The 142,903-nt window shown below is 39.1% G+C and overlaps 9 protein-coding genes, 1 long non-coding RNA gene, 1 other non-coding gene and 1 pseudogene across 26 annotated transcripts; 5 read left to right on the top strand and 7 right to left on the bottom strand.

The window, feature by feature from the left end:
• Nucleotides 1-176: 176 nt before the first annotated feature.
• LOC116215921 (small nuclear ribonucleoprotein E-like) lies at nt 177-2,522 on the bottom strand. Its single transcript, XM_031551737.1, has 6 exons — nt 2,364-2,522; nt 2,213-2,239; nt 2,030-2,092; nt 853-931; nt 724-769; nt 177-592 (listed from the first exon to the last, which is right to left on the bottom strand). Exons 1-6 carry the CDS (start codon nt 2,403-2,405, stop codon nt 583-585), a joined length of 267 nt encoding a protein of 88 aa, XP_031407597.1. The 5' UTR covers nt 2,406-2,522; the 3' UTR covers nt 177-582.
• Nucleotides 2,523-9,819: 7,297 nt separating this feature from the next.
• Nucleotides 9,820-13,028, top strand: LOC116188765 (annotated as a pseudogene).
• Nucleotides 13,029-20,250: 7,222 nt separating this feature from the next.
• On the bottom strand, nt 20,251-23,030 carry LOC116188664 (multiple organellar RNA editing factor 2, chloroplastic-like). Its single transcript, XM_031518152.1, has 4 exons — nt 22,499-23,030; nt 22,301-22,398; nt 22,138-22,203; nt 20,251-20,650 (listed from the first exon to the last, which is right to left on the bottom strand). The coding sequence occupies exons 1-4, from the start codon at nt 22,939-22,941 to the stop codon at nt 20,508-20,510; spliced, it is 750 nt and encodes a 249-aa protein (XP_031374012.1). The 5' UTR covers nt 22,942-23,030; the 3' UTR covers nt 20,251-20,507.
• A 928-nt stretch (nt 23,031-23,958) lies between these two features.
• LOC116189132 lies at nt 23,959-27,152 on the bottom strand. The gene is made up of 3 exons (XR_004152329.1): nt 27,005-27,152; nt 26,663-26,798; nt 23,959-24,200 (listed from the first exon to the last, which is right to left on the bottom strand). It is a non-coding gene; the product is annotated as an uncharacterized LOC116189132 (long non-coding RNA).
• A 2,272-nt stretch (nt 27,153-29,424) lies between these two features.
• LOC116187597 (O-fucosyltransferase 1) lies at nt 29,425-47,452 on the top strand. 13 transcript variants are annotated; one of them, XM_031516416.1, is made up of 11 exons: nt 29,425-29,882; nt 30,002-30,170; nt 31,174-31,252; nt 31,340-31,410; nt 33,179-33,267; nt 33,354-33,477; nt 33,583-33,866; nt 34,722-34,851; nt 35,290-36,013; nt 36,538-36,633; nt 36,762-37,134. In XM_031516416.1, exons 1-9 carry the CDS (start codon nt 29,875-29,877, stop codon nt 35,908-35,910), a joined length of 1,575 nt encoding a protein of 524 aa, XP_031372276.1. In that variant the 5' UTR covers nt 29,425-29,874; the 3' UTR covers nt 35,911-36,013; nt 36,538-36,633; nt 36,762-37,134. The 13 variants fall into 13 exon arrangements, with proteins under 13 accessions (XP_031372276.1, XP_031372275.1, XP_031372265.1 ...); XM_031516405.1 differs by lacking the exons at nt 29,425-29,882; nt 30,002-30,170; nt 31,174-31,252; ... (3 more) ...; nt 33,583-33,866; nt 34,722-34,851 and adding exons at nt 38,888-39,071; nt 39,869-40,006; nt 40,228-41,344; ... (3 more) ...; nt 46,478-46,652; nt 46,808-47,452 and having other exon boundaries at nt 35,921-36,013; nt 36,762-36,822; XM_031516406.1 differs by lacking the exons at nt 29,425-29,882; nt 30,002-30,170; nt 31,174-31,252; ... (3 more) ...; nt 33,583-33,866; nt 34,722-34,851 and adding exons at nt 38,888-39,071; nt 39,869-40,006; nt 40,228-41,344; ... (3 more) ...; nt 46,808-47,006; nt 47,200-47,452 and having other exon boundaries at nt 35,921-36,013; nt 36,762-36,822.
• A 7,636-nt stretch (nt 47,453-55,088) lies between these two features.
• Nucleotides 55,089-61,500, bottom strand: LOC116189262 (phosphopantothenate--cysteine ligase 2-like). Of its 2 annotated transcripts, none has more exons than XM_031518847.1 (10): nt 61,165-61,500; nt 59,927-60,093; nt 59,104-59,227; nt 58,961-59,005; nt 58,422-58,507; nt 58,091-58,143; nt 57,905-57,964; nt 57,232-57,333; nt 56,097-56,216; nt 55,089-55,522 (listed from the first exon to the last, which is right to left on the bottom strand). In XM_031518847.1, the coding sequence occupies exons 2-10, from the start codon at nt 60,075-60,077 to the stop codon at nt 55,286-55,288; spliced, it is 978 nt and encodes a 325-aa protein (XP_031374707.1). In that variant the 5' UTR covers nt 60,078-60,093; nt 61,165-61,500; the 3' UTR covers nt 55,089-55,285. The 2 variants fall into 2 exon arrangements, with proteins under 2 accessions (XP_031374707.1, XP_031374706.1); XM_031518846.1 differs by having other exon boundaries at nt 59,927-60,085; nt 61,165-61,499.
• Nucleotides 61,501-62,975: 1,475 nt separating this feature from the next.
• LOC116187486 (RHOMBOID-like protein 8) lies at nt 62,976-66,280 on the top strand. 2 transcript variants are annotated; one of them, XM_031516225.1, is made up of 6 exons: nt 62,978-64,021; nt 64,627-64,787; nt 64,885-65,048; nt 65,154-65,419; nt 65,519-65,645; nt 65,797-65,919. In XM_031516225.1, exons 1-6 carry the CDS (start codon nt 63,711-63,713, stop codon nt 65,917-65,919), a joined length of 1,152 nt encoding a protein of 383 aa, XP_031372085.1. In that variant the 5' UTR covers nt 62,978-63,710. The 2 variants fall into 2 exon arrangements, with proteins under 2 accessions (XP_031372084.1, XP_031372085.1); XM_031516224.1 differs by having other exon boundaries at nt 62,976-64,021; nt 64,885-65,419; nt 65,797-66,280.
• A 1,044-nt stretch (nt 66,281-67,324) lies between these two features.
• LOC116188613 lies at nt 67,325-69,787 on the bottom strand. The gene is made up of 2 exons (XM_031518075.1): nt 69,630-69,787; nt 67,325-69,445 (listed from the first exon to the last, which is right to left on the bottom strand). The coding sequence occupies exon 2, from the start codon at nt 69,240-69,242 to the stop codon at nt 67,359-67,361; it is 1,884 nt and encodes a 627-aa protein (XP_031373935.1). The 5' UTR covers nt 69,243-69,445; nt 69,630-69,787; the 3' UTR covers nt 67,325-67,358.
• Nucleotides 69,788-92,489: 22,702 nt separating this feature from the next.
• TRNAR-UCU lies at nt 92,490-92,562 on the top strand. Its single transcript has one exon. It is a non-coding gene; the product is annotated as a tRNA-Arg (tRNA).
• A 23,777-nt stretch (nt 92,563-116,339) lies between these two features.
• Nucleotides 116,340-118,157, top strand: LOC116189503. Its single transcript, XM_031519190.1, has 2 exons — nt 116,340-117,102; nt 117,237-118,157. Exons 1-2 carry the CDS (start codon nt 116,743-116,745, stop codon nt 117,882-117,884), a joined length of 1,008 nt encoding a protein of 335 aa, XP_031375050.1. The 5' UTR covers nt 116,340-116,742; the 3' UTR covers nt 117,885-118,157.
• A 3,142-nt stretch (nt 118,158-121,299) lies between these two features.
• On the bottom strand, nt 121,300-125,122 carry LOC116188933 (protein GrpE). 2 transcript variants are annotated; one of them, XR_004152285.1, is made up of 4 exons: nt 124,759-125,122; nt 123,456-123,953; nt 122,555-122,831; nt 121,300-121,548 (listed from the first exon to the last, which is right to left on the bottom strand). XR_004152285.1 is itself a non-coding variant. In XM_031518386.1 (3 exons), exons 1-3 carry the CDS (start codon nt 125,008-125,010, stop codon nt 122,622-122,624), a joined length of 960 nt encoding a protein of 319 aa, XP_031374246.1. In that variant the 5' UTR covers nt 125,011-125,122; the 3' UTR covers nt 122,232-122,621. The 2 variants fall into 2 exon arrangements, 1 of the variants encoding a protein (XP_031374246.1); XM_031518386.1 differs by lacking the exon at nt 121,300-121,548 and having other exon boundaries at nt 122,232-122,831.
• A 4,109-nt stretch (nt 125,123-129,231) lies between these two features.
• LOC116188553 (auxin response factor 17) lies at nt 129,232-133,839 on the bottom strand. Its single transcript, XM_031517985.1, has 3 exons — nt 132,636-133,839; nt 131,035-131,742; nt 129,232-130,095 (listed from the first exon to the last, which is right to left on the bottom strand). The coding sequence occupies exons 1-2, from the start codon at nt 133,677-133,679 to the stop codon at nt 131,080-131,082; spliced, it is 1,707 nt and encodes a 568-aa protein (XP_031373845.1). The 5' UTR covers nt 133,680-133,839; the 3' UTR covers nt 129,232-130,095; nt 131,035-131,079.
• Between the last annotated feature and the right edge of the window lie 9,064 nt (nt 133,840-142,903).

The following is a 142,903-nucleotide window of genomic DNA, read 5'->3' as shown; positions in this document are numbered from 1 at the left end:
CGTATCAGCTCGTAAAGACTAAAGAGGATTCCTTTTGGTTGATCGAAGCACTTGAACCTGCATATGCAGAGGATTGAATGACATGGTCTTGATATATTGCTACTGTATCCACCCTGAAAAGTATCAATCTGTTTTTAGTAGAAGAGTTCTCTTGTTCATGTATATGAAGAGAGTGGTAAGGCTCCCGTTGGCCGAATTTCATCAAAGTTAGCTAAAAGAATCAGATGCAGCATAATTTCATCCCACCCCAAAGTTAGGGCTATTCAAAGGGGTGTTCTGAAGCTCAGTGTGTTAAGAGCATAAGCACTGATAATATCGGCTACGACATAACCAATCCCCAAACTTAAAATCGTCCTAGAGAAAAGCATATTGAACTATGACACTTGGAAAATCATGATGGTTTTTAAACTACAGATCTCACAGGGATAAGCACACTGGACAAAAAGCAGCATATCTGGCTACATGTCTAAGTAGGTGTTGATGCCACACGGACTTCTGGAGTTGCACTGGGGGTTCGACACAGGAGACTTCAGCAGAAAGCTTAATCCACTAGATTAAGCACAACCCAAAAAACTCATTGAATCATTTTCCCCTGAAGATCATAAGAGAGGAATTAATTTATAGAGAAGACTAGAGTTTGATTACTAGTGTCAGGGGGGGAGAGAGAGGGAGAGAGAGGGGGAACGAGAGAGAGAGAGAGAGAGAGAGAGAGAGAGAGATTACGTGTTCATCATCAAAGTTATATTGTCCCCTTTGAGCAAGATCCTCCCTGCACAATATTATCAGATTATCTCAGCAATAGCAAATGAGTATCCAGCATACAGTGGAAGAGTACAAAGAAGTGCAACCTACCTAGTGACTTTCTAGTCTTCTTCTTAATGTTGACTTCTTCAGCATCATCCAAAACCAGATTCATGTACTCATCGAACCCCTGAACAGCAGATAATATGATTGGTCCACGATCCAATTAATGAGAACAGTAGAAACAGAAGAGTGCAATAACAAAATGACAACATGATGGACCCCCACAAACTTAATGACATGCACAACAGTGTGGTCAGTGAGCTAGCAAGGAAGGTCCAAAATCATGGCAGTCCTTCTCATGCAACATTCATCATACGGTAGTCAACTTATTAAGCTATGAAACAGGATTCCATTTCTTGTTGGTGCAAGTCACCCATCTCATCCATAGAAGTACACTGTCTCCACCCGGCCTACTGGGGTATCTAAACCCACTCACTGTCTCTGTAGAAGACTCTCTGTCTCCATCCGGACTACAGGGTTATCTAAACCCACTTACTCCCCTAGCTTGCATCTCTAAGTGCCGGCGTCCAGCCAGCTCAGTGCTTCAGGCAGCCTCTTTTTTTGTTTTTTTTCCCCTTTTATTTAGAACTAGTACATCATCATTTTTTCAAAGAACAACATGGGTGTCAATCACCAAGAGGTCTCATTGAAACATGTTTATAAACTCAAATGAAAATTCTTACACAGGGACATACAAAGTAATCTGATAATAGTGGATTCAACTTATATATCACGTAGAGGAACTGGACATAAAATGCACTAAATCACTCTAGCATGTCCATTTAATCTAATAAAAAAGCATGTTGCTAAAATGTCATTAGCATCAGTTACTTCACAGCTGAATCCAAGTTCTAACTAAGTACACGAAAACTTTGTCGAATATCACACAATTCTTTACTAGTTCCAATTCTTGTATCATCCAAATGAAGGCATGTTCAGTGGAGCATACATCTTCTCAGCCCAAGTATATGCATAACAAACTAACAACACTTGACAAGTCGAACGATACGAACAATGGGGAGCAGGCTAAGCAAATCCAATATACAAGCAAGCAGACTTCAAACGTAAGACGCCCTACTGCAATCAAATCTACCATTGTTTGACGCCTGTCTTTGAATTTATGGTCCGGATGCTGCTATGCATAGCAATATCCAACCAAGCAACACAAATCAAGCGCTCTAGACGGAATAACGAAGTAGAGCATAAATAAGAATTAGATTATTACAATGATACGGCCTTCGATCCTCAAATCCTTCTGCTCGAAAAGCCAAATCTGTATGCGTGCTTTCTGCATTCGCCAAAACCAACAGAGATAGGGCAAAATTCCATAAGCACGATTCCACTACGTAAATTTAAACTGCGAGAATGGCTCACCAGAGAACCAAATGATGGAGAAGAATACACTTACGCTTTGGAGAAACCTGAATATGAGATTCTGCAGCCAACAAGCACAGGATACGTCAGCAAGCAAGAAACAAGCGAGTGAAACGCACGCCCAAAAACCAGAATAAGAAGAAGGTGAAGCGGGATTAGAGTAGAGAAGAGAGATCAGAGCGTACAATAGGCTGGGTCATAATCTTCTGGACTTTGGTGGTCGCCATGGCTGCTGCTGCGTCGATGCTCCCTCCCTCTCTCCCTCCTACCTCGTCTGAGCTGAGCTCTGATACTTCTCGCAGTTACAGAGGTGAAAGGTTTTAGCTAAGAGGAAGCCCTAACGAAGAGCCAAAAAATGCAGAAGCGCGGAAAGGCACCGAGAGAGACAGAGAGGCGTCTGAGGTCCAAGCCCACTTTAGGCCCACTTTGGGCCCAATTTAGCCCCATTAAGTTCAGAATGGGCCTCGGGAGCTTAGGGATGACGGCCCCATATAAGTCGGACAGACAGAAGAACAGCAACGGCAAAGCAGATAGAATAAAATCGGCCGAGCAAACCAAATGTGAATTTAACGAAACCGAGTGATGGAGTCGGACTGTGAGAGTTGTTCTCATGGGCATGAGTTTGTCATGACACGAGGCATCGGGAATGTGTGGCTATGGACATCGAATTGCCAATACCATGCGACGGCACATTGTTCGTTAGCTGCGGTGTCATCGTCAATATACAATCCCTTCCTAATTAGAATGCTATGTTATCATTGTTATTTTGACCCTCCCGTTTCCATATCTGTTAGGTAGGATTCTCCATTGAGGCTGAGAAGGACAAATATGAATGGCACGTTAAGTTGACATGACGTAGTCATGAAGGACATCTTCTTTCCAATAAATTGCTATAGAAATATTAGTATAGGAAAATCGGATTTTTGAAAATCGTTTTTAGTTTTTTTTAGTTTTGTCGACGCCACAAAGCGTTGGACTTGCACATCTACGTTTAGCTTCAACCTATGCCAAATTAATGTGAAAGTCCCATACCGCACCGGTTGTGGTCAATAATAATAACATTATTTAATATATGAAACCCAATGGTGCTCCCTTTTGACAGCACGTAATCTATAATCTATAACCCTTATAAAAAGTAAAGCTCATTTACTTGTTTCTCGAGTCCGGGTTGATGAATTCTTTCATTTCTTGAGTACGTATGTAAATACCTAGTGAAACCTCGCACTTTTCATTACTTTTCTTTAATTTTTGAATTAAATACATGCTTAATACTAGCAGGGTAATGATTATAAGACGCTTGAATCATCCCCGAAGATATCTCTTGATGCCATGGCCGAGTGGATTATAGTTTAATCAACTGAGTCTAGGGTGTTAAATTGCAAATCTTGTCCAAAGTCATAAACGATGGAGTCCGAAATGCTTGAAATCATGCTTATTAAGTCACGGATCTTAGATGGCCGGGTGAAAAACTTGTTCAATTGGCTTAAATAGGGTTGTTTCAATTTGTTAGCTCTCGGGTCTGTGTATTTAGGATAGTGGCCGAGAGGGTTTGGTTGCTTAGAGGGATGAAACTGTCTTAATTTGGCTGGCTAAGCTCACGGGTGCTTAGGAATTAGGGTCAAATTGGATTAAATTAGCTAACATGGGTTGAATAATTAGAATGATTGAATCTGTGCTTGGGCGCTTGCCTCGGCCGAAATGAATTCTTGAGGTTTTAGGTGTCAATGGGATGTTTAATTGGTCAATCGAAGTTCAATTTGGTTAATCACGAAAATTCGCCCCTTAAACTCATGATTTTCGGGTTATAATACACCCACTTAGAGAAGTCCTAGGTTTAATAGGAAAGGTTATCTTAGCCTCGAGGGAATTAGGATTTTCTTTAATTTTTTGGGATTAGTTTGTTGAATCAGATCGGGTGGCTTCATAAAAATTGAAAATTTCAAAAAATATAAAGGATTTAAATTTTTTTAACTCAACTCCACTTATCTTCAATTCACCAACACAATTATTACTTAATCATTACTTTATTTCAACTATTTATTACTTTTCACACTTTTATCATAATTTAACAAAACAATCATTATTTAATTATTATTTTGTTTCAACTATTCATTACTTTTTCACACCTTTTCTCATAATTCAACAATACAATCATTACAAACTCATTAAAATTAAGGTTGCGTTTGGTTTCATAGTAAGATTTTAAAATCAGATTTTGATTTTGATTTTGAATGGTATAAATGGAGCCCACCTTTGACTTTGTATGTGTTATGTTGTTTTATTGTGGAAAAAAAGTGGTATAAATAGGGTCCACTCTTTGACTTTGTATGAGTTATTTTGTTTTGTAGTGGGTAGAGTTAAAGTTAGAATTGTGATTCTAAAATACCATCTTGAAACCAAACATGGGATAAAACTCAACTCAACTCAAATTTAAATCCAAACACATTCTAAAATTGACTAGACCTAGGAATTGGACTTAGAAATTTTCGCTAGATCCATTTTGATTTTTTGGGCTCTAGGCCCACTTTGGTCTTAGGAATCCACTTGGCCCGATCTATCTTTCATGTCATGAGATGTCAATGTATGGGCATGAATGAGAAATGAATGCGCGTAAAGAGGAGTACTCGTGTGTACATTAAGGGTGATCGGTTTCGAGTACCCTGTATTTTTCACGATACCCGGACCCTACCCTATAAGGGACAGGTTCCAAGATTTTGGAATCGGACCCTACCATGTTGAATCATAAACCGAAACCTATCCAAAACATGTATTATACCACAGGTTCTAGGTACTCTATTGGAACCTGTAAATTTTTTTTCTCTGGTTATATAAAATCGAAAATATCACATACATAATCAATAATTACGCCAAATAGAATATCAACAAAGATTTAGATTAATCAACAAAAAAAATAATGTATCATTAATCTATCGATAAAATTAAACATTCATAATACGATCTCACACAACAAAGTGTCTATGTTCTGATTCATTAGAAAAGACAGTAACTTTACTCTTTCATCTTTTTTTTTAATAAATAACCGGTTCCGGGTACCCTGTAGGCAACAACTGCAACCAGAATCGATTTTCACCGGTTCCTACCCGGAACCTATCCTATTTTCAATACGAATTACTCGGACCCTACCCTAACGGGTAGGTTCCGATCGATTCCGGATATACGCGGTACCCGTGCACACTTCTAGTGTACATGTATATATTCTAATAAGGCCTTGACTCTCGAGGATAAAATATTGGACTTCAATTTTAAAATCGACAAATTAGGAAATGAACCGCAGGATTAGGTACCGATTCGAGCGAGATTATTGCTTGTTAGCAATAGGATCGTAATAGGGCCCTCAAATTCGGATCACTAGCTCAAGACTAACAATTAAATTCATAGAAGGTTAGTATTTTCACCTTTTAATGGATTGCATAGGTGGCTAATCGGCATATGAAAACAGTCAATGGCGGCTCCATACTAGTCCCAAGCCCTCGGAATAATCTAACCTCAGCCGGTCGAGAATTTCCCTCCGACAAATAACAAAAAAGACAGATTTGGTTTATTTGATAAGACAAGTTCCACAAATAGCAACAATAAAAGGAAAATGATTTAAGCTCCATTTGATTTTGCAGATAAAATTACAAAAATTTTAACTTTAACTTTAACTTAACACACTACGCAACAAAAATACATATTTTTCAAGTTAAAAACTTTAACTCAACACACTACATAATCAGTTGTCATTTTCCACAATCAAAATCTGTTAAACTAAACGCTTTATGATCTTCGAAATGTAAATTCATCTTTTGTACAATTTCATACTTATTACCTATTGTCAGCACCCAATTTCGGTCCATCGGCTCCGGGGGGGCAAAATTGTCATTTCCCAATTTATCACATTTTCTTTAAAAAAAAAAGGGTCAAGTTGGTCAGAGCCAGCCTGACCGACAAGACGGATGGGCAGGGTCGGTCAGAGCTGATCTGACCGACCGTTGCCCACACCAAAAAAAAAAAAAGTCAAAGGTCAAACGACCATTTTGACTTTCCTTTTCTTTTCTTTTCTTCCCGCCCACTTCTTTTCCTTTTCTTCTTCTTTCCTCCTTCCTTTTTCCTTCCTTTCATTTTGGTCCCTGCAACCAAACCGGGATTTTCTTCGGATCTTTCGCAAGAATTCCGGCGAAAATCTCGCCCGAATTCGATTCTTTTTCCTTCTTTTTCTTCCTCGCGGATTTCGGCGGCAGAGGGGGGAGGGAACTCGAAAAAAAAAAAAGGGGAGCTCTCTCTCTCTCGCTCTCTCTCTCGGGTGGTCTCGGATCCGAAAACGCCCACAGCTCACGATTCTCCCTCAGCCGGTTCCGGAACTCCCAGCTCGACCTCAAACCGGAACTCCCTCAGCTCGCCCACAACTCACGATCCCTCAGCTCGTTTAGTCCCTCGAAAACCGTAGTTCGTTTCGGCGCCGAGACCCCTCAGCTCAGTCGCCCTCTCGCCCACGGCTCGAACTCCTGGATCCCCTCACCTCGCGGCCGTGCGTGTGCGTCGCCCAGCCGCCCAGCGATGGTCCAATCCAGCAGCGGCGTCTAGTCCAGCGGCGGCGGCCCAGCCCATCAACATCCGACCCAGTCGACCAGCGTCTAGCCCAGCCCAGCTTCGCCGGCCCAATAGCAGCCCAGTTCGGCCCAGTCCAATATGGATCTCTGCCTAGTCCAGTCCAGCAGGCCCGTCCGACCCAATCCAATCCGGATCTCAGCCCAGTCCGGTCCAGCAGGCCCGTTCGGCCCAATCCAAATCCGGATCTCAGCCCAGTCCGGCCCAGCAGGCCCATCCGGCCCAATCATCCTCACAGCCTAATCCGTCCGGCGATTTTTTTATTTTTTTATTTTACAGAATCACCCCTCAACTTCCCGAACTAGGTAAATTCTCAACTTAGTAGCATGATTAGGGATCCATTCCTGAATATTAATGCTTGCTTGATGGATATGATGTCAAATGAGTGTTCTTGGGTCGCGTGGGTGATCGGATTTGTCTCGAACTCGATTTTACGAACTTTCTGTTTTGTCACATTTCAGTCCAGAGGACGTATTTTATTTTTTAAGATCTACCCCGAATTTCAAAATTATTTTCAATCAAGTCCCGGCCATTTTACTATTTTTCAATCAGTCCTTGGATTTTCCATAATTTTTCCAAGAATCCCAAGGAACTTTCCAAGTTGTTTCAGTTTAGTCCTGGGGCCTTTTTTTGTTTTCAGATCAGTCCAGATTTTCAAATTCATTTCAAATAAGTCCTAGGACATTTTCAGTAATTTTTACATAGTCCCCAAATTTTTTAGAATTTTGAAATCAATCCCCAATTTCTTCAGAATTTTCAAATAAGTCTCTAATTTTTTTAGAATTTTCAAATCAGTCCTTGCTCTTTTGAAATAGTTCAATTCAGTTCCCTGGACATTTTCTAAAAATATCCGACCCTTTCCTACTTGGATCACCCACCGACAATGTATGTGCCCCATTTAAATATTCTATTTTTGTAATTATATATGTACAACGTGATAGTGTCGAAAATTAGAATTTATCGGGCGGTCAACTAATGGCTATCTCGACGACTCGAAACCCGTAAATTAAAGCATTCGGCAAATTTCTAATTAACCTAAAATTCTACATACGGAATAATCGGGACGTTAAATTTGGCTAAATTAAATCACTTGACCCTTTTAAATGAATTGTACGAACCGATTAATAATCTGTAATCGCGTCGACAGTTCAAGAACTGTTAGTCACTCCCTTTTTAAATTCACAATTTCAAAAGCATTGAGATGCGTGCTACGTAATCTTGATTTTTTTTTATACACACACATATTTTTCGATTCAAGGGGGATGACTATCGGTTCTTGTCCTGCCGTCACTCTAGTATAGGTTTGTGTTTAGAACGGGTTAAAACATGGAAAAACTGATTAATCTCAAACTCGGCTTAAATCAAACATGGGCAATAGTCAAATAGAGGGCTAGGTTTTGGGTTTTAGGTGAAAATACTCTTAATCTGTAAAAGCCATATTGTCACGATACAGAATAATCTAAAAACAACCCACACATTCGAGACTTGACTATGGACATCACGTCTGTCGGGTCCGTCAAAATAATGCTGAATGCTACATACCCTATCTATCACCCATTTTGTTTGTTTTAAGGTAGGATTTGTATGCCAAGATACCTCGGTTAATAATCAGTTAATTCACGTAAATTCGGCGATAACAAAACCCCATTGTTTGTTTATTTGAGCTTGCTTGTTACATCTTTTGCACTTGATTGTTATGCGGATCGAGCCCGATCCTTTAGGACTCAATTCACACTGGGTCCAACGACCATAACCGTCGATCACGGGGTCCAATACCCCCATATACCGAGTGCGTATTTAATTTAATTTTCGGTTTTTTCCAAAACTATACGGTGACCATGAGTGAAATCATGGCCGAATGCGAACCGACCGGGATTTAGTCATAGTAGCTTGCCTTTTATTTATTTGAGAGAACAATGTAAGGTTTCATATTGTACATATATTCATGTAAAATCCCAGTCGGAGAGCGGACGGTCAGAGTGTTTATTCGAATTTACGGTGTCAAAACACATAAGATGAGAGGAACTTAATCAAGCGGTAATTAAATTAAAATGGCAAGCCTAGACAAGCTAGAGTACCGAAAGGGCGTGTGGGATATAGGCTCACGCGTAATAGAACTCCCGAATTCGGAATTTTCGGTTTCGTATAGACCATTGCCTTAGCATCTTAGGTGTACTCCGTACCCCTAGACCCGAGTAACTTGCCGACCCTCGACCTTCGGATCGTAAAATGGCAAGTGGCCACTCCTTCTCACGTGCGTCCGTCGCGCGTCCCCGGGAAGGTGGACACTCCCAAGCCGCGTTGCATTTAGGTGCGCGCATGCGTGCCCCGATGAGACGAAATTCGGGTGCGCACACCTATATAACGATATTTCTGATGGATGAACTCTTCAAGAGCTGAGCTCGTGCAAAATCGCCGTTGAGTTCATCTTTTACGCATGGATGATATCTCCTGCCGTCAATCGCCAATGAGCTGAGGTCTTGAGCTTCTCTAGTCTCACTGGCACTTCGTCCCATCTTAATCCGTCTCCTCTGATCCCTTCAGTTGCAAGGTTTCAAGTACCCTTCGGTTTATTCCAATTCATGTCTTTCACCAGGGTAATCGAAAACAATTTTGCATCAATTTTGTGAATGGAACTCCTTCTTTCTGTGGTCGGCGGGAATTTGAGCTGCTTTGCCCCGATAGGTTTGCATTTGCTGATGCTCGCTTTAGCTTGGGCAGCTTCTCATGAGTAGCATGAATTGAATTCCTAGTTGATTGTCGGTGCTTGAATTGGTCTTATCTTCAGTTCAGTGTACCCCAACGTTCAGGCTAAATTGGTGGCAAAATTTGATGAGGGACTGAAAATCTGTCTGTAAGTCAGGTGCTCTTGGATAAGTTCCTGAGGAAAGACAACATTTTGTGATTTTTTAAGGTTGTAAATACGACAGAAAAACTATGTGCTGGAATCTTGAATGGGATCTAAAATTTGGGGGAAGACATCATGGGACTGAAAGGGAATGTCACAAGTTAACAAATCATAGGTAGGGAGTGATGGAAGGAGGAAGGAGATTCAGGAGGTTTGGGTTACAAAGGGGAAGAAGAGACTTCAGTTATCCTCTTAGTGTGTTACCTCTGCGCAATGTGTCCCAGGTCTCAGCTGCCACAAGGCCTCGTCTTTCCTGCACCTTATCCTGTTGGTAGGTTACAAATTTCGTTCATTGATATTCACCATGATTATTTCCCCTCCATTCCTGTAGTTTCGATGAAATTTCATCGATTATGGCCGGTTTTTTCAGGTATTGTGACCTCCAGATATATGGATTTACCGAGCCCATCTTCCGTTTTGGCAGAAGATATGCAAGGTGCTTCTCCTTAGCCTTTCACCTTTAATAATTACCTTGGTTTATTTAGATCCTGCTGCAGAAGTTTCTTGCCGACGCGCACTTTCCATATATGCAGGTATTTGCGAGTTTGGTTTTCGATGGGCGTGGGCTTTGGAGCAACCTTAATGATTGTCCTTGCTCTAGTTTGTGCCGATGTCTTCATTCAACATGAATAGTCACTAAAGTTCTTGTATTTTAAGTAATACATTAGATGATTCTCTTATCATTGCTAAAAGGACAAAGTTCATTCATGTTGGACAATTGGATGGTACCTGTTAACAACAATAACATACTAAAGTTGGGATGTCATAAAGTAGAGACATAATAATGAATACAGATCCATGTCCTCCTTGTTCATACTGAGTATATGTGCCGTGAGCTCCTCATATTACGAACCTTGACCTTCCATTAACCTCTCATGGATTCGCAGTTCCTCCTTTGGGAGCTAGCAGGGTTCCTACATCTTCACAAAAGCAACGCCAATCTCAGCAAGCTTGTTTTTGGGGTTTCTCCTACAGTTACTTATCATTACCCTTGTTCATGGATGAATTCATTTATGACAATCCAGTTGTTCCAAGTCCAATACTCTGATATTCATCGCAGGTCTATGGCTTGAAAATTTCACTTGCTAATACCGGATTTATAGTTTCATCTACAATGATTTCCGTATGTGCCCATGAAATTGGGCATGCTATTGCTGCTACCAGGTGAGTACCATTAACCTTTTTTGTTTTTTAAGCAATTCATCTTTAGATTGTATAGTGAGAAACTAAAATTGTGTTAGCTCCATTTTCTAGAGGTGAGGATTTTGAAACCTAGTAATAGATAAATTTGAAAAGTCAAATTCTGAAGTTTAGATCATGTGCCACATTGTTCATAAATCTGTGATAAAAATAAGTCAGAAGGCTAGAATGATAACGAACACATATATGCTCTATGTAATTTATTAGTGTATTTGAAAGGAACCAATTTAGTAACTAAGCTTCAATGAAAAGCAGTGATGGAGTACAGGTGGAACATGTTGCCATTTTCATCGCAGTTCTGTTTCCCGATGCTTTGGTGGCTTTAAATCAGGAGTCACTGCAGGCGTTACAACGTATATCTGCTCTCCGCATATACTGTGTCGGTATTTGGCACAATGCAGTGGTGAAATTGCCGTCTTTGTCTCATTCCTTATGTGCATATATATCACGGAGTTTTGTTTTTCACGCAGTCCATGTCATGTTGACAATTATTATATAGTCAATAATTTCTTAACAATCACTTTTGCACCTATTGTACTCATGAATATTCATCTTCTTGCAGTGCTGTGCAATCTGTGGATTGATATTGTTGCTCTTGCCGTCTGTTTTGTTTCCTTTGTATGTGCATGTTCAAGGCCCAATGGTACGTGGCTGTTTTTAGATACACTTGTTTCCTCTAGACAGGCACAATGCAATACGGGATAAGAAAAAGAACTTACATGACTTCAGAAACGAGAAGAGTAAACACATTAATATTAGGCTTCTTCAATCGACTGGACATTCATGCTGTGGGTCTCGTTCACGTGCCTAAAACAAATTGAGACTACTGGAGACACATATTTAAGAATACCACTTGCATGACACATCCTTCGTTTTGCTAATATTAGCACATTACACAGGTTCTGGAAGTACCATATTCCTCACCTTTGCACGGGTATTTGTCTCCAGGCGATATGATAGTGGCTTTAGATGACATACTCATTCGTGACAAACAAGATTGGGTGGAGGTAACTTCTTTAATAGACATAGATTCGAATCAGGAATCAAATCATACTCAATATGTGGGGAAAGGCAGCAGCAAGAAGGGATATTGTGTCCCTTTGGGTTTGTTGGAAGAAAAAGAGACCATACAGCATGTGGATAATGTATGTACTTGCCTTGACGATCTTACTGCCTTCATTAGCACGCCTTGCTCTAATATGGACACCACAGATCATAATGATGGTAGCGGTAGCATAGAAAAGCATGCACGCTGCTTGAATGCTAAGGAGGTTATCAAGCTCAGGAAATGTGGTGATGGGTGGTCTCACATTGTTAATGGAAGCAGCTGTCTCTGTTAACAGGTTTTGCTCCAAGCTAGGCTTCGAGTTGATGATTGTTAATTACAATATTGAATTGCAGAGACAACGCTCAGCATAAATCGAGGTTGTTGGACCTCAGTTAATAGATAACCCTTTATCTAGGCTGGCTGTAATCTTTGTGTAATTTTAGATCCAAAATACCATTGTTTCTAAAGGTTTTTTGACGAATGCAGGATGAGTCTTGCTTCACTCCAATAAAGAACCAGGGTTCGATGTGGGTTGAGGTCACATACTTCAGCCCATATGTTTCTCCTGAGTGCTCTCGAATTGAGCAAACACCGCTGCCCATTTCTCAAATCTCAGAACTTATAGAGAGAAACTGCAGTGGGAGTTTCGTGTATGCTGGGGATTTCTTCTTATTGTCAAATTCAGTTCACTTTACATCGTCTACACCATGCCTCTGGGCATCCAGTGTTGGTGCATACGTTCCGCGTGTCATGGAAAAGATTTTAATTTTGACATACCATGTTTCTCTTACGTTAGCCCTTTTGAATACTTTGCCAGTAAGTTTCGAATGCAATTCTCTTAGTTTTTCTCAATGCTTTTGATTTGATGAGTTTTTGTTGATTTAAATTTGTAACTCTTTCTTGCTTTTACAAATATGTGCTCCTCAGGTTTTTTTCTTGGACGGGGAATCCATCTTAGAAGTGAACTTAAGCTACTGTTCTTTGTTGAGCCATCGGAATAGAAAAGACCTTCTTCAATTGATCCTTGCTATAGGAACCTTGATTTCAGTACTTTCCTTTGTGAAGACGATTGCTAAAGGCTATTGAATTCTATGGAACTCGACTCTTGTGGCTTTCTTTTTCCCATTACGTGGAACAGCTTCTGCTCATATTTTTTTTCCCATTTGGCGGTAATAGTACCTCACCTCAGATTATCTATTAAAATTGTGGACAATTTTCATTGAGACGGATGAAGCATGTGACTCTTGGAGGAGAGGCAACTATGATCTTTATTTACTAGTTGTTGCTAATGATCTGTGTTGAACTAATTGTAAAGGTTATGAATGATTCTCAATAGCCGTAGCAATGGTCGCCTCGGTAAAGTCATGTCTCAATCAATTTGTCAATATCCTAAATTGAGTTAGGGGACGGGGCATTTGGTTCGAGTGTATTTGGATTGTAAGGAACATTAAAATTACATGAAATTTTTTTTTCCTTAAGATTGTTCTTATTTGCATTATAGGTTTGAATGTGAAATTATTGTGTTTGGTAAATGTAACGAATACTAGGAATATGTTTGATGATATAACATACGATTTGTTTTACAGGTATGAAATATGATCCCTTGATTGTAATTTGAGAATATTGTCTTAATTGTTAAATTTTTGACAATTACGACAACTAAATTTGAATATATGATTTTTTATGGCTCAACAAATCAATAAATGTCCATTGATGACAAAGAGTGCATGATAAAAATGTTCAATAGAAGATTACAAGGATAGAAAAATACAACAAATCTGTCAGGATCACTGCAAATGAAAGAATATAATGTGATAACATTGATACAATTGTAGAAATCTTTCCAATTACGGTATATATGTTCCTAATCTCTTATAACTGAACTCTATATGGACCCAGTTGATGCTGGGAAGTAGAGCCGGATGCAATCCATGTAGAGGTGCCACTATGTGAAAAAGAGAAGTAGAGGCAGTAAGGGTCTAGAACCTGTACTCGGTGCAATAATCCATCACAGATCACAGTGAACAACCCGGTCCCTAGACAATCAAACCAAAGCAGCAAGGATTTCTAGATTGGTTCAAATCAGCGACAATTAAACCAATCAGACAGATTGTCAAATCAAAGAACCAAAGCAAAGCATCAAGGATTCCTAGATCAGTTCAAACCAGTGACAATCAAACTAAGGAGGCAAACTTTCAAATCAGAGAATTCAAGCTTTTTGATCGGTTCAGACCAGAGACTGGCATAGGCGACTGGGTTAAAACCGTGATCATAATCGTGGTGGGCAAAGATACTATCGCTGCGTGGAGCGGAGTTGCTGAAGATGAAAGTCTGCCACCATAGGGAGGGAGAGGTTGGACTGGAGGGGGGTGAAGGAGAGCCCTTTCACAATGCTGGTACCATGGAGAAACGCGTATATCGCCATAGCCGTTGCACTCCCACCACCGGAAAATAATAAATGTGAGCACCATTCGCACTGCTCGGAATCTGAGCTCCCAGAGAGGGCTCGGGTGCGGCCCCGATGGAAAGGGGAGACCCCCACTACATGCTTCCGGATACTTAGAGAAGGAAGAGTCAGGGCCCCTACGACCGCCGGGACATCGTCAGCACAACTTTAATATAGAGAGACCTGGCTTCCTCCCTCCCGATTTGCCCGACCCGAAGTGAGTGTCCATCTCACACCCTGCTGTTTCGACTCGACCTATCATCATTGATCCGACCCGACCCATTCTCACTGATATGACTCGACTGACTGTCAGGTTTGAATGGACCTCCCCGTGACTCCGACTAGATCGTGTTCGATCTCGTCAGTTCGAGCAAGAACTGACCATAAACGGTCGGACCATGCTCGATCTGCTCAGTTTTGGTTGGATTCGAGCAAGATCCGACCATTTCTTATCGGAATGAGCACGATCTAGCCGAAGTCTTGTGATGAGAAAGGGAAGGAGGTAGTCACAGCGGCTTGGGACCGCCGGTGGGAAGGGCAGAGCTGCAAACAGACCACAGTAGGGGGCAAACGAGGCTACAAACCGAAGCTTATAGCGGTTTAAAGATGCTCAGTGGCATGGAAGTTCATTGAGGACAACGGACGAAGACGATTGGGGGCAATGACGCTCTACCAAGACAGAACCGGTGGTGGTAGGAGCACCGAACTCACGCCCATTGGTCCGAGTGTAAGGGAGGGAGAAAGTTAACTACAAGGAGAGGGAAGAGGGAAGCCCGCTGAACAAGCCCAACCGAGGCTGAACGCGGCGGCTCGAGCAAGGGGGTTTTTATGGGAAGGAGGTGGGATGTTGAATATATGATGATTGATTCTAAAACCAAACAACATAATATATATAATATATGTGTTAGTGATATGCTTTAGCGTCGGTTTATGTATTTGGATAATTCCTTTTAAGGAAAAGTACAAAACCCCCCTTATGATTTGGAGTCGGGACAAATTGCACCATATTTTTTTGTTAGGGACAATTAGCCCGCATGTGGTATACTCCGTTAGACATAAGGGGTTACGATATTAATTTTTTTTCATTTTCAATCTTCAATTTTTAGCTTTTTAATCATTTTGGTTCTAAATCTTTTTCTTTTATCATTCATATCCTAAACTTTTCATTTAAGTCTTATAAAGAAAATCGAAAGGGAAGGAGGGGTTGGGGCCGCCAATCGGCGACCCCGAATCGACCGGGGACCTCCCGAATCGATAGGGGACCTCCGACTCGGAGTCCCCGGTCGATTCGGGGTTGCCGGCGTCCTCCGTCTCGGCGTCTTCCGTGGGTACTGGCGACCTCGGTGGAGGGGGTCAGGATCACCAATTGGCAACCTCGGTGGAGGGGGTCAGGATCACCAATTGGCAACCTCGATACCGAATCGATCGGGGACTCCGAGTCGAAGGTCTTAGGGTCGCCAATCGGCAACCCCGACCTCAACCCCTCCACCGAGGTCCCCGGTACCCACGGAGGATACCGACGACCTCGTGGAGGGGTCGGGGTCACTGATTGGTGACCCCTACCCCGAATCGACTGGGGACTCCAAGTCGGAGGTCCCCGGTTGATTAGGGGTCGGAGCCGCCAATCGGCGACCTTAACCCCTCCATCGAGGTCCCCGGTGTCCTCCGTGGGTGCTAGCGGCCTTAGTGGAGGGGTCAGGGTCGCTGATTGGCGGCCCTGACCCCTCATTCCCTTTAGATTTTCTTTATAGGATTAAAATTAGACAAAATGGAAATTTTAGGATAGGAATGATAGAAGAAAAAGATTTAGAACCAACATGATTAAAAGGCTAAAGATTGAAAACTGAAAATGAAAAAATTAATGCAGTAACCCCTTATATCTAACGGAGTACACATGGGGGTTAATTGTCCTTAACAAAAAAATATAGTGCAATTTGTCCCGACCGGAGTTTTTATACTTTTCCCTTCCTTTTATGGCAATGTGGTTTATTCTATTAGTAATATATTGACTATGTTTATTAGAATAAAGTCCTTAAAATATTTTGAATGACTCATTATTAAAGAGTTAAGAATATGAGTGACGGAGTAATTCGGTAAGAATATTTTTAAACTGTTCACGACGATAAGAGACTTAATCTGGCATTATCTCTTTGGATAAATCGTCACCTCTGTTGTATTCATGATTGGTATATAGATACTAATGAAGATGGAGCAGTGAGTCTCATGCTATCTGATAACTGTTGTTATGACATACATATGGATACTTATATGATAAGTAATCGAACGTGATGTTCAGATAATATTCATATGATAATTTACTAATGTCAATGAATATTATCTAGACCGTATTAGTGCATATAACCCTTAAACCTAAAATGGAATGCTATCTCATGTATGAGTAATTAGAATTTGATACTATTAATGTATTTTTACTTAGCATAAGTATTCGACAGATAGTGGTTTTAGTTAGTCATACTTGGAGGTAGGTGTCTAATCAAGACGAGATTCACTAATTTGAGTAAACAGAGAAAATGTTCTATGGATGTGAATTTTATTCTAGATTAGGAAATTCTCGACCGGGATAGATAGACTTGAATAGAAAAGAATTTCTATTTAAGTTTTACAAATCTAAGAAAAAAAATTAGAGAATCTATATGATCAGCTAAAAGGTTTGACATTTATCGTAGTTCTGGCTAGATCGAGATCTTTTAGTGAAGGGACTCAATGCATGGTGTGTACGCTCACATGTTCATTAAAAAATTTTAATTATACATTAGTCACCATTTGGATTGTCATGATATGCTGCTACGCGTTACTCATGAACTTTGGGAACCGAGGGCATTTTAGAAATTATGCTTTTGGTTAAAAGAGTTTATGATAATGTCAAATGATTTGATATTATAATCTCATTGCTATGTGGGGATGAATCTAGTTAGTCACGCACATTAAGCATGTTTAAACCAAGAAAAGATATAATTAAGGAAGTTAATTAGGAATTAATTATCGAATGAGGCTTGCAATGTGGTTGCAAGGGTGCTAGCCATCCTGAAGCCGAATCCAACATCAAGGATAAATCTAATTAAGGAAATACAAGAGTTTTCTTATTTGGAGAGTTTTTATAAATAGATTATCTATTAATGGAAACTTGTGTTAAGGATAAGATTGATCTTTCTTTCATAATTGGAGAACAAGTCATTAGAATATTTAAAGTGCAAGGACTAATTTGTGATTAATTAATTAATATAGATTAATTAATAGTTGCAATTAGATCCCTAGGGTAAATCTAAGAATCTATATATAGATATAGTATCTTACGATTAATCCTAAGTGTGTCATTAATCTCAAGACCCGAAAGCGAAAGAGAAAGAAAAAGAGAGTCGGCCGAGAATTGCTCTACTCAGTCGTGCCCTTCCTTTGCCGATCGGAGGCTATCCCGACTTTCATTTCGTTGAATCGAAGTTGTCCAAGACATCCTTGAGCAGTCCTCCCCTTTCGTGGCGATTCCATTCGAGTTTCGTGACCTAAATTGGAGTGAGCGAGTCGACAGTAGGTTATACTCAATGTTGACACGTTCGTGTGGACGAGCTAGAGACCAGACAATTGGATGGTTGCTTTGATCAATCAAAACGACTCGAATCCGACAAGAGTAAGTATAAAGATTGTAATTTCTTGTGAATTCATTATATATTGTTATCTATATATTATAAGGTGATTTCTCATGTCAAGATTCGATATTGACTTTTTCGATTAAATGAGCATGCGATAAAAAATTAATTTTTACCGATTTTAAAATTTTCGTTGTACATGTATTCGATTTTCTAACAATATGATGGAAAGTCAGAAAAATTCCCCCCTTTTTTTTCTTTTGGATAAGAGAAAAAAAAGGGGTCCACACATACAAAGTCGGTTTTCATTTTTCTACTTTTCGGCTTATCTTTTGCATTCCGACTGCCTTTTATCAAAGAAATTCAAAAAAAAAAAAGGTTCTTTAGGTGCGAGGGGTGGGGCCTACTCCAGCCACTCTTCCTTGTACATGAAAAGCACTATAATATTTTTCGTTATATCGATGTGGTTGGATTGTAAATGTTCATTTTTCGTTTACCCGGGGCAGCCTTGGAAATCCAGGGGACAGAATTTGATCTTTTGATTAGAATCATACATGATTTGTCAAGTCGCTTAAGCAGTTCGTTGGAATGTATAGTAGGATGAATGCAAACTCGTTCGAATGTATAGTGGGATGAATGCAACTAAGGAAATGTAAATATAACTTCAAGGGTTAGCGTAAGTGGATAAGTAGTTCACAAAGTTGTGTGTTCACTCCTTGTCTGTATAGCCAATCTGTACATGTGTTTGTACATGGATTTATTTGAATTCATGGATTTGTGGAGTGTTGGATTTTGAAAGAATAAATTCATCGTTATTGAAAAAAAAAAAGGGAAAAGTAAATACTAAGTTCGAGAGCAGAAAATATAAGCGAAGGAAAGGCAGCCTCCGCATTCCTGGTGCAGCTATTTTTCGATAAATTGCATTTCAAATCCTCCAGTCTACTTATATATATATATATATATATATATAAACACACACATATATTATTTGCGCTCGACTTTGAACAGAGTTTCATGAAATAATGGGACGGCTGGTAATTCGGATTCTCCGATAATCTAAAACATGCGAATAAGTCAAGTTGGCCTCTCGTTCAAATAGAGTTGACTGCGGCTGATATACGAATCGAATGATAGCCATTCACGCCAATCCTTTTAGGTGATATTCTTCTAATCAATGATTTACAAATTCATGTCTGTGGCTCCCAGTGCTCCATGTTTGCGATTATTGTTTAAAGCACCCCATATAATGGGGTAATGGGATTTCTCTTGATGAGTCATGTGACCGCTTTGGCCATAACCGAGGGATGATAAGTCGCTTCAACCCATTCCGTGAGATAGTCGATTGCCACTAGTAGTGACGGAGCCAGAAATTTTACTAAACTATATCAATATAATACATGAAATTATATTTACTATATCAGAAAAAAAAGAGATAAAATTTGTTTCTAGTCCTGGAATTTCTAAAGCTCAAAAATTAAAAATTCAAATCCTTCCTTCACCCAAAAAAATAAAATAAAATAATTCTTCGAATGGAATCTTTTTTTACTTTTAGTAGGATTTTGTAAGTAATCTACAGTCAAAATGAAATATTAACATATTTGATTAATTATCAAAACTTATTTAGGAGGCCTTCGTCCCCGGCCACTAGGATAAAATAATGTCCATTTTGAAGCCTTTAGGAAGATAAGGTTTGATCTCAACAATTTCCCAGTGCGATGATAGGCTAAGGGGCAGCCATTGATGCAACTCGCTGGGAGGTGCGTTCACTCGATTGGCATTATATATCTGGTATGCGGCAATGGCAAACATGTCCGATACAATCAACTATCTTTAACTAGTTAACTAGAAATAGTTTAGTCTCGTAATCTTCTTCGTTAACATTTATTGGCTCTTGTATGGGCCTTGTCTTCCTTGAATGTATTTAAGGCATGATTTCTTCACTTTCCTCATCATCAACACCCTCAACAGCATGGAGTCAAATGAATGCGGATATAGCACTTCGTCGCTGAGGAAGTAATGGAATGTCAATCGATGAATTGCCTTCTTTTCATTTGGAGTTTCCCCAATCAGAAACTCTCCACCTTTGAGGTTCTTTTTAGCGCCAGAGTACTACAGCTCCGATCCGTCATTTCCCGTTGCGCAACAATAAGCAGGTTGTTTTCCCCCAGTGTCAATCACTAGGGGGATCAATTTCTAACTCTATTTGAGACATTCACAAAAGCAAGATTCGCTTGAGCAAACCCCCCAAAACAAAAGCTCTCAAAAGCCACACTCGGTGACGGATTAATTAGCATAGAATCATATAGTGATCCAGGAGACAACAACAGCAGACAACACTGTTATTGTTTTGTACGAGTTCCAAGTTATCGAGGCCACTTCCACAGCTTTAACATGGGTTCAAGAAAGACCTACTACAGGTAGTTAAGAAGAAAGCCCCCAATTTCCCATAGACTTTCTAATGACTCCAGCACATTCTGCAGAACAAGATATACATACGAATTCCATCCATTTCAATCACCTCATGTTCTCCCTGCGACGGACATATCGGGTCCTGTCATTATATCTCGGCCTGTCATTGGCTCGTTGAGGTGGAGGTGTTACTCTCGCTTGCCTGTCAGGGGGCCTTTGGACAATCTCCCCATTCACGAAGAGCTCAGCTGCAGAAATGAAAGGGCAATATATATTATGACATAACCAACACAAATTAACGCTTACGTTCATCATTTGAATTTCTCAGATAAAGTTCAACTCAGCCAACCCCAGAAGGAAAGAGGAAATAACCAAAGAAATTCATGCCAGTCGAACAGCTAGACAATGTAATAAAACAACACATTTATATATATATATATATATCATCTCTTAAGATTCTGCTATTCCATATATAAAGAAGCACAGAATAGCTTATGAGTGAACTTCTATCTGCGTCCATTAGCATTCAAAGCGAGACATTGCCTTTGTGAGGCTACCAGCTTTGCCAAGATGGACTGTTGGGGAAGGAATGTTACTTCAAGTACCCAATGTTGAATAGACAAATTTAATAGCCCGTAATCACTTAATATGCTCTCTCTCTCTCTCTCTCTCTCTGTTTTTTTTTTTTTTAAAGTTTGGTTGTCAGGAAGGTGAATCAGTACTTTGGTAGCCAACCAAAAGAAACTTCAAAGGGTAACATGAGAAGATCTACACGAAGACTATGTCAGAACACGTGGAGCTGGAAAAAATTTTAAAGATCTTGAAAAACAATGTTTCATCTGCACTGATCTGAAGCCCCATCAAATGTAAGAAGCTCAGAACTGTTAAAGAGAGACATTTGATATAAGTCCATTAGCATTCAAAGCTGAACATTGTCAACGGACTCCACAGCTTTGCCAAGATGGACTATTATATGTAATTTTGTAACTGTAGATATGCTTTTGCACAAGAAGAGTCCTCTTCACAACTTTATAGAGCTGATGAAAGCATTCAATCGAAGTCTAGCCATAGGAGGTTATAGCAGTAATGAAATAATTTTGTTTTAATTTGCAAAAGAAAATTAAAATACAAAGTTCTGAGGTATGATTGTTTCATCTCCACTACTAATCTGGAGCTCCATCTTACGTAGGGAGCACAGAACTATCAAGAAAGACATTTGATGTAAGTCCATTAGCATTCAAAGCTAAACATTGCCCCTAGACTCTTCAGCTTTGCCAAGATGGACTGTGTATTCATTCACACTATGTATGTGTCAGAAATATAATAGCAACTATGAAGTACTTAATGTCCCAGCTTTTAGCCGGAAATGATACTGCTTGTTTTTCGACTACTTGCATCTACTACATAGGCATGCAAAATAACTAAATTGCTATTGTGGAATTGCACGTAACTGGAGTGGCTACTTGGCAAATTGGGTCAATATTTATGATGCAACACTATCACGTGTTCGTGGGAAAAAAAAAACCAAACCTTCTCCGAGGAAAAGGAAACGACATTCATATTGGAATTCCAAAAACCTTCTCTTGTTCAAGCATGAGTTTTTTCTACTTATTAATAAATTCAACAAACTCGAGAGAAATGGTCACGAATCCATACAAACCAACAAGCATCCATCCACGAATAAATGATGCAACCGGGGACAACTATAACAAGAGACATAAGGAGCAGAGCTCACCTCCATAGTCTTGGTATTCAGGATCCACATAGGAATCTGGTAGCACAAACAGCACGCCTGGTATTCCTGTTCACAAGTTAACTTTACACATGTAAAGACCACAATAGAGAAGTAGACAATCAAATAAAATTGAAAAGAGAATTAACAGAGCTAAAGAACAAACCTTCGAACTGGTTCGACGTCTCCTCGTCAACCTGAATCCCGAACCCGAAGTACCTCTCGCAAGAAACGTTGTAAATCTTCTGCTTTGCTTCTTCCACACTGATGTACAATCACAAACACGCAAGCAATACAGATGTCAAACAAAATTATCTGTAATTATCCAATCACAGCTAAAAAATGAGAGATTTCAGTATCCTACCCCCCGACGACTTTAGCAGCGGTTTGAATGTAAGCATCGATCATCTCCTGCTTTGAAGCTCCCTCACCACCAGGCTTATCCATGACGATGAGCCAGTGCTCGTAGTCGCAGCCGGCGAACAGAGGCTGCATCTCGTTGGGAGGGCGGTCGCTGAAGTTGGAGCTGGAGTTGAGAGGAGAGTAGGCGGAGTTTGACCCGGATCGGCTGGCACGGCATCGGATGGTGGTCGTACGGGCCCCTGCGGCGTGGGAGGCAGCAGCCACGGCGGCGAGAGGGAGCGGGGCAAGAGAGCGGCGGTGGAAGGGGAGGTTGGGAAGAGGAGGCGGCGCAGTGATCGAGGGGCGTGAGGTGGAGGAGAGTAGGCGCTTGGAGAGGAGGGAGGAGAGGGTGACTGGACGGCGGAGGGACACGACGGCGAAAGCTCGGGCTAGGGATTGAGCCATGGCGGAGAAGGGTAGAGAGGCGGATGGAAGAAAGTGAAATGGTTTTTGGCTGAGAGAGAGCGAGGGCTTTTGGGGATAAGAGGGGAGGGCAATTTATCGTCGTCCTCGGCTCGGGCAGATATTTTATTTTAGGGTTTTAGAGTCTCTTCTTTTGGTCCTTTGTTATTTTAGTCATAAACCTTAATTCTTTGTCATTCTCATCCTAAATATTTTGCGTTTTTGCCACTTCAATCCGAACAACACATTTTCCGTCCAAAATATAATTTCTATAATACTGATATGATTTTTTGAATTTTCTAAAAAGTACAATGATAAAAAAAGAAAAGAAGAAAGGAAGGGGGGGAAGATAGGAATGAATAGGGAAGAGGAGATGGAGCCCTAGTCGGTAGCCATCCCCCAATTAGGGTCTCCAACGGCGACAGTATGTGCCACCGTGGCCCCCCATGCTGAACTAAAAAATGTGCAAGAAAAAAAACGAGAATGGGAAGAATACGAGGAGTCCTCCACAACATTGCCAAAATAAATAAATAAAAACAAAAAAACAAAAGTTTCGTTCCAGTTCCATTGATTTCAGATGCCATGTTCATTTGTATGATCGGAACTTCGCTAATTTGGATTGATTCATTGTTTCTAAGATTGACATTCACATACATATGTAGGCTGTTTAAAACATCATTCAAAATTAAAGCGGGATCGCTATCTCTTGCTTCTCAATTTTTATATATTACTTTGCAATTTTTTTTTGTCAATGTACTAATTTGAATCCATATCCAACCAATTCCAATTTCAACTTCTTTTTTTCTATTGGATATTGATTTAACTTATTAGATTGGTGTGACAGGAGATAATCTATATATCAATTGATTATTGTTCGGTGAACCCGATTAGGTACCTCGCCCTACATGAATTAATTAAATAATCATTGTCTACAACTAAATGAAAGAGCCAATCTTTAATTATTGACATATTGCGCTAACCATTCATATATAATAGAGAAAGATAATATGCAATGAAAATATGCATGCGACCATAGAAGCTATTGTGAATATAGTGCCCATATTTATACTTATATAAAGTTGCTCTTGGGCGCCTTAACATCTGAGTAGTATGCATCCAATTAGCGGCCACGACCGAGCTGTAGCTGGACATGCAATGGAGTGCATTACGATCTGCGGCTGGGCCCGAACGGAGGAATGGGTCCTCTAGGTTTTATCCCAAAGTGAATTCTTGATCTTGCCTCAACAGGCGCATGGCCAAACCTCGAAGGCATAACAACAAGAAGGATGAAACATAAGAAATTCACCACAGCCCATCATCATCATATTGATAACTATCAAGCTTCTCCGTTAAACGATCTCATTGGATTCTCCAATGGCCATAAGTTCTCTCCACAGTTCAGTCTATATAGAGAGAAACGAGTTGCCCTTTTACGGGAAATTAACAATAGTGCCACAATTATTGGAGAGAATCAAAATCCTTTATTCACTCCATTGATAATATACATTTCATTTGATATTTCGTAGGTGTATAAACTTAAAACAGGATGCTGAAGCAAAAATGATTAGAAAGAACAAAGGATAAAGGAGATGAAATGGGTACTATATATATGGATAGTGGATATCTAGAAATTAGAGAGCCAAATAAAATGAAGTTAAAATAAATCTATTGGACTTATGAATATCAAGGTACACACCAAAGAAAATGAATGTACCATGCCATAAATGAGAAGGTCGGGCTCATTTACACAGCCATACTTGCTTTTTTCACAATTAATATCGATCTCCTGACAAGAGTGCCCTCATTTCCGTTTTCAGTATATGAACCGACTAGAGGGATGATGTCAGCTTATAGAGGAGGCAATCTTTAAGTGACAATTGAGAAATTGTAGCACATGTTGCGAAATATGTTATTAGGGTTTCCAAATTGAAGCACTAGCAGCTACAAATAGGAAAGAGAGTATTGAGACCGATAGATGGAAGATTATGGCCTTTAGAGATTGTAAGCACCTCGTTTCGACGGGTTAGGTCTACCATTCAGGAAGCACAGTGAATCAAAGAAAGCACTTGGGGATGGCCCGTAAGAAGACGACCTTTCAAGAATAAACAGATAAGTTCTCTAATGCTAGTTACTTGATATTAACTATCTGTGCCTATTTTTCAATATTTGAGAATACGCGTGTAAAACAGATCTTGAAAACGTGAAACTCACTCTCCAAAGACCTTGATACTCTAATTGTCCAAGATGCTCATTTTTTTTTAATGTTTTCAAGTTGGTTAATCTAAGACTGTGATCTCCTCACATTTCGCTCGAATTGCGTGTCATGGACTCAACCATAGCCCCGAAATTGCAATTACTAAATCGGACCCTTCAAGTGTCAACCAAAACAATCGGATCAACATGAGATGCCTAGGGACAATTTTGAAGGCTCAGCGAAATGAAAGGGACTGTTTTGCAAATTCTGTAATTTTCAGGGACTAAACTGTAAAGCGTGTGAAAACGCCTTCAAAGTGCTCGAAAATTATCCGAAAGGCCTCAAACTTGACGCTTACAGTCCAGGGATCATTCTGGGAATGCCCAAAGTTTTGGGTCTGATTTACAGCTCAATGAAGTTCAGATACCAATCTGTAAACCTTGGAAAAGTTCTTAAATACCCCATAAAGTACCTAGAAACCACAAAAAAGTCCCAAACTTACAGATTCGGGCCTAGGGACCATTCTGGGAATGTCCTTGAAAGTTTTGGGGTCATTATACAGTTCCAAAAAAGTTTGTGAGCTAATCTGGAAAAGTTCTTAATGCACTCGTAAAGTGCCCGAAAATCATCCGAAAGGTCCCAAACTTGCAGATTCGGACCCATGGACCATTCTGTCAATTTTGCAAAAGTTATGGGGTCATTCTACAGTTCCGAAAAGTTTGGGGATTAATCTGTAAACCCTGGAAAACTTCTTGAAACACCCTGAAATGCCCAAAAGTCATCCCAAAGGTCCCAAACTTGCAGATTCCGATCCATGGACCATTATGTGAATGTCCCAAAAGTTCTGGGGTCATTATGCATTTCTAAAAAAATTGGGGACCTATCTGTAAATTCGGAAAGACTTGCGGGATAAGTTGAAAACTTGTGGGAAACAGGTTTTCTGAATGGGAAAACAGATTTTAAACCCTGGGAAACCCTCTGGACTGATTTGAAAGGCTCAGAAAAGTTCAAAAAAGGCCCTGGACTGATTTTTAACAGCTCGAGAAGTTTGAGAAAAGAGGCTGGACTGATTTGTAACGCCCTGAAAAGTTATGGACCAGTTTAGACAGATTTGGAATCTCATGGGAAAACCCTATAAGGAGCCCAAGGCTGATTTGAAGATTGAGTAAAAGTTCAAAAACCGATTCGGACCAAACTGAAAATGCGGGAAAGTTTGGAAAATCAAGTTCCTAGGCATCCAAAGCACTCAACAATGAAATATATGAGTTAGATCAGCCCTAGATGTTTGGTTCTAAAGATTTTTGTGATGATCCTACTCTCCCCTTTTCACCTCTCAACTTTACTAAGTAGAAAAACTAACAGACAAGAGCAATCATCATCCACAGTGACCTCCATGAGGCCTACTTACCCATTTTCTAACATCCTAAATCCTTTTTTACATTTCCTTGAATTTATCCGATGAGTTAGAGCAAAGTCTGGTTTTTGTAAAAAAAAATTTTCACACCCAACCCGAATTTAGAGATTTTATACCTAAAGGAGAGTTGTAGTTGAAGAAATCTCCGGGAAGACCCTGCTCAATGGACACCCAAGGGGAATGGGATTGGCTTCACTCCAACCTCTTCGATGGGGCCTCCTTTCGAGAATCGATCCTCGTTTCCAACGGGAACTACAAGGCAAATGTGAGGAAAATCGAGTGTTTGTTGTGTGCGAGAATGCAGACATGAGGTGGAGCTAAAAGTCCTCTTTGTTGAAATTCATAATCTATTTATAGGAGAACAAGAATGGGGTCCTTTTTGCAATTTTTAGAAACCATTGGGGCAAACCAATAAAATTTTTATATGACACTGTTGGGGTAAACACCTCTTTTCTTACCTTTCGTTTTAGAGATATCATTCAAGTTGCCTCGCCGAGCTTTTGTATTTTCCTTAGGGTGCTTGCCCTGTCTAGTTGATGGAAAAAGGTTCCACAGATTTAGATTAAAAGAAATTTGGAATGGCAAAAGAGCAAAAAAAAATCTAGACTCGAGGCTACATTATATCTTGTCCAGCCAATTCAAGGTATATAATGGAATGATATAAACTTCATGGCTAAAATTGGACAAATGTCAAACTTGATGGTGCCAAGTAGTGTTATTAGAACTGGATCAGACATCGAACAGATCTAGATATAGGTTCGTGAGTTTATGGGTTCAATTGGGAGTTCGATGGGTCGAATCGCATGTTTAATCATAAAATAAATAAATATTTATTATTTTAAGAAAATAATATAAACTACATGAAAATAGTTAGAGAAGGAGAAGACCCACCTCTCAACAGCCCAACCCAGCAATATCACAGAGATCAGAAGTGGGCAAAAAGGCTTCTCAACCTTCAAGTAGTTCGAGAACCGTATCACCTCTTCAATGCTAAAACCTATCTTCTTCCTCCGGCCCATGATGATTCCAGCAACCCCAACAGAGCAACAGTCTCCTCAATTCCTCATCGGCCTAGAACTCCGACCCCACCCCCCGCCGGCTCTCAAAGTCCTAAGAACAAGACATCCCCACCTCCAGAGCCTGTTGGGGGGAGGGAGAGAGAGAGAGAGAGAGAGAGAGAGAGAGAGAGAGAGGCCGTTGGGAGGAAAGGAAGAGGAAGGAGATGGAAGTTGAGAGTGGCCGAGTCAGCAGGCGGTGGGAGTGGAGAATAAAGCAAACTGTAAAGCTAAAACAGAGCTAGAGGAAAATCAATCAATACCCTAACCAAATTTCAAGTGTAGAACATCAATCAATACCTAAATTGCAAACCTCAAAATGGATTTCGACCTTCATTCGAAATTTGGGACAAAAGGAAAAGAGGAAGCCAAGAAGGGGCGACTTGCAATTAAAATTTCGACTTTCATTCGTCAGTTCACATGGAGACTTCGAGATCGAGACTTCAACAGAGAAGAGGTGAACTGGTGAAGCCTTGATTCGTGAAGATGAAGACTAGGGTTTCATAATTTCATTGTCCTTTCTGAGTTTTTTTCTTTTTAGATTTACCTTTAGGTCTTTTATGTTTAAAAAATTCCAAGCCCATCCAACTGGCCGATTCACATGGGTTTGCCTAAAAACCACCCGATTTTTTTGGTCATCGGTCTATTTATGCATTTTCGATTTTTAAGCTGACCGGACCAAGCATAGGTCCGATTTTCGGTTCGACCGATCGAATTGCCCGATCCAGTTCAGTTTTGATAACATTGGTGCAAAGTCAAAATTATCCGTTCATCATCTTCAACTCTTCATGTCTCTTCCTTGGTGATATGGTTCTCCATTAATTGGGTAGAGTTGAAAACCCAAACCAACCCGAACAAGGAATTAAAGTTTGAGTGCATTTGGTATGAAGCAATTTAATTTGATTACGAGGAATGTGACTTTAAATTACCTGGGCTTACAACATTACCACGTAGAAACAACTTATTAGCAATCTATGTATATTGTCGTGGAATCTACATTACCACCAGAGTGGTCATCTACAATGCCATGGAGGTGTCTTGAATACCACCACACCTCGCAAAAATGTTATTTCAAAATTGCCCCTGCCATCTTCTTCTTCTTTTTCCTTCTCCCTCGTGAAACCCCAGCAGATGCACCAAAGTATGAAAAATGGCTAGAGCAGCCATTTTCGAAGCATCAAAGCTTCGATTTCGAAACTCCATGATGCTTCAATTATAGAGTTGTGCACATTGATTCCAAGCACGGATTAACGAATACAAGTTATGTGCTTTAATCAAGCACAAAAAGCTTCAATTTGAAACCATGTGCTTCGAATCGAAGCATAAGAGCTTCAACAAAGACTCATTTTTAATCTACCCAAAAAAAAAGCCTCATTTTTAGAATTAAACCTTTCAAATTTTCAATTTGAAGCCTTAGAAGGCTAGATGCTTTTTTTTTCCCTTTGCCCCTATCCTTAGAACTTGATTTAATTTTTTAATTATCAATATAGATTAGTGCAATATGAAGTCTGAAAAATCATGTCAAACACATTATTCCACATTTCCAGTAATTTAATTAGTGGTACTCTATATCTATATCTATATGAGTGGTAATTCGAATTACTAGTAATCTTGTTTAACGTAAACTGATTGATGGTAACTTATAACTATATCTATAGGAGTGGTAATTCGGATTATCAGTAATGTCCACCGACGCTACATTTGAGATTTTTCAGGCCTCGGTTCAGTTCCGTTCGGGTTTTAAAACTTTACAAGTATTTCGGTTCGGTTTCGGTTCCAAATTTCTGACCCGCACACAGGAGACGCTTAGGCTTAGCCATCAATCTCAACGACTCACACTATCAGTCCTGTCTCTCTCTCTCTCTCCTCTCTCGAATTCTGTCTCTCTCAATTCCACGGCTACAGACCGCTGCGAGCCACCGACGGCGGTACTTCCGTGACGGCGACCGACACGACTCCACCTTCCTCCCGACATCCTCCTCGCCTCTTGGCCCTCTTCTCAACCAAACTCGATTCACTCCGAGAGCTGGGTTGCGCTGCTCTGCGGCAGACGACTCCGAGAGCTGCACCTTACTCCGGGACGGGACCTCCACCTTCCCTCTCGCTCTATGCCCGGGAGCTGAGACACCGAGAGAGCTGAGCTACCACATCGAGAGAGCTGAGCTGCGAGGCGACTAGGGTACGGGACACAGAGAGAGGGATCCATCTTCGGATCGGAGTCGAAATCCTGCAGATCTTCACTCCATTCCACTTTCCTGGGAATACACGCAACAATGAGGAGGTAGCGGTTCGCATCTCGATCAGCGAAATCCTGATCCTGAATTTCCCGGGAAGAAACAACTACTGGAGCCATCTCCCCCGTGTTGCTGACCCACCCTATCTCATTGTTTTCGGTCGCAGGCCGGGTTTTCACCATCGGCAGCACACGAGGCAGGGAGGCGGGTTCAAAGGGATGTTCGGGAAGGTGTCCCTCGCATTCCTCGTCCTCGCCATCTGCACTCTCTCCTTTCTCTTCCTCTCGACTTTGAGCGGCGGCGGCAGCAGCGCGGCATCCGGTTCTCCTTCAGAGGTTGGTTCAGCTAGCCTGCTTCTTGTGATCTTTCCCCGTGGAAATGAGACAGAAATCTATGTTGAACAGTCAGGCGATCTTGTCTGTTCAAAAAACTGTCGGTCATCTTATCGAATGTGGGACTCTTTTGCTTGTAAAGGAGGCGTAAGTGTTTCGAAGAATATGCAGTACAATCTGAAGATGTTTATTTTGGTAGCCTGCACTTATCATTAATCATAGGCAGGACACAGAGTAAATCATGTTTTGATTCTGTTCCGCATATCTTGTTTCCATCTTCTGGAGGCTTGATTTGTCCACGGAAATGCTCAAATGAATAGCGAGACGTGCTGAACTGTCTGAGTGGTGTCCCAAGTTTTATCGGGGACTGTGTCAAAAAGGTTGCTTAGTGCAAGAGAGACTAGGGACTTGTTTCTTGGCGTCGTAATAAGGATTCACGTCGTAATTAGGATTCATCACGCAAAGAGAAGGACAAACGAGTTCAGCTTCAGGATGTTATATGGATGTACCCTGTGCGTTTGCTATTTCCTTTAATTCTTTGTTGCTGACTTGTGAAACTTGAGTGAAGGAGGTGGATTCTGTGTATGAAACCATATAGGGTCATCATCCACCAGAGACATTAGGTGCTGGGTTTTAGTAGGTTTTCAGCTGAAAACATTGACCAGATCACAGAAAAGATGCTTCCCCAGGTTTTAGTATAGTAGGTTTATCATTTTCTAGTGTATTTAGAGTTCTGCTAGCGTCTCTGAAATATGTTAATGGTTATTCAGTTGAGTCGAGGGCAATTGTAAACAGAAGCAAAAGGAGAATGTAAATTTATCCCCATTGGTCACATGAAGGAATTATAGGGGTTTATGTTGTTATGAACCACTTGCACATGAGCAGCAAAAGCTGCATTGATATGGTATTCCAAATGTTACTTTAGATGTCCTTTGTGGATTCTGATGAACTCTTTAACCAATTTCGATGTCACGATATGACCTATCTTTACCTCCTAATTGATCAGGTTAGTGTAGACAAACTTTGGGAAACTGCTGACTCTGGCGGTTGGAGGCCATCATCTGCTCCAAGATCTGATTGGCCCCGTAAGTGCAATTTCCTTTTTGAGGCTCATCCTTTGTAATCTTTACTGAACTAGTTTAGCTGATCTGTATTCAGTTATATTGTGGCAGCTCCTCCAACTGAAGGCCATGGTTATCTGCGTGTACGCTGTAATGGTGGATTAAACCAGCAACGTAGTGCGGTGTGTGTCATGTTCTTGCTTAAATTGTATTGCTTTTTTCTAGCTATGCTCTTGATTATTATTCTGTTGGGATGTTTTGACTAGCATCTGGAAAACAGTCATACTTAATTCAATCTCAATTGCATGGGTCGAAAAGAAAATAATGTACATACATATAGATGGATCCAGATCCAGTGTAACTACTAGTGTATTGCAGACTCCTATTTCATTTGATCTCTAGATTTAAGCATTTTAGATGCTAGCAGTTGCCCATGGTTAAGAAGATTTCATTGTTTTTCATTGGCAGTGATGTCAAGATCAATTTCATTGCTTGCAGCATATACATCGTCTACCTCTCTCTCTCTCTTTCCATTTTCTTTAGGGTAAGGGTGAGGTCATGGGTTGACAAAAATTAATGCATTATCCGTTTCGTCTTTTGGATACATACTCCAAATTAAACGCTTTGCTAGTCTTACCCTTTTACTTAACAAATAACATATTCCTCTTAAAATGGAAACTAGCAGTTCCGTCTAAATTGGATTTTCCTAATATCTTTTTCTTCGTGATTGTTAAAAATCAATATGTTAGGTCTACGTGACATTTCGCCTGCCATAGGTTCTCTTTTTCGTCGCTAATAATAAAGAGATTGGATAAAGAATCTAGTATAAAAAGTTGAGAACTCTACTAGATATAGCTCGTGCTCGTCTATGCTGTACATCCATAGGCAAACCTGAAAAAATTAATACAGAACTTCACCACTAGATCCGTGTACTGATTGATATTGCATTGTCCAGTGGCAGGCAGTTGATTTGTGTGAACTTATTACCTTTTTTAAGTTTTCTCACTGTTTGTTGGCTATTGGAGGATTTGAGCTCCAGTCTTGGTTTATTTAAAGTTCAAGGGAGGTCTTATCATGCCATCTGATTTGATAAGATGCGTTCTATTACACTATGTTAAGGACATTGGGGTTGATATTGGATGTTGAGCCCAGAATAAAATCTTTTTATCATGCCCTGTTTGATTTCTAAATCCGATTTTAAGATTTTAACTCTAATTTTTAACTCTACTCACTACACAACAAAAGTCAACAACACAATTATTACTTTTTCATTTTTCTTCAATTTTTTTAACCATTCAATTCAATTTTTAATAATAAATTCTCTCAACTATTCATTACTTTTTCTACAATTCAACAATACAATCATTACTTTTTTTCAACTATTCATTACTTTTTCACACTTTTTTTCATAATTCAACATCACAATCATTACAAACCAATTAAAATCAAAATTCAACTCAACTCAACTCTAAAACCAAACACACTAACATCTTGGAATTGAAATCTTTTGTGTGAGATCAAGAGTTTAACTTGTAAGTTTTCATGATTAAGTTGTAAATCCAGATGGATATGCAATTGTTATCTGGTTTTCAGGGCGGACTTACTGAGAGGAGAATAATAGTATATCATCCTGACTAGTGAATAGATTTGTGTACTCCAGGATTAACAGGGGTGGGTGATGTTTGTGGTGTATTATTCTCCATGAATGCCAAATTATGGATCTGTTTCCCTTTTGTGTCAATTGGCAGTAAAAAGAAAGAGTAATATTGGATTTAGTGGCATTAGGCAACCCTTTTTCCTTCAAGTTTCATAGGGTAATCTTTCATCACTTCTTGATTTTGTAATTGTTTTCTCATTTACAAAGTCAACATGTATGAATAACATTAGTATACATAATTTGGACATGTTGATGCACGCCAACTTACTTGTATCTCTTTTGGGCATTTTTAGATTTGTAATGCTGTTCTTGCTGCACGGATCATGAATGCTACCCTTGTACTGCCTGAGCTGGATGCAAATTCATTCTGGCATGATGATAGGTACATGTTAATATTGGCAGCATTATATATTATTTCTGGGGATTAAAATACTGTAACACCTATACTTACTTATATACTTGCCATAGTGGTTTTCAAGGTATATATGATGTTGAACATTTCATCAAGACATTGAGGTATGATGCACGTATAGTGGAAAAGATTCCAGAGGTCCGCAAAAATGGAAAAACCAAGAAGATTAAAGCTTATCAGGTGAGTTATCTGATTACAAGCTTCCCCACGTTTTCACTTAATTAGGTTACACCACGTATAGGCATGAATCAAGTATCCTATGTTGTCATTGTATTTGGTTTTCAGCTACGTCCGCCTAGAGATGCTCCTATCAGTTGGTATACTACTACTGCTCTGGAGAAAATGAAAGAGCATGGTGCGATATATCTGACTCCCTTTTCACACCGCTTGGCTGAAGAAATCAACAACCCTGAGTACCAGAGATTGAGGTGCAGAGTTAATTATCATGCTCTAAGATTCAAGCCAAACATCATGAAGCTCAGTAAATCAATAGTTGACAAACTTCGGTCACAAGGTCATTTCATGTCAATCCATCTTCGCTTTGAGATGGATATGCTGGCATTTGCAGGGTATGTTTTCCTCTTATATGTTATAAAGCTTGGAATATTATCTACATCTTATTATAGAGGATTTGAGAATTGCACATTTTAGTTAGCTATATGCCTGTGGTATCTGCTGGATGCCAGAAGTACCATCGTGCTTGATTTTTTTTATGTATTTAATGTCTTTATCATTTTTTATTGGACATTTTTTTGATGTAAAAACTCCCATTTGATAGATTTACAGGCTGATCCTATGTTAAATCTTGCATTTTCTTTTTAAGATTCATATTGCATTTAAGAGTCAGGAGTGATGAAATGATAATGCAGCTCATTCTAAATTTTTTTCATTCCTTTTACTCATGTAGATTGGCAAAACTTTGTGATCTGTTGTCCATGTTAGTAGTGGAAAGATATGCATGGGTTTAAACTGGACATTTTCTTAAATTGCTGGATTTGTGTTGATTCTGAAGATGTGGATAAGCTAATATAAGGTTTTGCTGGGCCTCCAAACTTCAACATGTTTTTGAAGGGCATAAGATGAAAGAGATTTTATGAATGGTAACTGCTTGGGTAATTTTCATCCTTCGGAAATATGGGATTGCCGCACTTTATGGGTCTATGGGGGTTTCACTGAACTGGGTTTGGCTGTCATGAATTACAGTACCCATTTTTCAGGGAAAATAAAATAAAAATAATAAAAAGGATGAGCAGAAGGAGGAAAATAAAAAAAAATAAAGGACTCCAGGTCCTTCGTGATCATTGTTGAGAGATATTGTGAAATTCTGCGTCAATATTCTTGTGCGCAGTAAAGTGCGGTTATCCAGAAAATAAATAAATTAGTTTTAGTGTGCTATTTCTCAAACTGATTGCATCTGTGTACAGGTGCTTTGATATTTTCACACCCGAGGAGCAGAAAATCTTGAAAAAATATCGACAAGAAAATTTTGCTGAGAAAAGACTTGTGTACAGCGAAAGAAGGGCCATTGGAAAATGCCCCCTAACTCCTGAAGAGGTGATAAAGTTTGTTTCTCATTCTGCTTTTGATATTCTTGTCAAGTAGAAAACTGAATAATAAAGTTATATTGTAGACTGCCTAGGAAAAACGGCTCATTCAATATGATACGTACTTGGGTAACACTTGATAAAACTTAATAAACAAAGTGCTTAGAGAAGATAGTTAACACAGCACTTATCTATAGGAAGAGAGCAAGGAGACAGTGGACTGACACCTTTAAGAGAGTTTATGTGAAAATAAATTGAAAAGGCATTTAATTAGGTTCAAAACCTACCTATTAATGTATCTAATAAAATTGAATGTTGTATCACTTCATTGGCGACTTTAAGCTCCACATTCTCTGTATTCATTTATACCCCTCTTCATTTTCGTAGCGCCAATTGCCGAGTCCTCGATGTATTAAGATGCCATACTTTGTCTTTCTTATCACTGCAGGTTGGTCTAATTCTACGAGCACTTGGGTTTGACAACTCGACAAGGATTTATTTAGCTGCAGGTGAACTATTTGGAGGAGAGCGATTCATGAAACCTTTTAGGGATCTATTCCCTCGCCTTGAGAATCATAGCTCCGTGGATCCTTCAGAGGAGCTTGTGGAGAACACCCGTGGACTGCTGGGGTCTGCTGTAGATTACATGGTCTGCTTACTCTCAGACATTTTCATGCCTACTTATGATGGCCCAAGCAACTTTGCAAACAATCTTCTGGGTCACCGCCTCTATTATGGGTTTCGTACCACATTGAGACCTGATAGAAAGGGTCTGGCCCCAATTTTCATCAATCGGGAGAAGGGCAGAGTAGCAGGTTTTGATGAAGCTGTCAGACAAGTTATGTTGAAAACGAACTTTGGTGGCCCCCATAAGCGGATCCCTCCCGAGTCTTTCTACACAAATTCTTGGCCTGAATGTTTCTGCCAGATGTCAGCTCAGAATCCGGCGCATAAATGTCCGCCTGATAATGTCATGGAAATTCTGGACAGTAGGTTGGAGAGAGAAGCAACTGATGACTTGGAATCTGCAGCGTTGACAAATTCGACAGTTTCGGTGGCAGAAAGATGAGAAATGCCTCGGGTGACTATCAATTCATTTTTTCTTTTCTGAGTATTCCTGCCATTGAAATATTTGAAGACCCCATTGGAAGCAATGGTTCTTGAACTTTCAGGTAATTTCCTCCTGTGTTTTCCATTTGGTAAAAGTAATATATAGGAAGTTTGTTTGAAAACTTAGGATTGGTCAATTAGTTCAAGGGATGGATTGAATAGGAGATAGTACTGTGTGTTAGATTTGCCTTTCTGTATATATGTAGCCATCTATATGGGCTTCATATGGAGCCCGGACTTGCGTTATTCCACGGTCTCTTAAGTTATCCATTGGCCCACAAGAGTTCATCATTGATGGGGGAAAAAGCTAGGTTGGTCAGAGTTCAGTTTAGCAAGAGAGAGAAGGACAACTTAAACTCGTTATGGGACCCGAAAGCCCTAGGATATCATTTAATCCATCAATTAGAAGCAAAAATTTTAATGTAATTGAGTGCCTTGCAACTTATTTTGTAAATTCAGTAATCTTTCTACCCTCTTTTTCATGTCTTTGTATCTTTTTCTTAATAACAAACAACACTTTGACCTATCTCGAGGAGGGAGCCAGTTTGATGATTTGATTGACTGTAATGAATGACTTTTGAGACAGTGACGGGATCTATAAGGGGGGAAAACTATGAGGGAGAGGAAAGGCATCAGTTGGATCTTGTCTGAAATGACTATCTAATTTGATACTTCCACGAGAGTACGACTGTCCCCCCTACTTTTGGAATCTGAGATTGATGTCTCAAGAGGATTTTTTTTTGTTCTTTTTCATTATTTCATTGCATCTCTAATTCCGTCTTGGAAAATTTTGGTTGATTGTCTTTGCAGGGTCTACAAATCGGTTCTTGAAGAGCATTCTGGATCTGTTGGCAGTGGCCTTAGGACTTAGGTGAGGTTATCGATATGAACTCATTTTAACCTTGCATTTCTGTTACGAATTATGGCACATCGCTATGTAAAATTATCTTAGAATCCCTTGCGATTTCTACAGCAGGGAGGGAGAGAGGGGGGAGGGGGGAGAGAGTGTAGATTATTCTTTGCATATGCAGTTTAGTATTCACCGACTATTTCTACTCGGGTCTTCGATAAGGTTCTTTGTCATGATTTAAGCCTCATGGTCTGGGCATAAAAGACTAAGGATTCTGGGTTGGCTTGCCATATCATAATCAATGTGGATTTGTTAGTGCCTCCTTTAGCGCAAGTTGCTTCCATCATCCACAGCAGTTTATTCTCTATTTCCTCTTTGTTCTTCTTTGTCCTCAAACAAAACAGAGCCACCGTTAACTGGACATAACCCGTGGTGGTAATTGGTTGAATAACTAAAATCATTAGCTCTCTGCATTTTCAACTAAAGGAAAAGATGTTTAGCATGAACAGCTTTGCGTAAATTCTACGGAGATGCGTGCTTGCAACAAAAGATGGTAAGCATGAACTGCCGTGCGGAAGTAATATCCATTTGACTTAAACAGTGATGGCCCTGGGATCACATGGTTTGCCCATAAAACTTATAGGGACGTATATAAACCCCAAAAAAAAAAAAAAAGGAACATGCATGTAAAAAGATAAAAAGACATTGAATGTGGGTTGGAAGGGAGCATCTAATGTGATTTAATTAAATAGCTTCACTAAAAGAACTGCTAATACTAAAACTACGACGATAATAAGGGCACTGTGCAACATTACGTATCACTTTTTTTTTTTTTTTTTTAAGAATTCGGAAAACATTAGTAACTATCAGACATTATTTATAAATATAAAATTATTCACCCGTTGCATCGTGCGAGCAACATCTAGTATACACTAAAGGAGAGTTACAAATTTTACCCCCTAATTTTAATATATTCTATTACTCTTTTCAACTTTTTTTCTTTTTTTCTTTTACAAATCAACTCCGATGATATTCAGTTCTATTCACAATTCTAAGATTGCAATTTAATTTTTTTCGGATTTTCCTCTTCAAATGTCATGCTCCAACATTGTGAACGATAGGTTATAGCGATCAAGTTCTTTTCTATTTGATACTTACTCTAATAATTGTGAAGAGATAATGCATAAAATTGTGAATTTCCTAAATTTAAAAAATAAATAGCTTTATTAAATGAAAATGATTTGCCTTCAACAAATTAAATCCAAGTTACTTAGAAAAAAAAGAAGAAGCTAAGATATGATATGAACAGAAGGCAATGTTAGTTCGTCCATCAAATCCTCAATTTTATCCAAGCACGATAAGCATTAATGTAAGTGCTCAAGGATAAGCATTAACGTAATTTTATCCCCAAAGCCGCGACACTACCCAACTCAGATAGCCGTGAAATGGGTAGGTGGTTCAAGGATGGAAATTATGGGACTGCTTCCAAGCACAGGCTAGAATGAACGTGGACGTTACTAACGTTGATAAGGTTTCTCCATCTTGGGGAATATCTCATCTTCTATGACAACGCAACCTCGAAATCCAATTGCCAACTAGACCTACGGACCCCCAGGCCATGGCTCCATGCTCTTGCTTGGTTAGGTCGGCTGGTGGTGGTTTTGCCACTAACTTCTTGGGACTGCACCCTGCCACTTGATGGGCAATTGATCCGCCACACACGGCCAGCCGAAGAGGAGGGTCGCGAAATTTCGGCGAAACAACTTCCAAAGAGGAACTTACTGATGACCATGAGATTGTTCCATTGCTTTGATTGAAAAATTTTAGGTTGCATTTTACTTTTTCTTTTTCTAAAACTTGTTTCTGTTTCTATAACTTTTTTCATTTTTAGGAAACTAGATGTTGTTTATTTTATAAAATTCATAGCTGTTCGCAAGGTTGTTTTCACATTATTAAATATCAAAATCATACTTGTCAAGGGTGATACTGGAAATGACTCCAATTCTCTACTGCACAAATGTCTGATTGATCTCTTGTTCAGTTAAAGTTTCTCTCACATTAATCTATTCTTCATATCTTGCTGCAGGACAAGAATGTGAGGCCAGACTATCTGAAGAACATATGGAAGCTAGGTATCAACTGGAAGTACGCTAGTGAAGTGTTCAAGAAAGAATTTCCTGAGACTCGACCCATTACCCTGAGCTTCTTCCCTATCGTAAAACAAAGTGATGGGCTATGATGGAAGAGGTGTTTCCCTGGCCTTGGTGGAGGTGCTTTCAGTACAAAAACTACCCTGTTCTGATGTTGCTGTTGCTGAATAAAGTCGAGAATTTGCACCAATGTTTTACGTTGCTTGATCTCATGAGTTGGGCGTTGATCTGATTTACATTTCAGGTTTGATATTCCCAGGTGACATATTGCTTGTGGCTTGGGTTTTGATAGCCTTGGGCGCATGTTCACTAAGCTGATGTTGGCAGTTAGTTTCAGGCCGACAAATAAGCTACAAAGCAACTGATATGGCTTATTGGATGAATGACATTACATGTAAAAACACATAATCGCAGAAAATTGCCTTATACCAGGATCTCAGCACCAGCCAAATAGGTGCATTGTCCATGACCGATTTATTGGCCGACTTGAACCATTTGTCTGTTGTTTCATTCATCATAATGCTACAACTGATTAATCTTCTAGATTAGCTCTGACATTGTTGTGATTTCCATGAAATTGCCCAGCTCCTACATTATCTCACAACCAAAAATTTCTAGCAAATGGGTTTGGTCGAGACGCCACACTCTGTCAAAAATCGACTACACATGTTTTCCATTCTTCTAGAAGGCACAAAAGAGATAGATTTCAGACTTTAATTGCTATTTTAAATATTTTGAACAAGACTGTTATTGGCGCGAGTATTCGTGAGAACTCAATAAATTGTTTCTATTCGCTCTAAATATGAAACTCGCTGCCATTTGAAATCATTCTTAAAATTAAAGCTTATGATGAAGTTTCTCTTTTTTCTGATGAAAGATGATGAAGGTCCATTTTTCTATTTCTTTTGGGGATAAAGATCCAAACTTAAGACGGAGCTGTACGCTGGAGTTCTGTCGATACACAGGAAGAAGTTCGGTCCGGACATGGTGCAGCAGTGGGAGGACGCACTTCGAGAAGCCGGAAAAATCAAAGGATGGGAACTGAAGGATAAAGGGTAAAATTCTTATTATTGAACTTTCTCATTCTTCAAACTGTTATTGTTTTTTGGCCTTGTAGACATTCTACCATTGTAAACACAGTTGTTCCTTTTCTCTTGTTCTACTTAGATTATCAGAACCTTTTGGAAAAAAAGGAAAAATGATTCAAAGAAAACTATTGATTCGAGTTGTTTGATCTCAATATAAATTAAGATATCTCTCTCTCTCTCTCTGGCAGCTACGGAGAATTTGCTAGGTTCTTTGCCAGAGAGGTTTCGATGAAGTTGAAGGTGAAACATAAATGTGTGACGGACTATTTAGTTCAAAGGGATGATCAAGTGGAAGCTCTCATGAAGCTGTTAGATATTGAATCGTCTGATGTACGTTTTGTTGGGGTCCACGGGATGGGTGGGATTGGAAACACTACTCTAGCCAAGGTTGTCTTCAATAAGCTCTGCGATCGTTTTGCTAATTGTAGCTTCCTTGCTGATGTCCAAGAATCAAGCCGGCAGCATGGTATTGAACGTTTGCAGAAACAACTGTTAAACAATCTTGGTCTCGGATCAGTGGAAATCATGGATGTGGATGATGGGATCATGAGGATAAGGGAAATGCTTGTGCAAAAGAGAGTTCTAATTGTTCTTGATGATGTAGGTCACTGGAAGCAGATCCAGAATCTGACAGGGGATGCCAGCTGGTTCGCTTCTGGAAGCAGAATTATTGTCACTACCCGGGACCAGCGTGTTCTAGAGATCAAACAACAAAGAGTTTACACTTTGGAAGTGGAGGAAATGAAACCTGAAGAAGCTCTTCGACTTTTCAGCATGCATGCCTTTGAAAAATACCCCCCTCCGAACGACTACCTCAGACTCTTGCAGAAAGCCGTTGCAAGTAGCGGGGGACTTCCTCTGGCTCTGGAGGTCACGGGTTCACTTCTTCGGGACAAGCGCCGTAAAGATTGGGTTGACACAATCAAGAGGTTGGAGAGGGTACCTCACCCAGATGTCCAAGACAAGCTAATGATTAGCTACGAAGCTTTGGATCCTGGGACAAAACAGATATTTCTTGATATCGCGTGTTTTTTCATCAACTATGATAGGAAGTATCCTACTTACATGTGGGAAGCTTGTGATTTCGATCCAAAGATGGGACTGAAAGTGCTCGTCCACATGTCCCTGGTAAAAATCATAGAAGAAAAGGGATGGGATGGAATAAAAAAAAAATTATGGATGCACGATCAGCTGCGGGACCTTGGAAGGAAAATCGTCGCTGATGAGAGATTCAAGGACGTTATGAAGTGCAGCAGCAGATTGTGGATGCCCGAGGATGCTTTAAAAGTGCTACGGGAAGAAGAGGTAAAAGGAGATTGAAGAAAAGAAAATTAACTTTTGATACATTTTCCAAATAGAGGTCGCGGTTTGCTTTTGCAATATTGGTTTTTTCCTAAAATGGCCGTCCTACGTGATTTTTATGAGAAAATGGGTACCATAGCACGACGCTTTTCTAGTTGATTAGTATTGCTTATATGTTCTCTTGCGGTTTCATATTCTTCACAGGACAAAGAAAACATTGAGATGCTGCGTATTCACTATGATGACTCTTATGGATACACCTTCAACCCGAAAGAACTTTCAAGTCTCCGAAAATTGAGATATCTTGAGTGCTGGAGTGCAAACTTTTCAGGACACCCAAAGCACTTTCTGCCGAAGCTAATGTGGCTTTCCTGGCGAAGCCATCCCAGGGATTTCATGGGAACTGATTTATATTTGAGGAATATTGTCATTCTTGACCTCTCGTGGAGTACCATAAGCGAAACTTGGGGTGGATGGAACCAGATTTGGGTAAAATAACTCAAATAGGAGTCAGTACATCCACTTATTTTGTCTCCTACAATGAACAATTGCCTATCTTACCTTATGATATTCACTTGGTCTGCAGATGGGAAGCAGATTGAAAGTTCTCGACCTTACATGTTGCTATCGCTTGACGAAAACGCCTGATTTTTCCAAGTATTTGAGTCTAGAGAGGTTGATTCTTAGACGATGCGAGAACCTGCTTGAAATAGATCCATCAATTGGTAAGTTGAGAGGCCTAAAACACTTGGATCTCTCAGTGTGTACTTCTCTGAGAAGCTTGCCGGAAGAATTATGTTGTTTAGACAGCCTTCAAGTTGTTTGCCTTAATTCAAATTGGCCTATGACTTCCCAAATGAGAGATCCCCAAGAGTCCCACACTTTCGGAATCCCAGAACTAATTGGTAATCTCCAAATCTTTGCTATTCTTTGACATATATATATCTAGTGAGGCAATGTAATGTCCCAAATTTTTTTCAGTGCACTAATATCTTGAATTTTTACGTGCTTTTTATATGTACCAGTTGTAAAGACTGTGTTGCACAGAGTAGAATGTGATATCATTTTTCTTTTGATCAATTTTATTATATACCTTATGCTTATTTCAAACTATTATAAATCGCAATTTACAATCAATAAAGATATATATTGTATTAGCTATATATATTGACTGATGTTAATTGAATTTCACCTATAAAGTAAGTAAAATATATAGTTGTATCATAAGTATAAATATATTTATTTTGATACAAGTATAATTATTTTTATTTTGATACAAGTATAAATATATTTATTTTAAGGTTAGTATTGATATGATTAGATATTAATTTTATCTTGATTAAAAAATTCAAGATTGTCAAACATTATGTAGAAGATAAAATCTTTTCAAAAAATTTCAAAAATATTCTATTACATCAATTTCTAATAAAAATATTCATTCAATTTTAAAAATTCAAAAATTCATTAAAAGCTTATATTAAAGATAGTTGTGCGACTATATATTAACATAAGAAATATATTATATAGGAGAAATATTTACTAATATATCTATATTATATATTAAATAAAATGTCTTTTAAAAACTAAAAAGGTAGTTCATATTAAAATTATTTAAAAAATTAAAAATGCTAAAAAACAAAGACAATTTAATCTTATCATAAAATATTTTTAAAAAAGTAAAAAATTATTTTTATTAAAAATTAATATAAAAATTAAAAAAACTAAAATATCCTAGAAAATTTTATCCAGCAATGGAGCCTTTGAGGCCTTTTGGCTAGCCCACCAAACTCTGCTTTATATTATACTAGTTGTAGAGCGGTGCGCTGCACCGAGTAAAATGTGATATGTTTTTATTTCTTTTAACAATTTTATTGTATATTATATGCATGTTTTAAAACTGTTATATATATTATTTATATTTATTTTAATTACAATATTGATGTGATTTAATAATATTTTTTATCTTAAATAAAAAGATCAATTTTATTAAATATTACTTAGATAATAAAAACAAAAAATATATTGCCAAATCAAAGATTAATTTTTAAAATATTTTAAAAAAAACTTACCCGTTTTTTTTATATGGAATTTTTCATAAAATATTTTATTTTTAAAAAAGATAAAGAAATTATTTTCCTAAAAAGTTAAAATATAACACACTTTTTTTTAAATGTTTCATTGAATGTTTTTAAAAAATTAAAAAATCAAGATAATAATTATTGGTTCCATAAATCTGTATCTATAGACTTTAGAAAATTGAGAAATTCATTTTGAGAAAAGTTCAATACCCAATAAAATGATGACTAGTCCCACAAATTTACACATTTTGAAAAATCTAAAAATAAAATTTAAATATTCATTTTCACAAAAAAGCTGAAAAAACTCAAGAAAATAGTGACGGATCCCACAAATCTATATATCTATCTATATTTTAAAAAAATAAAAAAATTGCTATTTGAAAAAATAATTCAATAATTCGAGAAAATTTCATTCAATAACCGAGTGTTACACTATTCATGGAGTCCTTGTGTTGTACGGGATAGATCCACCAATCTGAAAAGAAATTGTCAATAAAAAAATTAAAGAGAGAAACTTCGAGTATGGCAAGATGAAAGTGAAAAGCAATGTATAAGATTGATGATAATCATCAGTCAGAAAAAGAACTTAGACAACTCATCTTCAAGAGCCATCAGTGATCAATAATAGACACCCAATAGCAACCAAAACACAAAGAGATGATAAAGACTAACAGTTTTCATGGAGAACTCGCAAATCAGTGCAAAAAGAGGGAAAAAACTGAGATTTTGTGGGTTTCAACTTTCGTATTATTAAGATCGAAAATTGGAAGTGAAAAGAAAAAAACTATGAAAATGAAAAAACTCACCAAAGAATGATTGATTTCTAATTTTCTGTAATAATTTTCATTTTTTGTACTCAAAGCTCTTTGTTCCACGTCATCTGTTGACCTCTCTCCCTCTCTCAGTTTATGAAAAATGTTTGAAATGAATGAATTAATGGAAGAGGTCAAATATAAAGAGCACAAAAGTAAAGCAGTGACAGATGATGATGAGCTAATGAGATTAAGAGAAATATTGACACATAAAGTTAAACTTCTAGCTTATTTTATTAATTTTTTAAAAAATAAATAAAAAACAAATTCTTTCTCATAAACCAATATATACATATATACTATATTAATTTCAAGGAATCAGTTGGAGAGAAAATCGTTGGATGGTAAATCCATCAAATAGAGAAACATATTCACATATATATATATATATATATATCTATCTATATATACATATATAAACACGACGTAAAAATTTGGGATATTACAACGGGTCCATTGGTATGCTTGTGAAACTTTGTCGCCTATCATTACACATGCCTTATATGAAATCATTGGTTGAGTTGCATCTCTTTTCAGATATAGACATTGCCAAATTACCTCAGACAATTGGAACACTAGTGAAGCTTAAGGTCCTCAAATTAAATTCCTGTATAAGACTGAAGAAGCTTCCAGATTCACTGGGGAATCTAAGATCACTGACTGAGTTGGATGTATCATATACGGGAATTACTAAACTACCTGATACTATTTGGAATCTAAAGAAGCTGAGAGTCATCAAGATTCGAATGAAGAAGATTAAGGAGTTGCCATCCTTCATCGGGATGCTAAAGAGGCTTAAGATCCTCGTGTTAAATGGCTGTGAAAGGCTGGAGAAGCTTCCAGATTCATTGGGGAATCTAAGATCACTGGTTGAGTTGGATATATCAGAGACAAGAATTACTGAACTACCTGATACTGTTTGGAATCTAAAGAAGCTGAGAGTCATCAGGATGGTCGGAATTAGGAACATTAAGGAGTTGCCATCTTCCATCGGGATGCTAAATAGCCTTGAAGTGCTGAATGCTGATTTGTGTCATTTACTCGCAGAGATTCCATCAACAATCGAGGGGCTCACCCGCTTGAGGGTCTTGAATTTACTGTACACTGCCATCTGTGTATTGCCACCAAAGCTTCCCACCAGTTTGACCGAACTATATGTCTCATCGCCCTCACTGCAAAGAGTTCCAAAATTCTCTAAGCTGAAGAATTTAGTCAGATTGGTTCTAATAAATTACGGCCGCAGGTACAATGAATCAGGTCAAGTACGACCTTCCAAGTTGAGGGGGATAGGGAAGCTACACAGACTAGTGGATTTGACATTGGATATGAACATCACTTCCTTTCCTAAGCAGATCAGTTCCCTCTCTCAGCTACAGAAACTTACTTTGAGGGGCTCACATTTGCAGTCTTGCCCACCTCTTCCATCCAACTTGTCAACGTTGATTCTTACACGCTTAGAGGAAAGGATCAAACTGCCACAACTTTCCAATTTGAAAAGTCATCTGTCAGAGTTAGAAATCCACAAGTGCTCTATGGAAGATGACATAGTTGGAAAACTTGGAATCAGAGAGTTGGACTCCTTGAGTTACATCTCTTTTGAGTGCTGCAACTTTAGGCATCTCGATGGGTTTCACTTGCCAGAAAGTCTACGTAGACTGTTCGTGGAGGGATGCAGCTATCTGGAGACTGTATCTGGTCTATCGCATCTAAAGAACTTGCAAAGTTTGGAAGTTTCTATGTTAGATTTGATAGTCGAAATCCCGGAGCTGGGGGAATTGGAGTCCTTGCAATCGTTAAAGATTGGCTTCTGTGATCGCTTGGAGAGATTAGAGAACCTGTCGAAGTTGAAAAAGCTAAGACATATTGAGATTTTTCAGTGCGAAAAGTTCAAAGGCATTGACAACATCAGTGAATTGGAATTCCTGGAAGTTCTTCGCGTATTTTCGTGTGATTGTGAAGATATGGTAAACTTCAAACCCTTCTCCAGGCGAAACAAAGATCTGGATTGAGGTGGTTGAATTCAGCAACTCTGAACTCTACTGACGTATGATCAAAGCAGTGGATATAGAAACACAACAAATCTCTGATCTAGCGGTATGTCCTGTTCCTGACGTGCTGGTCAAACTTCCTTTATTCATCCAGATTTGTGCGAGCCAGAATGTCTGTGCAGACAGTTGATGAGATGATGGCAAGTACTCATGAGGACGTGCATAGGTGGTGAATTTTTTACATTTAATACTCAACAGCTCTTCCATTGGGGCTCCATGGCCTGGTGACCTTCTATCAGCCGTACCTTTGAGCTAGCAACCGGCAGGGAGGTCATGAAGCAGCACCATCGGGCTGCATCATCGACTATACAACAAGGCCTTGAGCAGCTGGGCAAGCTCTAGAGGGCTACCAAGTCAAATGGAGGAGGTCCAGGTTTCCATCTTATTATATCTTCCCAGGGCTCCATTCAATGGATTGATAGTGCTTTCTATTTTTCAGTTTCGCCGAGGATGGCATTAGTCGAATCAGTTGTGAGACCAATAGTAGAACTCATATGTTCCTTTTCTTTCTTTTGAGTTGGGATGCAGGAGAAAGAGTTGAAGAAACTGTTGTCACTGAAAACACTGCGAATCAGGAGACTAAAATCTCTGGAATGAATTTTCAGAAGATCTTTGTCTAATTGACGTGCATTTACACTGCTGAAAAAGGAGGAGTATATTCTCAGTCATCCGTTAATTGAGGAATGATGCAGAGCTGGTACAGAACCTGTTGGGCATGGGTTTCAAGGTCAGGAAGCACATCTCATGTTTCCATGTTCCCATATCAGTGAGCTCTATGTCGTGTTCTAAATTGGAAAATGTGTGGTGTGGCATTCTGAACTATCTCACTGAGTCGAGCAACTGAGCATCTGGATGAGTTATGAGCATTAAAAAATTGTATATGTATAATGGGAATCTCTTGGCTCTGAACATTTTTGCAGGACCCCCTGGTAATGAAAGGAACTAGCTTAGTGCCTTTAATCGGAACAGATATCTGTCATCATGGAAGCTATCTATGGGTGTATCTTCTGTGGTCCGATCCATAACAGTAGCAATTGGAAATTTGATACGCAATTCTTAATCGTTCCAGCTTCAGTGCCCTTTTTGCCTCTTTAATCCTTAAAGTACTTATGAATGGTCGTATTGTAACTATGACTATGTTCCCTGTGGTTTTTATTGGAAAACTTTATGGAATGTTTCCGCTTTTATTTCTTCTAGACTTGCTGTCCGGAAATATATTTATGAAAAATTAAAAGATTTGTTCGTAGGTTATGTTTTATGAATTAACTTATGAGACATGTAAAGAGTCATCTGCATCGTGAACCGGATCCTCAGGTAATTGTCTCAAACCTTTTAACTTGTTTCGTTGAGTTACGCCTGTAACAAGGGCTAAATCTTCTGCTTGAGTGAAGGATATGTTGTTTGCCATACTCCTAATCCCGTTAGTGGAACAAGACGACTAGCAGCGGAAACCACATGAATGTTGATAGCTATCGTGCTATGTTTCATCGGTTCTAATCACAATATACAGTCTGCAGATATATATCCATTCCTCTCTGATGTTCGATCTCTGTGTAATTTTTTTCCACGTCTGTTGCGCTCTTCATTTGCAGTCTCACTCTTCCTCTGTTTTAATTCCTTTTCCTCGGGGTATTATTTTAAAATCTAGTTGATGGCCAAATTTTTTTTTTCCTCTCTCTTTGCTGGCGATGAGTCTCATCGTCCTTGTGTTTCGCCTAGATTGCGCGCTACACTTTCTGGCTGCCGTGTGCCGGTGTTGAGTTTGCCAAGCATGTCATGGCTCTCTCCCAAGAGTGCGTAGGGCGAAACCACCAGCTGTCCTCACCGTGCTAGAGCGTAGAGTGCCACGGCCCCAGAGGTCCGCAGGTCTAGTCGGCAGCTGGGTTTCCGAGATAGTGATGATGATATCGATCGAATATCTATGATGATGAGCTTCAGACGATGTCGCAACCATGAGGGAAAGGCCGCTTAGATCCTCCCAAGCGTGCACGTGATTAAGTGGCCTGATACTTGTAGGAAGGCGGCCTTGAGGATAATGATCATAACCTTAGCTGGAAAGGTCGAGCCTTAGCCTGTGAGAGATACTGGCCTCAACTTGAGCTAGCCCGTGACAGGTACTGGCCTCAGCCTGGAAGCCTTAACTTTGATGAAGAAGCTGGATGCGGGTCTCGGCTATTTGGCAAGCCGAAAGATGTGAGCCTTAGGCCGGAACCACCCTCGACTCGATGGAATAGATGCCCCGGAGGCCGGCCCTAAGAGTAATGCAACAATGAACCACAGAAGATTCGTAGTGCGTGGATCTCAGCTTCGCAAAGTCGAGAGAAATAGCACCTATGTTCGGAAACCTAAGCTTAGGTAGAAACCCGTTCCTTACCCGGAAGCTCAAAAAGGGGTAGAAGGGATAGGTAGTAAATGATCGCCATTGTGCAAGAATTAGAGGCGCATGGTATTGAAGAGCAGGAAATGTAGATATGTAAGGTCCGGTGCAAGGAACATAAAGATATGAGAAAAGTAAAAGATAAAGGGGAACGAAATGATATATTAAAGATGCATATTGTGTAGTTGTGTTTAAGGGGGCTACAAATGAATACCGAACCAGTATATACAGGCTTGACCTAGGATAGAGCCCAAGATACCGTAATCGGGAAACATCTAATAGGAAGAAACTAAATAAAGACTATCCTAGAAATTACTTATCCATTTGGAAATATTCTCTCCACTTATTCCCTAAATATTTAATACTAATAAAATGAAGAAATAGTCTAGCAAATTTGGAGATAAATCTCCATTATTCCTAATTGCTAAAACTAAGATAAGGGAATCTAAACATGAAAGGTAACATCATGTCAATCCAAAGTTCATCCATCCATATCCAGCATTATCTTCCATGCATATCTCCTATATATGGAAGTCAACCATCAATATAATCTTCTCCCTCATTCAAGAAATGTCTTAGACGCCACGTGCATAATAATCTATTTCCAATTGAGCACCAATGATATATCCTTTCTTGCCATCTTGAGACGCGTCCATGTTCATTCCACCTTAGCTTGGAAATAACCCACAACTTTCATCCTTGTGCCACCCAATCTCCACACGGCTATCCAAAATGGGGTGTTGCCGCGGGCTTGGATCGGGTCTCATCTTGGGCTTCGGTCATGGGTCATTTTCCTTGCAGGGGCCTTGCTCTTCCGATCCAATCAATAACAGGCTGCCTCATGAGCATAATTACACCCATAAAATCCATCTTATCCATCACGTGTCTCACGAGCTCCACAATTATGCTAGGTGCAGAAATTGAGTGTAAACACCTTGGTAAGGTTCTCCATAGCATTAGTCTAGTGTCGACCTGCCAGATCGAGCATAGAAACGAGCCATCTAACCTATTCTGCTCTATGATTTTACTAAAAATTAATTGAAAGGGCCTGGGAGGGACTATTAATTACTGTATAGAAACAATAGCTCAGAAAGCTCAGGGCAATTAGTTTAAACTTTGAAGCCTTGGTTGTTAGGTTGTCCATAATATAATCAGGGAATGTCATTTCCCGCAAAGTCTCTCTTCGGGTCCTTTTTTCTTTAATTCTTTGTTTATCTCTGGCAGCAGCTTTTTCCCTTTCCTGATGGTGGAATCTCTCACAACTTCCTCTGCCTCTTTTAGAATGATCTTCCGCAGCCCTCTTTTATTGAACAAATATTATTTCGAGATGTCACACTTTGACTGTGAAAAGTCGAGGATAATTAGCTTCCTTCAATAAGAATGGATTCTTGCAGGTCAAACAATTTGATGTTTTCGTATTTTTTTCTCGGCATATATCATGGTGTCCGAAAGTCTAATGAATGGACTCTGACTAAAGAGTAGAACTCTCATAATCATGAATTTTCTTACTTTCTTACTTGCTTCCTTTGTCTTTTATATAGTCAATGACACGGCCGCTTTCGGAAAAACTCTGAAAATTTCAGTCGGTTTCACTGAGTTTGGCCCATAACATGAACTATATTTTTATCTGTCCTCTTTATATGATTAGTCGGGAACCGGCCCGCCAAGAACTTGAAAGGGGCAAAGAGCGAAGTAGTCGTAAAAACCAATATTTCAGACAGCTCAAACATGATGCATTCTCCTCGGTAGACATAGCCGACATCTCCGGGATAGGACGAGCTCACAATTCATCGACCTTATAATCAACTGTTTTCTTTTGCAGCTTCGATTTGAATAAACTGAACTTACTATATTCTTCAAAAAAAAGAAAAAAGAAAATGATACTGGCATCAATGCCTGGAATTTCGAGAGGAAGGAAGTAGGCATCGCAGATTGTTCGAACCACTGCTATTAATTTTTAATGAGCTACACAATGCATGTTGCTTGTTTGAAGTTTTTATAACCCCGCAAGTGTACGGGCAGTGGCAAGTAATAAAGTGATGAATAGAGTATCGTTCTCACGAGAACTTGACTTAAAGTTCTACTAGCACTCGAATTATCACAACATAATCGAAGTCAATCTAGTCAAAAATCAGTTTTTAAAATATAAAGCAAATAAATAAGAATTGAAATTCAATTGGTGAGACGACCTAGAAAAATAATTTCCCTCACACTTCACTAATTCAATCTACTTCCTCTTTTCCTAATTCGATTAAGACCTGACCTACTAACCTCAATTTCACAAATATTTCCTAAGAATATTCCGAATTGCTTAGGAAAAATATTTAACTCAACCAATCCCCTATATTCATAAGAAAATTACAATTAAGCTAAACTCATTAAGTTCCAACTTGAATTGGCTACCTAAAATGTGTAAGTATATTTCTATCTTATCAACTAATCTCGAGATTGAACTTAGGCTACTCTATCCTTGTTCTAAACCTAAAATCCGCTTTCCAAGTTCATCTAGATTAACAGATCTTAACAACTGCTGACCAGGCAATTGCAAGCATTAAGCACGAGATAGAATAAATAGATCTAGATCGAAAACTAATTAGATCAAGAGAAAATAAACAAATTAATTATGTGTGGGTACAATCGTAATCCTAGCATATGAAATTTAGCCTATAAGAATTAGAAAACACATAGAAGAATTCAACATAGACATTAAATTCAAAAGATATCAACAAAAGTATTAAGAAAACTCCTTAAATTCCTAGTCGACTTCTTCTCCATGATACCTTCCTCTTCTCTGTCGTCCACCCCTTGAATGCATGCCTAAGCCCTTCTTTTATAAGAGAAAGGCATCAATATACCAAAAACTCACCCAAAACTAATTTCCTAATATTTGAAATTCAATTTCCTATCCTAAATATTAAGGAATATCTTTCCTAAAATCCAACAGTATTAACCCAAATAAATCCAAATATCTTCATCTTCATTTTATTCTCCAAATACCAATGCAAAAATCTCGAGAAAGGCGAATTTCGGCCAGGTGAGCTGAGCAGCCACGGCCTAGGCCCCCAAATCCGCGGTCTAGGCTATCTCGGATTGGTAATTTCTGGCGACGCGTTGAACTTCATTCGGCTATATTTTCCTCGTCCAAAGTCCGATTGACAAACCGTTTGAACGCTATGATCCTGACTCGATGAGCTTTATATCCATATGCAATTTGCACCAAAAAGTCGAGTTAAACCTGTCTAAAAATACCGACAACTTAGAGGCCGCACAAGACCTATTAATAAACTAACTTCAAAGTTCACCAAAAACTCAAACCAAAAACTAATAAAAACTCCTAAACTCTTTAAGAAGGCAAATGAATGAAAAATAAACTAAAACCTACTCAAACTAACCTAATCTCGATAAACTAGCTCCTATTATACTCGTAAAAGGTGTTGAATAACTCTATTTTCATAAAGTTATCATTGCTTCAGGGGACAAATATATCGGATTATATTTTTCCTGAGTTGGGGGCAAAACATAAGAAATTTCATCGAAATTTGAAAAACAATATGCAAATTTTCGAAGATCATAATTTTAGTTAAATTCCCAATGGCAAAACAAATAAATTTCTTAAATATGAATATTGGATTCCTCTGTGGGCAAATTGTGTAATCAGTAGTGTGGTAGTTGCATCCCAAGTTACTTCATAGGTTTGAGCCCGTAGCAGGGGCAAAATTTGCAGCGTGAATGAAGGATAGATAAGCTGTACACAAACACTCCTTGTTCATCAGTAGTCCCACAGGAATGCAAACATGTCGACTAGTTGCCAAAGCCACACGAATGTGTTGTTGAGAGCTATCATGCTCTGGGAACGTTCAATCACAAATAGTCATGTAGCCCGCCTATTGCACCGATGTTTGCATTTTTTATTTTTTTTATTAATATTGTTAAATTTATGAGGTTTAATTATAATGCAACTGAAAAGGATAATAAATAAATAAAATACATGAGGAGTAATTTTATTAATTAATATCTCTAAATAAACCCTACCCAAAAAAAAATCTCTAAATGAATTGTAAAAGTCTTATTGAGAATATCTGATAAAACTAAAAGTAGGATCAAGGCCGTCGTCCGATGCCCTTAGCCTCCGAAACAACCGGGATCTCGAACTGCGACCCCACCCGACCTTCGAGATTGCCAACATTCTCTAGGGGTACTGGCGACCTCAAAGTGTGGTGGGGTCGCCGTCTGACCCCCTAGCCCTTGAATCGACCGGGATCTCAAATTTGAAAGATTTGCTGACCTCGGACAGCGACCACGACCCCACTTTCAAGGTCACCGGCATCATATGGGAGCGCTAGCGATCCCTAAGGTGGGGTCAGGACTTGAAAGTTCAAGAAACTAAAAGTTCCTTTTTCTCATTTGAACGCTGCCAGAGCTATCCATTATAATGTGAGTACTCCTACTCGAGTTGCTCACCACAATTCACAAAATAAATGCCACCATTTCGAGATTGTTTTGACATGGTGCTACGGCGAGTGCAGCAGTCGAATACGAGATTGATATGAGATTAAACAACATTTTTAACTTGAAACTGTTGTGGGATTAAACAAATTATGACATGAATCGTTAAAAAAAAAATAGTAATATAAAAAAGTTGACGAGTCACCTGATTGGCTGTGATTGCCACGTCACCAAACCAATCCCCCATATTTCGTTCACCCATCACTCGCTCGCTCGCTCGCTCACTCTGGCCTTTGCCGTTCTCCATTGACTCAGGAACCTGCTGCCAGTCTCCGACCGTACGTTGTATGAAGGAACGGGCCTTCGATTGTCTTGGCTCATCACATGGCCCAATTCGCTCCTGATTCTGAAGCTCAAGGCTCTCCTTCTTTTCAGCATCCTTCTCGAGCTTTCTGGTGACATGAAGATGCTGGTGTCGCGGAGAGTCTAAGAGCGGCCCAAGAGAATTATGTTGTTTTTGGTTTGTAAGTAACATTTTAAAATCAGATTTTAATTTTGAAAAAGAGTTGTATAAATGGTTATGTATGAGGATCGCCATTTGACTTTGTATGAGTTATTTTGTTTTGTTGTGGAAAAAAAAGTTACTCACCCTTTGACTTTGTAAGAGTTATTTTGTTTTATTGTGGGTATAATTAAGTTAAAGTGTGATTTTAAAATCACACTAACAAACCTTAGTGTCCCAAAACCAAATATTGAAATAAGCGGTTTGATTTATGTTTTATAAAAATAAAATATTTTTTATTTAAATTATATATTTCTAGTTGTTTTATATGCAAACATTTCATTAAAATTTTTATAGGCATTGATGAGAGTAAAAAATGGTCCGAGTATGTGACGAGCTGATAGAGGTTTTCATTGTGGACAAGCCTACTCCAACTGACTGGAGAAGGCTATTAGCATTCAGCAGGGAGTGGTCCAACATCCGGCCCCACTTCTATAAGCGTTGTCAGGACCGAGCAGATAGCGTGGATGACCCCGGAATGAAACATAAGCTTCTCCGACTTAGTAGGAAACTGAAAGAGGTATGCTATGCAGTTTAAGAACTTCAAGTTTTCACCATTGACATTCCAATTTGGTGCACGTGTTCATACCATTAACGGTATGGTGCCGTTAAGTTCAAAAAACATAGGATGATCTGATTCCCCACTTTTACTTGTGTAGGACGCCGGAGGAGCTTCACACTGCGATAAGGACTGTTATAGAAGCTTATCGTTTTAGCAGGGAAGGCACCCTGATAAGAGAAGCCAGGGACTTGATGAACCCTAAGATTGTTGAGAAGCTAGATGAACTGAAGAAGCTATTAGAAGACAAGTACATGTGAACGAGACCTTCCCAGTCTCCAATGTTGGTTGTGGACTCAGATCGCTGGCAGCCCTTCTCGGTCAGTTTGGGACAATCATTACGAGTTACATTTCTTGTGTAGACCGTTGGGAACTGAAAGATGATAAGGAATAATACTCTTGTTGAAAACTTCATGTTTGAAAAAGAGGTCTTTCTTCCCCTTCTTCTCAACCTATGAGTTTAGGTAAAAGAGGATGATTGTTTTCCGGGTAACTGCGACTTGTAAACCAGAATAGGCAGTATTACTGGTCTTGTGAAGCTGAACTTTGTTGCCTTACTATGCAGTCTTATTTGTCATTACAGAGCCAACTAAATTGTTTCTCTTCTCTCTACACATTTTATATGGCTCGACTGGCTGTAATGTAAATGGCGGCACTCCAAGAATAGATAAGTTATTCAGCTAAAGGAACAAAAGAAACACAGACAAATTTGACGATGGATCATCAATTTTGGCAGTAGCCATTTATTCGAGGAGCCTATGCATTCTACTGAGCTCGACTTTTACTCGAGCTTTAATTGAGGAGCCTATGCATCCTTAGCCATTTATACTCGCTGATGCTTTGTTCCGTCACATTACAGAGCACATGGAAGAAAATCCTTTATTCCATTTGGAATGCAGTTACAATTTACAATTGAAAAGCAACTACAGTGGGATTGGAGGATAATCGGTTGCAGCAGTTCAGCGTAGGAGAAAGAGATTATTTGAGCTACACACAAGAACTTACATAAGTCTCAAATTTTATTATATGTTGTCGTGTGTATAACCTGGAAAACCTTCGGTATCATGAAGAATCGGCAATGTGGGCTCGATGTTTATCAACTAATAGCTTGACCAGGGGATCCTCCACATCATTGCTAGGATCAGCCTTGTCTCGGTTGACTCTGACCTTCTCATCGCTTGTGACGACTACGACCTCCTCTTTACGGGTCAAGAGCTCGTTAGCTACAACAGCATGCATCCCGTACATTTTTAGGGCCATATCAGCCTTCTCCAGAAGGATCTCTGTGTCTGTCTCAAGCTGTTCACGCACAAAAAAAATGGTAGAACGATGTATAAGTTCATCACACACAGTAAAAGTCATCCATGGTAAAGAAGATACAGGAGATGTCCTCCAATGGTTTCCTGATTATATCAGAGGCAAAAGAAGATGACCCGGTAATGAAACCACGCTTTATGCTTTCATTGTTTTCTTTTAACATCAAGCGAGACCATAATACGAGAAAAGAAAAAGGACATTCTTAGCTAATGCAATGAATTGTTGCCTCTTATCCAATGAAAAATTATGGACTTGGAAGCATAGGCCATAGAACAATGGCCTGTTCAGTAAAGTAATGTAAATTTGCAGCATTATCATGCATAGATTATTCCAAATCATACCCATGTCATTTCATCATACCAAGTAGTCCAAAAAACGTTCGTTCATTTTCAAGAGGACCGGTCATCAAACGCATAATCAAAGACTTACAAGCCGGATCAGTGTTCGCCAGAATTTCATGAAAGCAACTGACAGTTACCTAGATTAACTGGTTCAGGAATAACAATAAGTTTCCATAATTTGAAGCAATTGAATGAGATACAAAAAGCTAGCCAACCTTAAAAGAGATGCAGAAGGCTGAGGGAGCCCATTCTTTCCTTAAGGCAGCGAGCATCTTTGGCACCTGAGCCAGTCGCATGTCCAAAGGACCCGATCCCGACTGAATCTTGTGCTCTGCCTGCCAAGTCACATTTCATTTTAGAAAATAATAAATACAAGTTATAACCGCATACTTGCATCCCAATTTACGTTGTTAGCAATATTAACTGATAGAAGAATAAATAGGCACTCAAGTCATGCAATTTCCAACAATGCAGAGTTCTTTTTGGCTGCCAACTATACATATACAAATAAAAAGGTCCCAGAATTGCGTCTATTTCACATTCCACTATACAGAATAGTCAATGAAGAAGTTTTCTGAAATCAGTCTGCTGCAAAGTATAGCACTTCACATGATAGGTTGGATTGAAAAGAAAAAACTAGGTGGTCTGGTCAGGAAAATCTACCAATTATGAACTTCCATATGAAAGATGCATTTCATATCATCTTTTTCATGCCTAGTACTAAACCCAGACCACAGACCAACCCGTTGTACCACTACCTCTCAGTCCGCTTTTTTATTAAAACAGGACATGCAAACTAAACCATTGATCTGAGCATTTACTCAGTGAACATGGCAGTTCTTGCCCAGAATCATCCACCTAATTCATATTTCTATATGGTTATTTTATCAGTTTGAGCCTGTTCTACCCCAGTTGGATTCACAAACAGATAGCTTAAACAAACTCATTTACTTTTATGTTCGATTAAGTTGGGAAAACTTATTCATCTTTTCAGATCAAATCAAGAGGGATGTCTTATCAAGGCAATTGGGTTTGTTTTCAATAAAATAAGGTATACAGGAGATTGAACCGGCTTGGATCTATACAAATAAAAAGGAAGGCTGTCTCAAGCAACAAACCAAAGCATTCACACTTTTTGTGCAGATAATTCATCCAAAACACAGCCAAACCTGATATCATCCTTGTCTTCCATTTAAAAAAAAACCAAAATAGAGAGCCTCAGATATATTCTCCAACCAAATTGGTTCCATCTAAACAGAAGCATCATGGAATTTGGAAGAATGACCCCATTCTTCTAAGCAGCAACCAGATAAGAGTGATAAAGTTCTTGGGAAAATTTGAAATCATTACCATGCTTTTCCAAGGAACATAGAAATCAGAAACTGCAGCTGCAAGGTAAAACATCACACGTGGCCCAAGACTCCCCACTGATGTTGCAATCATCTGTAACATCTGTTCAGGACACAGACACAAAATCTATCAACTAATGAACTGCTATTGCAATGTTCAGAGCAGCACTATGTAAAAGTCTTTGACAACATAATGTATTAGCAGTGAACAGCAGCAATATTGTTCACCAAGTGTCGTGCAAATCCAAGGGGTTAGTAGAATGCTTTTGATAAAGAAGCAATAAAGAATTTCATTAAGACTTTTCGATGCAATTTCATAAATTCAAATTAATACTTATGCAATCTTATTGTAGCTAAGATATGTTTATATCTCCTAAATATGGGTCCCCTTGCTTACAAAAGGTGCCGTGGATATTGACTACATTTGACGAACGTAATAAAAATCTCTTTAATCTGTATCTTCCTTCTGTCTTTGCTCTTTCTGCGGACTTCTCTTTACTAGTCATAATTTACATAGGTCAGTTTCACATCAGCCTTTACACCAAATATGCACAGTCGAGACAAAGAGTTGCCTCTCTCTACAGTTAGTAGATTGCCAACACAAGAGCTGAAACCTTCTTCATTTTGGAAAAGGAATTCTCCTTTAGAGAAAATAAAAGTGTACCGACCCTAACCTGAAGATACTCGAATATAGTAGTGAAGGGAAGCTTGAGCAATAATCCTTTCTCAACTGCCTACAACAGAACAAAAATCCAGCTCTGGTTAATGATAACTTTGTAATGCACCGATTGTTTATCATCACAAATGTGAAGCAGAACAAGTTCAATTCTGAAAATAGGAAGTATGGCAATGGTAATTACAACACGATGATCACCGATGGCCCTCTTCACTGCTTCAGAATGTGGTTCGCGCGCTAAAATATAAGACAAATAGTTTCAATCAAAATTATGAATACTGTATGAAAAATAATTCCTAATATACTACTAATATATCAGAAAGGCAGTCTACAATTACTTTTCCTCCACATATATAACCTATCAAATTTTTAATGCCGAGTCACCAAATGGGATCACTTGTTGCAAATAACTAAGTCATCAAGTAACAAGTAGACATCATCTCTTTTTTTCACTAAGACTAGGGTTTTTTCTTGATCAATGTCAGGCAATTCCTCCAATTTTTATGTAGGACTACCTCGAATGTGAGCATCATCAGTGAACTCAAAACATTCAAGAAACGGGTCATCTGGAAGAGATCCACAATAAGGTTGGCAGGTTCCCCTGTTGAAGAGCATTGATAGTCACAAAACTGAGTACAAGAAAACTGTTCCATATTGTTAAAAAGAAAAAAAAATAAAGTTTAGGTACGGATCTCTGCTTGGGCTGGTGCAAACTACTAAGACAAACCCTGATCAAACATGTTCTTGCAAAAACCAAAACTGCAAATGAACCCAGCAAAAGCCAGTATTTTGTCAGAAATGGGCTAGCTTTCCAAGTGAAACCAGGGAAATTTTGCTCTCAACCAATCTAATTTTCATTAATTCAAATATATAAGTCGTATTTTAATTTTCATGAAAATGGTAATACCCAACATCAATTGAATCCATGAAGCCACAGCTTGGCCTATTCAATGTCCACTGTGGTTCTAACAGCTAGCGCTAAATTTTTTTCCTCTAGACTAGTTATCAAGACTTCAATCGCAGGAATCACAACACAAATAATAAAAAGTTATACCTTCTATACAAAAAGATCACGGCATAACCAGCTTTAATAAAATACCTGCAACATAGCAAATGGGTCATTTCTTCAAAATTATAATCCCCTGTTCCAATAAACAGTGAATATTATGCGCACAATAGAGATATATAAAATAATACTCAGTAGATGCAGCTCCTCTGTGCCCTGAGCTAAAGTTGTCAATATAGCGGACACAGCGTTGCTCAAGAGGAACTGTGGTCCCACCCGATGTCACACATACAATGCTAGTAGCTCTCCCATTTTCTGCATTTATTATTGAAATCAGCTTGATCTTTAGCAAGAACAAGAGCACAATTTATAAAATTAAGGGTAAATTATGCTAATAAATATCATTCTGGGAGCTGCTAGGAATACTTTATCAACATGTACAAAGCTCATATAATTTCCGCTTTACCAGGAATCCTCTACCGGTGGAAAAATTACCCAATCAACCAACTCGTTTGCAATTCAATCAAATATTTATTTCCTTATCTACAAAAAAAAGTAAAACAAAGAGTTCTCCTTTGGGATCTCTGCAGAGTCCTGAAATATTACCTCTATTTCCCCAAAAACAAATTTCTCCCATGACTGATCTCAAAAATCACCATGCAATTCCACTCAATAATGTCTTCACCCATCTATAAAATCCAGATCCCATCAACAGAGCATCTACCAGGTTACTTCAACTATTTTCAGAATTCTGGCAAAGAAAAGAATACTTTCATAATTAAATCTAAACATCTTTTAACTGTCCCACGAATGTTTGGCCATATTAATTTCTCACTGCAGATGCTAAAGTTTGTCAACAACACCAATAAGCTACACGAGTAGCGTTATGCTCGTTAACTGCCAGCAGGTGCACTATCACTTGCTAAACAATCTGTTAATTATGAACAATGTACCTGTAATGGATATGACAAACTCACATATAACCACAAATTTTTATGTAGAATGCTAACTCACCAAAGCAAGCTGAATGCTGCTTGATAAATCCCTTTAACTTCTCAGAGATTTCCGAACTATTCCTCAAAGGAGGAGCTGAGTCGAAGAAGGACTGGATTTCTTCCTTCAAGGCAGAGTCTTGGAGAGCTCCCGGTCCATTTGTCGAAGCCATTCAAATTCCTAAAGCCATTGAAAAGAAAAAAAACAAATCTTTTCATCAATCAACAGCAACTTTACGGGGATATATGCAGACTCTGAAGAAAATTCACCCAACAAATCATCCATGAAGAGCGAACTAACTGAGCCCTCTTTCTGTTAAGGACAAGGATGCAATCCCAAATTTCAATTGTGGATATGCACAAAAAGGGACAGGAACTATGATCTGCAGAGAAAGTGATTGAATTGGATCGGATAATTCTGGGGAATGGAGGTTATGAAATCAAGAAATTAATAAATAGCAGGAATACGAAGAGAGAAGGGCATTTGATGAAGCAGTGGTCGCATCTGCAGATCAGCAAAAGCAGATTTAGAGGTCAGCAGCAGTAATGACAGTTAACTGGGTGAAAACTTGTCCCATCACTGTTCCCAGGCTAGCGGCTAGCCCGGCACAGGAAAACTAGCGGGGGCTGGTACAGCAGCGCATGATGAGTTTATGGGCCAGCTGATGGAAACTTATAGTGACAGTGAAAGTGAGGAGGAGGGAGAGAGCCAAGAGGACAGGCTGTGAGGCAAGGCAAAGGCAGCCAGCAGGCAGAGGTGGAGGCACAGCCGTAGGTTGCAGCAGCTGAGGTGGAGCAGCGACTGTGGAGGAGAAGAGTTATTACGCAGGAGGCGCAGCCGCCGGCAGCGGACGTGGAGCTGCCGGTTACGAAGGATGGAAGAATGGGAGATTGGACTAGGATCATCAATTTGTCTCCTGTAAATCTATATATATGGGCAAGCTGGGATCATTACTCTAAACCCTACAAGATCCCCAAATCAGTGGCGCCAATGCAAAATCAACCATTCAGTACTCAAATCAGTAGCTCACAAGCTCAAAATGCAAAATCAACAACTTATTATTCAAATCACAATGCAAAATCAATGGAGAACCATTCAGTATTCAAATCACAAGCTCGTCCACTGATTGCTCACAATGCAAAATCAACCATTCAGTATTCGAATCACTGATCCCCAAATCAGTAGCTCAAGAGCTCTCATGGAATCGAAATACTTCGGCAATTCAAGCAACGAAAGAATGAAATGGGCAGCCTGTGTACCTGATTGAGCGTGAAATGGGCAGAAGACGGAGAGAAGTAGGAACCAGGCACACGGTGCCGCGTGAAACGGGCGACGGGCAGGAGGCAGCACACGATGGGGAGCCGACAGGGAGCAGCACAGGCTACGCAAGGAGCTGCCCACAAGGAGGAGGAGTCGACGACGCGGAGGAGCCGCCGACGGGGACGCGTCAGCCGGTGATGGCGAGAGAACGCAAAGAAGCAGATGGAGGAGGGCGGAGGAAATGAAACGTGAGAACAGTTTTCTTTCCGACGGAGCTTCTTTAGGCTCCTTTGTCGGACATTTCAGCCAGTTTTGCCTTTTCTGGGCGCCGGTTATACAAGGTTTTGGGGGAAATTTTTTTTTTCTTTTAAAGAAAAGGAAGTTCTGTTTGATAATGAAATAAAAGAATAATTGCACTAGTTGTTTAAAAAGTTTTATAAATATTATAATATTATATAAATAATTTTTTTGGCTATTTAATGGTACATAATCTTTTAAAATTATTTCAGTATAATACATACCGTCATCTTAAGAATGACGCCGTCAAACCGATGCTGACGTGGCTCACTACATGTCAATACCTTTCTGATTTGACCGAAACAGTAAACTAATGTTTCTTCTCTCTCTTTTTTACTTCTCCCTTTCTCTCCTGTCTCTCTCATCTCGTCTCTCTCTCTCTCCCCTCTTTCCCCTCTCTATGTCTCTCATCTCTCTCTTTACTCAAAGTAAGAAACAAGAAGATCCAAAAAAACCCAACAAAAATCAACAGCGAAGATAGAGATCGAGAGATAGCTCCGGTGAATCAAGATCTCCTCTTCTTCGATTCTTCTTCTTCTTCTCCAAGCTAAATTTTCAAATTCTAAACACTCAATACTCGAATTCAATTAGATCAGCGCTCGATTTATTCGATCTCTCACGAGGAAAAAAGAAAGGATTGAAACTGATATAATGCACATTTATCCTATTTAATTTCGAATTCCCAACTTAAAAAAAATCAACTAGGAAAGGGAGAAAGAGGGGAGTGATTGATCTGTAGACCTTGCTTTGAAAACAGAAACGAGAGAATGAAATCGACAACAAGAAGCCCATTCGATGTCCCCCATTTCGAAGTGGCGGTGCAGCTGGAAGGAACGGCAAGGTGAGAGACTGGGCGAGGGGAGGGTGAGGGTGGATCATGACCACCAGGGAGAGGGAGTTGCCGGAGGAGGAGGAGGAAGAGGAGGAGGAGGCGTGGATGACGGAGGCAGAGGAGATGGGGTCGGGCAGGGGGCCAAACTAGAAGCGGTCGGGCGGGGAGAAGAAATCGACCTGACAAACCTCGGGTCGATCACAGTGTGGGGGATTCAGCAAGGGAAAGAAGAGAGAAAAGGGAGAAGTGAGAGATAGGTTAAAGAATGTATTTTAATTACATCTAAAAAGTTTCAAAAATGTTAATGTTTGGTTCAAAAAGTTTTTTCTGCTACTCGTTAGTACATGAATGAAGATTCTGTTGCACCCATCCCGCTGCTTCCATTCCTCCTCTGCTTCCTGCAAGTTGCAGCTCTTGCAACATCCATCCATCCATCCCATCCCATCCTTCTACCATACCCTGCAACTCTTTCTCCTTTGTGAAACCATCTCCTACTCTATGACCTCAATGAGCAATCGGATCATCTGTGGATTCTCATCACCACTCTACCATCCTTTCATCACAGCCATTCCTTCCCTCTGATCAGCACCATCTTGATCATTTTTCTTCTCTTTCCCTCCCTCTAGAGGGGGAAAGTTGGCTACCGGCGAGGCACCCTCACCCCGAAATCAATGTATCCCAATAAATCGGTCAGCATGGGTCTCGTTTGAAAATCTCCAACAGCCCTATTGCGACCTTGGAGGGGGAGGCATGGCTCGCAGGTAAATCTTTCTCCCCACGCAATCAAGAGATCCCAGTTTCGGCTAGAATCCCTCGATTTCGAGGTGAGCTTGCCTTGTCGGTGGTCACGCCTCCCCTTCAAGGTTGTTGATGGCCCCAAATCTCAGAGGGAAAGGGATGATCGGCTGCAAGTCACTGACAATCCCCTCTCGTTCTCTAGTCTCCCTATTTTTTTATGTTTTTTTTTTTTTATATTTTGAAAATTATTTTCAATAAAATTAATCTTTTAATAATTATGGGCAGAAAATTAATTTTTAATGTAAAAGTTGCTGATGGGACTATAGTGAAAAAAAAGTTGATTTTATGGACAGGATTGAAAAGGAAAAGGATTTAGGACGAAGGTTATAGGCAAAAATACCGGATTAAAAGTGGCTTCTTTTCCCAATAATTTTAATATGCGTAACTGCTTTTCCCTCCAAATTTCGTCTAATGCCAACTGCCTGCTGGAGGAAGAAAGAAACATGACTCCCTCCCTTCCCGTTCAGATAACAGCACAAAGGAGGAACTTCCATGCAGGCCATTTAGGTTCTCTCTCTCTCTCTCCCCCTGTCTTTCCTTCTCTCTCGCTCTAAAGCCCTACACCCTCACTTCTCGGTCACAAGGGCCTCCTCGCAGCTGCAATTCCTCACAGCGGCAATGGCGGAAACCACCAAATCAGACACACATGTCGATATCAAGCCAGCCCATCCGCCCAGAGTCTCCTTTGACTTCATCGAGTACCCAATCGGTGAACACAAGGCCCCCTTCTTCAGATCAGGATTCCGCCAGCGCCGTGACACCTGGATCATCTCTCTGTTTGCGATCCTCCACATCGTCGCGTTCATTTGGACGATGGCCATCAACAACTGCGTGGAGAAATCGCATGGAGATTGTGCGGTCAAGGTGTTGGGTAGACTATCGTTTCAGCCTCTGTCAGAGAATCCCCTGCTCGGGCCGTCGGCTTCAACGTGAGTGACCTCTTTCATGGCTCTGTGCTTCGATCTGTAATAGCCCCGCCAAATATGAACAAGGTTTTGCTCCTAAGATTTACTCTTTAGGGTTTCTCTTCAGCATTTCATGAATTACAATTGGTTAGGTATTGGCATTTCTTTGGAAAAATGAACGATAGGAACTGAAGAAAGTGCGTGATATATTGAGCCGAATCAACTTTGAAGCTTAGAGCAAGAAGGGGGCGACCACAATTTTTACCTGAAGCGCACAACTTGTGCAGAGTATCCAAAAAAAGAAATGGCAATGCATTCGGTAGAATATCCTGGAAAAGAGTACCTGCAGATCATAATTCGACAGTTGATTCGGGAAATTCCTTGATGAAATTCCTTGATAGAATATTCTGATATGTTCGGCACAGCAGCCTTACCTAATAGACAGATGAAATGGTGTGCAACTCTGTACCAGGAAATGAGGGTGAATTACTGCTTAATGCTTTTGCTTGCTTAGGTCCAGTTTGTAGAGGATCATTACCTCTCATGCGATATGGTCTTGAGCATCTATGATCTTTTGGGCAAAACATTATGGGGTTTATGGACTTTTGGCGTCTCATACATTTTTTCAGGCTGGACATAATGGGAGCTCTGCAGCGAAAATCTCTCATCGAACATCTGAATTGGAGGCTTTTCACCTTTCCATGCTTACATGCTGGGTTTGTTCACCTATTAGTGAACCTGGTCAGTGTGATGTTCGTGGGGATTCTTCTAGAGCAAGAGTTCAGATCATGTGAGAATTTCATTTTCACTTCTGGAGACTCTGAGTCAATATCATTCTGGTGACGCATGTTCTAAAACCTTTGGGTGTTTTTCTTTACACTTGGCAGTAAGAATCGGGATGATCTACGTTCTCTCTGGATTTGCTGGTAGCCTGTTTGCTGCTCTTTTTGCCCAAGGTAGTCCACAGGTTGGTGCAAGCGGAGCTCTTTTTGGGCTATTGGGAGCTATGCTATCTGGTTTGATATGGAACTGGAAACTCTACACTGACAAGGTAAATCAGCACTCAATATCTGTTTTCCCCTCGGTAGATGGCAAATTTCTTTGTTATTCAAGAGATCCCGTAACTAGGGTGTTGAAACCTCCTTGTTGGCTTCAGCTTGCAGCTCTTGCATTCATTTGCTTCATCTTCGTGGTCAACTTTGTCCTTGGAATGCTTCCATTTATCGACAACTTTGCAAGTATTGGGGGGTTTATGTCTGGGATGTTGCTTGGATTTGCGGTTTTATATACCCCCAGGACTACACAAGTGGCTCATAATAAAGCTGGGCTCTTTGACTATGGCATTAAGAGTTCTGCCAGGTTGAAGCAAAAGCTCGACAAGCCAATTCATAGGATCGTGGCACTTCTTGTGTTCGTTCTTATGTAAGTCTTCCTCTTTCTTTCTCTTGCTATGGTGCAAAAATATCTTCTGGTCTCTTTGATCTTGTGCAGTAACTTTTAGATGGGATGTTTCTTGAGCAGGTTCTCTGGATGTCTTGTAGCGGTCCTCAGAGGCATCAATTTGAACCACTATTGTAGCTGGTGTAGATCTGTTGATTGTGTCCTTTCTAACAGATGGAGCTGCAACGAAGCAACATCATTCTGCCAGGTTTGAACCAATTTCAGTGGCTAATTTAAGTATGGGTGAAACATGAAGAAAGGGACATTATTAAGATATCTTCATGCTATCGTAAATCTCTTTGGAGTGGATATGCTCTAATTTGCTGTATCTCCTTTAACATGATCATTTGGGGTTGCAGACCATAGTGAGCGAGTCACAGATGACTTTGACATGCGTGGCTAATGGCAACTTCAGGGTATTCCCTTTCACGAATGTTTCGCCGGCAAGGACAGGGGACTTGTGCAGTCTGATCTGCTCTTAACCCTACCAGACGCAGCTTTCTTCCCATCTGACTTCCCTTGTATGCTCCGATACACTTCTCCCGATACCATGACAGAACCGAAAAGCAGCTACAAGAAGCACTACCTGTAGTTTTGACTCGAGAGGCATAACGCTCTCATCATTGTCTTGGAGAGTTCACTGTATTAGGAGTGATATAGGACTGTATAAGGCTTGTTGAAATTGTAACTGGTCCCCAGCTTGTTCTTTTCATAGTTTCTGCTGTAGCGGCTCACATACCTCACTGAGCAGAGTTTTCCAAGACTTTGGTCATGCTAGATACTTGTTGGGAGTATCGTTCTTTCCCGAGATGTATCTTACTGTCTTGGAGCTTTCGTCTTGTGCCATAATGTTTGTGTTTTGACACCGTTCCAGCTGAAATGATAATGATTCAATATGGAACACTAGCAACAACAGTGAGAATAGCTCGCGTCGTTAATAATCTTACCCTCACTGTTGGTTCTTGACAAGTTGAACTGTAGAGCTTAAAACGCTCACAATGCGTTTGTTTTCGGAGTTAAAGTCACGAATTTGTGATTGTGATTGTGATTGTGATTGTAGAAGAAGACAAAAATATATGGGGCCCACCAGTTTGATTTTTGAAATATGAAATGAATGGAAGGTATAGATAATTAATTATAATGAAATTGTATTTTAATAATATATGGAGCCCACCAATTTGACTTTTGAAATATGTGTTTTGTTGTGTAGTATTTTGAGTTAAAGTTAAAGTTAAAATCTTAAATCACGACTTTGAAAACAGACGGAGCATAATAAAACTCCATGCAAGACACTGTTTGGCTTACTATTACGAAAAAGATGGGACTCTCGATCGTTTGCTCATTTACACAGTCACCACTCATCCTACCACCATTCCCATGGTGGCCATTCCACGGAACCGCCATCACAAGGATAAGCCCCCTGAGTCGATAAACTATTGGAATAGAACAATAATGAATGTGTTGCGCGAGATCGCTAAAAGAAAGAACAAAACAAAGAGTAAAGCAGCAGAACAGCCCAGGATTATAAGTTCGCTAAATTAAGAGGTCTAAAATCATGGACATTACCTGCAATGCCAAATTCAATGCAGGATTCATATTTCAGGTGGCATCTGAGAACCTTTATGTTCACAGGAATGACCATAACCAAAAACTATGCCAAAGTAGGGACTTCGTTGCGGTGCGTTTGGTTTCAGAGTTAAAGTAACTTTGATTTTGATTGTGAAAAATGACAAAATATTGTGTAGTATGTTAAGTTAAAAGTTAAAATTTTTAACTTGAGAAATGTGTCTTTTTATTATGTAGTGGATTGAGTTAAAGTTAAAAGGTAAAATTTTTATGATTTTAACCTGAAAACAAGCGGGCCACTATACTAGATGCATTTCGTTGTCAACAGTTATTAAAGAAGAGAGAACAAGAATCCTTATTGAATTTTAACTTTCTTCAGTCTATACATGAGAGATTCAATCGACTTCTGTATCCTTCCACTTTCTGTCTGCCTCACGGCCTGGGAAGCCTTATGCAGGCTCTGTATCCCACGCCCCAAGCTCGCAATCGAGGGGGCTGAGGGAAGTGATTCAGCGGCACATTCTATCCCATCTCCATACACAAGCAAGCCTGCGCAAGTCACAAAACTGCATCCGAATGTCGCCCAGGGAAGGGCCCTGATAGGCCGGGCCTGACGTTTTCTCATTATCTGGTAGAAGGACGTTCTCATGGCAGAGATGCTAGTTTTCTCAGCTGAAGCAATGACGCCATGGGTAACTGCCCTGATCTTCTCCGCAGATAGCACCGCCTTCAAGGCCGAGGACTTGCCCACTGAGCTGGCAAGGCCTGGGGCAGCCAACTTTGACGGGCCTATGGATTTCCCAAGGGCCAAGGTAATCACCTTGTGTGTCTGGGAGAAGAAGATCTTCAATGGGGCAGAGAAGTTGAAGGTCATGAATTTCAGATAGGTGGATGCTGGGACAACTTTTGACAAGGACGATACTCCAAAGGCAGCCGTGGCCCCAGCACCAACTGCCACCACAGGCGAACTATATAGTAACTGTTTCTTGTGGCTCAAGCTTTCCCCATCATCTTCGGCGCTCATGACTATTTGTCCGACCAAGTCCTTGACTTCCTTTGGAACAGGTGTATTCCAGTGTTTCCTGAGACCCGCTAAGGCACTAGCATCCACAACTGCCACAGTAGTCTTAAACTTCCTTGCTTGGCCTCTGAGGGCCTGCGCGAAAAGAACTTGTGCCTTGTCCTCGAATGGAAGCTCTGAAAACTCGACTTTCTCTGATATACCGGAACTGCCTATTTTGATTGAAGGCAGGCGACCAGTGCTATTCAAGGCAATTCGCAGCCCCTCAACTGCAACCCTAAAAGAACAAACTTCAGATACTACTCGAGAATCCACAACTTCTCCTCTATTTACATGGAACAGCATCTTCTGTGCATGGGCCAGAGCCCTTCCCATACACGGGATGTCTTTGAAAAGACTATGCAGATCCTCAAGCAGAGGGTATATGGATTGCGCAAAGGGTGGAGGCTCATAGCCTGATTCTGGGAGAACTGCTACAGATCCCAAATTTGAACCAGAATTTGTATCTAATGCTGATATGTTCATATAAGAGGACACAATCTTAACCATCTGAGCCTGAACATCAGTAAGAGAAAACCTCCTCAAGCTGGACGAAACCATGGAACCCACTCTCTGAGGAGCCAAGCTACTGATCAAACCTCCGAAACTGTTCCCTCCATCAATTTCACCAGATGAGGCATCCTCCATCGAATACTTAACAAAAGGAGACTGCAACATCAGGAATGAGGAGCCAACCTCCTCCGCAGCCTTCTTGGCCGCGAAGAAATTCCCATGAAAGCTGATCCCAAAAATCTCTCGGAGAACAAAGTTCCCAGCAGCACTCTCGTACTTCTCTTTATTGACTTTATCCACGAAACATCGCTTGAGGACAGCAAATGCCGAAGTGGGCACAGGATCATAAACTTGGTCATCAAATCCGTGCTCCTCAGCCTCGACCTCGTTTGCACCCACATGGCCCACCTGCGCCACGACAGCATCAGGCCGGAGGGACTTGATCAAGCACTCTGCGTCTGAAGCAGACCGCTCCGACAAGCTCTGGGCAGAGAGAATGTAAACCACAGACTGGGATTCCGGCTCCCGAATAGCAAACACGAATTGCTTCGTATGGTCAGGGATTGGAAGCTTCCGGACCAAGTCATCCGAGACTTTCAGTCCATCAAGCTTCCTCCTCGAGAAGGGCCAGAAATTTTGCAGATTCCAAATGAAAGAGAGAGCCATGTAAAGACATCAGTCAGCGGAGTAGACCATCAGGCAGTCGAGCCCACTGAGGTTTCGCCGAGTTCCTTATACGCCTTCCAGGAGGCCCATCTCGAACTGGAACCTCCGCAGATCAATCCACAGACCAATTACCACATACACACGAGAATCCACGAAACCCGGAGATGAAAATCCCTTTTGGACTTGCGTTGGAGGATATCGCACTGCAGATCAATATATGGAAAAGAGCAGACAATCAAACGGATGATGGAGAAAGAATTGAGCTTCAAGAACGTAACAATCGACGAAAGATCCAGCGAAAACGCGAAGCGAAATCGAACCGATTACATGCAGATTGATGATGAGCTCGTGATCAGGGAAATCAGAACCTTATGAATAGAAACTCACCTTCTATCCGCTCGCCAACGACGGACTCCCCGTTCTCCAATTCAAAGCTCAGGTGGACGCCGGAGAAGCTGCCGTGCCGTCGTTCGACGGGGCCATAGGGTTTACTTTAGATCGTCTGATTTGTGGAGTAGTCAGGCAAAGGTTTTTGATTTGCTTTTGTTTTTATTTCTGGGTCTTAAAAGAAGGCCGGTTCAACCGGCGGCCTATTGGGTCGGTGGATTTTTGTGCCGGTTCGCATGGGTCCGATCGAATCAGCCATATATCATGATACTAAAGTATGAGTCTATGAGAAAGGGATAGTACAACAGTGGCACGTACTCTCGTCTAAAAATCAAGAGACACCTTGTTTGGTTTTAGAATATAATTTTAACTTTATTCCATTTAATTTCACTTATTTTCAATTCAACAATACAATTATTACTTTTCTTTTTTTTCAATTTTTTTAACAATTTAATTAAATTTTTAATACCAAATTTTCTCAACTATTCATTACTTTTTCATATTTTTTCTCATAATTTAACAACACAATCATTACAATCTAATTATATATATATATATATATATATAAAAAGTTGAGTTTTAACTCAACTCTAAAACTGACGGTAATATTTCTTATGTTTTGTTGCTTGAAGGCATGATTATTTGTTTTTCAAAAAATGGGTTTGTCTAACGTATGCCCTTACGGCATAGGTTAACTAATCATTAGTGGCATTATTTAACTAACTTATCATTCAATAAACACATTCACATTTTTCAATATCTAAAGTACCCCTTTCATTAATTTTGGAAACAATTCATCTCTAATTAAATATTTCATAATTACTAAACTTAATAGTTACACTTTGGAAATAGATAAAATTATAAATCTTAACTCTAAAGCCCTAAAACCTTTAACCATAAACCCTAAATAAACCCTAAAAACTTAAACCCTACCGCCTAAATAAACCCTAAAACTCGAAAATCCTAGTTCTAAAAATCCTAATCCGTTTGGTTTTGCAATTAAATTTTAATGGCTTATTTGGTTTGCAAATGTGATTTTAAAATCACAATTTTAACATAATTCTACCTATAACAAAACAAAATAACTCATACAAAGTCAAAATGTGCCTCATTTATACCACTCTTTTTCAAAATCAAAATCTGATTTTAAAATTCTACTTTGAAACCAAACGCAGCATAAGATTTTAACTATAACTTTAACTCTACTCACTACACAACAAAAATCAACTCTTCAAAGTAAAAAAGGTGGACCTCATACATAAACCCACATACAACTCCATTATACTCAATTTAATTTTTAATACAAAATTCTCTCAACTATTTATTATTTTTTCACATTTTTTCTCATAATTCAACAACAAAATCATTACAACCCAATTAAAACCAAAACTCAACTTAAATCAACTCTAAAACCAAACACACTAAAACCTTAACAATGAAACCCTAAAACCCTAAAATCTTAATTCTAAACCCTAAAAAAATCCTAAATAAATACTAAAACCCAAAAAAACCTTAAACCACAAATCCTAAAACCTAAAAAATTCTACATTGTAAAAAATAAAATTTTTCTGAAGTTTAGGATTATTTTATAGATTTGGTTTTTTTCGATTTATCATTGGAAATTTTATATTTTGGTTTTTTAGGATTTTTATATCGTTTTCCTTTTTCCCATGTCTATATTAGTTACTATTATATTGGGTAAGATGATGTGGAATCGATCTCTGATGCGTGCAAGGAAAATTCTGATCGGAAGAAGTCCAAGCTCCATAAGCCTGAGAAAAAGAAACCTGAGAGGAAGAGGCTCGAGTCTAGAATCGCTTGAGCAGCCCAACCTATAAGACCCATTGGTTGTTATTGGTATCTATTTAATGAAGCAGTTGGCGAAGTGCCAATTCGGATTTTAGGTGGGGCTTTTATAATCTGCAGTTGTTTTTAGTTTCAAGAGTCAATCTTTAAGTGTTTTTCTAGTTTTCTGGTATCAAGATAATAAATGTGGGGTTTTGTCAGTAAAGTCTTCATATATTGATGTAATATGGAGACATAATGCATAATGAGTATTTTGAGTTTTCTCTAAAAGGTCTTTATGTTACGAGCTTGAGTTGAGTTCGTGTTCTTCGATCTAAACACAGATTTTGGCTTATTCATGAGCCTCGTTATGGTAGTTGGTATCAGAGCCAATACTCGCCTAAATCTGATAATAGAGGACAAAGCATGTCACACCCGTCCTCATGCCGAAGAGCTTGAGGCGGTTGCATGACGCGAGTTAGTTTAGAGAATTGGGAGGTTAGAGGAGATGCTAAGAGAGGTAATCATCAAACTCGATGTTCTAGGCGCGCGTGCCACTCTGGACGAGGAAGAAGGAGGTAAGGCACCGAGGGTTGTTCTCTTCAAACCACCTGCTATTCGACGTGTTCCATAAAGGATCCAAGTCTATGGGGAACAATTCTAATGAGGAAGAAGAAGTCGCATATGACTGTTTTGCTCAGCAACGTGGAAACCGACGCCCTTGTCAAGATGCTGATGATTTCACGCTGAAGGTTGATATTCCTATATTTAATGGCTCCCTAAACATCAATGATTTCCCCGATTGGTTGTCGAAAGTGGAGCGTCTCTTCGAGTACACGAAGGTTTGTGAAGAAAAATGAGTCAAGATGGTGGGTTTCCACTTAAGGTGGAGCCTCTACCTGGTGGGATCGTGTGCAGGATCCTCTACTTGCTCTTGAGGGACGACAACTTATTTGAACTTGTCGTTGCATGAAAGCAATTGTTGAAGGCGCGTTTTCTGCCTTCGGACTACGAGTAACACCTATTCATGAAATACCGGGGGTGCGTTCAAGGGCAAAATTATGTTCATCACTATACAGCTGAATTCATAAGGTTAACGAAGCGTAATTCTCCAAGTGAGTCGGAAGGCCAACAAGTCACGAGGTACTTGGCAAGACTACAGCCGAATTGGTGTTGCAAGAAAAGAGTGCTTACTGAATGGACTATGTTGAATGTTCTCAGTTATAAACCGATAAGGGACAAGGTTCTATACATTTTTCCTCTCACAAGCAAGACAAAGAAGTGACTAACAAATTGGTTGGCTAAAAGAATGTGGCAACAATTGATAATCAAAAGAAGTAGAGCTTCTATGTAAAGTCATTTAACGTGAAGTACTTCAAGTGCAACCAATTGGGACACTAACCTGGATTGCCCGAAGGAAGGCTGTAGTGATAGTAGAGGAAAAGGAAGGGATTGAAGATGTGCTTTGCTATCCAAATGAAGAAGAAGATGTGCAGGACTTCGAAGAAGAAGTGTATGACCAAACTTATGTGATTCGAAAGTTAATGCTGACTCCGAAGCAGGAGGAGCAGACGCAACGAAACAAGTTATTTTGTACGAGGTGCGTGATCAATTCTTGTCCTTATTATTATTATTATTGATAGTGGAAGACAGGAGAATATCATTAGGAAGTCTGTGGTAGAGAAGCTAAAATTATCCGTGGACAAGCACTTGAACCCTTATTCGATTGGGTGAATAAAGTCTGTGGGAGATATTTGGGTGACGGAATGCTGCAAGGTTCCCTTTCCATAGGCTGGTACTGAGACGAGGTTTACTGTGATATGGTCGACATGGACGCATGGCATTTACTATTTGGTAGGCCTTGGCAATAAGATAATGAAGCGAAGCATTTAGGCTAGAACAATACATATCAATTGGTGAAGGATAGGGTACGATACACCTTGCTGCCAAAGTCAAAGAAGCCGAAACCCGAAGCTGATTCTTCAGCGGAGAAAAAGTCTTTATTGATCGAGACGCATTCAGAACGAGAAATGGAGGTTGAGTTCAAAGAATCGGGAGAAATACATATACTGATAGTGAAGGAGCTGCCACGAGCTCATCAAGATGAGGAGATACCCGAAGAAGTCAGAGCTCTCCTTGTTGAATTTCAGGAGATTACTCTTGAAGAGCTATCGAATGGTTTGCCTCCAATGAGGGATATCCAGCATCGGATCGATTTAATTCCTAGTGCTAGCTTGCCGAATCTCGCACATTATCAAATGAGTTCACATGAGAATGCTATACTAAATGAGAAGGTCGATGAACTGTTGCGCAAGGGCCATATCCGAGAGAGATTGAAGCCATGTGCAGTCCCCGCATTGCTCGTACCTAAAAAGGATGGGAGTTGGCATATGTGCGTGGACAGTCAGGCTATCAACAAGATTACTGTAGGGTACAAGTTTCCAATCCCTAGGCTCAATGATATACTTGATCAGATCCATAGTTTCGTGGTATTTTCGAAGACCGGTATGAGAAGTGGATTCCACTAGATTCACATGCAACCATGTGACGAGTGGAAAACCGCATTCAAGACGCGGGATGGACTCTATGAGTGGCTGGTCATGCCTTTTGGCTTAATGAATGCTCTTAGCACCTTTATGCGGTTGATGAACCAGGTACTAAAGCCTTTTATTGGTCAATTTGTGGCCGTCTACTTCAATGATATTTTGATATATAGCAAATAAGTTGAGGAGCATATAGAGCTTTTGTACGAAGTTTTGACTGTGTTGCGTGAGAATAAGCTATTCCTGAATCTTAGTAGGTTCAGTTTCATGAGATCCAAGTTGTTGTTTCTTGGGTATGTTGTGAGTTCTAAAGGGATTTAATGGATGAAAAGAAATTTCGGGCTACTTGTGATTGGCATACACTGCAAATAATTGGGGAGGGGCGGAGTTTCCATGGTTTGGCTACGTTTCACTAGAGGTTAATTCGGGACTTCAGTACCGTCATGTCCGATCACTAAATGCTTGAAGAAAGGTCGATTTCATTAGGGTGTAGAAGCGGAGAAAACCTTTGCATTAATCAAGGAGAAGTTATGTTCTGCCTTGTTCTAGTTTTACTGAGTTTCAAGAAGCTTTTTGAGGTGGAGTACAATGCAAGTGGAGTGGGAATCAGAGCTATGCTATCGCAAGATAAATGACCAGTTGCTTATTTTAGTGAGAAGCTGAATGATGCCTGCAAGAGCTGGTCCACCTACGACAAAGAATTCTATGTTGTTTTTTGCTCTTTGAAGCACAGGGAGCACTACCTCATTGGTAAAGAGTTTATTTTGTATTCTGATCACCAAGCGCTGCAGTATCTTAGCGAACGAAAGCAGTTGAATAGTGACATGCATGCGATATGGTCAACATTCCTTCAGAAGTTTTCATTCAAATTGGTGCACAAGTTTGGTGTGCACAATAAGGTTGCTAATGCGTTGAGTAGGCGAGCTACATTATTAATTGAAATGAGGGCCAAATTGTTGGCTTTGAAGAATTAAAGGGCCAATATTCCAAAGATGAGGACTTTGCGCACACATGCTCTAAGATTCAAAGACACGAAGTTGCTGTGGAGTTCCACATATTCGAGGGGTACCTGATGCGAGGAAACTAGGGGTGGCAATATGTATCGTGTCGTGTTGTGTTTAAATGGGTCGTATCTAAACGAGTTCATGTCAGAAAGCTCTAAATCAGAATGCGACACGTTTAGTAAAAGTACTAAGATTTTCAAACACGAACACGACACGTTTAATTATAGGTTGACACAGACACGACACATCAAACCTGTTTAACTAACCGTATCTAAATGTGTATGTATACTTACCTACACGATATGACACTATTACCTTTAGGTACATAGTATACCTACATGATGTGATACTATTAACTTTAATTACACAATACTATTCGATTGACATGATAAAAATACCATAAACGAGTGATTTATATTAACAAACTTAGATGATTTTAGTGTATTGTCTTCTATAATTGATACAATATGTGAAACAAGTTTATTAACATGATAACACACAATATAAACGGGTCTAACCTTGTCTAAACGGGTTATAAGGATTGAACCCGTTTAAACAAGATTATTTATCGTGTCTAAAAGGGTTTGATCCGTTTAGACATGAAACACATTTAGCCTTAACCCAAACCCGCTTAACTCCGTGTCGTATCCATGTCGTGTTATCGTGTCTGTGCGCACCCGAATTTCGTCTCGTCGGGGCACGCATGCGCGCGCCTAAATGCAACGCGGCTTGGGAGAGTCCACCTTCCCGGGGACGCGCGACGGACGCACGTGAGAAGGAGTCGCCACTTGCCATTTTACGACTCGAAGGTCGAGGGCCGGCAAGTTACCCGAATCTAGGGGTACGGGATACACCTAAAATGCTAAGGCAATGGTCTGTACGGAACCGAAAATTCCGAATTCGGGGGTTCTACTACGTGTGGGCCTATATCCCACACGCCCTTTCGGTACTGTAGCTTGTCTAGGATTACCATTTTAATTTAATTATCGCTTAATTAAGTTCTGCTCATCTTATGAGTTTTGACACCGTAAATTCGAAGAAGCACTATGACCGTCTACTCTCCGACCGGGATTTTACATAAATGTATGTATAATATAAAACCTTACATTGTTCTCTCAAATAAATAAAAGACAAGCTACAATGACTAAATCCCGGTCGGTTCGCATTCGGCCATGATTTCACCCACGCTCACCGTATATTTTGGAAAAGACCGAAATTTAAATTAATATACGCACTCAGTGTAAGGGTGTTGAACCCTGTGATCGATGGATAGGGGCGTTGGACCCGTGTAAGTCGTATCCTAAGGATCGAGCTCGACCCCGCATATCAAAACAAGTGCAGAAATCATAACAAGTAAGTATAAATAAACACGCAATGGATTTTGTTATTGTCGAATTTACATGAATTAACCAATTATTAATCGGGATATTTTGGCATGAAAAATCCTACCCTAAAGCAAGCAAAAGGCAAGAGGGGAATGGCATGTAGCATTCAGCGTCATTTACCGGACCTGACAGACTGTGTGTGTCCGTGATCAAGTCTCGAATGTGTGGGTTGATTTTAAATTGTTATGTATCGTGACACTTCGATTATGATAGGTTATTATAGAATTTGGATTTTGACACGAGAATCCTACAACCTAGTGCCTAGCCCGCTATCCCCATTCTGTTTTCTATTAGGCCGAGTATGCGATTAAGTCGAATGTTGGTATCTTAAACCGTTATTCCCAATCTAACTACTCAAGATCATGCAGAGATAACAATAAATTGTAAATACGCCTTTTTGCCTTTGTATAGAAAATTTATTTTTGAAAAGAGAGAGACTACGCAATGCGGGCCACCTCGGCCTGTGACCGGCGCTGACTGATTCCCTGATTCTTTTAGGGTTATGCGAGAACCCCAAAAAAAGTCAAAGAAACGGTCAATCTATCCGGAAGTGATCTAAAAAGAACTTCCACACCCCGACTTGAGTTACCTAAAATTAGGAGGCCTCGAGTCAAAACATGCAAGTTCTTCCCAGACGTCCATGCCACATCGGATCACGAGTCTCAGATTTTAGTATGAAATTTGCGAATTTTGAAAAGAAGGCGTCAACAAGTATTTGCAATTTATCGACGCGTATTTCCGATTAATTACCAATTCGTGCAAAATTATTAAGGTCGAGTGAATTAATTAGTCAAATGAACGTCCCGTTTACTCGATTGGTGAAATCATTAAGTTTAATTAAAATCTGCTGAATGCTTTATTTTATTTTTGAGTTTCGAGCCGTCGAAACGATCAATAATAGATCGTCCGATAAACTCTAATTTCCAGTCATCTCGAAAAATTTGCATAAAGATCGAACAACATAATGTAGAATAATAAGGACTAATAAAGTAACGGAAAAAGGTTTCAAGGACTAAACTGAAACAAATCAAAAAATTTGGAGAATGATTTTTCTAAATTCTATAAAATTTGGAGAATGTTCGGGAAAGTATAAAATGGGCTAGGGCTTATTTGAAATTAATTTTTGAAATTCAGGGCTGGTTTTAAAATGAATAAATGTTGCAGGGATTAAATTGAAACAAATTGAAAAGTTTACTGGAGCGATTTTAAATTCTAAAAAAAATCAGGGAACGTTCTGGAAAGAATGAATTAGCCCGGGACGCGTTTGAAAAGAATTTTGAAACTCTGGACTGATTTTTAAAAGGGATATATGTCACAGGGACTGAATTGAAACCAATGGAAACGTTTCCTGAGGTGGTTTAAAATCCTGAAAAATTTGGAGGATGTGCTAGAAATAATGAAATAGCCCAGGGTATGTTTGAAATGAATTTTGAAATTTAGGGCTGATTTTAAAAATTAATAAATTCTCCAGGGACTAAATTGAAATAAGTAAAACAGTTTACTGGAGCAGTATAAAATTCTAGAAAAAATTAGGGACGTGATAAAAATGTTAAAAATGTCCTGGGACTGATTTAAAATGGATTTCGGAATTTGTGATAATTTGAAAAATTAGAAGAGTTGTGGCAGGACTAAAATGAAACAAATCAAAAAGATAAAATAATCGAATTAGACATAATTTCGATAATCTATGCAAGCAACAAGCAATTATTTCATGTCATCATCATCCAAGCAATCACGATATTTAATATGAAGCCCTAAACATGCCGCTAAGTTGAGATTTTACCTAGTCCGAAAGTTTGGGGACGTTTCTGTAATATAAGAAAACTGCCAGACGGATGGGTTGGGTCGGATCGGATCGATCAGCCCGACCGAAGGAGGAAACCGCCCAGAGGGGCGTTGGGCTGGACTGGATTTCGGGCCGGACTGGGACTTGGGTCGCGAAAGGCGTTGGGCCGCGGCTGACGGGCTGGGCTAGCTGGATTGGACCTGCAATGGAAACGCAATAGGCCGAAGCCCGTTAGTGGCGGATTCGTCGGACGGTAACGCAGGCGGCGCCGAGCAGCTGAGAGCGGCGGTTCCGGCCGTTGGGAGCCGCAACGACGGCACGAAGAGGAGCGGGTGAGTGTTCTGAGCGCCGCCTGGGGGACGCCGGTTCCGATCTTGGCTTCACCGGTGGCCGGAACGGTTGGGATTGCGGAGATTTCACGGTTTTCCGGCGTGGTTCCAATCGAGCTCCGATTTGCAAAATTCTCCCAATCCGAGAGGAATTTCGCGATTTATTTTACTGGGTTCTCTTGTGTCCGTGCCGAATTGGGTTTCCCCCACTTTAATTGCAATTTTTGGTTGAGATTTCAACCGATTTGGGGAGGAAATCGCGGAAATCCGCGATTTTCTGTTCTGGGCAGCCGGCCAGATCGCGGAACAGTAATTTTGAATTTTTTTTTTAAGAAAATGTGATAAATTGGGAAATGACAATTTTGCCCCCCCTCGGAGCCGATGGACCGAAATTAGGTGCTGACAGCTTGCCCCTCTTTGGTTGCATGCTCGGATAGAGGATGCAGCCAAAGACTATAAGAAGCACCTCGTTTGGTCCTGGCGACCGTTTGGCAATTCTCCTCATTTTTGCTAATATGTGGGCCTGTTGCAAAAATAGTGAAAACTATAAATTAGTAAATGTGGACGCATACTTGAAAGACATTAAGTGAGGATACGAAGTCCAAAATGCAGTGAATGCGGACACGAAATCCGGAAAGCAGTAAATGAGGACACAAAATCCGGAATGCAGTAAATGAGGACATGAAATCCGAAATGCAGTAGACTCGGACACGAAGTCCGGAATGCAATGGATGTGGACACGAAGTCCAAAATGCAATAGATGCGGACGCGAAGTCCAAAATGCAGTGAATGCGGACACGAAGTCCGGAATGCAATGAATGTGGACACGAAGTCCAAAATGCAATAGATGCGAACGCGAAGTCCAAAATACAGTGAATGCGGACACAAAGTCCGGAAAGCAGTAAATGATGACACGAAGTCCGGAATGCAGTCCGGAATGCAGTAGACACGGACACGAAGTCCGGAATGCAATGAATGTGGACACGAAGTCCAAATTGCAATAGATGCGGGCGCGAAGCCCAAAATGCAGTGAATGCGAACACGAAGTCCGGAAAGCAATAAATGAGGACACGAAGTCCGGAATGCAATGAATGTGGACACGAAGTCCAAAATGCAATAGATGCGGACGCGAAGTCCAAAATGCAATAGATGCGGACGCGAAGTCCAAAATGCAGTAAAGATGGATATGGGGTCTTGGACGCGAAGTCCGAAAAGCGGCAAAGATGGACACGAAGTCCTGGACGCGAAGTCCGAAAAGCGGCAAAGATGGACACGAAGTCCTGGACGCGAAGTCCGAAAAGCAGTAAAGATGGACACGAAGTCCTGAACGCGAAGTCCGAAAAGCAGTAAAAGATGGACACGAAGTCCTGGACGCGAAGTCCGAAAAGCAGTAAAGATGGACACGAAGTCCTGGACGCGAAGTCCGAAAAGCAGTAAAGATGGACACGAAGTCCGAAAAGCAGTAAAGATGGACACGAAGTCTTGGACGCGAAGTCCGAAAAGCAGTAAAGATGGACACGAAGTCTTGGACGCGAAGTCCGAAAAGCGATAAAGATGGACACGAAGTCCTGGACGCGAAGTCCGAAAAGCGATAAAGATGGACACGAAGTCTTGGACGCGAAGTCCGAAAAGCGATAAAAGCGATAAAGATGGACACGAAGTCCTGGACGCGAAGTCCGAAAAGCAGTAAAGATGGACACGAAGTCCTGGACGCGAAGTTCGAAAAGCGGTAAAGATGGACACGAAGTCCTGGACGCGAAGTTCGAAAAGTGGTAAAGATGGACACGAAGTCCTGGACGCGAAGTCCGAAAAATCGTAAAAATGGACACGAAATCCTGGACGCGAAGTCCGAAAAGCAGTAAAGATGGACACGAAGTCCTGGACGCGAAGTCCGAAAAGCGGTAAAAATGGACACGAAGTCCGAAAAGCGGTAAAAATGGACACGAAGTCCTGGACGCGAAGTCCGAAAAGTGGTAAAGATGGACACGAAGTCCTGGACGCGAAGTCCGAAAAGCAGTAAAGGTGGACGCGATGCGAAAATACAGGGATTGTAGAAGCAGCGACTAGTGTCAGGGAATGGCGCGGGGAGCCGAAGAAGGGCCCTTGGCATTGGGTCGTGGCTTTGTTGGGATGGTGTAGTGGTAGGCGTGGCTTGCATTGCCGCCAGGGTGGTTGTGCTTTGCTGGAGGCCCGCTTTGCCCCTCGGGCGGTTGTGCGTCTGATCTGCCAGAAGCCGACCCTGTTGTTGGATCGATTATTTGTTACTCTTGCTGGCAGCTGGTCTCGCCGCTGAAGCAATTGCTTGCTGGGAATGCCCTGGTCTCGACAATGGGATTTTTGCTTGCGAGGCGGTTGCTCGTTGCTGGTTGGGCGATTGTTCATTTGCTAGGGACCGGCGTCTAGCGATGCGGGACTCGAGCTCTGAGAGCGCCTACGTACCCTCTTGGACCGGGGATCAGAGTCTGCCGTAGTTCTTGCATTTGCTGTACTTGTGATCCTGGCATTATCAGTAAGTCATGGGGTTACTAACAATGCATAAGTACAGGTAAAAGGATGTGTTCGCGACGCATGTTCTTCAGTTTCAGGTCGCCGAGGCGACCCGTGGAGAGTTTTTGCTTTAGCGATGCGAATGAGATCCCATTTTCGAAGGTCTCAATGTGAGGCCTCCAAGGCTCTTGTTGGTCATGTACGAGCATATCGAGACATTCTTAATGATGCCCTAGCGGCTCTATCGATTATTCGACGCGCCCGTCGGCTTAGGACCCTTCTCGTCAAGGTACCGTAGGGCGGCTGCGCTTGTGACCCGCGTGGGGATTTTTTTTTTTTTGCCTAGATTTGATCAGACTCGATCTGACCATTTCCACAATGCTATGACTAGACCTCAGAAAGGAATGTCTGGGATTTCGGCTTTGTGGTAGCCTGTTGAAGGGTGGCTGTGAGCCATTCTATAGTTATGCAAAGACAAACAGAAAAGAGAAAGCTTGGGGGAACGCGTTACCCCAGGCTAAAAGGATACACGAGTTCACGCCTGTAGCAAGATGTACCCTTTTCCTATGTTCTTCTGTTGTGTAGGCTGTATCAAACTGCTTGGATAGCATGCTCAGTTTGCCCACTGTGCTTGAGGATGAATCTGCGCTGGACGGTTGAGCTGTGTTGGAGGGCTGAACGAGGATCATGTTGGAGTAGATAACCTGGCCATTTTCCTTGGGGATCCCTAGTCTGCGCAGTGTGCGAGAGCCTAGGGCGACTGTTTTGTTTATCTCTCGTTTTACTCTCCTTTTGCTACGGTTACCCACCTCGGGGCCGTACCTCTCAACCTAAAGGGGATTTAGCTCTCCTTTTGCCGCGATTGCCCGCCTCGAGATTTTTAGTCGTGCCTCTCTCTTGCCCTAGCTTTTGCCTAGGTCGCCCCGAGAGGTTTTCGACCTAGCGGGCTCGATTCTTTTGTCTCTCGAGTTTGCAAGGGCGAAGGGTTCGAAGGATTCGACCTCCGAATGCGTTGCGTTCTGTCTCCATCGAGGAGTTGCATCTGCTGCTCCCTTTTTGTCGGGGTTTGTTGGTTTTTTCAAGATTGGCGAAGCCGGAGTTTTAAATCTCAGCGGTGCCTTGTTTTGTTCGTTGGCGAGTTTTCTCGCATCTTTTCTCTCTCTCTTCATTGGCGGGTTTTTCCCGCTTCTTTTTGCTCTGTTTTTTTTTCTTGCAGTTGGGGTTTGTTTTGTGCCCCATGCTTTGTTTGAAACTCCAAGTTTTTGCATTGCCGAGGCCGCTTTGGTGTGTTTCGCCTCGTGGAGACTTGTTGTGTGTTACTAGCCCTATTTTGTGAGGACCAGCTTTCTTGGAAGTTTGAATCTTGCGCACTCAGAAGTCGAACTCCGTGTCATTTGCCCTTGCAAGCATTACATGTGAATTTCCCCTGTTGTCTAGGAAAAGAAAATATCAAATTGCCCCATGTGGAATAGGGAACCGAGGTTGCCTGGCGCGAATGTTGAACGGGAATGCCCCTGTCCTCATTTGTGAAGTGGCCCGTGGTAGGCGCCTGGTGTGATGTCTCCGATCACCTCTTGTTGTTCTTTACAGTGCGTGCTTCTTGGAGGGTGCACGCTGTTGAAGCCACTGGATATTCGAGGAAGATGGTTGCATCAATGCTGAGCGATTCGCTCGATTGTCCTTGTTTTCGACTTCACAGGGGATACCTCATCGTCGGACACCTCCCTCGTCAAAGTATAAGGAAAGGGTCCGAGACAAGTTCTCAAGGAAGCGTGAACTCGTGCATCGCTCTTCGCCTGTGGTCAATGTGCCCCTGTGACGGATGACAAAAAAGGCAATGTATTAGGTGATTATGCGGGGAATATGTGGTAAGAAATATGAGGTGGGTCCCATAGGAAAATCCCTTTTTTGTCCCGCGCGTGACCCATGGGGCGCCACGTGTAGGTGGCATTTGTTTCTGGGAATCTAGTCATCACTACTCTGGAGTGGTTAGACCGTGACTAAAGGTCACATAAGCATATTTTCCATAGTTGCAAGTAAGCATGCGCAGCCGTCCTAGGGAAGGCTCGAGGAGTCAGGTCCCATGAGGACAGGCGAGTCGAATAGGTCTAACAGAACTAATAAGGCGTCACAAAAACTGTCATAATGCTCCATTGAAGGATTTATTCATATCGAGAGCCCATTTGAGGGAATGCATTAAAGCAAAAGAGAGTTTAAAGAAGACTGCGCATATTGCCCCCCGTATTCAATCGGCGACCACAACAGATGTGGATGAGATCCATTCTTTGATTGGAGGCATGATCGTGCTGGTATCTCCTGCGATCAAGAGTTGGGTCATGCTCTGCTTGTGGAGCTGTCACTTCCAGTCTTTGCAGCGAAAGGATTATACTTGCTACTCGGAATATCGCTTGGATGAATTTGAATCCAAATCGATTTTGGATTTCAGATGAGCCTGAAAGCAGTAAATGTGAGGTGTCAAAACCTGAATGTAATAAATGCTGGGCTGGTGCCCAAAAGCAGTAAATGTTGAGCCAGGGCCCGAAAGCAGTAAATGCAGGACCGATGCCCGATACAGGGCCGAAGCTCAAAAGTGGGGCCGAAACCTAAAAGTGGGGCCGAAGCCCGATGCGGGTCCAAAACCCAAAAGCGGGCCCGAAGCCTGATGCAATAAATGCGGGGGCCGGAGCCAGATGTGGGGTCGAAGCTCAAAAGTGGGGCCGAAACCCGATGAGAGGCCGAAGCTCGATGCATGGCCGAAACCCAAAAGCGGGCCCGAATCCCGATGTAGTAAATGCGGGGCCAGAGCCCGATGCGGGGCCGAAGCCCGATGTAGTATATGCGGGGATGGAGCCCGATGCAGGGCCAGAGCCCGATGTGGGGCCGGAGCCCAATGCAGTAAATGCGTGCTCGATAAGAAAGTGCAAGAGATGCAAAAGCAAAGGTCAATGCTGAGGAACAGTGCATGGCACTGCCAAGCGGTGACTCTGATTTTTCTTGTGGTCTTGCTTTGTGGAGCAAGGATGGAGACTTAGTGTTGAAATCCCAAGGAGCTGAATGAGAGACATTTGTTGTCTCAATTGTAGTCGCTCAGTATTCAGGCTGTCTTCTTGTTGAGAATTTCCTGCAATGGGAAAAGAAAACAATGAAAGAGCATAAACTGTTCAGGATTTTAATGCAAGAGTGTAGGGAAGCGAACTAGCCTGGTAGGCGTCATGCGAGCGTGCCGGGGGTGTGTGGGTAAAGTGGAGACATGCTCGCATGACGTGGAAAGATGCACTCGGTTGTGCTGATGGATATGCTCAGTTGTGCGAAGAGATGTGTGCGATCACGCGATGACGCTTGGTTGCGTGGAGTTAGAGAGAAGCTAGCTTTGCCAATGAAGGTGCATCGATCCTCGAGCCACGGCTCGCCTTGCCGTGGAGGGAGAGTGAAGGTTGCGGTTAGTCTACTTGTGAAGGAGGTCTTCACTCACTTGTATGGTGAGATGTTAGTTGTTATGCAAAACAGTAAATGAGTAGGATGCATGCGATGCGTGAGTTTTCCAAAAGCTAATGTTGTCATTCACATTGACTCGATAAGTTCAAAGTACAATGCAAGTTTTGAAATTGAAGTCCTAAGTCGATTTTCCAACGTGCCCGAGGTGTCTGATCCTCCCGCCAAGTATGTCCAAATCTAGATTGCGCCATATCATCGGGGACCGTCTGTAAACCACCAAGCTGCCTCACTACTCGCGTCGGAAAATAAGTGGTGGACCCCGCATGACTCATGAGTGGGACTCCATAAAAATCAGGACACCTAAGGGGCATGGGTCCGGGTGGCATCCACGTGGCACGCCACTTGAAGCCCCTAGGTGCTATTTCACGAAAAATTTTGATCCACTCAGAGACCTTGCGTTCTTCCACACGCAGGAGGGGTAGCAATCGAGAAATAATTGACTCCGGACCATTAAAATACATAATCGAGCGCAACAGACGCAGAGGGTTTGCGTGACTTTGAAGCCAAATTTGTAAAAGCATAGGGGATCCTCTTATCCTTCGGTCGCATGTTCTCAAGAGGCGGTCGAGGGACCGGATGGTCTCAGCCACGAGGGCTACCTCATAACCACGCCCTCCGACCACTTGGAGGACAACGCTGGCCAAGGCAGCATCGATGAGACTATGCGAGCGAGGGAATAAGAGGGTCCCAAAGATTAGCAATAGAACAGCATGACATAAATCCTTTCGAAGAAAATCCCCCTGGACCCTATGCGCTCGTGACTCAATAAAAAAATAGGAGTTTCTCGATTGCAATCTCCGTGCTGCCGGAGTATGTGAGTTCAGCATTCACACGAGTTGTGGGAACCCCGAGTAGGCGTGAGACTAGGGTTGGTCGGGCGGTGTGGAAGTTGGGTTCTACAATGCCGTGGACAACTGCGGTTCGATCGATGAATGTTCAGTATTCCTCGATGGTTGGCGTGAGCTTAGTACCCTGTATGTCGAAGACAGCATGACTTGGGTTCCAGAATGCGATGGCAGCTTTGAGGAAATTCCAATCAACGTGCCGGGTAGCCAGCAAAGGAATATCCCCTACGAACGCAGAGATGTAACGACAGTCGACTGGGCGTAATGCTCTCCATATACGGGTAATCTTCTCGAGCGGCGGTGTGATTCTGTCGAGGCGCGGGCAAGAGACCGGGCGTGACATCCCTTACCAAGATGAAAGGAAAATCGACTTAAGACTAGTCAATACAAATGACACCCTAATTTTGAAATTGGATGATGCATGCATGTAAAAAAATAAAAATGCCCACGGCTTAATGAATAGTATACATCGCACATATCTCTCAAGAACAGAAAAATTCAGATTGGCGCGCAGGCCGACTCAAGGACTGTTGTGGAGTCGAGTTGGAAGATGGCATGGAGCTCCTGCAGAATGCATGGTTTTAGTGCTACAGGAACCGTGCTACGTAAGGATGGGGGCCCCCGACTCAAGGGTGTCAATTCCTTGAAACCGAGCGGGATTCTTTTCAAGGCCTAAGCGGCAGTCGAACTGCGCGCCGTACCCCTACTTCGAACCCCTATCTAACCTATGCTCCTATTACCGGTCGTGGGACGCGACCCATAGGTACCTAGAAGCTAGTATGATATGCAATGCGTGTGTGGGAAATAAAAGTGCGTAAAGTAGATAGGCGAAAAATTACGGAAAGCGATAAATAAACAAGCAAACAAAGCAAGAAGAACGAGCCCGAACCCTCTAAGTGTCCCCAGTGGAGTCGCCAAGCTGTGCGCACCCGAATTTCGTCTCGTCAGGGCACGCATGCGCGCGCCTAAATGCAATGCGGCTTGGGAGTGTCCACCTTCCCGGGGACGCGCGACGGACGCACGTGAGAAGGAGTCGCCACTTGCCATTTTACGACCCGAAAGTCGAGGGCCGGCAAGTTACCCGGGTCTAGGGGTACGGGGTACACCTAAAATGCTAAGGCAATGGTCTGTACGAAACCGAAAATTCCGAATTCGGGGGTTCTATTACGTGTGGACCTATATCCCACACGCCCTTTCGGTACTAGAGCTTGTCTAGGCTTACCATTTTAATTTAATTATCGCTTAATTAAGTTCTGCTCATCTTATGCGTTTTGACACCGTAAATTCGAAGAAGCACTATGACCGTCTACTCTCCGACTGGGATTTTACATAAATGTATGTATAATATAAAACCTTACATTGTTCTCTCAAATAAATAAAAGACAAGCTACAATGACTAAATCCCGGTCGGTTCGCATTTGGCCATGATTTCACCCACGCTCACCGTATATTTTGGAAAAGGCCGAAATTTAAGTTAATATGCGCACTCAGTGTAAGGGTGTTGAACGCTGTGATCGATGGATAGGGGCGTTGGACCCGTGTAAGTCGTATCCTAAGGATCGAGCTCGACCCCGCATATCAAAACAAGTGCAGAAATCATAACAAGTAAGTATAAATAAACACGCAATGGATTTTGTTATTGTCGAATTTACATGAATTAACCAATTATTAATCGGGATATTTTGGCATGAAAAATCCTACCCTAAAGCAAGCAAAAGGCAAGAGGGGAATGGCATGTAGCATTCAGCGTCATTTACCGAACCTGACAGACTGTGTGTGTCCGTGATCAAGTCTCGAATGTGTGGGTTGATTTTAAATTGTTATGTATCGTGACACTTCGATTATGATAGGTTATTATAGAATGTGGATTTTGACACGAGAATCCTACAACCTAGTGCCTAGCCCGCTATCCCCATTCTGTTTTCTATTAGGCCGAGTATGCGATTAAGTCGAATGTTGGTATCTTAAACCGTTATTCCCGATCTAACTACCCAAGATCATGCAGAGATAACAATAAATTGTAAATACGCCTTTTTGCCTTTGTATAGAAAATTTATTTTTGAAAAGAGAGAGACTACGCAATGCGGGCCACCTCGGCCTGTGACCGGCGCTGACTGATTCCCTGATTCTTCTAGGGTTATGCGAGAACCCCAAAAAAAGTCAACGAAACATTCAATCTATCCGGAAGTGATCTAAAAAGAACTTTCACACCCCGACTTGAGTTACCTAAAATTAGGAGGCCTCGAGTCAAAACATGCAAGTTCTTCCCAGACGTCCATGCCACATCGGATCACGAGTCTCAGATTTTAGTATGAAATTTGGGAATTTTGAAAAGAAGGCGTCAACACGTATTTGCAATTTATCGACGCGTATTTCCGATTAATTACCAATTCGTGCAAAATTATTAAGGTCGAGTGAATTAATTAGTCAAATGAATGTCCCGTTTACTCGATTGGTGAAATCATTAAGTTTAATTAAAATCTGTTGAATGCTTTATTTTATTTTTTGGGTTTCGAGCCGTCAAAACGATCAATAATAGATCGCCCGATAAACTCTAATTTCCAGTCATCTCGAAAAATTTGCATAAAGATCGACCAACATAATGTAGAATAATAAGGACTAATAAAATAACGGAAAAAGGTTTCAAGGACTAAATTGAAACAAATCAAAAAATTTGGAGAATGATTTTTCTAAATTCTATAAAATTTGGAGAATGTTCGGGAAAGTATAAAATGGGCTAGGGTTTATTTGAAATTAATTTTTGAAATTCAGGGCTGGTTTTAAAATGAATAAATGTTGCAGGGATTAAATTGAAACAAATTGAAAAGTTTGCTGGAGAGATTTTAAATTCTAAAAAAAATCAGGGAACGTTCTGGAAAGAATGAATTAGCCCGGGACGCGTTTGAAAAGAATTTTGAAACTCTGGACTGATTTTTAAAAGGGATATATGTCACAGGGACTGAATTGAAACCAATGGAAAAGTTTCCTGAGGTGGTTTAAAATCCTGAAACATTTGGAGGATGTGCTAGAAATAATGAAACAGCCCAGGGTATGTTTGAAATGAATTTTGAAATTTAGGGCTGATTTTAAAAATTAATAAATTCTCCAGGGACTAAATTGAAATAAGTAAAAAAGTTTGCTGGAGCAGTATAAAATTCTAGAAAAAATTAGGGACGTGATAAAAATGTTAAAAATGTCCTGGGACTGATTTAAAATGGATTTCGGAATTTGTGATAATTTGAAAAATTAGAAGAGTTGCGGCAGGACTAAAATGAAACAAATCAAAAAGATAAAATAATCGAATTAGACATAATTTCGATAATCTATGCAAGCAACAAGCAATTATTTCATGTCATCATCATCCAAGCAATCACGATATTTAATATGAAGCCCTAAACATGCCGCTAAGTTGAGATTTTACCTAGTCCGAAAGTTTGGGAACGTTTCTGTAATATAAGAAAACTGTCGGACAGACGGGTCGGGTCGGATCGGATCGGTCAGCCCGTCCGAAGGAGGAAACCGCCCAGAGGGGCGTTGGGCTGGACTGGATTTCGGGCCGGATTGGGACTTGGGCCGCGAAAGGCGTTGGGCCGCGGCTGACGGGTTGGGCTGGCTGGATTGGACCTGCAATGGAAACGCAATGGGCCGAAGCCCGTTAGTGGCGGATTCGTCGGACGGTAACGCGGGCGGTGCCGTGCGGCTGAGAGCGGCGGTTCCGGCCGTTGGGCGCCGCAACGACGGCGCGAAGAGGAGCGAGTGAGTGTTCTGAGCGCCGCCTGGGGGACGCCGGTTCCGATCTGGGCTTCACCGGTGGCCGGAACGGTCGGGATTGCGGAGATTTCACGGTTTTCCGGCGCGGTTCCAATCGAGCTCCGATTTGCAAAATTCTCCCAATCCGAGAGGAATTTCGCGATTTATTTTACTGGGTTCTCTTGTGTCTGTGCCGAATTCGGTTTCCCCCACTTTAATTACAATTTTTGGTTGAGATTTCAACCGATTTGGGGAGGAAATCGCGGAAATCCGCGATTTTCTGTTCTGGGCGGCCGGCCAGATCGCGGAACAGTAATTTTGATTTTTTTTTTAAGAAAATGTGATAAATTGGGAAATGACAATTTTGCCCCCCCCTCGGAGTCGATGGACTAAAATTAGGTGCTGACAGTGTCGTGTCAAATATTACCGGCCCAAGAGGAAACCAACTCTACTTCCTCGATCTTACCTCCTTGAGAAGCTGAATCGAGACTTACATGGTGGAGGTCTTGGAGCACATATTGGTGAGACAAGATTCTTGTTGCTCTGTCGAAGAGGTTTTATTGGCCTAAGTTGAGACGTGTTGTGGAGAGATTCGTCCAAAGATGCCACGCATGCTAGGCTTCTGAGGGACACTTGCAAAACAACAGGCTTTACTTACCATTGTCCGTTCCTAAGGATGTATGGGAGGATTTATCCATGCATTTCGTGTTGGGACTGCCTCGTACTGAGCGAGATATGGATTCTGTTTTCGCCGTTGTGGACAGATTCTTCAAGATGGCGCTTTTCATTCCATGTCCAAAGACCACTGATGCATCTTGTGTTGCCCGCTATTCTTCAAGGAGGTGGTCCATCTGCACAGAGTTTCGAAGTCCATTACATCAGATTGGGACTCTCGTTTTCTTAGCCATTTCTAGATCACCTTATGGTGTATGTTCAATGCATCCCTCAAGTTCAACAACATGACACACTCCCAAACGGATGGTCAGACCGAATCGATGAATATAACTCTTGGAAATATGATTTGGAGCATCTATGGAGACAAACTAAAACAGTGGGACTTTGTTATTTCTCAAGCTGAGTTCGCTTACAACAGTTCTGTACATAGTGCAACGGGATGATCTCCTTTCTCCATAGTCTATCAAATGGTTTCGTGACATGCAATGGACTTGATCAAGCTTCCCAAGGCTGCCAATGGGAGTGCTGCAGTAGAGGCACTAGCGAACATATTATGGAAACACGACAGGAAGTTAAAGAGAAGTTATAAGCCACCAATGCCAAGTACAAAAAAGCTGCAGACAAGCACTACAAAGAGAAGCTCTTTTCCAGAGATATGGTGATGGTTTTTTTGGGAAAGGAGAGATTCCAGTGATAAGCTACAACAAGCTAAAGCCAAAGAAGTCTTGTCCAAAGAAAGTGCTGAAGAAAATCAACGATAATGCCTATGTCATCGACCTTCCAGAGTTCATAAGAATTTCCCGAACCTTTAGTTTCGCAGATATCTTCCGGTATTTTGATTCTTAAGAGCCTCTATATTCGGAGCTTCCAAGCTCGAGGTCGAGCTTTTAATAGGGGGAGACTAATGCGAAGACGATCTCTGATGCGTTCGTGGAAAATTCTGATAGGGAGAAGCCCAAGCTCCATAAGCCCCAGAAGAAGAAGTCCGAGAGGAAAAGGCCCGAGTCCAGAATCGCCTAAGCAGTCCAACCCATAAGGTCCATTGGTGGTGGTTGGTATGTACTTAATGAAGTAGAGAGTGAAGTGCAAATGCGGGTTTTAAGTGGAGCTTTTATTATCTACAGCTATTTGTAATTTCAAGAGTCAATTTAAGTGCTCTTCTAGTGAATTCTTTTATTATCTACGTGAATTCTTTTTAAAATTATTTTTTTATTTTTTATTTTTTCGTTTAATTTTACTAATAAGAAATTGTCATGTGGTCAAAATTGACGGCGTTAAGTTCACGTCAACACTTTCGTTACAGCCGGTTACGGAACGTACTAAAAGTATATTACGGAGCAAATATATAGGACTAATTCGGCATTTTTGAAATTTATAAGACCAAAACTGATTGAAATATATTTTTCCTTATTAAGCTAAAAAACAATTACAACGGAAAACTCTACTTCAGTCATTTGTTATTGAATGAGGATTTTTACGATAAAATACTTCAGAACACCCTTATCTTCTTTCTTCTCAATAAATAAACGGATTTTTTTTTTCAAATGGTTAAATGGTGATATATATATATATATTAAAAAATTATAAATTAGTTGTATGATCTTTAAGGGAAATACGTGCTTATTCTTTACATTTTTATTTGTACTTGTATCAATATTTCTATCATGATCCCAATATATATAATACAAACACTTAAGATGAATTTTTTAAAAATTAAAATATATTATTTTATTACATTTTTAGGGGTCATAAATTACTTATAAAGAAATAGATATTAATTTATCTGAATTACTCATAATTATCAATTTTATATAACTTCACAATCTTTTATGAGAAATTCTTTTATATAGTTATCTTTTATTATTATTATTATATATATTTACTAAATTAGATGAGTTAATATGCGTATATATTTTCATTAAGTTGAAAATTTAATATCCTTAGATATATACCCGTACTTGAATATATGCACATACTTTACGATTAATAAGTTATGTGCACAGGATTCTCTCACACTCATACCAGCAGCAACTCCACTTTTAGTTTTGTTTTCCCATTTTTGCTTCTCTTTTGCTAATGTATTTTATTGGCTTTTCTTTCTTAACTGGGCGGGCTATTTTTCCTCTTATCGAATTGGGTTACGCAATCCCAATTAGATCTTCTCAAAGTAAGACATTAAATAAGCCGGATTTGCTTACAAAAAAATAAATGCAGCCCAATTGGTTATATGACATAAAATTCAAAAAGGCCTTGTATAATCATTCCAACAAATTATTAATTGAGTGATAAGAGTAGCAATACCAATAACGATCATGAAAAATATAAGTTCAAATTTTGGAAAATGCGCTTATTGGAAGGGGAATGATTTTAAACGCTCCATTCCCAAAATCGCAAGGACAACATTTCTCACAATTTTTTCAGGAAAAAAGCCCTTGGATAGACATGGAATATTGAGTTTTGTTCCTCTACACGTCTGATTAGTCTAATCTAACCAAAATAAAAGTATCTCAACGTATATCGAAATAAGGTACCATCTCTTAAAACTCCAAGGGCACGTTATATATTTACCAACTAGGTGATGGCACAAAGCATCATTCTTGTTCAATTTCATTTAAAACAATGATAATAAGTTTATGTAGATCAAAAATGATGAATGGGATTGTGGCACTCCACTCGCCGCCGATCTCCTGCACAGATTCTCAATCAATATGCATTGAATGAAGGAATTGGTCCATTCGTTTTAATAAATGTTTGTGGCTCTATGAGACAGCAAGAGGCGCCCATGGCCTAATGGATAAGGCGCCTGACTTCTAATCAGGCGATTGTGGGTTCGAGTCCCACTGGGCGTGCGTTTCTTTGATTTAATTTAATTTTCTTTTTTCTCCATTAATTAATTAATTAATATTGAGGTTTCCCATGTGGACCATCTGGGCATTTTCCTTCTGTAGGCCCCAACTAGTCATGTAATGAGACTTAATTGGCGATAAAATAAATAAATATTCCTCGACAGACAAATACCATTGATGAAATTGTGACATAATATATATCTTTTCTTTCATTTTTTGTCAAACCAAAAAGAAAAAAATTTGGGTCATAACATTAAAGGGTCTGGTTTGGCCGTTGTGCCTCGCAACACTGCTCAAGCTCCTTGGAGTTAGGTCACAGGATAATTCTTGTAAATCTAGAACTATTTGATTAAACGTGGATGACATGTCTTCGACTTTCACAAAGAAGTGGACTAGTCAGGTGCATTTGGAGAAAATAGAATCAGTTCTTTTTGTAGGCAACCTAGTTCAAACTACTGTTTGATATTCTAGCATTGATAAGTCGAAGCTCTTCTTAGTTTTAGCTCAGCATTTGGGAGGTCGGGAAAGGCAAACCCCGAGCAGCATCGCATCTTTCATATGGCCTATGAACACTCCTTCTATTCAAGTCCAATGATGGGTCCGTTGTTTTCGACATTCAACTAGAAAGCTAATTCTCCAACATCAAGTTATCCTATCGCAAAATCCAGTCTGCAAATTTCATTGACATGCAATGTGTTAAGAATACAGCCATTCAATGGCCCATGGGAGTTTGCACCATCAATGGTGTGCTTAGACCATCCTTGGCAGCTAATTCGTAACACCAGGCGAGTCTCTCCGGCCATAGTTGATCCTTCCACCAATCTATATCTCGGTTCAATTACAAAATTGGTTCAAGCAAATATTAGCCAGCTGGTCTTCACTTTTCGTGCAGCTTTCAAGCTTTCAAATCGATCCTGCCTTTCACTGGTATCTTCACCGACCTTAGAGGATCTATCAGGTTTGATTGGGCTTACGCCTCAAGCTCCACTGACCCTCTTTAAAGGAGGATTGGTTATCTTTAAATCCACTAAAAGCATCTCGTGATGAGGATCAAGTCAACACTCAAATGAGAAATCACCACTAATAAGTTGAGTATACTTGCTCGTTGTTTCATCGGAAGGAAAGAAAAACACAACTTATAATTATGAAACGTCCCTTCATTGGGGGAAGAGAGGTGGTGAAAGGGCGCACTTATCGCAGATGCAGGTATGATGAAGTCCTCATCCATCGTGATAAGAAGAAAGGGGTAAGAAGAACTTCTTGCCCGACCATTCTTACACTAATCGAGAAAATGGACGGAAATGGACCTTCATGGTCGGTTAGACTAATCGAGAAAATGGACGAAGATGACATTGCATGACTCTCACTCGCATGATCTGTTTTCATAAATTTCTCTCAATTCGATGCTTGCTTATGCAACGAAGGGTCATCTTCAGTCCGTAACCCCAATTACTTTGACTTCTCCTCATGCTTTCTTGGTGTACGTTGCTGGATTGAAGGCCGCACGTATCAACCGTCAGCCAAGGAAGTCTAGACCTATATCAAATCCAAAAGCTCGCGAGATGTCGGCTCTGAAGAAAAGGGAAAAATTCGACCATCACACTGACAGTAATGTTTTAATCTGTTACAAGCTTCATATATATTATCAGTGGTTGCCATGACTTGTAAAAAACTTGCATATACTATATATTCACCTGGTGGACCTGTGCTGGTAATGAATTTATTTACTTTGACAAACTGACTCATTACTTCGGGTGCACCTAGTACAGTTTGAAAGGCCACCACCGGACACCCTTTATTACATTTAATTTGCAACTACAACCAGCCATGCTCTTCTTTTTTCCTTTTTTTTTTTTTCCTGAAGAGCTGCACGGGGACAAAATATCGACCACATATGATATGTCGTCAAACATCCTAATTTAACCATAGAAAATTCTTATCCATTAAAAACGTCTAGTTCATATCCAAAGCCCGCCTGCTTATCCACTCCTCTTAAATTGCCTATATCTATATAGAATTAGTTTGGCATCATTTTCAACTGTCGGAGTCCCCTGGACCAATGCAGTTGGATCCACCCATAAAGATGATGAAGACAAGGAAACATGCTTCGTGCGGTTTTCTCTAATAGTATGATCGTTGTGTGGCACAAGTAGTATTTCAATTTTAATCCTGTATAGATCGAGAAGCGAATAAAAACAGAACAATGTAATTCAGGATGTCGCAGAATTGCATTTTTTTTTCCTATCCATTGCCCGTACCATTAATATTACTGGTATAAGGATTGCAACTGAATGATAAGGATTTTTTTGTATCTCTTACTTATCATCTCATGAATCCACTTCGATTGATCTCCCTCGTCAAGTAATATCTTGGTCAGAGGTGAACAATGTAATTTTGTTTGAAGAATGATTCATGTTAGAGAATAGAGATGATCATGGGTTTGTGTAAATGTGCTTTTAACCCATCTCAAATCCTAATAGACCGTTAAGAGATTTTGTCCGCAAACTCATGGCCCACAGGACAAGTTTAGTGATTCATGATCAAAACTTTGTAGGGTTTGGAAATGGTCCCATACTTTTCATCAAAACCCGTTCGAGACCCGTTAAGGTGTATAATTACTGGATTACCCCAAGACTATTAGCTTCATCAACTAACATATGTTCAATGAGGGTTCTAATCACCCTCCTCTTCTCATTTTTTACTTCTTCTAAGTAAGACAACGTGATAACTCTTTTGAAACTTATATAATTAATTTAGTTAGCATTGTTATTCTTGAAATTCCTGTTATTGAATATCAATTTTTTTTTACCGCTTTTTAATATTTATTTATTTTTAGTGTTAAGAGTTTATTAGTAGGTATTAGGGAAAAAAAGAAAAGGATCTCTGTTAGGAACCCATTAACATAGTAAGATGGGTTTAAATATTTTTCTCTAAATTCTCTTACGAAAGGTTTGGAGATTGGCACTTTCTAAAGAGTTTCGTTATGAAAAAGACCCGTCATCTTCCATGATGATCCCTAATTCATATTTCAATTATTATCTAAACAATGCTTGTTTTCTGTTAAAAGCATTTATATGAAAGCCGACTGGTTTTTTTGCAAAGAAGCCATGTCTTGTCAATGAACAGAACAGCGATAGTGTCTCCCCCCTCCCCTCCCCCCCCCCCCCCCCCCCCCCCCCCCCCCCCCCCACATCCAACTATTGTTGCTTATTCATTTCGGGAGTATGTACAGACACAGTTATTATGTATTGCTTACATTAGAAAGGCAGCACATGAATTGTGGCCTGAAGTTCAAACATTGATAATCAAAATACCTTACATGCCACGATAGATAATAGATAATTGGTCATTAACAACAAAAAGTAAATCGTAAAAAAAAAAAAACGGGGTTCTAGGTTTGTCTGTATTTATAGAACACTTTTAAAAGTTTAAATAAAATCAAATGGGTCTAATTTTACCATAAATCTGTCATGTTGTTCACATTTGTTAGATTTGGTCATTTAATAACGATATAGCAGGAGCCACAGACATGAACGTCACGACATTTTCGTGATAAATCTGAGAAAAATATAGAAATTAATTTTTTTTCCTTAAAAGTATCCATTATAAAAGTTTAGAGCCATATCAACGCCTGAGCAGGATCAATGTCAGTCAATAAATTGAGGTGTTGTTTCTAGTAACTCTGGTGTTCACCAGGCCACTGTGTTTTGACACTTTATTTTCGGTAAGTTCTTGCAAAGTATAGTTTTCCTATGATTTCAACATAGGAATAGGGCATATTAATTATCAAGCGTTCATCTTAAACAATATTGGGGCAAGTTTTCTAAGAAAGACTTATGCCCAAATCGAACACCGGAAAAGTCAAGCGCCACGGACATGGGTAATGCCAGTTTTTGAAGAATTAGGAAGAGATCTAGAGACGAGGGCCTGTGATGAACATATGCGGATGACTATCATTATGGTCATATGCCTGGAGTCTTCAGTGCATCGAAGAAACAATACAGATTGTTTAACTGTGTGATATAGCTTAATTAGTTAAGCGGAACATATATAGTATCATATAAGTATGTGGGAGAATGATTAATGATTTATACTGCTTATCGAAAATTTTGTGCTGAGTTTCATATGAGAATGATTTATGCATTTCTGCATATGGCTTTGAAGTCTGTGAAACTAAATTTAAGTTAGCTAGATGAAAAAGCTGAGGACATGCGCAAGCTAAAATTGTTTGAGAACCAGGACGCACACCATCTCTGCAACTTGAAACTGCACAGGAGTCCACAGGATCTGAGTGGACCATCATCAGTACAGATGCATCATGTAACATTAACAGATCATGTCTCTTGGGACTTCTTCAACATCCAAACAACCCACCAGAGCTATCATGATTCCAAATCACACATGAAGACAAACCTCTTAAAAAAGAGGCTCGAGCAGTCCTCCTAGCCCTTAACATCGTTGTAGATAGGGAAGTGAAGAAGATATGGCTACACTACGACGCTTTGATATTAGTTGATGCCATTTTGTTCCCACAAAACTTGTCGTGGGAAATTAGGAGTATAGTTTCAGATATAACTAATATTCTTAAACTTTTCTCGGACTAGTTATGTTCTTGGATCCCTATAACAGATAACTCCCTTGCTCATGACCTCGGCCAATTCGGCTTGCTGTCAAATTCTTATTTGCTTTGTACTTTTGAAGGGTAATCAGACCTATATGTAGGCCCCATGTAAACACTTCTGCTTAATAATAAATTACATTATTCAGCAAAAAAAATGACTGATATTAAAAATGAAATATAATTACTCCGTTTGTTCTGCCCAACATGCAAAATCTAAATTGTAAAATTTGCATGTTTTATTAAAATTTGTATCCTTACCTCAAACTTTTTCGTGCCAAATGCTCAAGTGGTCCGGGAGCAACGAAGTCCACGATTAAGAAAATCAAGCGAGCAAAATAGATCCTCATCTAGAAGCAAAGCTTTTGCCTTCCATTACTGATGTGGTTTCGATTTCAATGAGTTGGAATCTTTAGAACTTCTGTGAGTTAGGGGACTTTACGATTCCCATAAGTCAGAAATTTTTGAACTTCCATGCGTTAGGAATTTTAATACTTCAATTCGTTAAGACTTTTTAACTTTCATGAATGAAGTGGCATCATGATGTTGTGCCATTTGTTACACTTCATTTGTAGTGACTTAAAAAGCCACTCAACCTGAGTATAGATTCGTCCTACATGACATTCTCCCATGCATTCCTTTGACTTTTAATATCTATATAAATATAAATTATAAAAGTCAAAGCAATTCATAGGATAATGCCACGTAGAACATAGAAAGTTAATGAGTTGAATGACTTTTGGAATCCCAATCAATCACTATGCGTCAAATGGCTTGCTATTATCATGTTACATTACCATGAAACTCCAAAAGTTGATAGTTATAGAAGTTGAAATGTCCTTTATATTCATATGTATATATATATATATATATATATATATTATATTCATATGTATATATATATTTTTTCATTTCATAGTACGTTTTTAAAAGTTGTCATGATCTAGCACGAATTACCATTTTATTCTCGGATCTAGCACACCGTTAAACTCCATCTAAAAACCATTAAACACCGTTAGATGGAGTTTAACGGCGTGATAAATCTAGTAATAAAATGGTGATTCGTGCTAGATCATGATAACTGTTAAAATCATGATAGGAAGTGAAAATAAGGTAAAAACTGCTATACATGGGATTATTTTCCCCTAAAAAGTATTTATCACTTTTTTCGGTGTTCTGATTTTGATAGTTTTTGTGAACCGTACGATCTCAAAACGAGGTGAAACTTTTACCCCATGTTCCTGATGTTATTATAAACTCCACACTAATTTCCAGATTTTTCTGGGTGGTGAATTTTAAAATAAAAAATATTTACATCTTTTTTTAGTGTTGTGACTTAGATAACTTTTGTGAATTGTCCGATCTCAAAATGAGGTGAAACGTTTACCACACGTTCCTGACATTATTATAAAGCTCCACACAAAATTTCAAATTTTTTCTAGGTGGTGAATTTTCAGATAAAAAATAATTATTCTTCTTTTCGGTACTCTGATTTTGATAGTTTTTGTGAACCGTCCGATCTCAAAATGAGATGAAAATTTTTTCCGTAGAAAACATGAATCAAGTGATTTTTTCGATAATTTTGATATGATTAATATGAAAATTTTCATTTCTTCTAAAATATTATAACCTTAAAGCTTTTTTGGGACTTGTCTCGACATACATCCATATTCATATTCATATGAAATGATGGATCCTGATGTAACGAGTAAGATCAGACTCCTTCCACTCTATGAAAAAAAGCATTATAGTATCCCAAATTCTGGGCCTAATGATCATAATCAGAGCTAATATACGTGCAATATATTAAAGGAGATCTCGTCATGTTTACGATCCTACCATATATACAACAAAGTTAGGCTCATTGTCAATTGTTCTTTCATTTCTCGACTAATTAGAAAACTTGAAATATGGAGAAAATCAAAATCCTTAATCGGGAGAATTTTACTCTTTAAAAGGATGGATTCCGCTTGAATTGCGTTAGTTAGGGTCTATTAGGCTCTTCCATATACCAAGGTACAAATATAAAAAGAAGAAAAAATATGATTGCGAGTATGATGCAGAGAACGACAAGAGGTTGGATAAATATTTTTTCAATATTTTCTTAACAAAAAGAGCGTTTCATGAAATATTTCAAAAAATCATGATTTTGATTATTTTAGCAATTACAAATGTGATTCTATCCATGAGGTTAATAACCATTCATGAAAGTTACTTCTACTTATTTTCTATTTCAAGGATCAATTACGATGTTTTACATTTTGGAAATCTTATCTCCCGAGCATTCTAACTTATTTTGAGGTTGACATTTGTTTTTTAACAATTATATTTTAGCATTTTTATATTAGTAACAATACTCCCAAACCAAGTATGAATATAGCTTTAAGATTTATCTTTAATGGAGTTGTTTGTGATCATATAAAATATTTTTGCAAGACTGTATTTTTATTCTCTGATATGTAATCAATAGATATCAAAACATAATAATGCATCATGAATATGCAATTCATTTAAAAGATAAGAAAAATTCACAACTCTCTTCATTTTGCATAGTTAGAAAACTATCTTGAAAGCATAGGAAATTATATTATGCGATGTGCCTCGCAGATGTGGATCTAGGACTCAAGGATCAATGGGTGCAAAGGACGTTATATTATGACCTTCATAACATCGGTTGATCCAAGGGACAATCGGCCAAATTTACTTCATCGGAGACAAGAGCTTGCATTGAATGGGCTGAAAAGGAGAGATGAGATCTCAATCAAAGACTTAGGGCAAACTTGAGCTTAATTGAAAATGAGAAACGTGTCACTGACATAAGGTTTTTGTTAATCTCGAATTTTCATAGTGTGGATGTTTTCATAATTTGCAACATTTAGCTCTGTTCTGCTCTCATCAAGTGAATTTGGTTGATTATGTCTCTCTAATGAAAAAGTTAAGCGGCAAATAGAAAAAGGGAAAGAACAGTTTATGTATATAAAACAATAATATCAGCTGGGGCTATCAAATAATGCAAATAAATTTGAAATTTTCTTTATTGAGAACTAATAAACTTGGAATTTAAACTTAACTTCATAATTCTTTCTTTTTTAACAAAAAAATTGGGCCCTAATCCCACTTAAATGTGGAAAAAATGACGAGTAAACTTGATTTGAGAAACATATGAAATCACATGATTTTGTTTTTCAAATTTGAAATATTTGATTTCTTTTGAAATATAACCAAATTATGTGATTTTATATGCAATTTATCCTATTAGCACATATTTTCATATGAACAAGGAAAGAGCCCGCGCCATGCCGCGGACCTCCAATAACTATTTTTATCAACAATTAATATTTTCATACGATAAAGTGTGAGAACGGATATTAGTATATTGGAAAGTATATTAACAAATCAATATAGGACTGACTCATTTTGAAACTAATTGAATACTCTAATTTCAAAATTATTTAAATTTTTTGAACATATGTGAATGTCAAGGAAAAATAAATGAGAAACATAATTAAATGATATTATAAGATAATATGAAAATGTAAAAGTTTATATAAAAACTTAAAAATAATTATTAAATAGCTTTTACATGAAAGGAAGAGAAAAAAAGAGGAATGTATCCGAATAAAAAATGCAAGATTAAAATGAACAATAAAATAAATCAAAGATTGTAGTAAGTAATAGAAATTAAAAGAAATTTTTAATAAAGGGAAAGTCCACGAAGTCATGTGACTCCTTGAGGTTAAGATGGATTGATATTAATGTATAGTAAGAAAGATAAATATACTTTTCAAGTATAGGTGGTTAAGAAACTATCTAAATAGTTTTTATTTATTATAGATACTTGAGTTAATGAAAATGAACTTAACTAATTTACAAAAAAAGGAATTAACTCATTTTATAATACCATATATACTAAGTTTTTGAGTTGTGACGTTATTTTAAACATATATATATATATATATAAATACATATGTAAAGAACGATATAGTAGTAGTAGTAGTAGTAGTAGTAGTAGTAGTAGTAGTATATGTAAAGAACGATATAGTAGTAGTAGTAGTAGTAGTAGATAATAATAATAATAATAATAATAATAATAATAATAATTTTTTATTTAAACAAAAAAAAAAGAAAAGTAGACGAAAGAACTAAAGGATCGATTAGAACCAAATACATCGTAATAGAGAAATATTCTAGCATGTCAATAGCACTCACTTCATCATTATTTATCACAATTTTATAGAGACAAAAGTTGTTGCAGTACAATTTTCAGAAAAAATAAAAGAAAAAAAAGAAATGGTTAATGGTTAAATGGTTAAGTATAAGTATCAAAATGATCCTTAACTCCACCTTTACTAGACGTGACATGTTCTAATTAATTATTGTACAAATAGTTAATGGTTAATCACGGTATAAAAAGATTACTAAATGTAACATTTTAGAGGATGCAACAAGAAATCAAAAGAAGGGTCAAAAATGAAAAGAAAATTGTAATTTGTACATAAAATTATAAATTTAGATAATCAAAGGTCAGAAAGAATAAGGAAAAAGAAGGCACATGTGTCCTAATGTCCACTCTCCAATTTGTAAACAAGAGTTATTAATGTACGGATAGTTAAGGATTAATTATATCAAGGGTATAAAATGTTTACTAAATATCGCACTTTGGATGATGCAAGAAGAAATCAAAAGAATTGACAAAAATGAAAAAAAAAATTGTAATTTGTGGGTAAAATTTTAAAAATAGAAATTGAAAGGTTTGAAAGAAAAGGAAAAAGAATGGACAAGTGCCTTAATGTCCACTCTCCAATTTGAAAACAAGGGTCTTAGTATCATTAAAAGGGTTAATTTCACAAATAGGCATGCGACTTACTCTTTTTTCCACATCTTGCACGTGTTTTAAATAATTACATAAACAAGCATGTGGTTTGGAATTTCGTCTCACGTCTATCATTATGTCAAGTTCCGTCAAATAATCTTGTTAAGTGATTATGTGGCACGTTGACTGGCCTACCAATGATAACATGGAAGGCAACTGACAATCTCTAGGATTCACCTATCACCCATAACCTTCATTTCCCCCCAAAACTCCATCGTCTTCCTTCATTTCCCCCTTGTTGTCCTCCCAGCAAGACCCTCATGCCCTCATCTCCACCTAACCTCCTAGTCCTCGGACGTCGCTTCGAAGCTTGACTGTCTCTCCGGCCTTATCAAGCTTCGTTGCCTCTCCAAGTCCAATACCATCTTAGTGGTGCTCCGTTGCATAGACTCCAACAACCCCATCATGCAGGAGAAAGCACTTAGCTTGGTGCTCAACCTCATCCTCATTTACGACAACAGAGTTGTGTTCGTCATTGAAGGGGCGATCGAGAAGATAGCGATTGCACTAAGGGGCAACTTGGCAAGCTGTAAAGCCCTCACTGCCATCATCATCACGAGCCTTGCAGTTGTGGAGGTGAACAAGGCCTTAATTAGGGAGTGCCCTTTTGCAGTTGTATCTCTGATTGCCCTTCGGAGGGACGAAAACGGCTTGGAGAAGGAGGCCTCGACTGCTCTGTTTGCTATCTGTTCATTCTCTAATAATAGGAAGCGGGCCATCGCTAGTGCAGTTGTCCTAATTCTGCTCGGTATCATGGATTCATGCCTTGAGAAGGTCGTCGAGGTGTTAGGTTTGGTTGCCATGTGTGGGAAAGGGAGGGAGGTGTTGGATTTCTCTCTCTTTCTCTCGCTCCCTTTATCATTTATTGGAATTAGATGTTGTTGTAGCAGATCTGATTATGTGGTTTGAGAGTCATATTAATGCCTTAGATCGATGATGTGCATTCTATGGTAAAGCTCTTGAGTCAAGATTGATTACTTGACAATGGATGTCATTCATTGCTAAATGGATAGACTTAAAGCTCCTTTTGAGTTGTGCTTCTGTGATAGATTTGGCCATTGGTTAAGCTTTTTTAGAAGCACTCTGCTAAATTTGTTTCTGTAAAATATTTTTATACTTCACCCTCCTATGCAATATGTTTCTTGATTCCCAATGTTGGATGATATGGTGGCCACTTTATTTTTTGGCTTTCATTTCGGATGGTCATGTCGTTTCCTTTGTATCATTGCCATTCCCTTTGTTTGCTCAGTTTTGCATGTCCTCGGCCAATGGCGAGGAGAGGAAAGAGCTCGAGAAGGAAAAGATTGAGACAAGAGGAACACGAGCCATGAAGGGAAGGCTGTATTGTAATCAATAGCTTGTTCTAGCATTTCTCTCCCTCAGTTTATATGTTCTTTTTCGATTATCATGATGATAAGTGGAAATTAGGGTTTTGATTGAATCATTTTGTGTAAAAATGGAGAAAGAGGGAATTAGGGAAGAGGAAATTATTGTGTTGAGCTTGATGACTGGAAGAAAGAAAGAAAGAACTGTTGTGCTGAGCTTGATGAATGGAAGAGAGAGAGGCATGAGGTCTTGGATGAAGGAGGAGATCGCCCTCTTTCATAGCATTATGGAAAGAAATGGGGGCTGTGAGATGAGTGTTGGACCCACAAATTGCCAACTAATTTCCACATCAGCAATAATGGGCTAGGAAATGTGCCACGCAAGGACTTAATAGAGACTTTTGACAGAAATGGATAGAAGGCTAACATTGGGACTTGATGCAGGAAAAAGGGTCGGGTTAGAATCATCTCCCCATCACGAAGGATCTCCGGGTCTTTCTTCGAGTCCGACCGCCGTCCTTGACCTACAAGATAAAGAAGGGCTCTCGTGGTGGTGCCCGAGAGCCCTTTCTGAAGCTCAAGTTAGAGAGAATTTTAGAGGGTAATGAAAGAGTGTGTTTGAGTTTACCCTAAAAATTTTATTATTTAGGCAAAGAATGAAGATGATGTATGTGAAAATCGGTTGGGCCTTATCGATGAGCCTACAGTCCCTCATGGACTTTAAATATCTATATATCACTTGCCCACGGTTTCAGAGCGGCATTTTGTCGGCACGAAAATAACTCTTTTCTGGCCAAAGTTGGGATATGACACTTGCCCTAAAGTGTATTGTGGGGATGTTTATAGCATAACGTATGTAGCTCTCGAGTCCTTAGTCAGTAAATGCCTTAGGTGAGGTCATTCAAGCTTGTTGTGCGTCTTGGTGTCGGGCGAGGATTGCTCGAGCCCATAAGTAGGGTTAATGTTCGAGACAGGGGAACTCGAGCTCGTGAAGATGGAGCCATAAGGCATGGATTTCTCCAGCCCATTGTCCTTGATCGATGTCTGAGGCGAGGAAACTTGAGCTTGCAGGGATGAAGTGATGAGGATGAGGATGCTCGAACGCGTAGACGATGTCGATGTCCGAGGCAAAGTCATTCGAGCCTGAGGGACGAATTTAGAAGGCAAGGTCACTCAACCCCGTAAATAGCGTTGACGTCCGAGTCGAGATAGCTCAAGCCTACAGGACGGAGTAAAAGAGTGAGGTCACTTGAACTTGTAAACAGTGTTAACGTCCAAGGCAAGATCGCTTAAGTTTGCAGGATGAAGTTAGAGAGCGAGGTCACTCGAACCCGTAGGCAGTATTGACATTCGAAACGAGGTCACTGGAGCCTATGGGACAGAGTAAGCGGGCAAGGTTACTCGAGCCCATAAGCAGTGTCAACGTTCAAGGCAAGTTTCGTTCGTCGAGCCTGTTAGGGCGGACTGAAAGGACAAGGATATTCGAGCCCATAAGCAGTGTTGTCTTCCAAGACGAGATTGCTTGTCGAGCCTATGAGGACGGAGTGAAAGGGTGAGGATACTCGAGCTCGTAAGCACTGTCATCGTCGGCAAGGTCGCTTGAGCCTATGGGGTGGAGTGAAAGGGGTAGGATACTCAAGCCCATAAGCGATGTCATCGTCCGAGTGAGTTTCATTCGCCGAGCCAGTAGGTACGGAGTGCAAGGGAGAGGATACTCAAGCTCGTAAGCAGTGTCGTCCAAAGCGAGTTTGCTCGAGCCTATAGGATGGAGTGAGAGGGTGAGGATACTTGAGCCCGTAAGCGGTGTCATCGTCCGAGGCGAGTTTCATTCCTTGAGCCAGTAGGGATAGAGTGAAAGGGAGAGGATACTCGAGCCCGTAAGCAGTGTCATTGTCCAAGGCGAGATCGCTTGAGCCTATGGGATGGAGTGAGAGGGCGAGGATACTGGAGCCCGTAAGCGGTGTCGTCGTTCGAGGCGAGTTTCGTTCGTCGAGCCTATGGGAACAACATGAGGATTGTCGAGCCCATTGTCTTCTGACGATGTCCATAGGCGAGGTTATTCTAGCCTTTGAGTACAGAGCGAGAAGGCTAGGTTATTCGAGGTGGTCTTCGGTTAACGTCCATAAGCAAGGTTACTCGAGCCTGTGGGGATGGAGCGAGAGGGCGAGGTTACTCGAGCTTGTGCTTAAGTCCGTAGTTCTCAGTCGATGTCTCAGGTGATGAAGCTCAAGCTTGTCGGGACTGAGTGCAAGGGCGTAGAGGTGTCTAGAGCCCGTCGTTGTTGGTCGAAATCCCAGGCGAGGAAAACCTCTATGCCCTCACACTCAGTCGAAGTCCTAGGCGAGGAGACTCGAGCCTGTCGAGACTGAGAGCGAGGGTGTGGAGGTGTCTTGAGTCCACCGTAGTCGGTCAAGTCCCAGTCGAGGAGACCTTGTCCGAACTAAATGCAAGGGCGTGAAGGTGTCTCGGGCCCGTCGTAGTTGGTCTAAGCCCTAGTCGAGTAGATTCGAGCCTGTCAGGACTGAATGCGAGGGCATAGAGGTTTCTCGAGCCTATCGTATTTTGTCGATGTCCCAAGCGAGAAAACTCGAGCATGTTTGGACTAAGTGCGAGGGCATAGAGGTGTCTTGAGCCCGTCATAGTCGGTCGAAGTCCCAGGCGAGAAAACTCAAGCCTGTCAGGATTGAGTGTGAGGGCATAGAGGTTTCTCGAGCTCGTCGTAATCAGTCGAAGTCCTAGGTGTGGAAACTCGAGCAGGTCAGGACTGAGTGTGAGGGCATAGAGGCTTCTCAAGCCCGTCGTAGTCGATCGAAGTCCCAAACGAGGAAACTCAAGCCTGTTGGGATTGAATGCGAGGGCATAGAGGTTTCTCGCGCCCGTCGTAGTCGGTCGAAGTCCCAGGCGAGAAGACTCGACCTGCCGAGACTGAATGCAAAGGCGTAGAGATGACTTGAGTCCGTCGTAGTCAAAAGAATATTATCATTCTTATACGAGATCAATTGTGCGTTGCAGCATGCTAAAGTTTCAATCCCATAACCTTTGTCTTTTTCGGGACTCCACGGAATCTGTAAAGTCTGAGAATGACTCTTTGATATCAATGTAATGTATGAAAGTATTTAAAGTGAGCTACCACCCTTTTAATGATAAAGGATACCATCACGTGTATCACTTCGATAATACATATCGATGATGTTATAAAATAATTTGAAGTAGTAAGATTGATGAGAGAAGTTGCTAGCGATTAGAAACCTCCCCTTGATATATATATATATATAAAAATGACTTTCTAGCTGGGTTGGAATGAGAGACAAGGCTACCCATCAAGCTCCGAGATTTTCAGATGCTTAATCGAAAGGTAAAAAGTTCAGACGATGAAGAAGTGAAGCGCCTTGGATCCCCATATGGATTTATGCCCGTTGTTTCTTCTTCCTATGATTGACTACGTGTTTGTCTCAGTCATTCACAAGTGTACATGCACCATAACTTGCATTCAGCCCATTCAGTGCAGTGAGCTGAAGAGCTCTGATCGTGGCTGAGCTTGACTTGAATGTCATTTCGGAATGTTAGGCAAAGAGCGGTTGCCATGAGGAGCAATTGCCACGAGCTAAAATGCACTTGATTTTGGAGCGATTTGAGATGATACCGCAGAGGTGGAGAAGAGTTCAGCGTTGGAGTCGAGGCCCGAACGGGGAGTGAGTGAGGGAATCGGTTGGTGATGAGGGCGAGGTCGAGCTGACGCGGCTGCCGGACTTGAACCCGTTCCCATCTCTGTTCAGCAGGGGCCCAAAGCTTGGGCTGCTGACAGAAAAGGCCAGTGCAAGGGAGAAAGTTCTTATATAATTGTGGAGCCCACACTTTACGGCATTGCCGTCCGCCTCATTCTCTCTCATGACTTTTCTTTTTTTTTTTTGTCACGGTTCCCACAAACGGCGCCAATTATGCGGGAAAAAGGTTCGGGTCAGAATCCTCTCCCTATCACGAAGGATCTCCGGGTCCTCCTTCAAGTCCAACCGCCGCCCATGGCCTACAAGATAAAGAAAGGCTCTCGAGGCGGTGCCTGAGAGCCCCCTCCGACATTCAAGTTAGAGAGAGGTTTAGAGAGTAGTGAAACAGTGTGTTTGAGTTTACCTTGAAAATTTTAGTATATATGTAAAGAATGAAGATGATATATGTGGAAATCGGTTGGGCCTTATCGATGGGCCCATATGCCCTCATGGGCTTTAAATAATCAAATGGTCGTAATTTATCTACATATCATGACTAAATTTCAAACCGTTTGTGTAATTATATGAACCACGTTCTAGATTTGGAAAAATGAGAAAATCACATGTCTATTTGTGTCGTGTAGAGTCTTGTATGGGCGTACTTAACTCGATCAGGCCCAAATCCTATACATAGAAAATTCAATGTTTTTAAATAAAAACTTCTTATTTATGACGGATTTTTAAAAATTTTGTAGACTGACTGTTTTCTAGATTTGAAAGACATAAGTTGGATTCTCACTTATACCTAGAGTTGATTTCCAAGTGCATGGAGAGGTGTCAAGGGCACCTTTTTGTTTTTCTTTTTCCTTTTAAGCAGAACTTTTTCTAAGAAACATCCAAATCATGAATTGTACGTAAATTTAATTATTGCAATTTTTTTGGCAGATTATTAGATAGTAATTACGCAAAATACTTATAATTTCTTTTATATTTTAAGTATTAACTAATCATCCATTATTACTTTTAGAAAATTTAAGTTAAAGTTTTCCAAACATTTTATTTTATTTTGGAATCTATAATTTCAGTACGTTTTCAAACTAAGCTTCAGTGAAAGAGTTGCAGCAGGCCGTTGCCTCCGGGTTCTTCAATGAAAGCAATGTAACCTGCTTGATTTTGGAAAATTTTCGAGTTTTCACTATTTTGTTATTTTCTATGCCAAATAATAAAAGAAAAGGGTAGTACACCTTATTTTCTTGGCTTGTATCTTCATTTTTCCCTAGGTCCACGGTATATATATAATTTTTTGGCTTAGAAAAGTGGGAATATATCTCGATAATCAATTTAATTTAGTAAATAAGGATTGGAGAGATCAATCGATCGATATATATATATATATATATATAAAAGCTGGAGCGCGTTTAAAATGAAACGCCACAACTTCCTTTTTTAAGACCTATGCTCGTTGTTTATCGGCTAATTTGAAATACTTGTGTAATTTAATTCATGACGATGAGATTTGTCTTTTTAGTTGCTCGGACAATTTAATTCTTAATTGAAGGTTCGTGAATTACGAGGAAAATCAGGCAATGTATACATGCATATATCTCATCGTTTCGTGTGCTTCTCACAACTACGACTTTGGAGCATGCTTGTATGCATACTATGTATATATCCACAATGCTTTCAAAGAGAATAAGGGTTCTCGTGGGAGATGTAAAGTCCAATCAAAAGATCGTTAATGGTTTTGTTACATAAATGGGACAAAATATGGAGGACAAATCAATAATGGAATAGAAGACGGCGGGGTTGTGAATGGCGTTGACTGTGAAAGGAGGTGGTAGTGCTGACTAGGATGGTGTGGTGGGGTGGGCTGGGACGATTAGTTCATATTGGAAAAATATGTGAAGTGATGAAGAAAAGTGTAAAATCGGAATTTAGGATTACCATTGAGTTGAGTGGTAATCAACATGTTGCCCCCTCATCCAGATTACCAGTTATGAGTCATTAGTCGTTGCCAAACATGGCAATATGTGTGTCCAGGAAATTTAAATAGCACATTACTGATAATCTAGATAGATTGCTCGTACTAAACGCCCTCAAAAAGCAACTTGGGAGTTCACAAAGCAACTCAATTGTCTAGTGGATCCTACCCAAAATTAGATATTAAATCCCTATAATGTATCTACTTTATTATTGATCAAAAGCTCATTAAGAAGCTACTTGTGTTTAGGATGTGCCCTGAGGACCAAGAGTGTCTCTCATCACCCTATGTGTCAAAAAAGTGAAAAATCTAAAAGAATAATGCAAATCTGTTCGGATCTCATAGTGTATACGTATAATGCATTCCCCCACCGAAACTGCCCAATGCACCTTACCCCATCTTGTATAACCACCAAGGGTTTCCATCATCTCCTCCAATTCCCCGATAAAAGTTCATTTATCAAAATTCGCATAGGCACAACCCAGCTTGGATTGTTGAGATTAGTCTAGATCAAACTCGTTCTTTAGATAGATCCGTCTAATGCGGAGATCGAAGAGGCGGACATAGTGAACAAAGATGAAACCTTCGACTCTTGGTTCAACACGTCGACTGATACCAAAGAATCCTTGAACGTTATGTTTCAAGAGGAAATGGACCTTCCCGTTGGCAAAAGCACATTACCCTCTTCGTCCAATACTCCCTCGAATGTAAAGATCCACGCAGCACAATGGTTCTCCAGTTTATTATGATTTTGTGTACATTCATCTACCTTAAATTAATTATTGCACAATCTCTTCCTTCAAAAGCAAATAATAATGCAAAATGTCAATTAAAGCATCGTCGTAGCTCGTCATCTTGCACTCATAGATGTTTTACAAGAGAAACTGCAGCATCGGGCATGAGTGCTCACCAACAGCACCACTTCTGCTCTTATTCTTGTTCTTAACGATGAAATCTTATGGACATTTTATTTATGTGGTTAAAATGACTGAAAGTATTCACAGCATTGTCATTTACCAAAAAAAAAATTCAACTTTTATCGTCATATTAACATGATGGATGAGAAATGGCATAAACATAATCCGTAAGGATGGTTTGGTTTTTTTGGGCATAAGTATGAATAGCATATCCAAAAAGTTTAGACTGGCGTTATTGTAATATATCAATCTTGGTGGAGATTTAATTGTGTGTTTTGCGGCACAAGATGCCCCAGTGGAACATTTGCATGACATCTTGTTACGGGTTCTTATATAATTACCGTTTTAAAGAGCGTCTAAATGGACGGGAGGCGCTTTGTTTTATTATTTTTTGTATGGCAGCTTGTTAGACTCTTTTTTTTTTCTTGAATATTTTTTAAAGACTGCATTAAATATCCAGATTTCACGAAAACCTCAGGGTTGATTGTCTTTCAACTACTACGATAATTTAATATCATTAAAAAAATCATGATCAGTCTAATTTATTATATAGAAAGCAAACTTTGCAATTTATGAATAAATATTAAGTACTTTATTTTGAAAATTACCATTTCACGAATAAATGTTCAGAACAATCTTAAAAGAATCTCTTGATAAATTAGTGGTTGAAGTAATATCAAAGTATTTCCAAACTGAAGAGCTGAGAGGGGTGACACAATTAGATAATATTAAATGTTTGTAATTTAGTCGCACCATGGAATGCAATTTCAAATAAAAAAATGTCATATTATCCGATAAAACCCATAAAATTTTATTATCTGCTTTCAATTTTACTTGACATTAGTTCTTTGCCCAAGCCCATAAAGTTTATCTGCTTTCTATTTTATTTGACACTAGTTCTTTGCCCATGCGAAACACTCTTATCATTTTTTCAACAAATTTTATATGCAAAATACGCTCTACAAAAGAATTTATATAAAAATAGATTTCATTTCAATATTCAATCCAAAAAATGAATTATTAAATATCATATATTTTTATTTATGTCAAAGAAACAATAATGCCATTCATTAAAAAAATTGAAATTAACTCAAGTTCCTTAAACCCCTCTAAATATTGGTGTTTTATTTTAGTCCTTCATAATATTTCATTTTTACAACTATTAAAGTATCATCGAACAGTTTTTTTTTATTAAGGTACACTCTTGTTTATTTTTAAAATTTAATAATAGATACTTACCCCATCAAAAATTGTAAAAATAAGTTATATTAATTAATAAATAATAAGTTAAATACACTTAAGCTACAATTGGGTAAAATTACCACTATGTCCATACCGATTAGGGTGGAAGAGAATAATTTCACAACTCGCCTGCTACCCATGCGAGGAATTGGTTTTGGACATATTTATTCTATTCAAATTAACAATAAAATATTTTTGAAAGATAATTATTATAGTTAAGGCATTTGCTTCTGATAAATTCATATTCTAATAGTTTTACATAAAATAAGAAATCATTTGCGTAATTAAGGTCGTAAAATGAAAATGTGAAATATACAATGATGGTAAAATTACTTTTAGTTCTTTTACCAAGTTATTTTTCCCATGAATACATAGTATTTTCAATTAAAAATTGAACTGTTTATTTTGCATAACTAAACCAGTTATCACATAAATTGCTTTATTTTGATCACTGATTAAATTATTGTTATAAATAAAAAGATATATAAAATAAACCATTTTAGAATGAACATCTCTGCTCAATGTCATAATACTATATATTTATAGATCGCGATTTCTAAATTTAGAGAAAACTACCGAATATTACAGTAACAATTATAGTCAATGTACATATAAGCTCTTATATGTTATTTTCCTATTGGATATTTATTAGTGAATTCAATTTGCTATAATGATAAAGAGAATATAAAATAAATGTAATACATACAAGTTTTTTCACTATTGTTACATTATAGAAAGAAAAATATATATACTTAACTTGCTGCAATATCAAAAAGAGCAAAAACCCTAAATGCAACATCTTTTAGAATATCTTAGAGCATAAATTTCCATCACAAAACTTTACATCTATTCGGTGTATAGAAAATTTCAGAATTTATATATATATATATATATATCATTTTATATAGCAAAAATAACACTATATAGCACAATTTTTTGACTTTTTTTCACGCTGCAACACAAATTCAAATCATTTTCTCGTATTGTAGGAAATATTTTTTTTCACCGCATAGTATGTCGTCCATATTCCGTCAAGAAGAAATGCTGGCATTGCAGCATGTTTGGGAAAGTTTTGCTACAAACAGCAGCATAAGGGTATAAACAAATAAAATATATGTTAAAAATGAAAAAAAAAAATTTTGGATCCCTCAAAGCGGGGGGGGGTTAGGGGTGACTTGGTTAACCACCCACCCCCAATCAGGGGTCGTCGGCGTGGTCTGAGCAAACCAGCAACCCCGATCGAGGGGTGGGTGGTTGGCAGGGCCGCCCCAATCGCCTCCGTCGATCCTAAATGGGATTTTCTCTTTTTTTAAAAAAAATTGAACTTATGTTTTATTTGTCTATGCCCCTAAGTTGTTATTTGTTGCAAAACTCCCTCCAAATATGCTGTCACTTCAGCATTCCGTCCATTTCTTAACAAAATATGAACGACGTGTTGTGCGGTGAAAAAAATGTGTGTTGCACGAGGAAATTATTTGAATTTGTACTGCAGTATGAAAAAAATAAAAAATAAATAAATATTGTACAGTGCTATTTTCTCTTTTATATATCATAAAATTAGAATTTATGAACTTATTTGTATCGATACAATTAATTATTTATTTAAAGAAAATGGATCATTATCTGGAAAATAATTTATATAGAAATTTAATTATTTTACATAAATAAAATTATTATGTATTGATGCATTTAATGCATAACTATTGTACTAATTCTCTATTACATTATATAGAAGTATATCAAAAGTGAAACTCGTTTTCTTTTCCCTACGAATAGTATATTTTAACTGTAAATATTGTTTAGATATATGGTTTTTTTATTTACAAAATCAAACTTAACTTTACTTTACTTTTTTTCATTTAATTCAACGACATAATAATTATTTTTTTACTTTTTTTTCAAATTATTTTTCATTTTTTTCTTATTTATTATTATAATTAATTTTTTAGTATTAAATTCTTTTAATTATTCAACATTTTTTTCTCAGTTCAACAATACAATCATTACTTTTTTATCTTTTTCTTTAAATTCTCTCACATGATTTTCTCAATTACTTTTTTTTATCTCTTAAATTAAACTGGATTAAATTAAATCAAACTTGACTTCTTACAATTAATTTTTAAATATTAAATTTATTCAACTATTCAACATTTTTTCTCAATTTAACAATACAATCATTACTTTTTTTTCTTTTTCTTCAAATTCTCTCACACACTTTTCTCAATTACTTTTATTTTTATCTTCTTAAATTAAACTAAATCAAATTAAATCAAATTTGACTTCGTTACCAAACGCATACTTAGCTTTCTACTCTTAATCCTATATTATTTAGTACATTTCACTTTGTAACCCCATTTATTGCTTTGGATTCAAATATATATATTATATATATATATATATACATACTAGATTCCGTACCCGCGCTAATATAATTTGGAATTGCATGAACAGAATGTATGATTAGTTGAAATTGTGTGAATTATCTTCTTCTTTACTTTATAGTTCATAATCGAATAATTAAAAAAAATGAATGCATGGAAGTTATTAGAGACAGAACAGATAGTAGGAGAAAAAATAGGATAAAGATGGGTAGTTATTGAAATGATATGACAATTATATCCTTAATTGTGTGGCTATAATTAATTACATCTATTTTAGTATGGGTCTTTTTGGAAAGAAAGAGTTGCACAAAACTCCTCTTCTGGTTTTATAATAGTATAGTATATATATGTATATTTATCTAGATTATAGATTCTATCCGTATTCTTTAGGTGGGAATCAAAAATTATATATGTAGATAATATTTTGTCCATGACATCATTGATCTAAGATAAAGTCCAGCGCCTAATTATTTTATTTCATAGAAAAAAGAGGCAGTCTTTCGTTAGTCGTCGGGACTTCCAAAGCTTTTCAAGAAAATCTTGAAAGACCAACATCCTCTCGTGTGTCCCATTCTCCAAAAACCCACCGGTAACTGATTAAGATGGTATTTAATAAATTAAGTACTTAAAAATTAAGTATTTAATTAGTTAAACTAAGAAATGTGTAGGAAAATGGATAAATAAATAAGGATGAGAAAATTTTTGTAAAAGATAAAGAGCACTAATAAGTGAGAATGACTTATTTCACTAAGTTAAATTATTTTACTTAATGAATTAGGTGTTTTTTTCTTAATGATTAAGTAGTTTAGATTTTTATCTCTCATATTTTTCTCTTTTGTACATTCATTTTCTTTTATAACTAACTTTTAAGCACTTAATTAATTAAATTACAAACACCGCCTACATCTATCTAAAAAAAGTTAAAATGATAATAAATGATAATAAAGAAACCCACCCAATTTAATTATTTTTATTGGTCCCCCACTCCCCAGCTAGAAAATGACTTATTAATTCCAAAATATTTTTTCTTTAGAAAAAAATAAAAAGAAAAAGAAAAAGAAAGAGAAAAGGAGCAAGCCTATAAGGCTAGCCACGGATCACAAAGAGAATGTCTACAATAAATAAACTTAGTTGTTCTCTTACTAAGGATCTTTGGGAAATTGTATATACACGATTTTTTAAAAAAAAATTATCCATACATAGTGAACTTTGCACGATGTAAATGTATCTAATGGAGTCCACACATCTAGTAATAACCATAATCATGTAATTGTAATCCGAGTCCAATCAATTATCTAGGCTGATCGAATGAATGAATGAGGGAAGATCGGTGAAAGCATCGGTAGTGGTTATTTATCCTCTAGTACTTGCATAAGAAGAGAACATGAATGAACCTTAGAAAGATTTGCTGAAAAGACTGATTTTTTCTTGCGTAGTAGAAGTTGAAAACAGATCTACACAAGAGAAGAATCTCACCATTCAGCTTTCCTCTAGTCCTCTTTGGAAAAGATTGAGAATGGGACGGAACAATATGTCTCTAGGGGGAACAAAACCCACAAATTTCAAAAGCATTCTGTTGCTCGAGGAGGAAGTATGAAGCTAAACTAAAGGCACTCTCTCCAAATAAAACCTGAATAAAGAGTTCTGACAGAATACCATTTTAATCGAGTTTTCCCCAAAAATAGTATTTTTTTTAAATATTTCCTATAATAATCTTCCCCACAAAATAATTTTCACAATAGTCTTATATTATCTTTCATCTATTTATAAGGTTCCTGAAACTTTTTCTCTATTTTTCTAAGTCCTTTTTAATCGTATAAAATGGAAAATTGTAAAAAACGAAAATATGATTAAATTACAAAGAGAGAAGGGTTGTGTGGGCTTAGAGTTGGGAATATTGCTGTTCGGTTCAGAATCATGCCAAAAAAAAAAAAGTTTCAATTTGATACAAATTTATAAATTCAAATCATAACCGCTTTAGGAGGAAACCTCAAACCAAACATCACCACTTTTTTATTACATTAACCGAACTTTTTTAAAAATATATATTAAAATTTAGATTAAAATAAATGGATTTGGCTCAATTGGATGCAATTGTTATGTGTTAAACAGTGAATAAATCGATTTTAGTGGGTATTAGAATTTTTTTTTCAACTTTTTTTAGTTAGATTCAATTCAGCTTGACGATTTAGTTGGATTTTTTTTTGTTTTGTTTATAACCCTAGAGTCCCACCCCAATTCGACCGCCGCCACCCCGGGTTTTTTTCTTTATTTTTCTATGTTTTTAAATTTTTAATGTTCCAATTTATAAATTTTCGGCAGGGACCAAAAATATGACAGTAAAGTTTTCGGGACTTTAAAAAAATGAAACATTGTGTAAGGTTATTGTGGGAAATAGTTTTAAGAGGAAGATCATTTTGGGCAAAGATTCATTCTAATGACATCAAGATTTATTGTTAACATATTAATCAATTGAGACTAATTCCGGTTTGGGTCTCAAAGCAACTTTATCTGTTAATGAAACAAGTTAAACCAATTCACTGGCAGTGCAGTTTATCATTACTGATTTGGGGAAGAATTCCGTCATAACTTTCAGCGTACCAATGACCTCAATGCAACATCACAACGCAATGCCACCACCAAAACCATAAAAAAAAAAATCATTTCCAATTGCTCTTCTCCTCATCAAAAGAGGTTAAGAGGAGACCACCCGAAAGGAAAGGAAGAAATTGATGAAAACATTTCTTTTTTTTTTTTAAATCGATGGAAATTTAAATAATGGCTTTATAGCCTTATTTTCTGGGCTTCAGTCACTCACTTCCTTCCTTTTCCTCTTTTCTTTTGCCTCTCTTCCTCCATTGCAGCCCATAAACAATGAAGGATTGGAATGGCACATAACTAATCATCTCTTCCCCTTTATAGGAAACACCCATCATTGCCCCCAACCCATCCCTTTCACAATCTCACAAAGAAAGAAACCTGCCTGCACCTTAACCTTCTCCTTCTTCTTCTTCTTCTTCTTCTTCTTCTCTTATGGTGTTTCCTCCTCCTTGCAGTTTAAATATCCCTTCCTCCTCCCTTCCCTTCTTCTCTCCCACCCATTTGAGTTCCTCTCCTCCCCCTCTCTGCTCCTCACTTGGTAATGGAAGCTTCCCCGGCGGCGTACTCGGTTAACGGCTTCTACTCGTTCCTCAGCAAAGGGATCGATGATCTCGAGCTCTGCTTCCTGTCCAACAACTTCATGTCCGTTCAGTTCCTGCAGAGGGCACTGTCCCTCCTCAGATCCTTCCACTCCCACCTCACCCTTCTCGTCCAGAAGCTCCACCTGCCGGTCGGCGACAAGTGGCTCAACGAGTACATGGACGAGAGCTCCAAGCTGTGGGAGGCTTGCCATGTCCTCAAGTCCGGCGTCTCCGCGATGGAGAGTTACTACTCCGCCGGCTTGAACCTGACTTCCCTCCTCGACGGCCATCTCCACCTCAGCCCTCAGCTGTCCAGACAGGTCCAGACCGGCCCCCGCTCCGGGAAATAAAAAAATTTAAAAAAAACTCCTTGAAAAGTTCTCGACGTGATCGATCAAACGGTATTTGGAATGGCCTCTGTTCTGATGTTGAAATTAACTGTGTGGCGTGGCAGGTGATGGGGGCAATAACAGGGTGCCGGAGAGAGGCGATCGGGCTGGAGGAAGAGAACAGGGCACTCATGGAAGTGAAGATGCAGACGCTTAATTCCCTCCGGTTCGACGAGACGGTCTCGATCGAGTCGAAGCTGAACGGGTTCAACGGGTTCAGGGGAGTCCTGTATGCGATGCGGAACGTGAGCTCGCTCCTCCTGATGATCCTCCTGTACGGGCTGGTCTACTTCTGGCCGACCGCCGAGCTCAACCAGGCGGCGGCGAGGGAGAGGGACTACTACGAAGGGTGCCTGCTGTTCGGGTCGAGCTTCATGGCTTCGGCGGCGAGGCTGAGGCAGAAGATCGCGGCGGAGGTGGGGCAGATCAGGGGGAGGCCCGGGGTGCTGCTGTACGAGCTCAAGAGGTCGAGGGCGGCGATGGAGGAGCTGAGGGCGGACCTGGAGGAGGAGGCGATCATGGGGTGGCCAAAGGGTGGAGGAGGAGGAGGAGGGGAGAAGGAAGGGAAGATCAGGGAGAGGGTGGAGTCCCTCAAGGCCTGCTTTGGGACTCTCAGGAATGGAGCTGAGAGCATCACTCTCCAGATTGATGACTTCTTTGATGAGATTGTTGAAGGCAGGAAGAAGCTCTTGGACTTCTGCAGCTACAGATAATTAAAATAAATAAATAAATTTTTATTTTAAAAAATCATTACTATATATACTTACAGATTATTACTATATTAATTAATAGAGATTTTTTTCTTTTTTTCCGATTATAAGAGAGTGACGAGTTATTATTGATAGAAGAAATATTCATGGGATCAAAACCAAGCATAAGGTAGAAGACAGAGAGGGAGGGTCAGTTGTTGAGGGTCGGGAAGATGGTGATATGGTTGGATGGATGTTCACTACAACTTGGAATTTTGAATGCCTTCTTTTCTTGCAGTCCGACGTGTTTCTGTCCCGGGATCGGTCTACTTCCACTTCGCGTAAATTTTCACGTCTTAGATGCCCTACACAGACGTTCCCCAAAATGATCTAAAAGAGATTGTGCAGTGAGCCACCAGCCAACAAGGCAGTTGCTGCCAACCCTCGAAGACAGTTGTCTGTTGCAACATAGGGGTTCTGTTGGGTGGGTCTGATATTTGAACTGCATCGCTCGACATGTAGAATATGTTCACTTAGTGCAACCAGATACGAGAAAATGAATTGCGGTAACGAAAAGACTGTTTGCGTATACGCTTTTTTGAGAACTTTAAAATTAAAATGGTTACGGGAAACATATAATGGAACCTCGGGTAAGAGTTCAAATCGAGATCATAAACAGTGTGGGGGGCAAAGAAGTAATTATGAAAGGCAGGCAAGAGGGGCCAAAGAAGAGTGATTCATGTTCTCAAGCAAGGCAAATATTTTGGGGGGAGACAAAGGCAATGGAATGGAAGCTTCTTTTTAGCCTTTTAGGGGAGAAAATCAAATATGTCAACTTCTTCAATTTCTTAATCTTTATTTTCTAATTTTTTTTTTTTTTGAGGTTAAATTACCTTTCATGAACTCCATCTCCATCACAGCCTCCTGCTTGCTTGCTGTGTTTCTTCTACAGAGAAAGTGAGGGAGTGAGTGAGTGCTCTTTAGCTGTCAACAGTCAAAAAAAGGACTAATTATTTTAGTAGGGAAATAATGATGGCTAAAGTACCAAAGCGAAATAAAAGGAAAAGAAGAGACTAATCTATCTTTGAGGGCAAGTTGTGTTCTAGCTAAAATTATTATTGAAAATGGGAAATAAGCCCATATAGCACGGTTTTTATCTTACTTTCACTTCCTAATACGTTTTTAAAAGTTGTCACGATCTAGCACAAATCACCATTTTATTTCCGGATCTAGCAGACCCTTAAACTCCGTCTAAAAACCGTTAAACGCTGTTAAAACTCATTCTTCTTCTTCCTTTTCCTCCTCCTCCTCCTCCTCAAGGAAAAGAGGAGTGACCTGTCGAGAATCTTGAACGCAGGCGAGAGTCCAAAGCAAGACCGTCCTGCCCTCGATTCGGAAGATGAAGATTTGAATGCTCTACTGCTAAAGGCTGAGAAGTTCTTGGAGGAGGCCGTGGAATGGTCGTGGAAAGTCAAGGCAGAGGAGATAACCCAAGAGCGAGCAAAAGAGATAATGGCCTGGTTAAGGGTCATTCACAAGCGGGCTGCAGAAGTAAGGAGGGAGATGGACGCTCTACTTGATGCGCTCAAAGACATAGATCCAGAAGTAGCAAAGTCGTACGCTTTGCTTGATGCTATCAAAGACATAGATCCAGAAGTGGCAATGTCGTACGTGGATTTCCTAATGAAATTGAACAACTGATCGGCTAGGTATCAGTTAGGTCGACAACCATTGGTGTATGGTTAGAAAATCGAGTCTTGTCTTGTAGATTTCAGGTAGAAAATTGAGTCTTCTCTTGTAGATTTCAAGTATCTTTGTACGGAAAAATCTCAAACAACGGGTCACTGTTTTTGAATGGTTCTCGACTCTTGGACTTCATTTTCAACAAGTTAGATATCAAAATTTTACGTTCCTATATTAAATTGGTTTTCCAGCAGCATAAAATGTATCCAAACTTGATGAAAAAGCACAAGTGATTGGCTAGCATCGGCAGAGCAATGGGAACAAGGGAGGGCAATAGCATTCAGCAGCAGCTCGAAAAGAGGCTCAACAGTAACGAGAAGCACGCTCAGGGAGCTCGGGAAGCACGAACAACAACAAAACGGTTTAGCAAGCTCAAGGATGAGCTCAATAGTTGCGAGGTGACATCGACAACAGCTCTGGAAGCTCAAGAGAGGATGGCAGGAAAAGAGGGCAAAGTCGTGAAGGAGGAGGAGGAAGAAGAAGAAGTTTAACGATTTTTAGACAGAGTTTAACGGTGTGCTAAATCCGAGAATAAAATAATGATTCGTGTTAAATCGTGATAACTCTTAAAAACGTACTAGAAAGTGAAAATAAGGTAAAAACTGTGATATATGGGACTATTTTCTCTATTGAAAATTGTCTGTAAAAGAATTCTTATGGCTTTTGAAAGCATTCGTCCGATGAAGTGAATTCTATCATATCGCTCAGATGTACCGCTTCATTTGATTTCGTAATCATATTTTTAAAATTTTAACTTTAATTTTAACTCTACTCACTACACAATAAAAATGAATAACACAAATTATTACTTTTCTTTTTTTCTTCAATTTTTTAATCATTTAATTCAATTTTTAATACTAAATTCTCTCAATTATCTATTACTTTTTTTATAATTCAACAACATAATCATTACTTTTTTTTTAACTATTCGTTATTTTTTCTCACTTTTTCTTATAATTTAATAACACAATCATTACAACCCAATTAAAATCAAAATTAAACTTTATTTAACTTTAAAACTAAACGCACTAGTAATATTCCCGGTATCTTCCACCATTGTATTAGAGAGTAGCTTGCCATCACTGCCAATTGAGAAAGGCCCGACCCAACAATGAATGGCTCTCAGGTACCGCATCAAGAAAAATGATCTTGATTTAAAAAAAAAAAAAATTGGTGCTGAGTTTGAGCTTTTGTGATCCAGTGCCAAGTGACACCAGGATTATGACCGAAACCCCACGTGAATCCCACGAATAATGATCATGCATCAACTGACACACAGCCATGCTAAAATTTCCCATTGTCTGATGCTGATGAGTAACCTTCTGTTTCTCTTGAAACAGTCTTGAGTTTTTGTCTGTTGATGCTGATAGCCTTCTGTTCTTTTTGACACAGCAGCCGCCTCTCTGTGACATGTCTCTTTCATTGTGTTATCTGCCTCTCCCTCTCCCCTGTTGTCTCTCTCTCTCTCTCTCTCTCTCTCTCTCTCTCTCTATATATATATATATATATATATATATATATATCTCTATCTCTCTGGTTGCCAATTTCTTGCTTTTCTTTAGGGTTTTCTTTTTGGTTTTGTGGGCAGTGAAAAGATTGTGCTGGGGGGTTGTTTAAGGTCACTGTCACAGCCTTCCATTTCCAACTCTCTCTCTCTCCCCAACCCCCCCAACACCACCCAAAGACAACGGCGAGGTTAAGGAAGAAGCCAACATATATTCAATACAATAATGAGAGGAGGGCAAGCCATTTTCAAATAAATGGGCACTGTCAGAGGATTGTTCATGGCAGAAAACATAAAGCATGCAATGTGAATGGTGAAATGGTACAAAGCTACTTGAGATTTAGACCACTTTTTCACCCGTTGAGAGGACAATGCCCACCACCTCCATGATTCCTGCTTGCTTAGTGGGCACCCCCCACCCCCAGCAAACTGACTGACTGACTGCACACAAACTCAGCAGATCATACAATAAGAATTTCGAATCCATAAAGTTAATACAATATCCCTTTTTTTCTATTACATCAATCGGTCAATGCAGAAACTAAACTGTCATTATCAAGCCCTGTTATAGAAGAAGGGATCTAATTCTAAAATCACTAATCAGGCAGTTTTAACCAGTCATCTAATGGATCAAAATTACATTTGTTGATTGTCGATAAAGTTGAAAACCTTGGAAATATTTGCAAACCTTTTTTCTGTCCCCGCCACCGTAATTGTCGTACCATGTATTACATCCATCCATTCTCAGAAACACTTGTTAACCAGCAAACTTATACGCAACAGAATGGGGAACGGGGATATTCTACACATCGAACTAGACAATATGAGGTTAAAAGAAATATACATAGTTCATCTAAGTATGGAGAACGGCTCTTCCTTCTTTTTCATTAAGGTAAACAGTTCAGCAAATATCTAGCACTGGAAAAAAAAAAAAAAGGGATAGGAAACATATAACCAGAAACTTTAACAGAGGAACAAATGAAGGATGCACCTCAGAATCATTAGAGCAGACTCAATCATATCATATATAGCTGAAAGGCTGAGCAAGCTTAGATTAAAAAAAAAAAGATAATATTGTAGTTTTAGCATAAATTTTTGACCCACTGCAGCTTTGTTCGGCCAGCTAAATAAATATATAATTCATATTAAGAATAAAGGTATCTCATCTGAACGATAAATGACAAGATATACATGTCGAGTTGAAGAAAATAAGAGCCATAAATAGACTAACGCTCATAAATCATCAATTGCTAGGTAGGTTAGGGCCCGAGTGACCTAACCTAATGTCTCTATTTCATAGAAATCATCCTTCTTAATCTCTTTGATATTATCCTTACACATGTATCATGATGAAAAAGGCAGCTGTAAACTTTCGATGACTACACAGGAAACGCCAAAAGACTTGACATCAGGATATTGGTTTTACCACAAAGAAAAACGTAAGTACCCGTCAAGCCAGAGCGGTCCCTCGTCATTGAAATTCTCCTTTGGAAAGAACTTTGTATTATTGACAACTATTTATCGTCACCTCCAACAGTTGTCGCAGTCTGCATAGAAGGTTCGTTGGTGGATGCATTTACTTTCTTGCCCCCAGGACCTAATGAAACTTTAACCTTTGCTGCCCGTATAACCCGATCATTAAGAACAAATCCACGTCGGAGTTCTCGAATGATGATGCCCGCCTTAAACTCTTCAGACTCCTCTCGAGCAATAGCTTCATGTAACTGCAATCCATAATATGAGATCAGCCAAGTTAATAATATCCCATGAAAAGACACGTGCTTATATGTCACTCATATAAGTAAATGGTAGATCAAAGAGGAGCTACAAGAATAAAATTATTCAGTCCATATTACAATAATAAAATTTTTCAGTTTATAGAAACATAATTTGAGGTACAACAAAAGAATAACGTACTCCTATTGTGGTGGTTCTTGTTGCATGTCAAGTTTATCTTGTGCTTGAGTTTGCGCCATAATTAGTTTGGATTCGTGAAAATAACAAAATTCAATGGAAATGTAATGTAAGTATTTAATCTTTGTACTGGGCAAAATCATGACAATTTTGAGTTAGCATTATCTCACTAGTAAATTTGCGTCGTATTGATTCATCACCTTGCCAAATCACAAATTTCCAAGCCCAACCATTTTTCATAGAAAACAACTTTTGACAACAAAAAGCTATGCACATGACAAGATTAAGGTCACAAGTATCCACTGTGTCATAAAGAAAAGGAGGGATCAACATAACAAACACAGATGGAATGATTTAAAGTAGTTCAAGATTGATATTTCTTTCCAAACCCATATGTTAATGCATAAAGTGCTACTCTCTAACATAATACATACCGAGGGATCAAAAGGCTTTCCAACAGTTGAAATAACAGATACGCGAAAGCTCCTCAAGACCTCTACAAATTGCTTGTATATCCCCTGATAACTAGTATCAATCTTCTTTTCCTTCTCTGTCTCCGGTTTAATTTGTTTCCTAGCAGTCTCAAAATTATCAACCACGGGTAAAAGGTTCTCAATAACTTCTTTTTGTGCATCACTCCTTCTGGTAAGCGTCTCCTTGTTAAATCTCTTCCTGAAGTTGTCAAAATCTGCTTGCAGTCGCACATACTGTTCCTTACCAGAATTCATCTCTGCCGACAAAGAGGAAATAGTATGATCTACTTCTTGTTTCTTCACTACAACATTGCACATCTTAGCCTCAATATCAAATACTCTCCTCTCGTCTCCCGAAAAAATGGCTTGCTTGTAAGCTTCAATAAGTTCACTCACACTTAATGAGTCCCCCAGGTTATCATCTTTTTCGAACATTTCCTGGCCATCGTCGCGATCCACCTGTTCCAGATAAGTTTAACCAAGTTAAACTGCTATAAATTAACCTTCAGAAACAATTGAACATGGTAGAACTATTTGAGTGATTACCCTATGGTTCCACCGCTAAGTGCTGATCATTCATAATCTACGCATCCCTTGGATAAAATAATTCAGGATGCACTAGACAAGCTTTTCATAACTTCACATCAAAGGACTAGATCAACTCGAGAAGTCATGTCAAAACAATTCAACTTGTATACGAAGAGGGCATCAGTTTCATTGGACTTAATTATATCATGTTGTCTTGTAGAACAAATGTACATCCGCTAGATGTTATACACGAGCTCAAGGTGTCATAATGAATATGTTTCCGCATCATCCCCAACTTTAAGCTTAACGAATCATGTATTATATTAGAAAAAATTAAATATCCGATGATTGAGCAATCCAATCTAGCGTTACGACAAGACTCATCACTTCTCTTCAGTGTGACCTTTTCTTATAAATTCTAAATGGCAAGTCTTCCCCGAAGTCATATCTTCCCAGCATCAAAAAGCTACAGCTACTCATTGGATATTCCGAAAACGAGAGAGCACCCACAACTGTCTATCATCACTTTCTTCCCTAACAATACATAATTTGTTAAGAGTGTCATAATCATGGCAATGTGTTATGAAAAATCCTCGTCAAATTGCAAATTTCCATATCGTTAATCTTGCATTGGAAAAAAGCAATATCATCAAGGAATTCGCAATTTCAGGAGTCTCCAGCAACTGAACAATGACAATGTGCACAAACAGCGAGCAAGAGAGCCAAAAAATCGTACAGTGGAACCCGCGGATTCCTCTGGGGCGGCGAGGGGAAACCGCGAGCGACGCATGGCAGGGGCGCTGCAGATTTTGACTGGACGAAGACGGGAAGTTGAAAACCCTAGACCGTGGTTTCCACGGCTTGGGAGGAGATTCAGAGCACTTAGCAGCGGAGCTGAGGGCCTTAGCTCTGTGGGGTTGGAAGAGAAGGAAGCGGAGAGCAGGCGAGGAGGAGTGAGAGGAGAGTGGTTTGCGACGGATATAGCCATTTCTGAGCACGCGGCGGCGGCGACTGGGACAGGAACTCCGACCGCTCCTCCCCTGACTGGGTCTGGTCCGGGATGAAAGACGAATGTCAACAGCTAGTCATCTTCAGTTCAGTAATAATTAACCAATAAAAAGTAATTAAAAAAAAAAACTAAACAAGGAAAATTCTAGTATGCCGTATGCGACTATTTTGCATTCGCATAATAATAACATTTGGTTTGATTTGATTGTGTTTTGTCATTTTATTTATGGTAGGTGCAGGCTCGCGCGTTGCGTGGTTGCGTGAATTATTGATCATATCATTTATCGAGAACTCTTTATTTTTCAGGAAATTATTTAATACTTATTTAATGAAGAAAAAAGCTTTTATATTTCAAGAAAGTATCTAACATTTTACTTTAAATATTTTAATCCGATAATTAAGAACTGTAGTTGCGTTTAAATAAAATAATATAATCAAAAAATATATACGATAGCTATTATAAATGATCAAATAAATTTATTCCAATAAAAATCCATATATTGTGCATAAACATCTCATGCCTCTTGTATTCTCGAGATTCAACGCCTTACAAAGAATTTCTTTGCAAATTAGTAAGACTTTGTCTGTTTTCTGAATCATAATCTTATTCAACTCAACTCAATTTTATTTTTTCTTTAGTTCGATAACACAATCATTACTTTTTTATCTTTTTTTAATTTAATAATAAATTCTCTCACATATTTTTTTGACCATTTTTATAATTAATTTTCAATAATAAATTATCTATTTACTTTCACATCTATATATACATTTCAATTTTTTAATAATAAATTTTTCATATATTTTCACATTTATATATACATATATATATATATATTCTCACACATCAATATATTTGTTAATATTTATTTTCATTACACAAAATCAAATTGAGTTGGATTATTATCCAATTCGAAAATCAAACGCAAGCTAACTGATTCAAAACATAACAAATGCGGTTAAAGCCCTATCCTCATATAATTCATTCAAACAAAGTAAGCATATAATTAAATATTTTAAAAAATATATATGAGATAAAATTACTGCTTGTGATTGTTGTCCGTAAAAGGTACGTAAAAATATATATAGGTGCATGCATGCATGAAGATATTTTCCGCATGCATGTATCGGGTTATATGCTTCCCGTAAAATGTGTTGAACTCCTTTTGGTATCCTAAACAAATTAAGTATAGATAGAATTAATATCACGTATATCTTCTCGTAATATTAAAAATTACTCACATTTTTCAAAATAATCAAAAAAATTGAGAAAATTTAGATAGCTGAGAGTTTGTGTAGAAATCAAGAAAAACTATAGACTTGAGGGCTAACTAATAAAGTTTTCACGTCTCACGCTTCAACTTTTATATATTATAGATAGATAGATTGTTCACAGCTAGTCGAACCAGACCAACCGAGACCAATTGAACCTAAGTCGAACCCATGAAGTCATGAATGGGGTCCGCTAGTTGGTTCTATGCTCAATCAGGTTCTCATAAGATTGCCGTATAAAAACTGATAATAAAACTATAAAATACGTATTCTAAGGGCAGCGTGGGTCTCAATCCCACCAATCAATCGATTAAGATATTCCAAATCCATGGAACGTTAAATTTCAACCAATCCCAATCACTAATCCTATCCTATTCCGACCAACAAACATAGCCTAGGTGTCTTATTACAGTCTTATTACGGAGATTGACATTCAGTCATACCCACATGTTATAGGACTCTAGATTTTTGAATGAGTAAAGCTGACATGTATGCAGTGACATGCTTTCACTTAGTAATAAAAAAATTTTAGATTTGATATTCGTTATGGGACTATTTGTGTTTTTTTATTAGTTATTATGATTTTTATTTAATTGTATTCAACCCATAAACTTTACTTAAAATTGAAAATTGACATGTCAGTTTCGTAAAATCATGAGAGAATGGAAAAATTGATGAAATATGAATATGCATGTTTCTTTGCTGGTTTTTATGCTAATGAAAAAAGAAAATCCTAACTTGTCATTCTTCGTAATTACATAATGAGAAAAAATCAATAGTTATATAAATTTAGGATTCATTATCTATGTCTTTATTATAATTAACCAACAAACCCGCGCGTTGTGAGGATTTGTTTTAAATTTTTCTTAAGAAATTTCTCGGATCATAACTCCCTAAAATCTGATCGACCATTATTCACTTACATTTTTTTATGTACAACCGTTGTCCATAGGGTTAATATTATGTTTTGATTTGATCAAAATTTAATTTTTATGTAAAAACTATATGATATCCATATCATTATAACTAGTATAAGAACACGTGCATTGCAAGTGGAAGGTACCTAAAGAATTATCAAATTAAGATTATAGATTGGTCAGCAACTTCCGGAAGAATAATTGATGTTTTAACAAAGAGATGAAGTCAAAACAACTTACAATGTGGACCGTTCATTATTCCTATTGTGAAATGGAAGAGGCATATAAATCTTTGGGGCATCCACTCATGACGAAGCCTATCAACCGATCTAAAAAAAAAAGTAAATCAAAGAGCATAAAACGGATTGTAGCACCTGGAAAGGTACAAAGTAATTAAGTTGCAAATTGCAATGGGTTAATAACAAAAATTCATAAGTAACGAATTAATTGTTTTGAACTACTCCATTATCTATACATCGAGAGTGCCTAAGGGGCACTCTCCATAAGCCACATGTCATTCAAATGGTGAATCTTCAAAAAATAATTAAAAAAAATCTATTCTTTCTTCTTTCTTTACAATTAAAAAAAAAACTATTGCAACCAATTTAGGGCACATGAATATTTAATTTTTTTTTTAAATTTGATTCCTACTTTAATAATCATCAAGAGGATGTAACACGAGATTGTGAATTTACAAATACAAAATGCTTAATAAAGTCACAGTAATTTTATAATTTATATGATCAAAATATGAATTTGAAATATAATTTTTTTTGTAAAATTACTCCACAACATCTCACGGGTTTCTTTTTCAAGTATTACATATATATATATATATATATATATTAGTTACAAATATGTAATGCATTTTATATAAGAGAATTTTTAGAAAAATTGCCAGTAAACAATTTAAAATTAGCCTAATATATAAGGAATACTATTGAAAATAAATCCATGCATGTATACATGGTTTAGATTTGATAAAAAAAAATTCATAGATATAATTCATAGATATATGTATTGATGATAACTTGTGGAAAGATCAAAATTGACCAATCGAGTTAATCAAAAGTAAGCGACAATGAACCAATAGAGTAACGAAGACTTTTAAAATTGCTATCAAAATAGCATAATATATATATATATATAATAATGAAAATCTATTAATAGAACTATTTTGAATAATTTCAATTTTATTAGAAGGATATACGTATTTCATACACAAGTTTGATGATCATTTTATGATACTACGTGAATTAATAAAATATAGAACTAATATTATCTTTTAACTTCATATATGAGTGAATGAAAAATCAAATAAATGAATGAAATAACCATGTTCGTAGACTAATTAAAGATCTATTTTAACGTTGCGAATGCCAAAAAAAAAAAAGGAAGAAACTATGTTTCCAAATTTAGCTAGTACTAGGATGAGAGACTCGCAATTTCCTTTCTTTTTCTTTTAAGAACAATAAAAAAAATCAAAGTACTCCAATTAGAGAATAGTTATCATTAAAAAATTCATTGCAAAAAATTTTAAGTTATAATATTTAATATAAATTTTCACATAATATCATGGAAGTTTATAACTTTTCAATTATAATAAAGTTTTGAACATTATTTAATAGTAATTTTATTAAACTTATTATTGACATCAATGAAAATTAAGCGCTTTCTTATTTATTAAATTTTAATTATTGTAATACAATTGTCATCTCAATTATCATCTTAATTCAATTGAATTTACATGTTCCTTTTTCCATAAGAGTTCTATATAGCTATAATAATGGAGAAAAATAACAATACCTCATATGTTATGAAATAACATATTTTAGTTCATATTTGTTATATTTATTTATGTTATTATTTATTGATATTATAATTTTTATAGAGTTTAGTATATATGCTCTAAATACTTAAGAAAGATAAACATAGAAGGACTTTAATCTTTCTAAAAGCAAACCGGTAATTAACTTGGAATTTACAAATATGATTAAGGTAAAGCAAGATCAGGAACAACGAATCGCTCTATGATAAACAGATCCATTTTGCAAGTTCGTTATTACGGGTAGTTTCTACAAAGGATCGGACTTATGACGTATACAATACTTGAATTCTCGGTGTAGATGCTACATGTTCCTCGGCGCTGAGGACATCCCCGATTCGGAGAGATGGCTGAGTGGACTAAAGCGTCGTAAAATCAATTGTTTGGGAATCCAAACAGGGCATTAGTCTCTTTTTTTCTTCCTTCCGTGCTGTATCGATCTATGTATGTGTATGTACGTATAATTCATTTTTCTTTTTCCTAACTAGTAGTTCAATTTATTCCTTTAGCTATTATCGTAAGACAAAGAAATCTTACGGGTTCGGGTTAGCCATGCTTCGACCCTCATCCATGTGCAGCTCCTTTCCTGTAGCAGGAAATAAGATGCACGACGAATATGCCCATCAGCCATTGTTACTTGGGAACAAGGCATTCCAGTCAGGCTCATGCTTAGCCCAAAGCTCACTTGCCAAGAAACATTCATAGCCCCTCTCGACTTGGATGTCAGATATCAAATTAGACAGAGTTACAGCTACGAGTCGTCGATTGGTATGGCAGAATGATTCTTCCTCTCCAATTTCTCAGGGTACTTGAATCAGAGAAACGAGGGATTCACAGCTTCTAGTACTACCCATCAAACTCCAGAAAGACAGAAGGAAAACCTGAATGTAACTGAACCGTATTTGTCTCAGCCTAGACAATTAACAAGTTCTCCACAGGAGGTTAACAGGAGGCTCCACTCTACAACCTGCAATGGACTCTACTCTAGAGAAGGGCTATCACACCTAAACACATCATGATGGGTCAATTCCGTCTACCATGAACTACCACCCTGCAAGCAAGAAACCAGACGGCGAGTCTCAGTAAGTCCACTCCAGAACAAGCAAACATATCAATAGTAAGTCAAGTCAGCAAGTTCACTCCAAAGCCAGTTCAATATTATCGTAAGACACGAAATGACGAAGCAGCCCTACCTCAGTAAACAAAGCCAAGTTAAGATCATGTTAGGGCAGACTAATAATAATAGGAAAAGCACCATTGGTTATAAAATGGATACAGGAAACAAACATGCTCCACTGCGGGCATACTTGACTTCACACAATGCTCCTCATTTATACAACATAAATGAGTACGGCTAAGGAATGGTTGAGATGACAAGCCCTTGGTATGCAAGCATGATAACTTATATGCTGTTCTATCTCTCCATGCATCTAGGAACTTTTGCTTGCATTGCATGAGCAATTCTCAATTCTATATGGTTGAATAAAAATTTGATTGTTTAGTTTATCTAATTGCTATGCTTAGTGTGTGACTCGTTGGTTTTTTTTAGAGGATAGGATTCAAAAAAAAAAAGGGACCGACCCTACTATGACCTAATAACTATAGAACTAATAACCAACTCATTGCTTCGCATTATCTGGATACAAAAAGGATACAAAAAAGGGTCAAGATATGATGTATTGGTCATATCATTGCAGCAACTTAATCACCCATCAGTTTCACATTTACATCTTGATTCTATCAAAGACAACTCCTCTGTAGCTAGTGCCAAGATTGTGATGACTAATTCCTTTCACTCATTAGCTATAAAATCTACTTAACATGCTAGCTTGAGTTGATGACTAGCTAAGTTACCCAGTTCATCAAATACAATGAATATGCCATAGAGAATTGCTGATATTGACATAAGATAGGACTGATTTGCTGTCAACTTAGCCAATATTAGTGACTACGAAACAAACTAATTGGAGCATAGTATTTCGAAACATACCTGTACAAATAATACTCCTCTGCCACCAAAAGACCAAACATCTCATCAGATAAGGCATGATTCAACAGCTGATGCTCCCTCCTGTTGGTTATCAAGCCTCTCAATTAGTTTTACAAGTGGGTTGGCCAATGACTGACCTGCATTTGCAGTCCCAATGCTCTCTTTCAAGCCATCATCATCAGATCCACTTTCAACTGGCTTTTCTATATAAATGAACTGACCAAACAGTTGGATACAATTCGCCGGAACTTTCTGAGCAGCAAGATCTGCAATAGAGGAGCGCCCACTGTTCGGGCTATCAGTAGACAGGTTTTCTGATGGCGAACTTTCAATGTTCAGACCAGTGGGCAAAGATTTATAATTTGGGAACATCTTGTTGCCCAAGAAATCAGCAGTGAACATCTTAGGAGGGGTATTCTCATCAGCATAGTGTAAAAAACTAGATGCACCAATAGCATCTTGCCTGGCTCCCTGCATGCCAGCAGGAGAAATATTGTAATTCAACAATGATGGGCTTAAGTGGCCCAAAGTCGAACTGGCGAATCCTCTAAGAGGAAAGTAGAGTTCTGCATCTCCTCCATCAGGTCCCAATCCTGAAGCTCTAAATTTCTTTGTTGGGGGAAAAGCAGATTGAATTGACAAAGGTTCAAGCTGCCAAGGGTTCAGACTCCTCGAGTTAGGCAAAACATCAGGTTCATCCCATATCACCTGCGCGAAAGCAATCAAAGTATGACCAATAATACAGAAAAAGGTGTTTCATACTACCAGGCTGTGCTCATTATATACCGACACAATCAGACTCCAAATTAGCCCCCGGAACTCAGGACATCATCGGAGGATGAAAATCAGACTACAAGCTAGGATGGAACCTCAGACTGTAAATCCAAGTTACTGTTTGTGCTTAAGACTAAATTGAGACACAAAGAACTCCTCCAACGCTAATATAAAACCAAAATATCCACGAAAGCACTCATGAGTGGAATGACCGATCGGATATCAATATAAAAGGAGGATCCCAGGACTTTGAGGCCATTCTCTCCGATAATTTACCAGAGCAACAAGTGAACATCCATTTTACCAGGCAGAGTTGCACGAAATACATTCAGGGGAAGTTGTTAACTCCATTAAATGCAATAATGGATGTTACCAAGATATTTGGGGAAACTAATCAACCTTCGCACAGAAGGAAAGAAACTGAACTGCATCCATTTTACCAGACAGATTCGCACAAAATACATTCAGGGCAAGTTGTTAACTCCATTAAATGCAATAATGGATGTTACCAAGATATTTGGGAAAACTAACCAACCTTCTCACAGAAGGAAAGAAACTGAACTGGACCTACTAATGAATTGACACTCGAACATAATTTTGGAAACAAAGCAGAGCATCATAAATTCCAGCAAACCGAGATATCCCAATGATGTTCATAAATGATAAGCCAGCAAGCCGAAGATCCACAAGAAGCCAATCATAAATAACAGCTAACTAATATATTCAATGTGAACTTTCCAGTTTATCAAAACGACCAACTAAATCTAACTTTAGAAACTGCAGTGGAATGTATACGATAAAATTAACTCGAACGGGGGAATGTTTACCTGAACCATGCGCCACGGGGAACCCGCCCATGGGCCGTTCTCGGGCATGGCAGTGGAGGAAACGGTCCCCTGAAACCACGTCATCCTAGAAGTATCCTCCGTCTCCACAGCCATCTTAACCCTCACTCCGGCTGCCAAGTAGCTCTTCATGGACGCCTCTACGACGTCCGCCCTCACCACAAAATCAGACCACCCAGCCCTCGGGTAGTAAATCACCTCGAACGGCATCCCACGGGCTGCATGCTCAATAGCTTTCACCACCGACTCCAGAGGAACTCTTCCCCTCCCGTTCCTCGAGAAGCTTTCCTTAAGGACAGAGTCCTCCTCGATCTTGGTCTTCCCGGCAGCAATCTGGTTGCGCCAGGTGAAGCAGTCAGCACCGGGAACCCTAGTGGCTCTGCGAATACCGACGAACATGTCCCCTCCGGAGTTCTTCATGAACAGAACAGAGTCTCCCGCCACGAGCTTCTTATTGTTCACGAACTTGCTCCACCCGGTGGTCAGCAAATGCCGCCTCGGAGTGCCTCGGTAGATGTGCCGGAACGTCCACACGACCCCGTGAACGTCAGTCACCTCGAGATTCTGGACGGGCGGGTCAATCTGGTAGTTCAGCGGCGGGAAGATGGTATCGGCGCAGAACCTAGGCACGGAGAATCCACCGCCATTGTTGGCGTCGGAGGAGGTCAGGACCTTGGCGAACGAAGCAATCTTCTCGTCCTCCTCGTCCACGGCGTAGCCACGCGCCTCCGGAAGGGCCTCGCCGCCGCTCGAGGAAGGGTGGAGGACTAGCCTGGCGAAGACCTCGTCGGTGAGGGGATCAGCGTGGAAGCTGACGGCGGCGACCACGCAAGCGACATAGGGCCGGGACAGGGCGATTGGGGAGAGGACGGGCGAGGAGGCGGAGGAGGACTGCTCGAGATGGCCCTGGGGGAAGTAGTAGACCCTAGAGTTGACGGCGGGGATTCGGACGGAGGAGCCGGCGCAGGCGCGCCAGATTCTCGAGTCGACGGGGGGGAAATCCGGCGAGGAGGTTGAGGACGACATTGCTGGTGGCTAGGGTTTCAGAGAAGACTCGCTTTGACATGCGAGGGTTAGAGAAGATCTCGTCCAACTCCCTTCCGTCTCCCTCCTCTCTCTCTCTCTCGCTCTCTCTGTCACTGAGACGAGTGTCTGATCGGACCTCTGTGCTGTTAGAGACCGAAGAGAAGAAGAGAGACGGCTTTTAATGGGGTCGGGCAAACAGAGAGCAACATTTTTGTCGTGAGATCTCAATGGTACCCCCTAATTGGGCCCGAATTTACAGGTTTGCCACTGCCACTCTGTAACTATCTAACAGAATCTCTGGCCGCTACTCGCAGACATGGCGCGTGCGATTGACTCACTTTGTAACTATCTAACAGAATCCCTGGCCGCTACTCGCAGATCGGTCTCTATCCTTAGACATAGTAGAAAATTTCTTGACTTTGAATTTTACACAAGATTTTATTGTTGTGTGAAATATATACATATTATTCTTTTTGAAATTTTGATAATTTTCAATGTAGTGAAATTTTAATAATTTCAACCTCCTAATTAATTGAATATTTTTGTCGATATTAGGTCGATAGTTTTTTTTTTACTAACCCAAGGTGTTCAGGCTTCGTTTAACTAATTATCGGAGTTCCGTGAATCCCCAGCGGCGCACGGAGTGGGTAATCACGTCAAAAGCGCTCTGATAATTCCAATGAGATTCGAATTCGAAATCGAATGTAAACTTAGGTGCACGTTAATTATTAGACCAAATTCATTGGGATTATATTAGGTGGATAGTTGCCCCTCTAGAATATTGTTTGGATTGATTACACTTCAGAGACTGCTATAAACATTCGAGAAAAGCTGTATAATTAGTGCTGCTTTAGTGATTATCGAGCAAGCTCCACGTGTTTTTATGTATATAGGGGGGTTGATATCTTTGATATACGTCAGCAAATCTTACTTTAATTGTAGCGCAGTAAAATGATTATGTTCTTGATAAAAGTACAGGTCTTTTGCCACGCTTATGCTTTAGATTGATGAGTAAGTTTACTTGAAATAATTATTTTTTAAGACTAAGAAAGGAATAATTACCCTGGATAAAATGAATATAAAATGGTTTTTTGATAGATAATTATGTGGAATGATTGTTTGATCTTATTACGACGATAAAGCAAATAACAGATCGCGCATAATTACGAACTGTTGATTCAAATCATATTGAAGACAAATCCAAAATAAATTTTGAATAACTGCATTGTTGAGAAATTAATTTACAATAATTCAATCGAAAACCTAATATCAGGCATTATGTAATGCAATTCAAGTATTTGCTTACCACTCATTTAATTGGATTAATTAATCGGAGAAATTGTTGTTAGTTTTCCCAGACAAACGTGAAAGGCAAATTTATGACATTGGCCAAGAAAGAAAAAGACCACCTATTAATGTAAAAGACATCATCTATGAATTTGTTTTTGTCTTTTTGGTCATGGTTAAAGGAGGTTAAGAGCAGATGAAGTCGAATGGACAAGTGAAATAATGAAAAATTAAATAGGCCAACAACTTATATATAATTTGTTTGTGTACAAACAACAATTGTGGTGAATTGATTACGGTAATTTGGTGCGTATTTCTCTTAAGTAAGGAATTGAATTAGGTTTTGTGAAATGAAAAAATATATGATGATTAATAGAGTTTTATTTTATGAGCCAATTCAACTCGAATTTAGATTAATCGGGATTAATTGGACGTACGAATACCACTATACCAAGTTGGTGCAATAAAATAGTACATATATGTAATTTGTAATTAATGTATCTTAGCTCGAGTGAGACACGTATAAATAAACAAACAAATAATAAATAAATAAATAAAAAGAAATATTTTCTGGTAATTATTTTTAGAATTAAAAAAGGAACAGTTACTTGATGATCGCAGTTAAATTTCAGTGCCAATAATTTATTGAGGTGTGGGAGCGCTCCTGACCGGGTGACATCCCCAAAACGGAGAAACAGGTCATGGCCTCTAGTCAATTACCAAACTACCCTCTTAACCATCTGCTGTCCCGACTTTGACCACAGAGTCAACAGATCGTGGGGTCGTAATGCGGTGAATTGTCTAGGCCCCGTTGATTGTCCATGGATGAGGAAGGATTGACGTGTACCTGCCCGTACATGATAGAAACAGGCAAGAATAAATAGGTAATTTGGTCCTTAACTTTCGCAGATTATGTCATTCAAATCCTGACTATTTTTTCCATCAATTTGGTCCTTGCATTTGTTGATTTGCATCAATTTGATCCCCTACTTTTCTAATTTTCATCAAATAGGTCATTTTTACATCAATTACATTCTCCATTGAATGAAATTAATTACATCATTAGCTTAAGGAAGTTACATCAATTACATCCTCCACTAAATAAGTTGGATCCTTTATGATGCAATATATATTAAGGAGGTCCTTTGTTACCCATCAATTAGGTCCTTCCATCAAAATTAATCTGACAGTATTAACTAAGGGTATGTACATCGTTTAGATCATTGCTTTCTTTTTTTTTCGTTATCTTTTTTTCTTTTTATAACAATTTTTTTTAAAAAAAAGTGGGGGCAGTAAGGGCTGTGGGGGCTCCCCCGCTGACGACCTTGCCTTGGGAAGAGGTTACCGGAGGGTCCAATACCCAATGGACAGGTTGTCGGTAAGGGAGACCCCACTGAAGCTCTCCCCTCTATTTCCTCTGCTTTTCTTATATTTCGAAAAATAGAAGGAAAAAGGGCAAGCTCCGGTGGGGGTTCCTTTCAATTTTTTTTAAAAGACAAAACGATGTCATCTTGAGTGGTGGACTCAATACAACGTCGTTTCAACTTTTTTTAAAACGATAAAACGACGTCATTTTGGATCCATCCCTCAAAATGACGCAATTTTTGTCGTCTTTCTAAAGCTTCTGTTTTTTCATCTTTTTCTTAATTTTTTTCTATTAGAAAGGAATAAAGGAAAAAAATATTTAAAAAGAAATGACCTAAATGATGTAACATGCTCCACAGTTAACGTCATATTTAACACGAGATGACAGAAGGACCTAATTGATATACCAAAAGAAGTTTTATGTATTTTTTTGTAAAAAAGGACCCAATTGATGTAGCGATAACTTAATTGATGTAATTTCTTTTAGTGGATAATGTAATTAATGTAATTTCCGTCAATGGATGATGTAATTGATGTGCAAGGACCAAATTGATGCAAATTGACAAACTCAAGGACCAAATTTATGCAAAAAAACAAATGACAGACCCGATTGACGTAACCTACAAAAGTCAGGGATCAAATTGCTTATTTACTCAACATGCAAATACAAACCTCCCCGCCAGGGCCTCGCCGATGCAACGGGGTCTCAAAAAAATTGTAACCGAGTGTTTGTTTCGCGAGGGTTGTCACACTATGCCCTCGAGTGAAACTAATGACATTGTGTTCCATGATCTTTGACCGTTCGTTACGCTATCCGATAGTCTTAGCCATTGATCTTGCCAGCGAATGGGTCTTTGGCTCTATTTTGACCAGTGGTCTCTGAAAAATTCTATGATGCAATCAATAAAATTGGTTGCACCATTCAATCAAGTAAATTACTAAATATATGAGTAAAAATTAGATATTTTACTAATAAATTAAGTAAAGTTTCTCAAAGTTTGTGTATTTTATTTCAAAATTTGTATAACTCATTTTGAATTATGTGTAATTTACTTTGGAATCTGCTTTTTTTTTTTAGTAATTTACTTCTTATGTTAGTTATCTACAAAAAATTAAGTAACTATCAAGTTGAAGTAATTATTTTTTATTGTTAGTGCAACTGATTGCCTTCTATACCTTCCCGCATTCTTGGTCTTGTAAGTTGGAAAGCTGAGAAATTTTTGTCTTTACCTCAAAGTTGAACGGATACTAAAATAAGAAGAGTAAAATAATTATTGTTGGATATGTGCGCTTTCTATTATATAAAAGAAACTCATAAACTAGTATAAAGAAATAAAAAGCATAATAAAAGGTATAACGGAGAATCGAACTTGCAATCTTTTGATTACGGGGAGAAAACGGTATTAATGCCCTATATTACTCACTTTTACAATAAAGATGAGTTTTAGAGGCAGACTTAAAACGGATTTATATGTAATAACAATTCAAAATTGATTGAAATAACCTTATCATTGGGAAGAAATTGATAGGTGGATTAGCCTCGCATAGTAAGTTAAGGACATCCTAGCCATAGAATCAGTTATAGTACCCATGTAATCGGATCATATAATCGCATAATTGTAGAATTATGTAAAGTAGGCCTACACCAACTTATTTATTACAATTTACATGTCAATATTGTTGTATATCATTGTATTAAATTATTCTTATAGCCTATACAACTATGTCTTGATTTTTAAGTTAAACTAGTGATAAAAGCACATGCATGTGATATAGTTGCCGATTAAGGTAGGTAATTATATGTTTATATCATAGTCAACACCCCGTTTTGGTCCATAAGCGCTCGAGGACCATCAAGTAGGATATGACTAGATCCCGTTGATACATTTACTGCTTTTGAAACCATGGCATTTCTTTAATTTAACTCTAATTTTGATTTTTCAGAAAAAAGAAAAGAGAAAAAATGCTCTATTGAACGTTTCCAAGCTTTATGCGAGTCAATTTCGATTTTCAAAATTCGGGAAGATACTCGGGATTGAAAAATATTTTTTGCATGATGTTGATCCTTGAATTTTTTAAATGCAACAGTGGTCCCAAAATATTTTTCGGATATCGAATTAAAAAGATAGGAATTTCGAAATAATCGAATAATTACGATTGATGCGTGTCGGGGGTCTCGATATCGATTTTTATCGAGATTCGATCTCCATTAATGAAAATTGAAATTTTCAAAGAGTCGATTATTTTTCGAGTTTGTCAATTTCGAAACATTCATTCGGAAAATGTCAATTTATCTCAGCAAATTGAATTTCGTCCAAAATACGCCTGTACGAGTAAATGAAATTTTTTTTTTAAAAAGAAAAGAATTAAAAGAACAAGTGGCAGAGGGGTCGGCACCATGTGGCAAGTTGGCCGACCCCACTACCCCTTCTCTCTTCTCCTTGTTCTTTTTCTTTTTCTCCTTCTTACTTGCTATGCAAACGGCAGGAACCCCTCCTTCACACCACCCTCCATTCTCGAAAAAAAAAAAAAAAACTCCATCCTTGCGGCAACATCACCATCAACTTCACTTCTTGTTGATCTCTTTCTCGTGCTGTCTCTTTCTCTCTCGGTCAGGACCAGTAGACATCACTTGAAACCTCTCCTCCCTCCCTCGAACTCACGGTCAAGAGAGACCACCAGGACATACCTTCTTTCCTTCTTCATGCTCAGTTATTCTTGTAAGACGTAAATTTAATTAGCCTTAATAAGTCACAAAATTGAACGATAATTCAAATAGCTATTCGGACAAATAGAATACTATCAAATTAACTTAATTTCATTAGTATAGGAACTTGGAAATTCAAACCGAAACAAAGGCGAAACCGAAAGATACGAGAGAGAGCCGAGTCCTGTGTTAGACACAAACCCCTTGAAACAGAATTGTCCCCTCCTGGGTGCTTGAGGTTACGTGGACAATCGTTTCCCAGGATAAAACGGCAACAAGCGAAGCAGCAGCACAAACAGCAACGCTTCAGCGAACTCGAAGAGAAGAGTGAACACTTTTGAGGTCGAATTTTCTTCTTGTTTTTCAATCGGCTATAGGAAGCAATGGAAGGCAGGAGACTTTTTCTCTTGTCCTCTTTCCTTTTTGCCGTGTGCCCCCTTTTATAGACTATGGGTTCCATCCGTTATATGACTCTTCCTATTCTCCATTTATGGGGAATAATTCACATATATTCAATATACATGTTAATGACATTTGATTATTCATGAATGCAATCCATTCATTTCTTGTAACCGCCAAGAAAATCAAGAGTCATTAGCTCGTGAGCAATTTCCTCATTCACCCATTAGCCATAATTTCCAACAATCCCCCACATGAATGGAAATTGTTTTGTTTCGACTCGTAAATAGTGTTCACCAGTTGAACCTGTATAGGATAGGTAGGTGTCACCACCCTTGAACCTTCCCTTGTGAAAATGCATGTACTTTACTAGCAGTCCAATAGACACGATGTCCTTGAATTGTTCTGCTGTTTTGTGTAAAGATATTACACACCTCACACAAGATTCAACTGACTTCCTTCGGTTCTCATAGTTGTGTCCTTTTTTTTTTTGCCATGGAACACCGTTCTGGTTCTGCGAGAGTTTCTGAAGAATTAAGTCCATAAAAATTCTCCTCTAAAGCGGCCTCACTTTTCTCTCACATAGGTGATTTCACATATCATTAAAGCAATTTAGATTGCTAGCCTTATCCGTTTATCACTGTTTCATCAAGGAATGGTCCAGGGATTTTCTCCCCTACAGTGATTTGATTCGGTTCTATAACTTGGTTGTCCCATTGAACCTAGATCTTGGGATCTCCAGTCAGCTAGGTTGGGTGTCCGCTATAAAACCTTTCCTCTAATGGACTTTAGACCCATTCCCTTTGACAACTTCTCAAACTGCTCTTTACTTAACCCTTTGGTTAGCGGATCCGATATATTATCCTTTGACCGCACGTAGTCAATAGATATAATTCCAGTTGAGATCAGTTGTCTAATGGTGTTGTGTCTACGACGTATATGTCTAGACTTACCATTATACATATTACTTTGTGCCCTTCCAATTGTTGTTTGACTGTCACAGTGGATACAAATTGGTGGCACAGGTTTTTCCCATTGAGGAATGCCCTCTAGAAAATGGCGTAGCCATTCAGCTTCTTCTCCACATTTATCCAGAGCAATAAACTCAGATTCCATTGTGGACCTAGCGATAATAGTTTGTTTCGAGGACTTCCATGAAACTGCTGCACCTGCTAGTGTGAACACATATCCACTAGTGGATTTTGAATCCGTTATATCAGATATCCAATTCGCATCACTGTATCCCTCTAGGACAGCTGGATATCTAGTATAGTGCAGCCCGTAATCTCGAGTGTATCTAAGGTATTTGAGTACCCTGACAATTGCCTTCCAATGGTCTCCACTCGGATTACTCGTATATCTACTGAGTCTACTAACCGAGTATGCAATATCAGGCCTAGTACAACTCATCAGATACATCAGACTTCCAATGACCCGCGAGTATTCTAACTGAGAAATACTCTCTTTTCTATTCTTTGATAGATGAAGATTATTGTCTATTGGAGTCTTTGAAATTCCAGAATCATTTTTGGTAAATTTTTCCAGAATTTTATCTATGTAGTATGACTGACTCAAAATTAGTCCATCTGATGTTCTCATGATTTTAATTCCTAAAATCACATCAGCGAGTCCCATATCTTTCATATCAAATCTTGAATTCAACATATTCTTCGTAGATTTGATCATTCTGTCATCACTACCAACAATGAGTATGTCATCCACGTAGAGACATAAAATGACGTAACCATTTTCTGTTTCTTTAATGTATACACATTTATCACACTCATTGATTTTAAATCCTTTGGAAATCATTGCATTATCGAATTTTTCGTGCCACTGTTTTGGCGCTTGTTTTAACCCATACAATGATTTGACCAATTTACAGACTTTCCTTTCTTTTCCTGGAGCCACGAACCCCTCGGGTTGTTCCATATAGATTTCTTCATCTAAATCTCCATTTAGGAAAGCTGTTTTCACATCCATTTGATGAACTTCCAAATTACGCAATGCCGCAACTGCAAGTATCATCCTAATGGAATTTATTCTTGTCACAGGAGAATAAGTATCAAAATAGTCCAAGCCTTCCTTTTGCTTGTATCCCTTAATTACAAGCCTGGCCTTGTACTTATCAATGGATCCATCTGCTTTCATTTTCCTTTTAAAGATCCATTTGGATCCTAAGGGTTTACAACTAGTGGGGAGATCCACTAATTCCCAAGTGTGATTTCGCAGAATCGAATCAATTTCACTTTTGATTGCCTCCTTCCAAAGAGGTCCCTCAGAGGAATTTACTGCTTCAGCATAGCTTTGTGGTTCATTTTCTAACAAATATGTCAGAAAATCATTCCCGAATGATTTTTCAATTCTAGCTCTTTTGCTGCGTCTAGGTTCAATCTCTTCATCCGAACCCTGCCTTTCATGATCTACGTCATGAAGTCCATCATTCATAGTGCACGAGGTTCGTTTTGATGAACTCGATACCTCATTCAATTTACATGGAAATACATCTTCAAAGAACGATGCATTCCTTGATTCCATTATCGTGTTCTTGTGTATATCGGGAATCTTAGATTCATGCACAAGAAATCGATAAGCACTACTGTTATGTGCATAGCCAATAAAGATGCAGTCCACCGTCTTAGGACCGATCTTTACTTTCTTTGGTGCCGGAACGACTACTTTTGCCAAACACCCCCACACTCGCAAGTGGTCGTAGGATGATCTCCTACCTCTGAATAATTCATAAGGTGTCTTTTCCCTTTTCTTTTGAGGCACCTTATTTAATAGGTAATTGCTTGACAATATTGCTTCACCCCACATATTTTGAGGTAATCCTGAACTTAATATCATCGCATTCATCATGTCTTTCAATGTGCGATTTTTGCGTTCAGCAACACCATTCGATTGAGGTGAATAGGGTGCAGTCACTTCGTGTATAATTCCGTATTGTGCACAGAATTCCCCGAAAGGCGTTACATATTCGCCTCCTCTGTCACTCCTCAATCTCTTGATTTTCTTGTTGAGTTGATTCTCAACTTCATTTTTATAGAGAACAAATTTCTCTATGGCCTCATCTTTGCTTTTCAACAAATATACGTAACAGTATTTTGTACTATCATCGATAAAGGTAATAAAATAATTATTACCACCTCTTGTTGTTGCGAACTTTAAATCGCATACATCACTATGAATTAGATCTAGTGGCTCGGTGTTCCTTTCAATCGTTTGAAAGGGTGATCTTGTCAATTTTGCCTCAACACAAATTTCACATTTGTGCCGTGAATCAATTTGGAATGTAGGTATGTGATTCAAGTTAATTAATCTACGCAAAGTATTATAATTAACATGACCTAGTCTTCCATGCCACAAATCAGGAGACTCAATCAAATACACAGAAGAACCAGAATTCTTATTGATTATGGTCATTACATTGAGCTTAAAAAGCCCGTCACATACATATCCCTTT

Source organism: Punica granatum, chromosome 8 (genome assembly GCF_007655135.1).
Source record: "Punica granatum isolate Tunisia-2019 chromosome 8, ASM765513v2, whole genome shotgun sequence".
Taxonomy (NCBI): Eukaryota; Viridiplantae; Streptophyta; class Magnoliopsida; order Myrtales; family Lythraceae; genus Punica; species Punica granatum.
This window is presented reverse-complemented; position numbering and strand designations above follow the sequence as displayed.

Excerpts from the sequence above, each read along its gene's own strand:
- LOC116187597 (XM_031516407.1), top strand. The coding sequence starts at position 39,037 with ATGATGGAAGAGGTGTTTCCCTGGCCTTGGTGGAG. Across the intron at positions 39,072-39,868 it reads TTTCCCTGGCCTTGGTGGAG|ATCCAAACTTAAGACGGAGC; the intron begins GTGCTTTCAGTA and ends TTGGGGATAAAG. Across the intron at positions 40,007-40,227 it reads TGGGAACTGAAGGATAAAGG|CTACGGAGAATTTGCTAGGT; the intron begins GTAAAATTCTTA and ends TCTCTCTGGCAG.
- LOC116189503 (XM_031519190.1), top strand. The coding sequence starts at position 116,743 with ATGGAAGCTTCCCCGGCGGCGTACTCGGTTAACGGCTTCTACTCGTTC. Across the intron at positions 117,103-117,236 it reads GCCCTCAGCTGTCCAGACAG|GTGATGGGGGCAATAACAGG; the intron begins GTCCAGACCGGC and ends GTGGCGTGGCAG.
- LOC116188933 (XM_031518386.1), bottom strand. The coding sequence starts at position 125,010 with ATGGCTATATCCGTCGCAAACCACTCTCCTCTCACTCCTCCTCGCCTG. Across the intron at positions 123,954-124,758 it reads AGGAATCCGCGGGTTCCACT|GTGGATCGCGACGATGGCCA; the intron begins GTACGATTTTTT and ends TATCTGGAACAG. Across the intron at positions 122,832-123,455 it reads GAAAGCCTTTTGATCCCTCG|TTACATGAAGCTATTGCTCG; the intron begins GTATGTATTATG and ends TATGGATTGCAG.
- LOC116188664 (XM_031518152.1), bottom strand. The coding sequence starts at position 22,941 with ATGGCTCAATCCCTAGCCCGAGCTTTCGCCGTCGTGTCCCTCCGCCGT. Across the intron at positions 22,399-22,498 it reads GCTGCTAAAGTCGTCGGGGG|TGTGGAAGAAGCAAAGCAGA; the intron begins GTAGGATACTGA and ends ATTGTACATCAG. Across the intron at positions 20,651-22,137 it reads TGAATACCAAGACTATGGAG|CTGAGCTCTTCGTGAATGGG; the intron begins GTGAGCTCTGCT and ends TCATTTCTGCAG.
- LOC116188613 (XM_031518075.1), bottom strand. The coding sequence starts at position 69,242 with ATGGCTCTCTCTTTCATTTGGAATCTGCAAAATTTCTGGCCCTTCTCG.
- LOC116189262 (XM_031518847.1), bottom strand. The coding sequence starts at position 60,077 with ATGGCTTCGACAAATGGACCGGGAGCTCTCCAAGACTCTGCCTTGAAG. Across the intron at positions 59,228-59,926 it reads GCAGCATTCAGCTTGCTTTG|AAAATGGGAGAGCTACTAGC; the intron begins GTGAGTTAGCAT and ends TAATAAATGCAG. Across the intron at positions 59,006-59,103 it reads AGAGGAGCTGCATCTACTGA|GTATTTTATTAAAGCTGGTT; the intron begins GTATTATTTTAT and ends GCTATGTTGCAG.
- LOC116187486 (XM_031516224.1), top strand. The coding sequence starts at position 63,711 with ATGGCGGAAACCACCAAATCAGACACACATGTCGATATCAAGCCAGCC. Across the intron at positions 64,022-64,626 it reads CTCGGGCCGTCGGCTTCAAC|GCTGGACATAATGGGAGCTC; the intron begins GTGAGTGACCTC and ends ACATTTTTTCAG. Across the intron at positions 65,646-65,796 it reads AAGCAACATCATTCTGCCAG|ACCATAGTGAGCGAGTCACA; the intron begins GTTTGAACCAAT and ends TTGGGGTTGCAG.
- LOC116188553 (XM_031517985.1), bottom strand. The coding sequence starts at position 133,679 with ATGTCGTCCTCAACCTCCTCGCCGGATTTCCCCCCCGTCGACTCGAGA. Across the intron at positions 131,743-132,635 it reads CCCCGTGGCGCATGGTTCAG|GTGATATGGGATGAACCTGA; the intron begins GTAAACATTCCC and ends GCTTTCGCGCAG.
- LOC116215921 (XM_031551737.1), bottom strand. The coding sequence starts at position 2,405 with ATGGCGACCACCAAAGTCCAGAAGATTATGACCCAGCCTATT. Across the intron at positions 932-2,029 it reads GGATCGAAGGCCGTATCATT|GGGTTCGATGAGTACATGAA; the intron begins GTAATAATCTAA and ends TCTGCTGTTCAG. Across the intron at positions 770-852 it reads GAAGACTAGAAAGTCACTAG|GGAGGATCTTGCTCAAAGGG; the intron begins GTAGGTTGCACT and ends AATATTGTGCAG.